Below are 144,179 nucleotides of genomic sequence, written 5' to 3'. Positions count from 1 at the left end.
CCCTCTGTCTTCCTTCCAACTGAGGACTAGGCCGATTGGTATTGTGCGGGCACGGGTCAGGCATTTAAAAGCCATTAGGTCACCTGACGCTTGAAGACTCCTGTGAAAGGATAAGGGGGTCATGAAACGGACCAGGCTATTAGAGCATCTGCCCCCAGCAAGACAACTTCTGTGCAACGCGAGGCACATCATGGATGAAGCAAAACACAAGCCTGCAGTCCCTTGGCCACCGCCTCCTCAGTAGGGTTAGAAGGCGGAATCCTCAGTCCTCTTTTCTGTTGCTTCTGCTTCTTTCTCCTCAGCTCGGACTGACTCCAAAGGACCTCGCCACCTCTAGATCGTCCCGAGAGCTCCTTCCCGTCCCTGAGAGTCTTCTAACAGTGAATCAGTTCCCGGTTCCGGGGATTCCTCTCTCTGGTCACTGGTGCCCTGGCCGCATGGTTTCTCACTGCTCTGGCCACCTCTCTCAGTTGGACGCAACTGCTGAGTCAGTCGGCATTTTTGTGCCATAGTCGCATGGAGAGGCCACTGAGACAAGGGATGCCTTTTTGCCTGTCAGTGATTCTCAGTACCCCCATTCTACGGCACCGGGGCTAAGAATGGGTTCAGGTACCTCTATCCCCTTAGACTCGCCTCTTGGTTGTATTCTCAGGAATTGGAAGGAATTTGATGCAGACAATCTCAAAGAGAAGAGGCTCATTTTCTTTTGTAACACGGCTTGGCCCCAGTACAAGCTGGGGGACCAAGAACAATGACCTCTTAACGGGACGCTAAATTCTATCACCATCCTCCAACTTGATCGCTATTATTGGAGGCTGGGAAAGGATTCCGAGGTTCCATACGTCCAGGCCTTCATGGCCCTCAGTCGGAATCCGAGCCTGAGGGACTCCTGTCGCATGTGTCTCTCCATTGCCGATTTAATACCTCGCCCTCCCCCCCTCGTCCTTCTTCAGCTTCACTACCTCGGCCCTCCCCATCTCCCCCTCCACAAGATATCTTGGATGAGCCTTCTTGTCCCCGATCTCACCAGCCTCCTCCTCAACATTCTGCTCCCCTCCCCTCCCCTCCCCACACCTCTGTACCCGGAAGCAGGCCTTCCCTCCCCTCCCCCACCTCTGTACCCGGAAGCAGACCTTCCCTCCCCTCCCCACACTCAGTCAGGAGCAGCCCAGCGCTCTGAATCAAGTCCCAATATGCTTCCCCTCCAAGAGGTTGCTAACGGAGACATAGGTACTATCAGAGTTAATGTCCCTTTCCCCATGTCTGATCTCTCTTATATGCAAGGGTAACTGGGCTCCTTTAGCCAGGACCTCTCCATGTTCATCAGGGAATTCCAGGCCCTGACTATAACCATTGACCTAACCTGGCCAAATATTCCTGTGGTCCTAACTACCTGCTGCATCACGAAGAAGAGACCAGGATTAGGGCCTTGGCTCAGGCCTGGGCAGATGAGACACATGTCCGAAATCCTAATGAGAACCGAGCGGGGGGCAGAGGCAGTCCCACTGGCAGACCCAGAATGGAGATACCAGGCAAATGAAAATGCGGCAGCAGGAGGGCTCACTGGGAGAAATTATATGATTACCTGTCTACTACAAGGTATGAGAAATGCAATCATCAAGCCTGTCAATTATAATCAACTCAGAGAAGTCACACAGGAACCCTCTAAGAATCCAGCCCTTTTCCAGGCCTGATTAGCAGGGGCTATGAGGAAATACACCAACCTAGACCCTGAGACCCCTGAAGGTCAGGCTATACTTGCAGTTCACTTTATAAGCCAGGCATCCCCAGACATAAGACAGAAATGACAGAAACTAGAGCAAGGGCCACAGACCCCATTTTCTGTCCTACTTGACACGGCCTTTAAGGTTTTTAACAACAGGGAGGAGGCTTCTAGGAACAGAAGAGAACTAAGAGAGGAGGAAAAATTAAAACAGCATGCTCAATATATGGCTCTTGCCATTACTCAGTCCCTCCCATGGCAGGGACCCACGGGAGCCCCTCTCCCATCTCAGAAACCACCACTGACCTACTACCAGTGCCGTCAGCAGGGGCACACTGTCAGGAACTGCCGCACCCCACCACCCGATACCCTGTGCCCTTACTGTCACCAAAAGGGCCACTGGAAGAGGAGTTGTCCCTCCTACCCTCAAGCGGGCAGGCCAATTCCACAACCACTCAACACCCGGGGTATTTCGGGCCTCGGCCTCCTGAGCCGAGGTCAAGGCCGATTGCCCTTGTCAGTGGTAATTGACCATCAGGAGCAAGAACCGGATTGCGCTCTAGACCTAAGGCTCCTGGATGTGCATGACTGAAGGTACCCGGGGCTCAACTTACAGGCCCCTATCTTCCCCATAAGACTGGAGGAGCCCCGGGTAACCCTGCATGTGGCAGGAGCTACTATAACCTTTCTAACTGACAGGGGCAACTTATTCAGTCCTGGCCTCCTTCTCTGATCCCACTCGCTGTTCCTGGATCCTCCTAACAGGGATGGGAAACAGGCTTAGCAGGACTTCCAAACTCCATTTTCACTGCCCGACAGCTCTCTCCTGAACTCACACAACAGATTGCCAACCTAGCAGCTCAAATTAACATGCTACAAGAGCAAATAAATTCTCTAGCAGGAGTGGTTTTACAAAATAGAAGAGCTCTGGACCTCCTAACAACTAATCAGGGAGGGACTTGTGCAATGTTAAAGGAGAATTGCTGTTTTTTGGTCAACCAATCGGGCACAGTCCAGACCAATCTTTGGGCCATGTATTTTTAACCTCCTTGTTAAGTTTGTCTCTTCCAGAATACAACAAGTACACCTCCAAATGGTGATGCAACAAGAATATCGGCCAGGCAATGCTCGTACAACCCTTGAACAAGCCGCCATCACTTTCCACGGGGCCCACACTCCTCCCTAGATACGCAATTCTTAATGCCTTCTTGTGTTCTATCCCATAACCCTTTGCTAGACTCACTCTTCAGCAAAAACATCATAGGGGAATTTTGCATCACTGATTATAGTGCTATGCATTCTTGGGTAAGTAAAAATGTAAGATAATTAAAGGGTGCAACTTTAGTTCTCATAGTATAACATATATACATACACATACATTTATGTGTGTCTGTAGTAAAACATATTTCATAAAGATATATGTTTTACATACAGGTTTTGGTTAATACAATGTATATTTTGCATGCTTACATGTTACATGTTGCATAACGTGTTAACTTTACATACACACATACAGAAACACAGAAATACACACATACACACACACCTTACTCCCACTAATAAATATTTGTCAAGCTCTTATTCAGGTACTGCGTAGTTTTCAAGACACTTAGGAATTGTTCTGCATTGTTAGCCCATTAATCAAATGACAGGCCATTTTATTGTCTGAAAAATCCACTTGTTTATTATCAGCATATCCAATATGCTGTGTCCATATCCAAGCATAAAATTCTCAAAATATGCATTAATCTAAATTATTTGATTTTAAAATAATGAGATATCTTGAACTTTGAGTCATTGATACCAGTCATCTTAAATTATAACAATAGTCAAACTTCAATTCCACCACAACTATATAACAATAAAATTAAGGTGAATAGATTATTAGCTAATTTCTATGAAAAACTGCTAGGAGAGAATATATTGAATAGGTGAAAATATATAATAAAGTGAAAGGACATGGTAATTTTATTTATTTTGGCCATTTAGAGATAGAATTCCAGAAACTACAGCCTTCTTTATTAACACATCAAGTTTCGTGCCACCTATTTTGGCTTTGTGCCAAAGTAGATGTAACTATATCAGAAAGCACTTCTTACACGTGCTCTTTTACGTTTATATCTGACATATGTTCCCAGTGCCTGAATGCTTTGTCTCTGTGTTATCTTTCCTAGATGTCTACTCCTATTGTATTATACTCCAATTTTCTTGTTCTCTTTAGCAATTCCTCAGTTCATTTTATTCTAATGTTTTCAACAGTTTATTATTTTTTACAATTTGCCAGGGGTTGTGATACCATGGAAACAGGACAGGGTTTGGAACCACGAGGATGTGATTTCAAGAACTTGTTTTAACACTACACACATTTCAGTAAGTCTCTATTTGTGACCCTCGTATTTTCCTTCATTAACAAAATGAAAATAATACTGCTCTTACAGAACCTTGTTTAGGATAAACAGTGAATAAAAAAGTAAAACTGTTATCTGAAAAAGTATTATGGAATTCAAACCTGCCAGATTTCACATTTCAGACTATTTCAGGGCCATCATTATAGATATTGGGTAATGTAATTCTAATTGTATTAGAGATGTGGAGACTTTGTTCCTAGAGATTCAATTAATCAAATAGCATATAACAAAGTTCCCTTCTTTAAACTCATATTGAACATATGGATTTTACTCCCATAATCATGGCTTAAATATGACTGATTATATCAGCAAGTTGCCAGCTTGTTCTACTTCCACATTGCTGCCAATATTTTGTTGATGGCACTCGATTCTTTGCAATATTTAAATGCGTTGTAAGCACAGTTGGCATAAAGAATATGAGGAAGGAAATTTCTTCTATTGGTTGCTATTCGTCATGCATAGTAGCATATCATATTGGACTCTTCAGTGTGGGCATGGTTGGGTATTAGTATTAACATATACAGACCTGCATGATGAGTATCAATTAGAGTATCAATTCTATGCAGCCATAGAGTTTGTATGCATTTTAGGTAAACTAAAGGTCACTTACCTGCTATTTTTTAACCCAAGTCATACATCTATTTTTAAAATTCCTAGTTAATTTAGAAAATGGACACAATCGTCACATACTGTGCTTCTCCAAAACTCACTATATTTTTCAAAATGAGAGATATCTCTCCTGGAAGGGCCCATTATGGTTTTCTTCAAACGAATTTCCATCTTGACAAACAATCTCATAATGGAGAAAAGTTTGTTTTAAAAATACACAAAATATGTTTCTAATACATGTATCCTGTAAATTTACCATGCTTAACATATAGTATTCTCATTATTTGCACGTTGTAATCAGGATTTAGTTGAATTGCCTGCTATTTAACAGACTGCACACCACCATTTCATAGTGGCAACACAGCTGGATTCATTTTTCAGGACGAAATATCACCCACTATAAAGCTGCACTGCTGGTGAGACTGAAAAATACTCAGATGTAAGCTTTAAATTGGATACAAGAGTGGACATTTCTTTGCAACCCCTGTGTAGTATATTAAGCAGAACTGAAACATTTAATTTTAATTAGAATATTGAATTAGATTCTAAGTCAAATCTAGGACAGAGTTACAAAGGAAACTGTCTCCTTGTAGTTGAGTGTTAAAATTAATATACTGTACCCCAAATAGTACCGTTATGGAATTTCAACTAGAAAGTGATGATGGAAAGTGACTAAGAGATACTAGAAATTACCCCATGGGCAGAAAAATATGAAGGATTATAATTCTTCAAAAAGAATATAAATAGGCATTTAGATAATAATTTTCCATTTAAATCCAATTATACAAGAAGTTTTAACCTTGATATGAAAACAGTTTTCCTCAATTAACCTAAATAATATAATCTATGGTTAACATCCTTGAAGCCTAAGAGTCTAATTGACTGTATTGCACAGGTCTTACAGTCCTTTTGAAATCCCTTTTTCCCTCTTCCTATTCCTGCCACTGCTCTGGTCAACCAGCTTCAAAGCAACCCAACAGTTCTTTGCATTTGGACTAGAGCCATGTAACTTCTGCTTTTTTTTCTTGTGCTTGTTAGAGATAAGGAAATAGGATACCCGGGGTAACCCATTCAGCACCAACATACGAACAACTTAGAAGTTCACAATCACCTCTGAGGCCTCTTTGACAAATGATGAATGAAAGCCAATGGGTGTATCATTCTGAGATGCTTATTGTTTTACTCAAGTTTCATGGAATGGAACACTGGTCCCAGAGAAGTTGACAATCACCATAAAGTTTTGTTGATTAAACTGGTTCTCTATCCTTCATTGTTTTATACCCCCTGTCACATCCTACTGCTTCTTGGAATAATTTCCCAAGTAAACAACACCCATCCAAGCCTGTGTCTTAGAATTAACTCAGAGACCCCAAGATGAAATATATTTCAGAGAATAAGCAAAGATTTAAATGAAATTGTTTTTAAATTTATTTATTTATTTTTGCGGTACGTGGGCCTCTCACTGTTGTGGCCTCTTCCATTGCGGAGCACAGGCTCCGGACGCGCAGGCTCAGCGGCCATGGCTCACGGGCCCAGCCGCTCCGCGGCATGTGGGATCTTCCCGGACCGGGGCACGAACCTGTGTCCCCTGCATCGGCAGGCGGACTCTCAACCACTGCGCCACCAGGGAAGCCCTAAATGAAATTGTTAAATTTATAATGACCATAATATTTATTGATACTTAGAATTTGTGGTTAAGACCCTTATAAGTCTAGGCAATAAATATATTTTAATTTTTTTTTACATTTATCATTTATCTGTAAATATTTTTTGCATGTTGGAAATAATCAGTTTATTGCACATTTATCATATTAAGGTAGTTTATGTTCTTAAGAAAGTCACTGCAAATCAAAAGATATTTGCCAAAATTGAATTTCCACAGAATCAATGCTGTATGCTGCAAAATGCTTCCTTTACTGGATAAGAGTGAAAGTAGTGGGGATAGGTATGAACTCTGCCAGATGCATTGTGCTATTTCTGAAATCATATCCTACCCTTTCTGCTTGAACTGATTGTGATTGCAGTGGTGGTTGCTGATCCTCCTGAAGAGGGCAGTCGAAATTATAAGTATACGTTTTTAACAGGTGACATATTTTGTTTGTAGTATTTATTGAGAAATGATACTTGCTCAATGCACTGCAAGGAATACCATTTTAAATTTCTATAACATGGGCTTCCCTGGTGGCACAGTGGCTGGGAGTCCGCCTGCCGATGCGGGGGTGGGTTCGTACCCTGGTCCAGGAGGGTCCCGCATGCCCCAGGGCGGCTGGGCCCATGGGCCGTGGCCGCTGGGCCTGCGCGTCCGGAGCCTGTGCTCCGCGATGGGAGGGGCCGCGGCAGTGGGAGGCGCGGCGGCAGTGGGAGGCGCGCGTACGGCAGCTTCAAGATGGCGGAGGGGTGAGACGTGGAGATCGCCTTCCTCCCCAGAAATACGTCTACATGTGGAACAGCTCCTATAGAACACCTACTGAACGCTGGCAGAAAACCTCAGACTTCTGAAAAGGCAAGAAACTCCCCACGTACCTGGGTAGGGCAAAAGAAAAAAAAAAGACAAAAGAATAGGGATGGGACCTGCCCCTTGGGAAGGGAGCTGTGAAGGAGGAAAAGTTTCCACACACTAGGAAGCCCCTTCGTGGGCGGAGACTGCGGGTGGTGAGGGGGGAAGCTTCGGAGCCACTGAGGAGAGCGCAGCCACAGGGGTGCAGAGGGCAAAGTGGAGAGATTCCTATACAGAGAATTGGTGCCCACCAGCACTCACCAGGCTGAGAGTCTTATCGGCTCCCCGCCGGGCTGGGCGGGGGCTGGGAGCTGAGGCTCGGTCTTCGGAGGGCGGATCCCAGGGAGAGGACTGGGATTGGCGGCGTGAACACAGCCTGAAGGGGGCTAGTGCACCACAGCTAGCGGGGAGGGAGTCCGGGAAAAGGTCTGGAGCTGCCAAAGAGGCAAGAGACTTTTCTTGTGTGTGTGTGTGTGTGTGTGTGTGTTACGCGGGCCTCTCACTGTTGTGGCCTCTCCCCTTGCGGAACGCAGACTCCGGACGCACAGACTCAGCGGCCATGGCTCACGGGCCTAGCCGCTCCGCGGCATGTGGGATCCTGCCGGACCGGGGCACGAACCCGTGTCCCCTGCATCTGCAGGCGGACTCTCAACCACTGCGCCACCAGGGAAGCCCCCGAGACAAGAGACTTTTTCTTGCCTCTTTGTTTCCTGGTGCGGGAGGAGAGGGGATTAAGAACGCCGCTTTAATGAGCTCCAGAGACAGGTGCTAGACGCGGCTATCAGCGCGGAACCACAGACGGGCATGAGACGCCAAGGCTGCTGCTGCCACCAAGAAGCCAGTGTGCAAGCACAGGTCACCACTATCCACACCTCCCCTCCTGGGAGCCTGTGCAGCTCGCCACTGCCAGGGTCCCGTGATCCAGGGACAACTTCCCGGGGAGAATGCACGGCGCACCTCAGGCTGGTGCAACGTTCACGCCGGCCTCTGCCGCCGCAGGCTCGCCCCGCTCCGTACCCCTCCCTCCCCTCGGCCTGAGTGAGCTAGAGCTCCCTAATCAGTGGCTCCTTTAACCCCGTCCTGTCTGAGTGAAGAGCAGACGCCCTCCGGCGATCTACACGCAGAGGTGGGGCCAATCCACAGCTGAACACCAGGAGCTGTGCGAACAAAGAAGAGAAAGGGAAATCTCTCCCAGCAGCCTCAGGAGCAGTGGATTAAATCTCAACAACAAACTTGATGTACCCTGCATCTGTGGAATACCTGAATAGGCAATGAATCATCCCAAATTGAGGAGGTGGACTTTGGGAGCAATGATATATATATTTTCCCCTTTTTCTCTTTTTGTGAGTGTGTATGTGTATGCTTCTTTGTGTGATTTTATCTGTATAGCTTTGCTTTTACCATTTGTCCTAGGGTTCTGTCTGTCCTTTTTTTTTTTTTTTTTTTAGTATAGTTTTTAGCACTTATCATTGGTGGATTTCTTTTTTTGTTTGGTTACTTCCCTCTTTTTTTAATTAGTTTTTAATTTTTTAATTTTTAATAATTATTTTTTATTTTAATAACTTTATTTCACTTTATTCTTTTCTTTCTTTCTTTCTTTTTTCTCCCTTTTCTTCTGAGCCATGTGGCTGACAGGGTCTTAGTGCTCTGCCCAGGTATCAGGCCTGTACCTCTGAGGTGGGAGAGCCGAGTTCAGGACATTGGTCCACCAGAGACCTCCTGGCTCCACGTAATATCAAATGGCGAAAGCTCTCCCAGAGATCTCCATCTCAATGCTAAGACCCAGCTCCACTGAACGACCAGCAAGCTAGAGCGCTGGGCACCCTATGCCAAACAACTAGCAAGACAGGAACACAACCCCACCCATTAGCAGAGAAGCTGCCTAAAATTATAATAAAGTCACAGACACCCAAAAACACACCAACGGATGCGGTCCTGCCCACCAGAAAGACAAGATCCAACCTCATCCTCCAGAACACAGGCACTAGTCCCCACCACCAGGAAGCCTACACAACCCACTGAATCAACCTTAGCCACTGGAGGCAGACACCAAAAAACAATGAGAACTACGAACCTACAGCCTGCACGAAGGACACCCCAAACACAGTAAGTTAAGCAAAATGAGTAGACAGAGAAACATGCAGCAAATGAAGGAGCGAAGTAAAAACCCATCAGACCAAACAAATGAAGAGGAAATAGGCAGTCTACCTGAAAATTCAGAGTAAGGATAGTAAAGATGATACAAAATCTTGGAAATAGAATGGAGAAAATACAAGAAACGTTTAACAAGGACCTAGAGGAGCTAAAGGGCAAACAATGATGAACAACATAGTAATTGAAATTAAAAATTCTCTAGAAGGAATCAATAGCAGAATAACTGAGGCAGAAGAATGGAGAAGTGACCTGGAAGATAAAATAGTGGACATAACTACTGCAGAGCAGAATAAAGATAAAAGAATGAAAAGAATTGAGGACAGTCTCAGAGACCTCAGGGACAACATTAAATGTACCAGTATTTGAACTATAGGGGTCCCAGAAGAAGAAGAGGAAAAGAAAGTGACAGAGAAAATATTTGAAGAGATTATAGTTGAAAACTTCCCTAATATGGGAAAGGAAATAGTTAATCAAGTCCAGGAAGTGCAGAGAATCCCATACAGGAAAAATCCAAGGAGAAAACTCCAAGACACACATTCATCAAACTACCAAAAATTAAATACAAAGAAAAAATATTAAAAGCAGCAAGGAAAAACAACAAATAATATACAAGGGAATTCCCTTAAGGTCAACAGCGGATCTATCAGCAGAAACTCTGCAAGCCAAAAGAGAGTGGCAGGCCATATTTAAAGTGATGAAGGGGAAAAACCTACAACCAAGATTACTCTACCCAGCAAGGATCTCATTCAGATTAGATGGAGAAATTAAAACCTTTACAGACAAGCAAAAGCTAAGAGAATTCAGCACCATCAAACTAGCTTTACAACAAGTGCTAAAGGAACTTCTCTTGGTAGGAAGCACAAGAGAAGGAAAAGACCTACAATAACAAACCCAAAACAATTAAGGAAATGGTAATAGGAACATACTTATCGATAATTACCTTAAATGTTAATGGATTAAATGCTCCAACCAAAATACATAGACCAGCTGAATGGATACAAAAACAAGACCCATATATATGCTATCTACAAGAGACCCACTTCAGACCTAGGGACACATACAGACTGAAAGTGAGGGGATGGAAAAAGATATTCCATGCAAATGGAAATCAAAAGAAAGCTGGAGTAGCAATTCTCATATCAGGCAAAATAGACTTTAAAATACAGACTATTACAAGAGAAAAAGAAGGACACTACATAATGATCAAGGGATCAATACAAGAAGGAAATATAACAATTGGAAATGTTTATACACAAACATAGGAGCACCTCAATACATAAGGCAAATGCTAACAGCCATAAAAGGGGAAATCAACAGTAACACAATCATAGTAGGGGACTTTAACACCCCACTTTTACCAATGGACAGATCATCCAAAATGAAAATAAATAAGGAAAAACATGCTTTAAATGATACATTAAACAAGATGGACTTAATTGATATTTATAGGACAGTGCATCCGTAAACAACAGAACACACTTTCTTCTCAAGGGCTCATGCCACATTCTCCAGGATAGATCATATCATGGGTCACAAATCAAGCCTTGATTCATTTAAGAAAATTGAAATCGTATCAAGTATCTTATCCGACCACAATGCTGTGAGACTAGAAATCAATTACCAGAAAAAATCTGTAAAACATAACGAATACATGGAGGCTGATCAAAAGTAGAAGCTTTACTAAGACAAAAATTTAGGAACATTGCCAGTCATATACAGAACTTGGGAGTGTACTACTAGGTACAGATATATTTTTTAGGTTATTTATTTTTATTTTTCCCCTATTCAGACAGAGGGAAACAATCCCCCTTTTGGTTATGATGTTGTGAGAAATGCTTGGAGGGCATTCTTCATAGTGATCACCTAATATGAAACAACAAAGGCTGGAGGGATGGGATGACAGTAAGAGAGATTTTTGACATCTGTCTGCTAAGCCATGTTACTTAGTATATTAAAATAGCATACTAATGCTTAGGGACAGCACTAGAAAGAATACAATACAGTCATAAAATTTTGTGTGTGTGTTTAATAGTTAGAACTTTGCTAATTAAGAAGGTCAAAATGTATACAGAGAGGTATAGACAGGAGATCCATTCACTTAGAACTAACTTTATACCATTGTACTTTTCTACAACACAAATTCTTCCCAAAGCAGCTGGTTAACCCCTATACAGGGATGCATTCTAGAACCAGAAGAACGTCTCTGCCAAATGGCAAAGGTCCCTAGGCCAACTCAGTGAGCAAAAACTACATTAATGTGAGTAAAAAGTGCCACAATATGTACCAGGAATAGAGGCTATTTTAAATAGAAAATTTGGCAGGCAAAGTGGTAGTTCGTGGCAGACTAACTGAAAAACAGAAAGCTCTTTTGAGGAGGAAGTACTCAGACAGAGATTTATCAACAGGATACTAATTTTGGCCAACCCCCCGAGGTTGATGGAAATTTGAACTACTAATAATACAGCCCCAATCATCAAGTTTTTCTACTTCTAAAGTTTATATTCTAATGAGCTGAATTGTACCTTTACCTCTATAAGATACAGTTTCCTTTTCAATAATCAGGAAATAATAGTATTACTATTATACTATTTAACAGATTCATTGAGAGGAATTCATATGTTAAAGCATGTAATGTTCTCAGTATAGTGTATAGCATACAGTAAATACTCCATAAGTGAAGTGTACACAGGCATATGTCCAAAGTTGTTTATCATTTTCTATGAGAAAAAGTAGTACAAACATAAATGTTCTGAAATAATGAGTTACTTATATTTTACATGTATATACTGCAATAATATGTGCAGTAGTTAAAATGATAACATGGATATTCAACATATTGACATGGAAATATGTTTCTTTTAAACTATTAACTAAATAAAGTTTAGAAAATATTATAAAGTTTTAGTGTAAAAGTATGTCTGTATATGTTTAGTTATGTATTTATGTATACATGCATAAAATAAATTTTAAAGATTATACACCAATATTTTGATTCTGTGTTTTATTTTAATTTAGCTGCTGGAATAACCTTAGCTTCTTCATACCCTTCTGTGTGTGTGTATGCATGTGTGTGTTTACAGTGAGCATGTATTATCCTTAAAATTACAAGATAGCTACTTGGGTTTATTAAATTTATTTATTTATTTATTTTTTAACATCTTTATTGGAGTATAATTGCTTTACAATGTTGTGTTAGTTTCTGCTGTATAACAGAGTGAATCAGCTATACGTATACATATATCCCCATATCCCCTCCCCCCTCCTACTACATTTAAAATAAAAATATTTTAGCATTCTCAGTCTAAAAACTGGCACAAATGTAAAGACCAGAGTGATAAAAAGCAAGTAACTCTATAAAATAGCATACAAGATTTAATTTGCCTTACTGACTAGTGTAAAGTCACATTAAGACTTTTTCTTTGTCCAAGAAGGCATTCTGGAAAATATGGGAATATAGAGGGAAGATGTACATGCATTGTCACCATGCTCAATCAGGGGACAACAATTTGCTAAAAAACCCAGTCAGAAAACCAGGCTAACAATAGGCTTACTGCACAAGTGCAGAGGCCAAACTTCTACAGCTTTGGTATGTAAAGCATTTTAGATGTTAAGATGACAGAACTGCTCATGAAACCATTTTCTATTTACTGATCCATCTGTTGGTCAGCAGAGAGCTATCAGAACCCAAGAAAATCTTTGGTCTGCGAAACAGCATAATTTCTTTTTTTTGTTTTGACTGAGAAATAGCATTAATGACTTTCACAGTCAGTATTTTGTTACCACAGACCACACAGTATCAGTTTGTACTCATTATGATTGTCATGATTTATAATTAAGTAAAACTAGCATCACATTTATACCTTTATGTAAAAATATATGCATAAAGATATTAAAGATTTACATAAAGCTTATATATGAATTCATTAGTTAGGGATTCCTAATGTATGAGGAAATAACATTTTGTAAAACACTTTTGCTAAACAGTCATGTGCTGCCCAAATATCAGATGAAGTTATTTTAAAAACATTCTAATCTGAACTACGTGGTGGACATACAGTAAAATAATATCAGATCATCAACAGTTTTCACATGTCTTAAGAAAATTAAGATGAGAGATGACAGCAACTTTTGTCATTTATAAGCTATAAATGACATAGTTATAAAATTAAGAGGTTCAATTTTAAAGATAAATTAGAGTTCAGTGCCTGCACGTTCTTATAATTTTTAATTAGATCATTTAGTTTTATAGTAAAACAAAGTTACCTTTTATTACAAAATTGAACCGGTGGTACAAAGCTCAAAAAATTATAAAAGAACAAACACACCCTCAAATGTATACACACACGTGAAACCAAATGTTTGTATCCTATACTGATTTTTCTCCTTTTCTGCAGTTAACAATATCTAGAAGTTTATTCCAAATAAAAACAGGTAGAGTTGCCTCATTCTTTAAAAATCTTGGAGTATTCCATTAAGTAATTTTACTACCGTTATTTAATCAGTCATTAAATCATTTAGGTTGTTTGCAATTTTAGTATTACAGAAGATGCCACAATGAACATTTTCACACAAAAAGAAGTTCATGCATTTGCAAGCAAATCCGTAAGATAAACTTCTCGTAGTATAATCGCTGGTGTATTTCCATTTTGACAAACATTGCCAATTTTTTCTCCACAGTTGTACCAACTTACTTTTCTACTATCAACATATGAATTTCTCTACATCAACATCAACAAAGTGAGTGGTCAATATTGTTATTTTCATCAATCAGATAACGTTTAATTGTAATTTTATGCGTATTCATGAGTCAGGTTGAAAAATTTCTAATGTTTAAAACACATATTTTTTTCTATTTATATCTTTCCCAGTATTCTATATTTATATTTAGTATAAATACTAAATTACTCTGTAATTTTAAGTTATTTGTATGTTAAATTGGTACTTTATCTGTATTATTACTTGAAAGTATTTTTTTTCTCAAATTCATTTTTCCCTAGAATTATTTGTTTAGTTTCATATAGACACATTTTAACATTTTATGTAATAAAATATCAAATTTTTGTTGTTTCTAGATTTTTTTAGTCATACTTTCAAAGACATTTCACATTTAGATTTTTCTGTGTACTCTTATAGTATATTCTTGGATTTATTTGTAAGAAAAAAATCCTCAATCCATTTTGAATGGTTTGAGGATAAGTTGACTTTACAGATTCAGTTACTTTTTCCAATATGACAAGCTGGTCGTCTCAGAATTTTTTTTTGAGTAATCCATCTTTTCCTCACAGCTTTATATATCTGGGCCTAGTCCTAGATGCTATGTATGCACTCTGATACATTGTTTTAATATTTTGGATGTATGATATTTTTAATGACTGGGAAAGTCATATCTCATACATTAGTCCTTTTTAAATGAATTTTTCTGTTTATATTTAATTTTTCTCCACAAGCATTAGAATCTGCTTAAGAAAATCTTGCTGATGTAATCGTTTGTATGTACCAATTTATATGTTAATTTAGGGAAGTATAAAAATGTTATTAATCAAAATAATCATATCCAAAAACATGGAGGCCTTTCAACTTGTTTAATTCTTCTCTGGTGTCTCTTATTAGCCACAAAAGTGAATTTTAACACATAGAAACCTTGCGAGTTCTTGAGTAATTACAGTTTTAATTTCCTTCTCATAGGTTATTTTTAAATTGTTATATTATGTTTTTATCCCTATGCAGAATGCTTATTTTTTTATAGATATTTTGTCATGTTTAAACTTTTATTTTGTATGCATAAAGACAATTGATTTATATATACATATTTTATACCTAGACTCTAATAAGAATTCTCTTATCTTTTCCATATGTCCTACTCATAATTTCACTATAGTTTTTTCTTACAATTTTGTTCTCATTATTTTCTAATTTCTTGAATGAATGAAGAAAATATATTCCCTTTAAGAAATTTCACTGAAAAGTTTTACTTTTCCCATATATTTTCATTTTTATTTCTTCCAACTATGTAAATCACTATCTTATCAAGTTTTCATATAAACTATCCATAGGTAGGAAGTTATACAGGATTCAAAATTACAATTTACCATTAGGAAGTATTTCTGGATTCTAACATTGTACATTCCATATAGTACATTTGTCTTCTACTATAATTCCAGAGGTTAATATAATTTATTTTTTCAATTGAGGTGATTTTCTTTTTTTAAAAAAAATTTATTTATTTATTTATTTATTTATTTAGGGCTGTGTTGGGTCTTCTTTTCTGTGCGAGGGCTTTCTCTAGTTGTGGCAAGCGGGGGCCACTCTTCATTGCGGTGCGCGGGCCTCTCACTGTCGCGGCCTCTCTTGTTGTAGAGCACAGGCTCCAGACGCGCAGGCTCAGTAGTTGTGGCGCATGGGCCTAACCGCTCTGCGGCATGTGGGATCTTCCCAGACCAGGGCTCGAACCCGTGTCCCCTGCATTAGCAGGCAGACTCTCAACCACTGCACCACCAGGGAAGCCCAAGGTGATTTTCTAACATAACATTTTGATTAATATCCTTATAAACTAAGTAACATCCTCTTCCCTTCCATCACTAACCCTTGAATAATAAATTTGAAACAGAAAATCTTCTTTGAATTTTGACATAATTTGGAAATATTTAATATTATTAACCTGTGCCTATTACAAATAAATGTTCATTTTGCCCTCAAATCTATTAGTTCCATTTTATTCTATGAGGAACTAAACCTTTTTTCTCAACCATTTTTCTTAGTTTTCAATAAGGTTTTTGGATTTTTTAATGGATTTGTTAGGACAGCTAAAGAATAGTAAAGCATTTTATCCTAGAACATTGATGACAGTGTCACTGTTTAAAAGTCTTAGTTGTAATCCATCTTTTTCTTTTGTGTCACTTCTTATATTTGTGGAAATTTCACAAAACTTTTTTTCTGTTTGTTTTACATTTTTCACTGTAATAAATACTGACGTTTTTGTCTCCTCTCTGTCTTTATTGTGTTAGTACTTTTCCTCATTTCCTTCTGTTCCCTCTTTTACTTCTGTAAGCTAGTCTTCTTTCCATTCATATTAGAAATGTCTACTTATTTTGTGCCTTTTTCATGGAGTATATTCTTTGTCAAATGTTAACATGTGATACCAGGATTTTAACACTTTGTTATATATGTGTATATAAATTAGGAAAATTGTTTTCAATCTTCCTAATCTTACAGTCTTTCTACTTATATCCTCTGACCATCCAACCAAGCCATTCCCAACTGATTTTTAATCCATATATATTTTAAACTCCAGCCACTTCTCTTTCCACATAAATTGGATGACCAGCTCCACCATTCCCTGACCATTGGGAGTATTTTTCCTTGCCACTGTCTTTTAGTATCATCGCTAAGTGGAATGGTTTTGGAGTGGCTTTCTCTTTTTGGCCTGCATCCATCTATCAAGCTGGCTCATCTGTGAACCAAGCTTGAACTTTCCTTCCTTCATCAATTGGCTGTAAAACATTCCCCATGTAACCTTATGTGTGAGCTGAAGGACGAGCATAGCTGTAACATTACTGGCTGATACAAGGATCTGCTATACACTCCAGCTCACTTGTGCTCTCTGGTTCTATTTATCTTTTTTTTTTTTTTTTTTTTTTTTTTTTTGCCGTATGCGGGCCTCTCACTGTTGTGGCCTCTCCCGTTGCGGAGCACAGGCTCCGGATGCGCAGGCTCAGTGGCCATGGCTCACGGGCCCAGCCGCTCCACGGCATATGGGATCCTCCCGGACCGGGGCACGAACCCATATCCCCTGCATCGGCAGGCAGACTCTCAACCATTGCGCCACCAGGGAGGCCCCGGTTCTATTTATCTTAAAATTCCATAATTGTCACTTCTAATTTACAGTAGACTGTCTTTGGGCCTGACTGATCCTATAATTTTTTGAGTCTGACAGAAGCTAGGTCATGATAGGCAATTGTGGCCATGTGGTCACTTGATGCCACATGGTCAGTCATTTCATTTTCAGTGAAACTCAGTAGCAGTGCTAGTTATTTCTCAAAAGGTATGTAATTCTCTGCTGCAGATGCTTCTCTGTCTCTGGAAGTCTAGGTATCTGCACTGTGATATTCTCTTAGAGGCTTGCTGTACACTCCACATGGCAATTTTTCACATTGTTGATGTATCTAGTACCAGAGGATCTGCCATTTGTTATGGCTCATTCAGAACTGCCTGCGCTGCAGCTTGAACCTACTGCCAGACACTTTCTATTCTGGGCCCCATTCGGTTCAGGAAGGCTTTTATGTCACCCACTACATAAGTCAGAATAGTATCCCCAGGTAAGGAATAGTTGCCTCTAAAACCCAAAGAGGCCTGTTAGGCACTGTGTTTCCTCCATCATGGTGACAGGTGCAAGATGCAATAGTGTATTTTATTCTTTTGATAGTTTGTCCTGGCATGCCCATAATGATTCAAGCCCTAAACCTTTTACAAAAATGTCAGGCTCCTGAAACTATTTATGGTTTGTATCTCACCTTCTGGAGTACATGCATATACCAAGGCCTTAAATGTGATATTCTCCTCCTCCTCCTCTGGTCCAATTAACATGACATCATCAATGTAGTGGAACAAGGTGATGTTCTTTGGACTATCCAGAAGGTCTAGACCTCTTCAGACTATTTATAAAAGATAGTGGGATAGTTTTCACAGCACAGAATAAAAGTACAAGTGTATATTGTCCATTTCATGTAAATTTGTATGTTTCTGATAGTGATAGAAAAAACAATTGTGCAATACAATATATATGAAGATTTATCAATTTGCTTTAGTAAAGGTATCCTGGTGGCTACTATTTTGGGTTATTTTTGGTTGAGTTTGTGGTAACCTACTTTGATTAATCAGAATCCTTTTAGTTTTTACAGAGGTGAGATTGGTGAATAAAATTATGACAGTGATCATCACCATGTATCCTTTAGATCTCTAAAACTGGCCAAAGTCTTGGGATATAATATGATTTTATTTAATCTTTCAGCCAGTGGAGGGTTAAAAATTGTCAGAGACTTTCACTTGGAAATACAACTATAATGACCCTTTTTCCTGAATTTTATTTTCTTGTGTAAGAACACAACATGAAATCTACCCTCGTAAATCTTTAAGTGCACAACCCATTGTCGAGTATAGGTATAATGTACAACAGATTTCTAGAGCTTATTCATCGTCCTTAAATGAAACTTTCTGCCTGTTGATTAACAATTCCCCATTTCCCCCTCTCATCAGACCCTGGCAACCACCATTCTATTTTATGCTTCTATGAGGTTGACTAGTTTAGATACCTCATATAAATGGAATTATGCAGTGCTTGTCTTTCTGTGACTGATTTATTTCACTTAGAATAATGTTCTCAAGGTTTAACCATGTTGTCTCATATTGCAGAAGTTTCTTCTTTTTAAGGCTGAATAGTATCCCACTGTATGTATATACCACATTTTCTTTCTTTTTTTTAATTTTATGATCTATGATTTATTTACCATTGTTACAGGAGAGGCATATATTAGTTTGGTTTTGTAATTTTTCATTTTGGTTCTGAAATCAAAGACACTTGGTGAGATTCTTGGCTCTACCATTTATTGTGTGAACTTGGACAAGCTATGAACATTTCTGAGATCAGTTTCCTCTCTAAAATGGTAAGAACAATCACTACCACCCACAATTGCTGTGAAGATTGAAATAATTCACATAAAGCACTTAACACAACAGCTCCAATGGAATAAGTGCTCAATAAAAGGCAACTTCTAACATTCATACCATCTTCCTCTGAAAAGGGCTTGATGCTTCTCAAAACTGAGTATTCTTCTCTGAAATGGGGCTGTATGGTGAGCCCCTGACACCTCTGTGAGGGTGGATCATCAGTTTCTTAAGTTGTCACTTCCATTGCCTGAAACCAGAGACTGTTATAGTGATGGAATTTCTCATTGTGAGCCTTATTTTACCACCTTTGAAGGATAAGGGGGAAGGCTTATTTTTGGTAAAAATGTGTATCATATTTCTGACAGAGGTGCAATTTGGCTCTATTCCCAATCTCAGATGCCACCTGGAAGAGGCTGATAAATCTTGTGTATCTAGAAACCTGGAATGAGATGATGTTGGTTTAAGTTGAGAAAACAAAATAGAATGAGGTCAAAACAGAAGCAGTGATTTCACATGGTGGGCAGGTCCTATGTGGGATTTTTACTGAAACCAGTGGTACAGGCTGAATATGTACATATAAATAAAACTATCTAGGTAAACTCAAAAATTATATATTTTAAAAAATAATTATGTACAAATTTGTATATATTTTTTAAAATAATTATGTACAGATTTGAGTGGGGACATGATCCCAGTCTTTTGACATCATCTTCCAGAATTACCTTTTAGCAGTGTGTCCTTAGTTCCTCTGTGAAAGCTTCTTGCCCCAATAAAACCATCCATTCTGTGATAGTGGGAGTGTTCTATACACTTACTGTCTAACTGGTAGCTGCATGGCCACATATGACTACTGAGCACTTTGAATGTGGCTAGTGCAACTGGCAATTGAAAATTATATTTTATTTAAATTTCTATTTAAATAGCTGCATATGGCCAGTGGCTATTGTACTGGACAGCACAGTTCTAAATCTCTGGTCTACTCTCTGATGTTTACTATGTTTTCTGATATTTTTCTTTATCCATGTTTTCTTTATCCATTCATCTGTCAGTGGACACTTAGGTTGTTTTTACATCTTGGCTACTGTGAATAGTGCTACAATGAACATGAGAGTGCTAATATATCTTTGAGATTCCATTTTCAGTTCTTTAGGATAAATACCTAGAAGTGCGATTACTGGATCATATGGTAATTCTATTTTTAATATTTTGAAGAATCTCTATACTGTTTTACATAGCAGTGGCACCATTTTGCCTTCCTACAACATTGTTCAAGGGTTCCAGTATCTCCACATCTAATGCTTGTCTTTTCCTATTTTGACAATAGCTATCCTGATAGTTGTGAAGATATATCATGTGGTTTAGATTTTTATTTCCCTGATGATTAGTTATGTTGAGTGTTTTTCATATATCTGTTGGTCATTCTATGTCTTCTTTAGAGAAATGTCATGCAAAAGATGAAACCGGACTCTCTTCTTACACCATGCACAAAAATCAACTCAAAATGGATTATAGGGTTAAATATAAGCCATGAAACTATAAAACTTTTAGAAAAAAGCATAGAGGAAAAGCTTCATGACATTGGTCTTAGCAGTGATTGCCTGGATATGACAGCAAAAGCACAGGCAACAACAACAACAAAAAAAAATAAATAAGTACGACACCAAACTAAAAAGTTTCTGCACAAAAAAAATAATCAACAGGTTAAAGAGGCAACCTGTGAAATAAAAAAAAAATTTAAAACATATCTGATAAGAGGTTAATCTCCAAAATATATATGAACCTCCTATAATGCAATACCAAAAAAAAAAAATCTAATAAGTTGATTGAGAGTGAGCTAAGTAACCAAATGCAATGATTCTTATCCCGAGGCTAAAGACCCAATATGAGGTTTTTACTCATTTCCAAGCATGTTTATTCTAATTTTATGTTCAGGGAAACATAGAGTGGAAACACTATAATGGCAGATGCTGGCCATGATTCTTTTTTTTTTTTTTTTTTTTTGCATCCAACCCCCAGTTTATGTTGAGATGCTGATGCCTTGAGTCTTTTGGCATTGATGCTAACTTGGACCCTTGGTCCAGTCCTTTAAATAGTTGGATTGTCCCCTTTCCCTAGTTCCCTGTTACTTAAATAAATGACTATAGATCCTTTAGGAAAAGGAGTAGGTGATCATTATCATGTATACTTACTACTTCCTCTTGGAGACGAGGCCTTCTTCAGTCAGTTGGTTTCAGGTTTTGAAACTGGTTCAGGTTCATTAACTGGGCAAGGGATTATGCCTTTTTACCTGGGGCACTGCTCTCAGCCTACTAAGCCTTCATCCTTGATTTGTTTTGTTGATATAAATTGAGTAATACCCTGTGGGTCCATCTGATTTACTTATAGGAATGCTGATTTCTAATAAACATCTCTGTAACCTCCATAAGTACTTAATATCCCTCCTGGGCTTTACCAATTGATCCTCCATTCTTGCCACCAATTATCATAATTATATTTTCATTGATTCAATTAGTTCAGGGCCACCAACTGACCTTTATAATTTCAGAATCCTATTAGACCCATTATTATCTGTGAGTCTAGTTTTGTAAGGGTGTATCCTACCTCTAGCCATGATATATTGATGTGAGTCACAGATTGCATGCACACTCTTCTAGTTCCTGGTATATATATATATTTTTTTTTTGCTGTACGCGGGCCTCTCACTGTTGTGGCCTCTCCCGTTGCGGAGCACAGGCTCCGGATGCGCAGGCTCAGTGGCCATGGCTCACGAGCCTAGCCACTCTGTGGCATGTGGGATCTTCCCGGACCGGGGCACGAACCCGTGTCCCCTGCATCAGCAGGCGGACTCCCAACCACTGCACCACTAGGGAAGCCCCCTGGTATGTTTTTGGCTTTAGGTTTTGTAGTTTTTTTGCAGTATAATCCCTTTTGTCCTTATTAGACACAACACATCCTTGCCTATATTATGTTGTGACTTAGTTTTAAGCCCAATATTTAGGAGGGAGGGGGAAGCAGGCTTGTTCATTCATATGTCTTGAAGGGAAAAGCCTCAGTAGTGTTTCCAAGAGAGTGGTGAGTACTAGCTCTTAATTTGGAAGGATGGGCCACCTGTGTATGCTCAGAACATTCAGAATAATCTGGGTATTCAACATTTTCTGAAGGATCAACAAAATTGTGTCCATCTCACAAATATCAGCATCTCATTCTTTTCCAGGCAGGATCATGAGCTTGGCATAGCAGACCTGTCTTGGTGGAGAATTTAAGTTTCTTTGGTGCTCGTATATTCTGAAAATTTTGAATTGGACAATGTACTTTATATTTCTTTGTCCCTCAACTGCAGTAAATGGGATCCTACTTGTGAGCTACCGAGAAGGCTCACCAGTTGTCACATTTATCCTTTAATTAGCAATTAAGTATTCTCAGCTTTTCATTATCATTTTCCAAAGCATTAATCAAGCTCAGCAATATACAACTATTCCAACGCCCTCCTAGTTGTTATTTCTTCCATATTTCCCAAAAGCCTAGGTAATCACACCTGGTGATGTATACTCTTTTACCAATATACTATTCCAGTTTACCAACAGTGAACATTTTAGTTACCAGCTTGTGCCATGAAATATCTGTTTTCCCTTAACCAATGATGAGGTCCTCATTGTCAGCCAGGTGTCAATAATCCTCATCTAATATCCCATCCTTATGCCCTCTTTCTTTGATCTTTCCTGGTACCACATGTCACAGGTTTATATACCTGAGGAATAGCCTCTGGGACAGTGTAGTGTTCAGGGTACTTAAGAAGCATCTTTGGGATCAATACTTGTGGAAAGGAAGGGAAGAAAGCAAGCTTGTAAAGAGAAAGAAGGTGAGCCAAAATCTAAGGCACAATAAGAGTGTTGACTGTTTTGCTGTACGCGGAAGCTCTGGACTTTCAAAGCTGTTCCTACTTGTGTACTCCCACATTGATGGTCATTGAATGTAACCCATCCCAGGAACGAGAGCATGATATTGAATTAAATGGATCTCTATGGCTGAGGCAGTTCCTGAGGAAGTTGACAGAAAGGCTGTGTATTAATAGCAGTCCCAGAAGTTGTGTCAATAACTCCTTCGTAAACAGTGTTTATCATATATCTAACAAAAGGTTTCTACTTAGAATATATGAAGCATTTCTAAATAATGAAAGTACAAAAAATGTAACTTAAACCTAATTTTAAAAATGGGCAAAGACATGAGCAGGCATTTCATGAATGAAGATTTACAGAGGGCCAATAAACCCATGAAACAGTGAACATTATTTGTCTTCAGGAAAATCCAGATTACATCAACAATGACATAGATACCTACTAGAATGGCTAATATTAAAAAAAAAAAACAGAAAACCCAAATAACTAACAATATCAATTGTTGCCAAAGATGTGGACCAAATGGAACTATCAAACTTTGCCACTGGATATATAAAATGGTACAACAATGACAGAAAATTATTTGGAAGTTCCTTAAAAAATCTAAATATTTACCTACTATATTATTCAGCAATTTCACCCTTAAAAAATAAAGTACACACAAAACCTTTTAATGAATATTCATACTAGTTTTATTTATAATATCTAGAAACTGAAGAAGAAGCAATATCCAAAAACGTGTGTAAATAAACAAATTGCAGTGTATTAATAGAATTGATTACTATTCAACAGTAAAGCAGAGTAGACTACTGAAACATGCAAAAACAGGAAATCCAACAGTATTTTATTGATTGAAAGAAACCAGACATAGAAAAGTATGGATCATAGAATGTCATTTATATAAAATTCAGGAACAGTCAAAACTATAGTCATTGATATCAGATGAGAGATTGGCTTTGGTTGTGGTGGTGGGATACTATGGAAATGAGAATAGTTGGAAAAGAGGGTAAGAGAACTTTCTAAGAAGATGGAATTGTTCTATATTTTGATTGGGGTAGTGCCTACATGAGTGTATATGTTTATTAAAACTACTTAATTATATAATTAAGAACAGTATATTTTGCTGCATGAAATTTTACCATAACTAAAAATGTTATTTTGATCACTCTAGCTATACAACCACCTGAAAAAGAAAGTCTCTATACACAAATAAAAATGTGGCTCTATTGCCAAAGAATGAAAACACACAGAGGAGCATGTATTAAGGGAAATAATGCTAGCCTATAAAATATTAGTAATGTAACATAATAAAGGTTTATTTCTCACTCATATAACACCAAAAAAAAAAAAAAAAAGCCAGGTGCCTCTACTGAGGATTTCGATTCCACCTCTGCCTTAGGAATCCTGGCTCCTTCCATTTCATAATTCTGGCACTCAAATTGTTTCTTTCAGCTGCATGGATGGAAAGGCAGAATCTAACTTATGGTCTTAGAGGCTAGTGCTGAAATTTCTAGTATAAATCACTTCTGCAACTTTTATTTTCTAGAATTAATTATATAACATCTAGATTATGTTGATAGATATAGATATAGATATATAGATATAGACATTGATAAAGACATAGACAGTCCAGCAAGGAGGCTGAATATATAACTTTTCTGCATAAACAGGGTAGGGAAAAAGAAGAGTTTAGCACTTAGCTCTTCTCAACCAGAGGATAGATATATTATTGCTTTTTTTAATAATAATCATGTTAGAGAGTAATAAAGCACACACGTATTCTCATGCAAACTGAAAGAAGTCCTCCTACAAATATAAAATTAGTAGCAAAAATTTTGATTAATGTAATGGAAGAAAATAAACTTAAAAACCTTGTTTATGGAGAATTGGCAACAAAAATGGCATTTAATCTGAATTTAGAGCAATTAAAATGTATAATAAATTTAAAAATAATAATGTAACTCAAATTTTTTCAGTCATGAAGAGTCTGTGGGTGGTAATGATTTCATATTGGTATTTGAAATACCAATCCTAAAACAGAGACAGGTGGCCACTGATGTTTTGCTGCCAATTTTCTGATGGCCATCTATTCTATATCTTAGACACCAAAGTTACCACTGACACTCTGTCATTAATTCTATTTTTTAACTGAATTAAAATTGACATATAATATTAGATTAGTTTCAGGTGTACAACACAGTGATTCAGTATTTTTATACATTATGAAATGATCATCACAATAAGTCTAATTACCACCTGTTACCATGCAGAGGTATTGCATGGTAATATTATTTTATTGACTATATTCCCTATGCCATAAATTACACTCTTGTGACATATTTACCTTGTATCTGGAGGTTTGTCTCTTTTAATCCCCTTAATCTCCTTTGCCCATTCCCCCAACCCTCTCCCTTCTGGCAACCACTAGTTTGTATCTATGAGTCTGTTTCTGTTTTGTATTGTCTGTTTTGTTTTTTTAGATTCCATATATCAGTGAAATTATATAGTATTTGTCTTTCTGTATCTCACTTATTTCACTTATATATTAGCATAATACCCTCTATATCCATCAGTGTTGTTGCAAATGGTTGAGTAATATTCCATTGTTACACAAACACACAATTGTAATACATATATATTATATATATATATTGTGTGTGTGTGTGTATACCACATCTTCCTTATCCATTCCTCTATTGATGGACACATAGGTTGCTTCCATATTTTGGCTTTTGTAAATAGTGCTTCAATGAATATAAGGGTACATACATCTTTTTGAATTAATGTTTTTATTTCTTTCAAATAAATACACAGAAGTGGAATCGCTGGATTGTATGGTAGTTTATTTTTAGGTGTTTGAGGACCCTCCATATTGTTTTCCATAGTGGCTCACAAATTTACATTTCCACCAACAATGCAGGGGATTCCCTTTTCTTCACATCCTCCTCAACACTTGTTGTTTCTTGTGTTTTTGATAATAGCAGTTCTGACAGGTGTAAAGTGGTATCTCATTGTGGTTTTGATTTGCATTTCCCTGATGATCAGTGATGTTGAGTGTCCTTTCTATGCCTGTTGTTCAGCCCTATGTCTTTGACTAGAAAAAAATGTCTATTTAGGTCCTCTGCCCGTTTTTTAATTGGGTTGTTTGGCTTTCTGACTGAGTTGTTTAGTTCTTTGTATATTTTGTATATCAACCCCTTATCAGACATATCATTTACAAATATATTCTCCCCTTTGGTGTGTTGCATTTTCATTTTGTTGATGGTTTCTTTGGAAGTGAAAAAGATTTTTAGTTTGATGTGGTGCCATTTGTTTATTTTTTTCTTTTGCTGCTCTTGCCTCAGGAGAGATATCCAAAAATATATTGCTAAGACTGATGTCAAAGAGTGTACTGCTTCTGTTTCTTCTAGGAGTTTTATGGTTTTAGCTCTTACATTGAAGTCTTTAATCCATTTTGACTTTTTTTTGTATAAGGTGTAATAAAGTAGTCTAGGTTGACTCCAAAATTCTTAACTAATATGTTGTCTTCTTAATAATTATTACAGGTGTCAATAGAGATAACTATTTGGACTAAAAGGACTCTGTATAAATATTAAAATTAATATTCTGATGTCCAAACTTTGAAAGGTTCTTATAACTTTTTCCCAGAACATACAAACATGTATATGTGTTGTGATTATTAGGTATGCCATAAATAATTTGTTGCTATTGTTAGTTAAAATATCAAATGCTATAAAACTTATTACTTTAAATAAGTTAAGCAGATTCAAGTTAACTCACATTTTGTTGTTCTTTTCTGTTAAGCTATCTTAAGTGAGAAATGGTTAAAGTCAATAATGGAGGGAAAAGACAATATGAAAGTATTAAGAATAACTGTTATATATATCATTACTTTAATGAAAGTTATTTAATTAAAGTAATGATATGATTATGCTTGAATGTATGATTAACATTACATTCTTCATTACATTATCTCATTTAAATCTGAATAACATATTCACTATCTTCTTGTGTGGGATTGTACCAAAGCCTCCCTGTTCTTCGTGGGAGTAGTGCCTCATATTCAACCACAAACCTAGAGTATGTGATTTCGCTCTTTCCACATTTTATTGCAGTTGTTCATGATTTAGGTATAGTCACATCTGCGATCCTCTGTCATAACTGGGACATCAACTACTAGTGTGAACTTAGCTGTTCACTTATCAATATGGACATATTCCTTTGTGCTGGCCCTGGTCATCCTGAATTAATTTCACTTATTTAATATTACATTTTCTGGGAAAATGGTTTTAGCTTGGCTCTGTACAGTTGTTCTTAAATAGTATAACATGGAGAGACTGGGACATTCCTACAATATAGTTATTTTGTTTTGTTTTATTCAAAATATTAATGGGTATTTTTCATTACTTCACTCATTCAGTCAGGTAATATGAAATCCATTTGCTAATCTAATTTTTCAACTTCCATTTTCTTTTGAATAAAATTCAAAATGAACAATTATAGTTATATATTTTGATCAAATCAAAACTTAATGCTTTTCAAAATTTTTAATTTTGTTGTAATTGTGTTTTAATTTACACATGATCAAAACATAGTTTTCTAATCAAAAGAGACTTAATTTTACTTTATATGAAGAAAAATCTAAAATTGATGCATAGGCTTTCGGTTTAGGGTTGGTACCAGAAAGTGAACAGTCCAGGCTTATATTCTTGGAAATAATCCCAAAGTTACAGGAAAATATAAGACACAAAAATCTTAACTCCCATGTTCAGTGACACAAGGAAATATTTAAAATCTAAACCATGACATAGGCTAAAAGCTCACAAAAGGAAGTACAAATCATTGAGCAGGTTTCCTTTGGGAGGAAACTGAGAAAAGTATCAAGGGACAGTGGTACTTTGCTTTAGATTCAGAAATAACCAGAAAAACTATAAATTACACTTGCCAAAGTAGGCAGACACAGTGTGAGACACTAAACCTAATTTTTCCTTATGTTGCAACAGTGGGAATAGTAAATACAGACTACAGTGATTAATGGAGCAGGCAGGAGATTTCCTCAAAGAAGTGTGGTTCACAGAAGTATAAAATCTGTACCAGATTCAACAATAAAACAAAAACAAAAAAAGAAGAATCAAGGAACCTGAATTCATGTGGCAGAGGGAGAATATGTACTAGAAAACTATTGTCATGAAGCAAATATAAAATGTGACCAAAAACTTAAAAAACAAAAGCAAGAAACAGAAGACTTAATTAAGTAATCATCTCTATGAAGTAGAAGCACAAAAACAAGATGCAAGACCTCAGGGAATTGATAGCAGGGCAGCAAGAAAAGATGAAACATAACTAAGAAAAGATAAAGATAGATACTAAAAAATACATAACATCAGAACACTAGAGGTAAAACTGGAAGGAGAACAAGAGAAATCAATCACTACTGATAAATAATAATAATAATATAATAATAATAAAGTAAGAGTTTGTAGCAATTAAGCATAGTGAAAAACAAATAAAGAGCTAAAAATGATCAGCAAAAATGATAGATATGAAAGTTAAGATACAAAATATTTATACTTGAAGTTCTCAAAGGAAAAAAATACAAGATAAAATATTTAGATAAAACTTGCCAGTGCATATTGAAAAGGTATGTTAAGTCCAAAAGAAAACTGACCCCAAACTGTTACCATTGGCCATAGCATAGTAAAGTCATGGAACTCTAATGTAAATAAAAAATCCTTTCGGTGGATGCTAGTCCAACAAGTCATTTATAAGAAGAAAGCACTCAACAGCAATATTTAATACTAGATGACAGTGGAGCAACACCTACCAAATCATTTATACATGAAAGCAACAGAACATTAATTTTTAACATATTGAAACTAACAGAATATTATTGTAATAAACCCTTCACAATACATCAGGTAGCAACAACAGAATAGATGTGTTATATTCTCTGAATATGTAGAAATAAAATAATTTTTTTAAATTGAGATTTAGGTGATAACTGAAGGTTATATTTAAGTAGATTTGCTGAGTTCTTCATTTACAGCTGACTGTCAAGAATATCATTTAAGCGTGAAAATGTATGCATTGATATATTTCAGATTAAAAATGAACAATTTAATAAAATTAAATGGTGAAGGCAAAGTGGAATACAAGAAATTTATTAATGCCATAATTGGTCATAGTGGGGAATTTTTATATATTTAAAATTAGGTAATTAAGATTGTTACATAACTTACAGTTGTAAAAATAATCACTGGGATGAAAATGCAAAAACTTTCTAAGTAACAAAATACACATGCATGAGGGAAGAAAAACAAAGAAAACACATCAAATAGTGAAATATTTTTAAACTAAAAAATTAAAAAGTAGAACACAAAAGTATATTATAGAAGTAGTGTAAATATAACAGTATTCTGATTGCATTAAATTTACCTATTATAAGACAAAGACTTGCATTTTGTCTAACAAAAGTAAATCTATTTCTAAACCATATACAATCATATACAAAAATCCATTTCTAAACCATATACAAACCATATACAAAAAAAAGTGAAGTGCTATATAAAGTTTGAAAATAAAATAAAAATAGATTTGCTTTTCTAACTATGGCCTCACATTTAAAAGCTGTAAAGAAAGTAAGAGCCAAATCCCACTCTTCAAATAATGGGGGAAAAAACCTGATAAAATGGAGAAAACACATACACATTTCACTCAAAAACCTTCACACGTATACGCATGTGGAGACAAACTTGCAAATGGCCTCATGATAGGCTGAAAAATGGCCCCTTCCTACCAACTTACAAGTATACCTCATTTTATTGTGTTTTGCTTCATTGTGCTTCATAGATACTGCACTTTTTACAAATTGAAGATTTGTGGCAACCCTGTGTCAAGCAAGTCTATTAGAATCATTTTTTTCAACAGTATTTTCTCACTTTCTCTGTGTCACATTTTGGTAATTCTCACAGTATTTCAAATTTTATTCTTATTGTTGTTGTTTTTATGGTTGTCTGTAATCCATGATTTTTGTTGTTACTATCGTAATTGATTTGGGGCGCTATGAACTGCAGCCGTATAAGACATAGAACTTAATGTTGCGTGTGTTCTGACTGCTACTCCAACCGACTCTTTCCCATCTCTCTCCCTCTTCTCAGGCCTTAGTTAGACATAATATTGAAATTAGGCTAATTAATAACCCTACATTGGCCTCTAAGTGTTCAACTGAGAAAAAAAGGGTTGCAGGTCTCTTCGAATCAAAGCTATAAATAATTAAGCTCAGTGAGGAAGCCTTTGTCAAAAGCCGAGATAGGTTAAAAGCTAGGACTCTTGTGCCAAACAGCCAAGTTGTGAATGCAAAGGAAAAGTTCTTGAAGGAAATTAGAAGTGCTGCTCCAGTGAATGCACAAATGATAAGAAAGTGAGACAGCCTTATTGCTGATATGGAGATTAGTGGTCTGGATAAAAGATCAAATAAGCTACAACATTCTTTTAAACCAAAGTCTAATGCAGAGCAAGGCCCTAACTCTCTTCAATTCTATGAAGGCTGAGAGAGGTGAGGAAGCTGCAGAAGAAGTTTAAAGCTAGCAGAGGTTTGTTCATGAGGTTTAAGGAAAGAAGCCATCTCTATAACATGGAAGTGCAAGGGGAAGCTGCAAGTGCTGATGTAGAAGCTGCAAGAATTTATTCAGAAGATCTAGCTAAGATAAATCATGAGGGTAATTACATTAAACAAATTTTCAATGTAGACAAAACAGCCTTCTTTTGAAAGAAGATGCCATCGAGGACTTTCGTAGCTAGAAAGGAGAAGTCAGTGCCTGGCCTCAAAGTTTCAAAGGACAGACTGACTCTCTTGTTAGGGGCTAATACAGCTGGTGACTTTAAGTTGAAGCCAATGATCATTTACTATTGTGAAAATCCTAGGGCCCTGAAGAATTATGCTGAATCTTCTGTGTTCTATAAATGAAACAACAAAGCCTGGATGACAGCACATCTGTTTATAACATGGTTTACTGAAATTTTTAAGCCTGCTGTTGAGGGCTGTTGCTCAGAAAAAAAGACTCCTTTCAAAATATTACTGTTCATTGATGATGAACCTGGTCACCCAAGAGCTCTGATGGAGATGTACAAGAGATTAATGTTGTTTTCATGCCTGCTAACACAATATCCGTTCTGCAGCCCATGGATGAAAGAGTAATTTTGACTTTCAAGTCTTATTATTTAAGAAATATATTTTGTAAGGCTATAGCTACCATAGAGTGTGGTTCCTCTGATGGATCTTGGCAAAGTAAATTGGAAACCTTATGGAAAGGATTCACCATTCTAGATGCCATGAAGTATGTCTATGGTTCATGAGAAGTCAATATATCAACGTTAACAGGAGTTTGGAAGAAGTTGATTCTGATACTCATGACTGCCTTTGAGGGGTTCAAGACTTCAGTGGAGGAAGTAACTTCAGATGTGGCAGAAATAATAAGAGAATTAGAAATGGAAGTAGAGCCTGAAGATGTGACAGAATTGCTGTGATTTCATGATAAAACTTGAACAGATGAGGGGAGGAGTTCCTTCTTATGGACGAGCAAAGAAAGAGATGAATCTACTCTTGGTGAAGATGTTTTGAAGAATACTGAAATGACAACAAAGTATTTACATGAACTTAGTTGATAAAGCAGCGACAGAGTTTGAGAGGATTGAGTCCAGTTTTGAAAGAAGTTTTGTGGGTAAAATGCTACGAAACCTCATTGCATGCTACAGAGAAATTGTTCATGAAAGGAAGAATCAGTCAATGCAGCAAACTTAATTTTTATCTTATTTTAAGAAATTGCCACATGCACCCCAGTCTTCAGTAACCACCATCCTGATCAAGCAGCAGCCATCAACACAGAGGCAAGCCCCTACACCACCAAAAAGTTTACAATTCACTAAAGGCTCAGAAGATGGTTAGCATTTTTTAGTAATAAAGTCTTTTTTATTTAAGGCATGCACATTTTTTTAGACAATGCTATAGCACACTTTATAGCATAGTGTAAACATAACTTTGATATGCAATGAGAAATCAAAAGATTTGTGTGACTCAGTTTATTGCGATATTTGCTTTATTGTGGTTTGAAATCAAACCTGCAGTATCTCCAAGGTATGCTTGTAATCGCTTTGCAGCTGTGATTATGTGAAGGCTTTTTGAGATGGGGTGAGCATCCTGAATTATCAATGTGGGCCCAATGTAATCTGCAAGGGTCCTTATAAGAGAAAAGAAGAAAGCTCAGTGTAAGAGAGGAAATGTGACAACTTGAGCAGAGGTACAACAGAGAGATTTGAAGATCTGATCTGAGAAAGGACCAAAGTCCAAGGAATGAAGGCTGCTTTTAGAATCAGGAAAAGGCAAGGAAACAGATACCCTCCCCCCATAGCTTTCAGAGGAACACAGATCAGAAAAACCTTGATTTTTGACTTCCAGAATTATAAGATAATAAATTTATACTGCTTTAAGTCACTAAGTTTGTAGTACTTGTTATACTAGCCAAAGAAAGCTAATGCAGTCAATATATATTGAAAAATTTACTCTTCAAAAAATAGCCACTTAAAAAATGAAATAGACTACATAGTAGGATAACAAAATATGTTCATATCTCTGACCAGTCATTGTTAGGATGATAAACCAAAAGATAACAAGGTGATGCCATCATATACTCACAAGTATTGCTGTAGCTCAAAAGCTTAAAAGACCAAGTGTTGGCAAAGATGTGGAAAAACTGAACCTTCATACATTGCTGGGAAAGCAAAAATGATTTGGCATTTTTAAGGAAAGTTAAATATGTTTACCGTATAACCAAGCTTTTCCAATAGGGGATTGCCCAAGAGAAAAAAAAATATATATGTCCTCAAAAAATTTACGTTCAGATATTCAGAGCAGAATTATTCACAATAACCAAAAAAAAAAAGAAACAATCAAAATGCCCATCAACTGATGAATGGATAACAAAAAATGATGTAACTCTTCAGAAATAAAATGATACAGGCAAAATTGTAAAATCTCTATGAAGGGGGATTTGGCACAATAATAATTATTACTTAATTATTAAAATTAAGTTTAAATTTAATTAAAAGGAATAAAATTAAAATTAAGCATTTACCTTATATTTCAAATAGAAACAATAGTTAGGTAAAACAAATAACCCCAGGTGTTGAGGGGGATTTTTAACTATCAAAAAAAATACTGGATTAAAAAATAAGCTGAAATAAATTACAGGATTAGAAAAACATGATTTTACAACTTCTAATGAAATTCTTATTCCAGAAAGGATTATCAAGTGACAGTAAAACCATAAGGCATGTGGTTAGAGGAGAAATAGAAATTCTATTAATACCAAATTATGAACACAAAAAATACTTTTTGATCCCAAAATGAAAATACAATTTTAGTAGAGAGATCACAGTGTTACACCATCCAATGATTAATATTAGTATTAGGAATAGTAGAAAGGCAAAATATTATGTGTCTGCTGATATAATGCAACATGAATTATATCATACCACATTAAGTTTTTCTGAGCCAAGAATATTTATGTTTAATCTAATTAATCCTTTACATTCAACTTTTATTTATTTATTTTTTTACATCTTTATTGGAGTATAATTGCTTTACAATGCTGTGTTAGTTTCTGCTTTATAACAAAGTGAATCAGATATACATATACATATGTTCCCATATCTCTTCTCTCTTGCGTCTCCCTCCCTCCCACCCTCCCTATCCCACCCCTCTAGGTGGTCACAAAGCACCGAGCTATCTCCCTGTGCTGTGCAGCTACTTCCCACTAGCTATCTATTTTACGTTTGGTAGTGTATATATGTCCATGCCACTCTCTCACTTTGTCACAGCTTACCCTTCCCCCTCCCCATATCCCCTAGTCCATTCTCTAGTAGATCTGTATCTTTATTCCTGTCTTACCCCTAGGTTCTTCATGACATTTTTTTCTTAAATAATATAATTGACTTACTATATTTCCAGTCACTTTTTAATCCAGCAAGCCTTTGTTGAAAGGTATTGAACAAGGCACTATGCTCTCTAAGTTATGGTTCGTATTCTAAAGATTATTTCATTTCAAAAAAATCTGTAAAGTATGTATTTTTTTAAATTTTATTATTTATTTATTTAATTAATTAATTTTCGGCTGTGTTGGGTCTTCGTTTCTGTGCAAGGGCTTTCTCTAGTTGAGGCAAGTGGGAGCCGCTCTTCATCGCGGTGCGCGGGCCTCTCACTATCGCAGCCTCTCTCGTTGCGGAGCACAGGCTCCAGACGCGCAGGCTCAGTAGTTGTGGCTCACGGGCCCAGTTGCTCTGCAGCATGTGGGATCCTCCCAGACCAGGGCCCAAACCCGTGTCCCCTGCATTGGCAGGCAGACTCTCAACCACTGCGCCACCAGGGAAGCCCTGTAAAGTATGTATTTAATTGCAGACAAACCAATTTGAGCAATATTTCAAATAAACTGGAAAATCTTAACAATTTATTTACAATATAAACCCACATTTGGGGAGTTTTTCTTGACAGTATGGTTAATCCATATATCACTTTGGAAGATAATGGATATTGTGCCTTCCAGTAGTTTTCTAGCATATTTCTACCAGAAAGAAAATAACTCTACACATTTTAAATTATTAATACAATATATGTATATTTAAAAAAACAGATATTACATGAGGCTAATGCAAATTTTAAAAATTCCGTCATCACTAGCGCTAACTTTAAGTATAAATTTTTCAACCATTTCTTCAGTGGGTTGCATCCGAACCTCTGAATATACTTATTCTGGAAATCTCATCTCATAAACTCTAACATATACATTTGTCCATTTATTTTTATTAATGTAATATCAATATATGTGCATAATCAGAAAGAATAAAAGAGTAAGAAAGGCTCATAATAAATAAATAAAACCCTGCCTTACCATTTTCCAGTCAAATTTCCATTCCCTACTTCATGGTACATTTTTAAATATTTCTTTTGAGAGTTAAGTACTACTGATGCTATTCCTGCTCCTGGAGTCTTTCTTGTCTCGTATTAGTAGAATTAATTCAGTTTTCTCATAATTAGGTCTGTATGGTATATCATTTTACATCCTTTTACTTTTAACCGCTCTGTATATAAGGGTTTCTTGTAGACAACATTTAGTTTGGTTCTATCTTTTCTGAGAATCTTTAAATTTCAATGATACTGTTTAGTCATTTGCTTTCAATTTCATTAACAATGTTTAATTTTAGCATTACCATTTTACTATTCTCATTTTTGTTCTTTTTCCCTATTTCTTGCCTTTTACATTAATTGTTCACTTTTATTATGCAGTTCTCCTATACTGAATGTCTATATAATAATTTCAATTTTTAATTTTTACCAGTTTTCTAAAATTTACTATATGCATCTTTAATTAACATGATCAACCCTAATTTTATTGTATTGCCTGAAATTTCCTTCTTTGTTTTTTGTCTTCTTTTTTATTATTATCATTATTATTTTAGTTTTAGTTTTCCCCTGTGATCACTTTTTTTCTGTTGTTTTGATCTTACTCTTTCACATTGTGAGGGTTTCTCAAGTATCTGGAGATTCTTGATTGCCTAAAAATATTCAATGATGAGGCAATAGAAATTCTGCTGTAAGCCTTAAGTTAAACGGTTAGACTTTTTGACTGCAAGGTTCTGCTTTTGAGTATGGTTAGGTGGCCCTCAGTAAAGGTTCAAAAACGTTTGGGGTCATTTTCTGTTGTCACAATTATTAGAGGGCACTGTGAATAAAAACAGTGAATATTCATTCAGTCCTTATAATGTTCCTTTACATGTAAGTATATTTTCTTTAATATTTTATCGAATTTAATCCATAAAACTGCCCTATGAGATAGATAGCGATATTTTTGCTGTTTTTAATTGAGAACATTTGGTTTTGGCATGTAGTAGGGCAGGTGCCAGACATTCTTATGTGTAGTAAAAGCTTCCTCTCCCTTCTCCAGTTTAGAATTGGTCTTCTCCAAATGCCTGTTCCTTCCACAGAGTAAATGAGTGTGGGGATGTACTTTTTGTTTGTTTGTTTGTTTGTGGTACACGGGCCTCTTACTGTTGTGGCCTCTCCCATTGTGGAGCACAGGCTCCGGACGCGCAGGCTCAGCGGCCATGGCTCACGGGCCCAGCCGCTCCGCGGCATGTGGGATCTTCCCGGACCTGGGCACGAACCCATGTCCCCTGCATCGGCAGGCGGACTCCCAACCACTGCGCCACCAGGGAAGCCCGGGATGTACTTTTTATTTGGAGCTACTGTTGTCCAGGAGTTTAAGATTTTCTACTTTGGTCTCACTACCCACCCCAACTGTTCTGTTACTTCTCCAGATTACTGATCTAATTTACAAAAAAGAACACTTCTTTTTTGGCCTGTGGAAAATACAATACTGTCAGCAGGTCATTCTAATCAGAAAGGTGAATGAACTAATAATGTATATGAAAAGTTTCAACTAATCCCTTGTTATAAGCTCTACTTCCTATTGTTCTCCATTTTACTTGATTTTCAGACTCCATGTCTACAGTTTTTTTATGAGAATTGGGCTTGCTCCATGCATGTGACTCTGGTATGCATAAATTTGGCTTAACTTCTTTAAAGTACCACACCAATCATTATTGAGCCATCTGATTTCCTTGTTAAGTAATCTGCAATCATATATAAACTAATGATATTTTCTACTCTTGTTCATTGTAGTGGGTCAATACCTTTATCAATTTCTTTTCTATGACTTTATTAGTATCTTGAGGAGGTGATATATATGAATTGATATAATGGACTATCTTCAACTGAAATGCATTAAAAATCTTGACAATATTCTTGAGCCACTTCTCATCCTATGTTTTGAAACTTTGTACTGCCATTTCTAAAATTATGGGAATGCTCAGAAGTAGAAGTAAATTATATTCTTGGTTAAGATGTTTAAAAATCTTGTAGTCTGGGAAAAACAGTGGAAAAAGGATATTATTTTTACTCAGATGTGTAGACATTTGACCTGTAATAGTCACTGAAGTTAGAAGATGAATATTCACACTATGTTTACCCAACTGTTATCTAATCGCCTCCTTCTCTTATTACCTTATGATTTAAAAATCAGCTTGATTAATCAAAAAAGCTTATAAGTCAGAGATAAATGATTGTTTATAAAAGCCCATAAGAAAAAATTTTAAGGAAAAAAATGTTTTGCTCAGTCTTTCTTTTATATCTAAATTTTGTATATTCAGTAATTAACTGGAATAAGTAAAAAATATTTTACTCTTTTGATCTATTCTCATACTAGTACTCACTAAACTTAGAAATAAACCAGAATTGAGAAACCTAAATTGAATACTATACAATGATCATTTCTTCATTTGTTCCACAATCAAAAGTAAAGGCATCCTGCATTTTAAAAATAGATGGTATATATTTTTGTGTCCTTTTGCATTGTTACTCATGTCTGTTAGTATACTGGGAAGGTTTTCAAAAACTAAGACATCGATGGAGAGTGACCTAAGACTAGGCATTCTATTAATGCAATTGTCACATATATATATATCTCATTTTGTCATATTTCTCATTATATTTTAGTGCTTTATTTTTACTGCTGTCTCTCAGCCTTTTTTTACTCCTACTGCATTGATTTATATTGCTTAACGCAATAATTACTCACATTATACTGATTTCTATATGCCCAGTTCCATGAATTCATGCAAGATAATTGGCTAACATTGGAATATGCTGAGTAGTATTGCAACCCTTTTAAAACTTGGCTGAGGAATGTGACCTTCTTTCCAAGAAAAAATGCGACATAGGTTATGTTCCCTGCATTTTCCTTGTCAGTCATCTTTATAGGAAATTGAGTAATGTCTTGTCCAATATTTTCCTCTTAAATAACCACCCAATGCTAATAAATGTAATATTTTTAAGTTATTTTTTAAACAAAGTATTTAAATTATGTCTTTTAAATATAATTAAGGGTTAATTCTTCTTTATTATTTAGATGCCATATATACGTAAAGATTTCTATGTAAAGGTCATGTTTTACAAAATATTTTTAGTATTAAAGAAAGACAATCAATATACACTTCCAGTTAGGGAAATAGGCATAAAAGTTAGGAGACAACTATGATGGTATGTTATTCATGCCTTAAAATGTTTTGTTTCAACAGGAAAGTGGTAAAAGTGAAAGAAATAAAGAAATAAAGTCAAATATGCACAAAGGATACATGCACACACACACACACAAAATATCTTAATGGACATATTATAACAAATTATTTCCTTGGGAACTATGATTATAGATTTTTTTTGTTTTTCAAATCATCTTTCTAATTTTTTACCAAAGAAAATGGAAAAAATGAACAATACACATACACAAGAATAGAATAAATTCCAAATGGATCAAGAATCTAAAGGTAAGAAGTGAAACCATACAATATTAGAAGACAACATAGATGCATTCCTCTATAATTCAGATGCAGGGAAGAGTGTTCTAACCATGCAGATGAACATTTTGATTAAGTTGATTACACAAAAGTTTAAAAAATGCGCAACCCAAAAGTTAATTTGCAGTGCATAAACACCAACAATAAACTGGGAGAAACTTTTTTCAATATATACATGAATATACACATATGTACAGAATATAGTACATATATATTTACATATATATGTACACTCTGTAGATGTGTATGTATATAGTGAAGATGACTAAAAACCTCATTTAAAATTATACAAAAATATTTTTAAATGTCCCTTAAACATATTAAAAGATTTTCAGTATCACTTACAGTTAGAAAAGACATGTATAATACAGCGAGATGCCATATCTCCCTTAAGAGATTGGCAAAAATTTTAAGGTATGCTAACATTCCTTTGGCAATGCTTTGGGGAAAAGGGGCCTCTCATTATTGCTGGTAGGCATGCAAACTGGTACAACTACTTTGGAAAGAAATTTGGGAATATCTAACAAAACTATACATGCATTTACCTTTTGACTCAGGCATCCCACTTTTGGGAATTTACCCCAGAGTTATATATGCAACAATACAAAAATGTGTATGCACCACATTATTCATTACAACATTGCTTATAATTACAAAACATTGGAAAGAAACCAAATGCCTGTTTATAGGAGAATTGTTGAAACAACTATGGTAATCTGTAGTCTTAACTAGGAGGAGGAGGAAGATTTTGTTTGTAAATATAGTTAAGTTAAAAAAAAAAGCCAAGTAAAAAGTATCTATAACACCTTATTTCATATATATATGTACACATACTTGTTTATACAAAGAAAGGTAGAGGGAGAATAAAGAAAGGTGTAATGCATTCTTAAAATATTCACACTGCAGAAAAAATAAAATCACAGTGCTTGTAGGGCAAAAACTAGTTTTCCCAAATCTCCAAAACACATTGGCACTTTTGAGATCTGTATCCCATGTTTGCCGAAATGTATCACACAGAGTCTCTGTTCTTAAGGAATTGACACTATAGTATAACAAGAAATATAAATCAACATTTCAAAACTAAAAGCAATAAAGCAATAGAAGTATGTTGGTGTTGTGACAGAAGAATGCGTAAGTAAGGTTGGTTAGACAGAAAGAGCATGGTGTATTTTAAAATGCACCAACACTGCTGAATCTAACTAGGTGGTTTCTACTTGTTATGTGATCAAATCTGCAAACTAGAGAAGTACAAGGCTTTTCAGTAAGTACAAGTGATTAGCATGGCTCTCCTTTCAGTTCCTTGCCATGTGCTCCTTCAGGCAAACCTTGTGTTAAGTGGTAAGAGCCAATGTGTGAAAAAGAGATACTTAAAAGCAGAGAAGAGGCAATAACAGTGTATTCTTACTGCTTTTTGTTCCACTGGCTGAGGAGGGTGCCATGTCAGTACTCAAGGTCTATCTAACTACTACCTAATAAAATCTTTACCTCACTTTACATATATACTCTGGGATTCCATTTCTTCTTGTGTCATTAGACTTAAACAGGTCTGGGCATGGTCAACCATAAGAAGTTAGCCATAAGTCATAAAGGAAACATTGTCAGTATTACTGATGGTTAATCAGAGAGAGAGCTTGGCAAAGAAAGACTGATATTTAACTTGAGGCTTGAAAATAGTTTATTCTTCACCAAGAAAAATAGTATAAGTGCATTTTTAAAGCTTAAAATTTTTTAAAACAAAAATTTGAGATAACTGTACCTTCACATGCAGGTGTAAAAAATAATAAAGGGAGGTTCCATATACCCTTTATCACTAACATTCTGCAAAACTATAGTAAAATATCACAACCAGGATACTATTATAGTCAAAATACAGAACAATTCCATCATTACAAGTATCCCTCATTTTTGTCCTTTCATAGCCACATCTTCTCATCTCCCATCACTACCTCCTCCTTTATCTCTGGCAACCATTAGTTTGTTCTTTATTTCAATAATCTTGACATTTCAAGAATATTATATAAGTGGAAACATGCAATATATAACTTTTAACAATTAGCCTTATTCACCCAGCATAATTCTCTGCAGATTGATCTATGTTGTGGTGTGTATCAATAATCCTTTCATTTTTTATTGCTGGGTAGTATTCTGTTGCATGGATGTACCACAGTTTGTTTACCCATTCATCTATTAAAGGTATCTGGGTTATTTCTAGTTGGGGACTTTAATAAATAAAGCTGCTATATACATTCACATATAGGTTTTTATGTTAACATAAATTTTCATTTCTCTGGGATGAATGCCCAGGGGTACAAGTGCTGGGTCATATGATTAGCTGCATGTTAGTTTAGTTTAAAGAAACTGCTGAACTGTTTTACAGAGTTACTGTACCATTTTACATTCCCACCAGAAGTGCATAAGTGGTCCAGTTGTTCTGCACCCTTGCCAGGATCTGGTATTGTTGATGTGGTTTTAATTTGTATTTCCCTAATGACTAGTGAAGTTGAACATCTTTTCATGTGCTCATTTGTTATCTGTATATTCTCTTTGTTGAAATGTCTCTTTTTGTCTTTTACTCATTACCTAGTTGGATTTTTACTTTTTATAGTAGAGTTTTGGGAATTGTTTATATAATATCTATTCTAATTTGCTTTTTAAGATATGCAGCAAATATTTTACCCCAGTCTGTAATTTGACTTTTTATCCTTTTAACAGGGTCTTTCACAGAGCAAAAATTTTTAATTTTGATGATGTCTATTTGTTCAATTTTTCCTGTTACGCATTATACTGTGGTATCAACTCTAAGAACTCTCTGTGTAGCCATAAATCCTGAAGAGTTTTCTATTATTTTTTCTAAAATCCTTATAGCTGTACATTTTGCATTTAGTACATAGTCCATTTTGAGTTAATTAGTGTCCAATTGATCCAACATCACTTGTTGAAAGGCTATCCTTCCTCCTTTGAATTGCTTTTGCACCTGTATCAAAAATCAGTTGGGTATATTTATATGAATCTATTTATTGGTTTTCTGTTCTGCTCTATTGATCTATGTTTATATACCTCATCATTACCAAACTATTTGTTCTTTGTATATAATAAACTACATAAAAAGTTATACTTGTCTTGAAAACAGGTAGACTGATTGCTTCCACTTTTTTCTTTTTTTTCCTCAAAATTATTTTAGGCATTCTAGTTCCTTTTCCCATCCACCGAAATTTTAGAATGATTTTATTTATATCTATAAAAAATCTTGCTGGAATTTTGGTGGAAACAATATTAAACCTATGTATCAACTAGGGTAATATATCTTTCCATTTATGTAGATATTTTATGATAATTTTCATCAGTATTTTATATTTTTCAGCACAGAAGTTATGTACGTGATTTGTTATATTTGAACCAAAGTGTTCAAATTTGTTATTGTAAATGGTATTGTATTTAAAAATTTTTGTTCATAAGTTTATTTCTACTATATAGAAGTAAAATTTATTTTTGTATGTGTAGTTTATATCCCACAACCTTTCTGAACTCAATTAGTAATTCCAGAAATTTTTCTTTTTTTGGAAATTATTTGGGATTTACTATATCAACAATAATGTCACCTATAAATTGGGACAATTTTATTTCTTTATTTCTGATTTGTATGCCTTTTATATATTTTTGTATTGAAGTATTGTTGATTTACAATTTTGTGTTAGTTTCAGGTGTCGAGCAAAGTGATTCAGTTATATATAATATATATATATATATATATACACACACACACATACACACACACACATATATATTCTTTTTCAGATTCTTTTTGATTATAGTTTATTAAAAGATATTGAATATAGTTCCCTGTGCTTATGCCTTTTATTTCTTGCTTTCCTTGTTGCACCAGCTAGAAATTCCAGTAGTATATTGAATAAGAGTTAGTGAGCATCCTTATTCCTTTCCTTGTTCCCAGACTCACAGAGAAAGTTCTCAGTCTGTCATCCATAAGTGAGATGTTGGTTATAGATTGATGGTAGATGCTCTTTATCAAGTTTAGAAAGTCCCCCTCTATTCCTACTTTCCTGACAGTTTTATGATTAATTGGTGTTGAATTATGTCCAATGTTTTTTACCATTTGATATAATCATATGATTCTTCTTCTTTATCCTATTGAGATTCTGGGCTACATAGATTGATTTATTCCAGGAAAAACTGCACTTGTTCATGATACATACTTCTTTTTATATCTTGCTAATTCTATTTGTTAATAATGTGTTAAGAATTTTTGTGACTCCCTCCATGGAGGTTAATGGTCTACAGGTTTTATTTGGTTTAATTTTTGTACTGTCTTTATTTGGTTTTGGTATCAGGGTAATGCTAGCCTCATTAAATGAATTGGAAAGCTTTCCCTCCTCTTCTGGAAGAGACTGTGTAGAATTAATATTGATTCTCCTTTAAGTGTTTAGTAATATTTTCCAGTGGGGATAAAATCCCAGCAATCTACTTGGCCTTTTCTGGCCCCCCTCCAGCAAGGGTGGTGAGGTACCTTTCTACAGCCTGACCAGTATCAATGTTTAGGCTCCTTACTCAGCCATTTTTTGTTGTGGATTAGAGACACGTTTGTTTCTGCTGTGTTTGGGTGGAGTAGAGTGTTATGTCTAAAAGTTGTTGTTTTGGTTTTTCTTCTTTTTTGATTTGCCAGGATTGCCCTTTACTGGTCCTTCTGCTAGAAGGGGTAGACTTTGAGGGAGGGGGTGTTTTTTGGTCTGTCTGTTAGCTTTCCTGGTTGCCAGTTTCTTCATCTCCAACTTTGAGAGATATGAGGCAATAAGAAAACCCAGGGAAGCCATCACTATTTTTTTCCTTGGGTCCCCTTGTACTTTCTTTCTTTATGTTTTAGAATCTTCTTATGTTTACTTTATATATTGATATACTGTTCAGGGTTTTGGTGCTTTTTTTTGTACATAATTAGAAGATAAAGAAAAATATATCTACTTTTTCTTTGTGGAATTCGAAATCTCACTCTTTCCAGAATTTATAACATGAAATTTTAAGACTGACAACAGTCTGTTTTAACACATATGCTAACTTAACTTTCACATCATTCGTCTCAATAGCAATAAATGCTTGAGTTAGATCTAAACATAGATTATCATATTCAAAGGAGTGCTCAGCCAAAATATCAGTCAATTATATAGTTAAGGGATTGCATGAAAAAACATTATGATCCGTTCATATACTGAAAACAGTATCCAAAAAGGAAAAAGACTGGAGACTCAAGAAATATAGGAATTAACTTAGGAGAGCCATAAGAAGAAATACAAAAAGTGAGTCAATAATAATAACTGGCATCAGACCTAAATTATTTAAGCATCGAATAGGAAGTTAGATACCTGTGTATATTCTCCCAGCCAAAAAATATTGTCCCTGTTAAAATGCTATGAGAAAGACATTAAATGATTTCAGTAGAAAACTGGAGGCATAGTATAATTAATATACATTAAATATCACAATATATTTACCCCTGTTCCCCCTTCTTTCTATATTTAAACTTCTATCTTTGTTTACAAAGTATATATTTATGGCATGCAATTGCACTTGATTTTTGGTTTTAGATGTGTGCAAAAATTTTGCATATATTGAAATATATATATAATATCATAGCACTGATTATGGTAGAAATTGTTCTATAAAACTCATTTTAAAATGCAGAATATAAGACACAAAAAATTAAAATGAAATGTTGGAATAATTTTGGACAAGAGGGAGGGGATATGGGGATATATGTATACATATAGCTGATTCACTTTGTTATACAGCAGAAACTAACACAACCTTGTAAAGCAATTGTACTCCAATAAAGTTGTTAAAAATAATACTACTAATAAAGAGATTTTTAATAGTAAAATAATATTTTAAATTGTAGCAATTTGTAAAATAATGCCTTGAAAAAAATGAAAAATGCAAAGTAAAAGAGGAACTGGAAAATGTAATTTGATTAATGCCCAATACAAATAGAAAGAGTAATAAAATACCCCCATCCTACTCCTGCCAAAGTCCTACAATTTTAGGATTTTTAAAATTTATTTATTTATTTATTTATTTATTTATTTTTGGCTGTGTTGGGTCTTGTTGCTGAGCTCAGGCTTTCTCTAGTTGCAGTGAGCGGGAGCAACACACATTGTGGTGTGCGGGCTTCTCTTTGTGGTGGCTTCTCTTGTTGCAGAGCATGGACTCCAGGCATGTGGGCCTTAGTAGTTGTGGCTCATGGACCAGGATCCTTCTGGACCAGGATCTTCGGGGACAAGGGCTCGACCCTGTGTCCCCTGCATTGGCAGGTGGATTCTTAACCACTGCACCACCAGGGAAGTCCAGGATTTTTTAAATGATTGATCTGTCATGTTTGCTTCAAAAGAAAATGTTGCCCCCAAATTGTGTCATGTCATAGAATAAGAATGGAAAATTTATAACTAATTTAATAGAAGTGGAAAATTAACAACACAATCTATTTAAATCAGCATAAGTAAAACCTACATACACTATTGTGAAAAAAATAGAGAAATGCATATAGTTTAATCTCATTTATATTTGAAGGCAATGCACATATGTTAAACTATTGTATAAACAAAGAAATGAAATGGAGGAAAGTTTTCTTCTAGTGGTAAGATTAGGCAGGTGAATATTGTGGATATGTTCAATTACTTATGCTCACGGTTGGTACGTAGATGTTCAATACATTGTTTCTTAATCCAAGCATATGTGTTATATGTACAACTTAGATGTATAGATGCATTAGAATAGATTAATTCTGAGACGTTTGATAGCAAAAATAGAAAGATTATTACTTTTAACATAAAAGTTAACCTGTATTTTTACATTATATATGTGTGTATGTGTGTATATGTGTGTGTGTGTGCGCTTGTGAACAGATACACTTATATTGAACATCATGTTCAATATATATTGAAAAAGTTTTGGAAAGATATACATCAAATTTTGCCAGTGTAATACCTGGGATGTTGGCATAAACACTGGGCATTCAATGATGGAGGATTTTTGTTTTTGTTTTCTGATAACATACATATTATTTAAATTATATTTACAATGATATTAGATTCCTTTATAATTTAAAATTATTAATTTAAAGCTACAAAAGAAAACATAAAGCTCACTAATACACAAAGAAAACTTTCATTTTTCCCAGTCCAAAATAAAAGCCAATGATTTCTTAATATTAATTAGACAACTCAGTGTGTAATAATGTCCTTTTCAATTCTACTTGTCAAATAGGCTTGAAATGATTTCCAGAGAGTCCAATAAATAGACATTGATTTTATTATTCATTTTTCCTTTGTCTTAGAGGAAACTCATGGAATATTATAAACCTTTGCCAGTCATACGTATGTAACATGAAGACTGGCCATTTTCTACTAGACAATATCTTTTTTTTTTTAACATCTTTATTGGAGTATAATTGCTTTGCAATGGTGTGTTAGTTTCTGCCTTATAACAAAGTGAATCAGCTATACATATACATATATCCCCATATCTCTTCCCTCTTACGTCTCTTTCCCTCCCAGCCTCCCTATCCCACCCCTCTAGGTGGTCACAAAGCACTGAGCTGATCTCCCTGTGCTATGCGGCTGCTTCCCACTAGCTATCGGTTTTACATTTGGTAGTGTATATATGTCCATGCCACTCTCTCACTTTGTCCCAGCTTACCCTTCCCCCTCCTTGTGTCCTCAAGTCCATTCTCCAGTAGGTCTGTGTCTCTATTCCTGTCCTGCCCCTAGGTTCTTCATAACCTTTTTTTTTTTTAGATTCCATCAATTTCTTTTTTTTTTTACTAATTTTTATTGGAGTATAGTCACTTTACAATGTTTTCTTAGTTTCTGCTGTACAGCAAAGTGAACCAGTTATATGTGTACATTTATCCCCTCTCTTTTGGATTTCTTTCCCATTTAGGTCACACAGAGCATTGAGTGGAGTTCCCTGTGCAATACAGTAAGTTCTCATAGTTATCTATTTTATACATAGTAGTGTATATATGTCAATCCCAATCTCCTAATTCATCCCACCCCCTCCCCCTTTCCCCCCTTGGTATCCATAAGTTTGTTCTGTACATCTGTGTCTCTGTTTTTGCTTTGCAAATAAGTTCATCTGTACCATTTTTCTAGATTCCACATATAATCGATTTTATACAATATTTGTTTTTCTCTTTCGGACTTACTTCACTCGGCATGACAGTCTCTAGGTCCATCCACGTCTCTGCAAATGGCACAATTTTGTTCCTTTTTACAGAGTAAATGAGTAATATTTCATTGTATATATGTACCACATCTTCTTTATCCATTCATCTGTCGATGGACATTTAGGTTGCTTCCATGTCCTGGCTATTGTAAATAGTGCTGCAGTGAACACTGGGGTGCATGTATCTTTCTGAATTATGGTTTTCCCTGGGTATATGCTCAAGAGTGGGATTGCTGGGTCATATGGTAATTCTATTTTTAGTTTTTTAAGGAACTTCTATACTGTTCTCCATAGTGGCTGAATCAATTTACATTCCCACCAACAGTGCAAGAGGGTTCCCTTTTCTCCACACCCTCTCCAGCATTTCTTGCTTGTAGATTTTTTAATAATGGCCATTCTGACAGGTGTGAGGTGATACCTCATTGTAGTTTTGATTTGCATTTCTCTAATAATTAGTGTTGTTGAGCATCTTTTTGTGTGTTTGCTGGCAATCTGTATGTCTTCTTTGGAGAAATGTCTATTAGGTCTTCTGCCTGTTTTTTGATTGGGTTGTTTATTTTTTGATATTGAGCTGCTTGAGCTGTTTATATATTTTGGAGATTAATCCCTTGTCAGTTGCTTTGTTTCCAAATATTTTATCCCATTCTGAGGGATGTCTTTTCATCTTGTTTATGGTTTCCTTTGCTGTACAAAATCTTTTAAGTTTCATTAGGTCCCATGGTTTATTTTTGTTTTTATTTTCATTATTTTAGGAGGTGGGTCAAAAAAGATCTTGCTGCAGTTTATGTCAAAGAGTGTTCTGCTTATTTGAGCTTATTTTTGTGTATGTGTATGGTATTAGGGAGTGTTCAAATTTCATTCTTTTACATATAGCTGTCCAGTTTTCCCAGCACCATTTATAGAAGAGGCTGTCTTTTCTCCATTGTATATTCTTGCCTCCTTTATCAAAGATAGGGTGACCATATGTGCGTGGGTTTATCTCTGGGATTTCTATCCTGTTCCATTGATCTACATTTCTGTTTTGGGGCCAGTACCATACTTTCTTGATTACTGTAGCTTTATAGTATAGTCTGAAGTTGGAGAGGAAATAAAAAAATACCTAGAAACAAATGACAATGGAAACACAACAACGCAAAACCTATGGGATGCAGCAAAAGCAGTTCTAAGAGGGAAGTTTATATCAATACAATCCTACCTCAAGAAACAAGAAAAGTCTCAAATAAATAATCTAACCTTACACCTAAAGCAACTAGAGAAAGAAGAACAAACAAAACCCACATTTAGTAGAAAGAAAGAAATCATAAGGATCAGAGCAGAAATAAATGAAATAGAAACAAAGAAAACAATAGAAAGATCAATGAAACTAAAAGATGGTTCTTTGAAAAGATAAATAAAATTGATAAACCTTTAGCCAGACTCATTAAGAAAGAAAGGGAGAGGACTCAAATCAATAAAATTAGAAATGAAAAAGGAGAAGTTACAACTGACACCGCAGAAATACACAGGATCTTAAGAGACTACTCCATCAACTATATGCCAATAAAATGGACAACCTGGAAGAAATGGACAAATTCAAGACCAAACCAAGAAGAAATAGAGCTTATGAACAAATTGGTCATAATGAAATTGAAACGGTGATTAAAAATCTTCCAACAAACAGAAGTCCAGGACCAGATGGCTTCACAGGTGAGTTCTATCAAACATTTAGAGAAGAGCTAACACCTATCCTTCTCAAAATCTTCCAAAAAATTGCAGAGGGAGGAACACTCCTAAGCTCATTCTACGAGGCCACCATTCACCCTGATACCAAGACCAGACAGATATCACAAAAAAAGAAATGAAGAAAATTACAGGCCAATATCACTGATGAACATAGACACAAAAATCCTCAACAGAATACTAAGAAACAGAGTCCAAAACACATTAAAAGGATTATACACCATGATCAAATGGGAGTTATCCCAGGGATGCAAGGATTCTTCAACATACGCAAATCAATGTGATACACCATATTCACAAATTGAAGAATAAAAACCATATGATCATTTCAATTGATGCAGAAAAAGCTTTTGACAAAATTCATTTATGATAAAAACTCCCCAGAAAGTGGGCAGAGGGGGAAACCTACCTCAACATAATAAAGGCCATATACGACAAACCCATAACAAACATCATTCTCAATGGCGAAAAACTGAAAGCACTTACTCTAAGATCAGGAACAAGACAAGGATGTCCACTCTTGCCACTATTATTCAACATAGTTTTAGACAATTTCTTATAGTCATTCAGAGTTCTGGTCACATTCTGTAGTTCATCAGATATCTGTATGACTAAGATATCTATTTATTAGAATTTCTTTAAAAATTTTACTCAGTCCTCCATGACATGCAAATGCCACACACTACTTCATGGTTTTAGCCCACTGAAGGGTATAATCCTTAATCTAGTCCTCACAGCCCTTATAAACTAACAGTGCATTTTCTTGTGTGTGTGTGTATGTTTTCCTTTTCTCCTTTCATTTCCATCTACTCTATCCACTGTGTTCCTTCCTTCCACTATTTAACAAACACCTAGTTTAGTGAAAATATCTTAATTACATAGAGCCTAATTTATTCTCAACTCAGTTATTAAAAGAAGAAGATATATCTTGTTATATAATATCTATCCTCAAATATTTTTTCTCTCATTATTATGTGTCTGTATTTAGTACTTTCATTTCTTAATTGCTTCTTTTATTCTCATTATTGTTTATATGACCAGTACAAGCATATCAATAAACATATGTAATATAGTTTTAAAATTAATTACCATTTCAAATTTAATCTTCCAAATGTACATGTTTAATAAGTGAGGAAAATAATATATTATTGATTGTTTTACATTTTGAAATTAATAAGTTAGAGAATAATCATTTCATAAGAAATAAGTATTTGGTCTGCAGTCAGCAAAGGTTAAAGTCATTGTTTTTATCTCATTATGCACAGGTGACTTGAAATAGTATGTTCTTAAAAGAGAAGTAAGAAAAAATAAACATTTCAGAAGATATAAAAGTACATGTAATCTGTAATAATTTGGAAGACAAATAAATGAGTTAAACCATACCTCTAAAATCTGTAGATTAGTCATACTTTCCCTGAATTTGTTCCAATATATTGCTAAGCTAACTTTCAAAATTTTACTAAAAATTCCAAACATTTGCTGAAACTGACACTGTATTCTAAAGACACAAAATATTCTGTTGGATTGCTATTGAAAAATTATTTTGTCACCCATGGGCAATCTGGAGCAGAGCTAACTAATTATATTATGTAGGCACAATGGACTAAAAAAGCAAACAGATACCAGATGGCAATAAAAGGGCAATTATCAATAACACAGCAAGAAAGAATTACCCACATCAATTAAATCTATCAAACCAGTAGGAATTAAAATAAGTAAGTTAATTTGCATGCATCTTCTACTCCCAAATATATAATAAGTTAGATAAAATATCCATCTATCTCTTGGTAGGCTTCCTGCAGTATCCAAGATTGACATTTCATTTAAACATATTGGTCAACAAAAAGGTTTCTCACAGATTAAAAATGAGGTCCTAATTACTGTCTACTGATATTGCTATGTTATTACTGGCAGAAAACTACATGGCAGAAAAGATTTTATTGTGGTCGAATGATAAAGATCCAAATAACTCAGCATGCTCTTGAGAATCTACTGTAAGTATGATTAAAACCATGATACCATTTCCCAGAAACCATGTTTTCTCTCACTTAATGTCCACTACTGCTGTTTTCATAGTCTTCATCACAGTAGAAGTAAATGTTAAAAGAGCCTAAATATGATATTTGGATTGTGGTTTTCTGGGAGCAAAATAAAAGCCATTTTAAAAGAGCCCATTTGGTAGCAGTTGATTATATTCTGGTCCATTCATTATTTTAACCATGCAGACTTTGTTCTTTTTTTGGTGTGTTAACAGCCTCTTACCATCTTTAGAAAATTTGGAGAAAAAGATTTAATCTAGAAAGTGGCTATACTTTCAGATTAATTGTCCTTTAGTTGCTAGTTTATTTTCTGCTCACTTTCACAAGACTGTTTCTCCATAGAAGTGTATTTAAACTAGTCGACGAAAACAAGTTGAGCTGGAAAGAATATGAATGACCTTTTGCTAGTCTGGTTTGGCTTAACACCTGGTTATTAACTAGACAGTTTTTATTGATAGTTTCCTTTCTTCTGCCATCTGGTTTAGCATAATATTTCTGCAAAGCCAAAGTAACTTTAAAGACAAAAATTTGTAATATTGACAATAAGCATTTAACACGATGTGGTCACTGTCTTATCTTAATTCCTATCTAAAGTTTAGAAAATATTAAAGTCTGGATTTTATAAGGCATGGTAGCCTGCCTCTGTAAACTAAGTGTTCATTCCTAAAGTCTAGGCAAAATGTTTAAGGGCTATCACTGAAATATTGAAAGGATTTTTAAATTTACACGATGGTTTAGGTGCTTTTTTTGCCCAAAATCTGAGGTAAACCTTCTGGATTAACTTTCCAGACGATTATGGTGTGGACTTGTAGATGGTAGTTACTCCTTCTTTGGAAAATATTATTTTGCCTGAACAAGAGAGTTTACAAAGTATATTTATAAACATTATCTCATTTGATTCTCTCAACATCTCTTTGAAATAAATAGGTGGTTGTCTTTTAGTTTAAATAATTACAAGGCTGAGGCTCACAAAATTTAGAGAGTTATCCAAATGTGTTCAACTCGAACATGAGAGATCTCAGATTAAGCCATGAGATTTAAGACTGAAACACCATTAAATGCCTTTCTTTTAAAGCCTTTTTTTATGTTTACATGTTTTTAACAATATAAAATAAGTCATACTTAATTACAGTTCTTCTTCATATTATTATTTACTGACTACAAAGACCTCTATGTGAATGTTTAGAATAGCTTTATTTCTAATCACCAAAAACTAGAAACAGCCCAAGGATCTATCAACTGTTGAATGGGTTTACACAGTGCAGTACATCCATACAGCAGAATGCTACTCAGCAATATAAAAGAACTAACTACTGATAGACTCAATAAGATAGATAAATCTCATCACAAGGAAAAAAATTTTTTTTTCCTATTTCTTTAATTTTGTATCTATATGAGGTGATGAATATTCACTAAACTTATTGTGGTAATCATTTAATGATATAAATCAAATTGTTGTGCTGTACACCTTAAACTTATACAGTGCTATATGTCAGTTATATCTCAATAAAACTTCTTTCTTAGTCACCATCACTATGATACCTCAACACTTAATAAACCCTCTGCTCTGTCATTTCATATCTTTCAATATAACTGCAAGCATAATATTTGAATTGATACGTAGGGCAGTGCTTTCTTTGCAATCCCTTTGAAATAGGGCATGACACTTTGATTCATATCTAAAATACAAAACAAAAACAAAAGAAATAAAAATTCACACACCTCAAAGAATAACCACCAAATGGATATTTTAAGAAAGGTGCCATGATTATATGAAGTGGGATATACAAAACAGAATACCCAGGCAATTCCCTAATTCTGTTTTTATCAATACATAAATAACTCAGACATTTTCCCTTCTTACACAAAGTCCCTGAAACAACTTCCATTGTCCTACTAATTCAACTGTCAACTCCATCTTGCATATGTGACTTAGAAAAAGGGAAATACAAATATTAGCAAAGCAATAATCTGTTCTTCTTTAAGCACCCTTCCTGGAGTCTGCTTACTCACTCTAACTGAACAAGTTTGTTTTTTGTTTCTTTGTTTTGTCATATTTTGCTTTGTCTTGTTTCATTTTCTTTAGAGATGATTTTGATGAAAATATTAAAAAACATTTCTTCCATATTGTTAATAAATTATTTGATTATTACTACTCTTCTACTTTCAGACTATTTGAATCTTGAAGGAAAATGTTAATTAATAAATATGCATAAAAAGAATGAATAAATAGTGTAAATCTATCTAAATAGAAGCCAAACATTAGAGAATAATGTTTGATATAGAGCCAACTTTAGAGAATTTGGAGGGGGATAGAAAACCTCGGGTGAGATTCAGTATGAAAGTTTGTTTTATGATATAGAGATATTTTGGTTTAGAAAGCAGAGCAAAAAATGATAAAAGTTTTTAACATATATTAAAATGAATATTGCATGTAGAATGAATTGAATAGAGAGACACTAGGGTTTAATTTTATAACACAAGTACCTGACAAATATTTATTAGTTATATATTTCAACACCATTCATTTTCAAGTTCCAGAAGGAAAGGGGGAATAAATAAGCAAATGAGTAATTAATTGCAAGATACTTCAGAGACAAGTATTTTCTTTTGGAATTCTGAAATAAAGTTATACTGTCATCATTATCAACGATAAAAAAAGGAAAATGCAATGATCAGTGGAAAATAGTATTTAAAATATTATCTTTGTGATGGTCAATCTATTTAATTTAAATGTTTATATTATTATTGCTTCTGAATTACAGTGTTTGAACATGAACCATTTCATGCTTTATGTGCAGGAGAACATCTACTACAACACAGTAATAATACTTCACCATCATTGTAAAATATACGTATAAAATCTGGTTTCTCAAACGGTTTCAAAGGGGCACATGTCTTTTAAAAATGAAAATTGGACCATTTTGTTCCCTTGCTCACAATCTTATATGTAATAAAGGACCATTAGTGTGTCAATAAAAATAACAGTTTTCCTGGCAAAAATATACATGCGGGCTTCCCTGGTGGCGCAGTGGTTGAGAGTCCGCCTGCTGATGCAGGGGACACGGGTTCGTGCCCCAGTCCGGGAGGATCCCACATGCCACGGAGCAGCTGGGCCTGTGAGCCATGGCCGCTGGGCCTGCGCATCCAGAGCCTGTGCTCCGCAACGGGGGAGGCCACAACAGTGAGAGGCCCGCCTACTGCAAAAAAATGTATATATATATACATGCATCTCCCACATAACTTCAGTAATACATTACTGAAAAGCAGTAATAATGCCACAAATGCTATCAAACTGTCTATTTCATATTTTTGTAAATGTGACATTTATTATGAATTTCACATTTGGCTAAAATCCACAATTAATTTCCTAAAATATAATTAAATACAGTAAAGCACCTATGTAGCAATTTATTATGTAAAATACTTAAAACTTTGTTTCCTGATCACTGATTAAGATGAATTAACAAACATTTGGCTTTCATGCTTTAACACATACAGTTTGCACCCTGTACCATAAACACCATTCCATGTTATAGCATGGGAAATAATAGAGAACTACATAAATATATTACAAAACAGAAAGACAAATATTTAAATTAAAAGCAATGCAAGTTACTATTCCTCACCAAGTAAGTTGGAGGATAAAGCTGCAATAAGTTGAAAGAAGAGGGGAGGAGCATAGAAGCAGTATTATTTGCCATGGGTACAGAAGGTGATGCTACAGAGGAGGGTATGATGGAGGGTTAATTTGAAGCAAACTCCCAGACTCAGAGGAATGAATAGTTATCCGTTGTTGCTTTAATGCTGCTAGAAGGAAGGCTATGAAAAATCTTCAGGGAAGGTGATGTACCATTTACTGTGAAAAAACTTAAAATGGTCCTTTGTACACCTGTGTTTATGTTTGTAAATTTCTTACTTGATGAAAGATATATCCCTTTTAAACAAAAGTCATCTAAACATATCACTTTCATACTCGGTTTTTTATTATATGTGTCAACTTGACTGGGTCATAGGGTGCCCAGGTATTTGGTTAGATATTATTTCTGGGTGTGTCTGTGACAATGTTTCCAGACGAGATTAGCATTTGAATTGGTAGACAAAGTAAATCAGATTTCCCTCCCCAATGTGAGTCAGCATCATTCAATCTGTTGAGGGCCTGAATAGAACAAAAAGGCAGAAGGAGGGAAGATTTACTCTCTCTGACTGACTTGTTTAGCTGGACTTGTATCTTCCTTCCCCTGCCCTCAAACAAGGACTTACACCTTAGGTTCTTCTGGTTCTCAGGCTTTTGGAGTTGGACTGGAATTACGCCACCAGCTTTCCTGAGTCTTCAGCTTCCAGAGGACAAGCTGGACTTCTGAGCCATCATAATTGCATGAGTCTATTCCTGATAATAAATACCTTTATAAATATTTTATGTATACATACATCTATCCAATACACACAAACACATATACATAAACATACATACAGGCATACCTCGTTTTACTGTGTTTCATAGATTCTGTGCTTTTTAGAGATTGAAGGTGTATGGCAACTCTGTATCTATATCTGCACTATTTTTCTGAGAGCATTTGATAACTTCATGTCTCTGTGTCACATTTGGCAATTTTCAAAATATTTCAAACTTTTTCATTATTGTTTTATTTGTTATGGTGATCTATGATCAACAGTCTTCGTTGTTATTATTGTAATTGTTTTGGGGCACCATGAACTGTGCCCATATAAAACAGGAAACTTAATTGATAAATGTGTGTGTTCTGACTGCTCCACCCACCAGCTGTTTTCCATCAGTCTTCCTCTCCTGAAGCCTCCCTATTCCCTGAGTTACAGCAATACTGAAATTAGGCCAATTAATAACTTTACAATGGCCTCTAAGTGTTCAAGTGAAAGCAAGAGTTGCACATCTCTTGCTTTAACTCAAAACCTAGAAATGATTGAGTTTAGAGAAGAAGGTAAGCCTGAAGCAGAGATAGGCCTCAGCTAGACCTTTTGTACCAAACAGCCAAATTGTTAATGGAAAGGAAAAGTTCTTGAAGGAAATTAGAAGTGCTGCTCCAGTGAACACTCAAGTGATAAGAAAGTGAACCAGCCTTATTGCTGATATGGGAGAAAGTCTGAGTGTTCTGGATAGAAGATCAAACAAGCCACAACATTCCCTTAAGCCAAAGCCTAATCCAGAGCAAGGTCCTAACTCTTTAATACCAGGAAAGCTAAAAGAGGTGAGGAAGCTGCAGAAAAAAATGTGAAGCCAACAGAGATTGATTCCTGAGTTTTGAGGAAAGAAGCCATCTCTATAACATTGAAGTCCAAGGTGAAGCAGCAAGTGCTTATATAGAAGCTGCAGCAAGTTATTCAGAAGATCTAGCTAAGATAATAAATGAAGGCAGCTACACGAAACAGCAGATTTTCAATGTAGATGAAGCAGCGTTCTATTGGAAGAAGATGCCATGTAGGACTTTCATAGCTAGACGGGAGAAGTCAATACCTAGCTTCAAAAAGGACAGGCTGACTCTCTTAGGGGCTACGGCAGCTCACGATTTTAAGTTAAAGCCAATGCTCATTTACCATTGTAAAAATCCTAGGGCCCTCAAGAAGTATGCTAAATTGACTCTGTCGGTGCACTATAAATGGAACAACAAAGTCTGGATGACAGCACATCTGTTTACAACATGGTTTACTGAATTTTTTAAGCCCACTGTTGAGATCTACTGCTGAGGAAAAAAGATTTTTTTAAAAAATATTACTGCTCTTTGACAGTGCACCTGGTCACCCAAGAGCTCTGATGGAGATGTACAAGAGATTAATGTTTTCATGCCTGCTAACACAGTATTAATTCTGCAGCCCATGGATCAAGGAGTAATTTCAAGTCTTATTAGTTAAGAAATATATTTCATAAGGCTATAGCTGCCATAGTGTGTGATTCCTCAGATGGATCAAGTAAATTGAAAACCTTCTGGAAAGGATTCACTGTCATAGATGACAGGAAGAACATTTGTAATTCATGGGAAGAGATCCAAATATCAACATTAACAGGAGTTTGGAAGAAGTTGATTCCAACCCTCATGGATGACTTTGAGTGGTTCAGGAATTCAGTGGAGGAAGTAACTTCAGGTGTGTTGGAAATAACACGAGAACTAGACTTAGAAGAGGAGCCTGAAGATGTGACTGAATTGCTGCAGTCTTATGATAATACTTGAATGGGTAAGGAGTTGCTTCTGATGGAGGAATGAAGAAAGTGGGTTCTTGAGATGGAATCCACTCCTGGTGAAGATGCTGTAAAGATTGTTGAAAGGACAACAAAGGATTTAGAATGTTACAAATACTTAGGCAATAAAGCAGTGGCAGAATCTGAGAAGTCCTTTTGAAAGAACTTCTACCATGGGTAAAATGCTATCAAACAGCATGGCATACCACCCAGAAATCTTTCTTGAAAGGAAGAGTCAATCAATGCAGCAAACTTTATTTTCATCATATTAAGAAATTACCACATCCACCCCGATGTTCAGCAACCACCACCCTGATCAGTCAGCAGCCATCAACATTAAAGCAAGACCCTCCACCAGCAAAAAGAATAATGCTCACTGAAGGCTCAGATGATGGTTACTATTTTTAGCAATAGAGTATTTTTAAATTAATGTGTATACATTGTTTTTCAGACATAATGCTACTGTACACTTAATAGACTACTGTATAGTATAAACATAATTTTTATATGCACTGGGAAACCAACAATATCGTGTGATTGGCTTTAATGAGGTGGTCTGGAACCGAGCCTGTGATGTCTGAGGTACGCCTGTATATATCCATATATGTTGCTTCTGTTTCTCTGGAGAACCTTGACTAATACATATTTTGGTATTGGGAATGGGTATCACTGAGTCTGTGTAGTCCACTACTCTGTGGTACCTGTCTTATCACTATACAAACACAAGAAGCATGTTTATCTTATAGACATGCTAGTAGTCTTTTGGAATATCAACATCCACTTCTAGTGTGAATCTTGAGAATTATCTTAGTCATCATTTTGTTTAAAATGTGTTAAATAAGGGAAAATACATAAAATCTTTCCTATAACAGTAGTCAGAATCATTCAAACATTTTATTTTTTTCTTTTTTAGTGATTAATGTCTTCTATAAAATGTGAGTATTAATAAGCAAGAATCTTTCTACCAGCAAAACTTAACTGCAGGCCACTATTTAAGGACTTATACTGATTATTACTCTTGATTTAAATATTGAATATATACATTATTCCTGTCTATCTTGTACCTTTAGGCTCATCTCACTCAAACCAAGCCTGTAATTAAACCCTTATATTTTTAATATCAATAGAAATAATTATTAATAAATCACACAATCATGGGGTGCACTTAGTAATTTTATTATTAACATTGTTTTATTATAAAATCTAGATTTATTATGAAAACTAAGTAAGAACCATAGTATTTTGGAGATTTGTCATCTTAGTGGCAGTTAAATGTTACTTAACCTAAAGTGTAGATCATTATAGAATTATTTATCCATGTAGAGAACACATTGATCTTAGAAAGCTTTCAAATTACTTGAATTTATCTTTTCCTTATAAATAAATACTCCAAAAATTATTGCATATATTTGTGTGGAATGTACTCTAAAAAATAAAAGGGATGCTTTTAAAGATTACATCAAATATAAATATTAGTTTATAGACAAGATAATTCCAAAGTTGTTCAAAATAGATGGATTTTCTTCATTAGGAAACATGCTTGAAGTTTTATTTACTTTGTCAGTTTGGTAGTGAATACCTTGTAAAATCTGTAGAAAAATGGTAATTTTTATTCTGACCATTTTCAGAAGTATTTTCCCTTTAAGAATCACCTTTGTTTCAGTGAACGATCCAAACTCCTTAGCATGGCATACAGATTGTCAGTGTTTTGATCTTTACTAACTTTCCAGCCTTGTGGATTTAAGTTTGAATCACTCTCAAATGTGCTATGTTCTCTCTACTACATATTCTATGCCTATCCTTCCTTAACTATCATCTCATCCCCTAGGCTCCTAACTGATATCATTAACTCTGAAAAGACTTTTCCAGAAGCCTCCTCCAAATCTAAATACAATCCTGTCTACACTGGCAAAACATCCTCCTTAAATCAACATCACATAATGGCTAATTTTCTTTACCTTGACCCTCCCACCCAAGATCATAAGCTCATTAAAATTCAGAACATTTTATTCATTTTTATGTTTCAGAGCCTGGTTTAGTGTTAAATAGTTAGAGTTCCATACATGTTTATTTAGAAAGTTGCAAATTAATGGACAAAAAGAATTTCGTGCAAAAATAATAAATTCCAAAGAAGATTTATTGTGTGCTCTAGAAAGAATAATGAGATGAGTTATCTTTCGTAATAATTCACAGATAAGTATATAGGTACGTAGATAGATTGGGTAGATAATATCTCAAGCATAAAGAAAAAGATTTAGTAATAATGTGACCTTCAAAGAAAATATTAAAGAAAATTACTAAAATAGGAATCTTACTAATTTTTTAAAAGTGAGAACATATATATTAAAAATAACTTTAGTTCCATTTCTTATACCGCATCAATATAAAATGTTTACTCAGTAGACAGTTATTAGAGTTTATTGAATTATTAGAGCTTTAGAATTTGAGGAATAATAAGAGTTCGTAAGGAGAGTGAATAAAAGAAGTAAACCAGGATTCACTATTTTAGAGGATTTTAAGCTGGAAATAATTACACCGATAATGTAGTTGCTAATGACTTCACTAGTATCTCTAATTCAAAAATATGTGATACAAGCAAAACTATTTTATTATTGTATTTCTGATTTGCCTAATGCCTCATAGTTTCTAATTGTGAAATATGGTCTTCTAAATTGTTTAGTGAAATATGATATTTTGTCGTACTTGCATTTTCCAGTAACTTCCTCCACTATCCCATTACCTTTGTCAAGTTGTCCACATAATCTTAAAATTCATCAATCATTGTTGAACTATAGCATCTTTCACTTTATTGTTATTTCCTTGATATATTCTTACTAAGACTGATATTCATGTCCCCCTTGGTATGTCTGAGTTTTTGGGTGAAAAGAAAGTCAAATATTTTCCTTATGAAAACATTATGATATGATTTATTATGTTTAAATAGAAATTTCTAAGACCAAAGGAATTTACCAACTAAAAAATTGTTATATGCTGCCAATGGTGATGCCACCAGCATATCATTACTGGGGTAAAGTGTGTCAAATGACCTCATATCATCTATATTTTTATTACTGTCCATGATATGGCCCTTGGGTTTATGAGATTAAAACACATTTCACGTAAACATAAGTCAAGAAATTGATATATAATATCAGAATGCCAAAATATGAATGTGAAATGACAAATTACACTCACTCATTATCAGTGTAATGAATGTATATATTCTTCTGTTAATATATTTATGAAAGAAAGAAAATTAAAAGATTGACTAGAGAACATGAGTGGGGGAATATTGAGTGAATCTAATATTTAATAAAATATTTAGCAATACCATGCAGACAACTTAATGAATGTGTATTTCTGCCAGTGTGGCAAGAAACAACCTACTGTAATTTACAAATTACACATGCCAATGGAAGTGGAATACAGAAATTCCATTTGCTAAAGCTACAAGTCTCTTTGGAGTAAGTTTGGATAGGAGGTATTATTGCATTGTGACTCTCCCTTTTCATATTTATAGTATCCAAAGTCCCTTTATTTTATTTATTTTTTATTTATTATTATTATTTTTTTTTTGCGGTACGTGGGCCTCTCACTGTTGTGGCCTCTCCCATTGCAGAGCACAGGCTCCGGACGCTCAGGCTCAGTGGCCGTGGATCACGGGCCCAGCTGCTCCACAGCATGTGGGATCTTCCCGGACCGGGGCACGAACCCGTGTCCCCTGCATCGGCAGGCGGACTCTCAACCACTGCGCCACCAGGGAAGCCCCTAAATACCTTTATTTTGATAAATTTTTTTTTATATCTAAATTTTTAATTACTTTAGATTCCAATATTTATTGAATGGAAGCTAATTTTGTCCCTTTTATGTGTGAAAAAGAACAAGATAGGCTATCTGGAAAAGACACTGTGTTCTATGACAAACCATAGATCATTGTGGTTAAGGTTATCAGTGTCAGGATCAAATCAAATCCTCCCTGTTTCATTTAACATCTGTGTGGACTTCAAAGAATCTAACAGATTTAATCTTCATTTATCTCATAAGTAAAATGGGAGTAACGTGCTTTGTAAATGTAATAAGAGAATCCTTACCAATGTATCTGGCACATAATAAGTATTAGATAAATATCAGTTGTTATTATCATTGATATTATTAATTTAGGCCAGTGAAAAAAAGTACTGAAACCCAGATCAAGACTTTTTATCAAATATATTTTGAATTTTGTTTATAAGTTAGTTATGAACAAAATATATGTAAGTATATGTAATGTAATAAATAAAGTTAAAAATACATAAATACTACATATTTCATTATCTATTAAGACTTTCAAAATTCCTGGAGAAATTCTTCTCTAGTATTTTAGGCTCACTGTCTTAAGGGTATGTGCTTATTTGCTATATTATAAAGTTATGTCTTTGATTTATTCTTTCCAAAAGTCAAATTAGTAAAGTTGTGTCAGAGTTATAGCATTATCATGGCATTTTTATAAACCATGGGATCTGGTTACATTACTGAAGAATTTAAAGCCAAGGTCTGATAGAGAGTTGATCTGGTTTGTAACTTTAAATTTTTAAAGTACATTTACTATTTACAATTTACTTTACTTTCATTGATCTTAAAACTTTAAGTGGGGCTTCCCTGGTGGCACAGTGGTTAAGAATCCGCCTGCCAATGCAGTGGACACGGGTTCAAGCCCTGGTTCGGGAAGATCCCACATGCTGCAGAGCAACTAAGCCCGTGCGCCACAACTACTGAGCCTGCGCTCTAGGGCCCGTGAGCCACAACTACTGAGCCCACGTGCCACAACTACTGAAGCCTGTACACCTAGAGCCCGTGCTCTGCAACAAGAGAAGCCACCACAATGAGAAACCTGTGCACCACAACAAAGAGTAGCCTCCACTCGCTGCAACTAGAGAAAAGCCCGCATACAGCAATGAAGACCCAACACAGCCAAAAATAAAATATATAAATTTATTTTTAAAAAAAACTTTAAGTGACAGAGAAATATTAAAATCTATGCCTAAGATTAATATAGAGCCAATCAAAATTATTATCATTTACACAATGATTTCTCTCCTTTCCTTTGGTTATGTGATAAATTTTTAGTTCTATAGTATGTTATATTCTGAGCCATGTGTATTCTTAAATAACTATCAACAAAAAGTTAAATTAACTCTTTGGATCTGATTTATAAAATGGATTAGTAAATGTAACCTAAGGATTGTGTAAGCTTTTTTTTGACTGGAAATTCACTTGGCTTCAGAATAATACAGCAAACCACAATTTCAGGTAGACTCCAGAGAAGTAGTACTTCTGGGAATGAGTGTAGTGTTCTAAATGTTCTGGAGGCTTGCTATAGTGTTTTTCCTGCTTTCCTTCACTTCTTTTCTTCTTCATATGCCTGAAGAAAGCCTCGGGCACTAGATACTGCAATAAATTGTTATGAGTGTTATATTAGGGAAGAAAAGGAGCTCTGAGGCACAGAACAGGGATATATTGTCTATTCTGTGAGGTCAGGAAAGTCCTTCCTGAGGAAGTTTTGAAGGGATAGAATGAATACTAATTACATGGGACAGGTTTTCCAGGCAGAGACAATAGCATATTTAAAGGCTCCAGGAAAAAAATAAAGAAAAAAATCCATTTACCTTTCTATCTAGCTGTTTATCTGTCTGTCTGTGTGTGTGTCCTTCACAGCTTTCACTGAAGTTACAATGGTGATTATACCCACAGATTAAAGCCACATGCTAGACAACCAATGCAGACTCTGTAAGGAGATGCCCTGAAACCTGTGTTGTGTCTCTTAGCCCACCTTACTCTAAAAGGCTTTTGTTGAAAGCAGCTGAGATATTTACTTGGAAGATATTTTTGGAATGCTATAGGATATACTGTCCTCACCCAATGGAAAGAGGAGATGTTTGCTTCCCTTTCACCTCAAGTTAAAAGCACCAGATTTGAAAAGAACTGCTTGGAGACCAGGGCATGCATATCTGAAACTTACAAGACAGGTTTCTGAATAAAAAGGAGAAAGGTTGGGGCCATTGGCTTGAAATGGCAGAGCAGTAAAAAAAAACTCCAGGTTAACTGCACTTTTACTTCTGGCAGCAGTGGAAAAATACAGAAAGGATTGATGACAATTTATCTGGTTCAAATATGGGTCATAGTGTAGGGATAATGGGATCTACCCTTGAAAAGTATGCTATTTGAAAGAAGCAAAAGACAAAATCTATGTACTGTATGATTCCATTTATATAAAATTCTAAAAACATATGTTATAGTAACAGAAAGCAGATTAGTGGTTGCCCCAAATTAGAGAGGTTTGAGTGCAAATGGGCATGGGAAACATTTTCCAGGTGAAGGAAATTTCTACATATTAATTGTGGTTAGATAATTGCAGAAAATTACCCAAATTTATCAATCTGTACTCTTAAAAGTAGTGAATTCATTTTATATAAATAATACTTTAAGAAAGTTAGAGGGAAACTAAAAAGAAAATGGACATATGATAGCAAAATTACTTTCTTTCCAGCACATCTACTTTGAAAGAGGTGCTTAAAAAATTCTTCTGGCTACTGGCAGTAATTACCAGATGAAAGCTCAAATCTCCAAAAAAAGGAAAGAGTCAGAAAGCATAAATATTTACATATACATTAAAGTTTATTCATTATAGTTGTAATTTAATACAAAATTAATGAAGTATTCTGCAGAATATGTGGAAGTATAATATGACAAGAAAAGCACAAAATGAGAATCCTTGAAAATGTATCTTGTCACTGACATTGACAGAGGGCTTTTATCTATCTAAAGGAAATTGAACAGATTTAAGGCCAGTCCCAGATTTTACATAAAAGCAGCAATAATATCAGAATTTTGTGGGAGGAAGTCTTTGTCTTAATGCAGGCCCTTTATAAAGCAGAACATTTAATTCCTGATTACTAGGATTATTTATTTTGGATGTGCAAACCTAGAGAGTTGAAGGTGAGAAGGAAGAAAATGTGGGATAAGAAGAGATAGGAGCAATGTGTGCTACAAGGTAATGAAAGATGGCTACGTGAGCTGTGAAGAAGACCTTTATTATGCTTAAGGTTCACGAGGAAACACCAGATGGTGGGGCAATGTATATACGGATGAAAGAAGAGCATTTCATCTGCTCAGCTTTTTCTTGTCCGTTATTTCCATTTCTAAAGTTAACCCTAAAAGGGAGTGAACTCCCAGGCATTTCCACATTGTCTCATCCCAGCCTCACAGACTGCTCAGGAATATAGGTAAGATTCCCCATGAAATAGAGATAAAAATTTGATGGCAGAGAGTTTAGTGGGTTGTGCTCTCTCGAACAGCCACTATAAAGGAGGAAGAACAGTGAGGCAGTTACAACAGAATGCTGAGTTCAGCTACAGAGCCCTATATAGTCATCCTCAAGCCAGGCAAAAGGGTCAGAATTTTGTCTGTCCAGGGTGAATGTATGACTTCACAGGAGCCTTCTGCTGAGGATAATACCTAGAAAATTTTGGCTGCGTTGTCAGCAGGCAACATTTCCAGCCGCTAAAAAACAAGTTTCCTGTCTTTGGAGGGAATATGTGAGTGACTCATTGCAGTGTCCACCATATCCCACTTTGTGATGTGCTTTTTATTCAAGTAACAGAGAAGTGACTCCATGCAGTATGTGGGACATGTGGGGGCATGCTAGCCAGGGAAACTTTAGCCAGATGGGGTAGCTTAGCCAAGGTAAGACTCAGGCTATGCCCCTGGAAGAAAAATGTAGCTGCCAAACTGGAGTAGGTGTATAAAATTTGTGTCTGACCAGTCAATTCTTTATATGTACAAGTTATTACTCAGAGGATTCAGGGATTCATAGAGCATTCAGTTAATTGAAGAAAGTTCAATATGATGTGGAGTTAAGTGTAAGCAGGGCAGAATGTGAGATGCACTTAGAGAGTAAAGCAAGTGCCAGTTTATGTCATGCCTGAGAAGCAACATTTGAAAGTTTAGACTTTATTCTATGATAAATCAGGAAACATTGTCAGAAGTGACATGATCCAATGTGAACTGCAGAAAGGTTGCTTTTCTGCAGAACGAAAAATGGAGAAAATGAATGTTTAAAAATCGGGAAATTACTTGATCAAGGACTTCACAAACAGCATGTTCAAAACACCAAAAAACATGTAAGTTGCTGGGCATAATTAATCACTCAGGAAATGAAAATTTATCCAAAATTAGATACTATATACCCATGATGTAAAAAAATGTTTTCTTGGACATACAGAGTACTGGGAACTATCATTACTGTCATGATTTTGGATTGATAAATGAATGAGAGTCCATCCATTTACAACATAAAACATACAAATAAAGGAGTGGAGACTATGAGAAAGAGATCAAATTCATTTTTATATTTGTTGAGTTTTAGGTGTCTCTGGACAGCCAAATGCAAGTGCCCAGGTGTTAAGTAGACGGGTAATAATATTAAAATATGGGTAGTATTAGGAACACTGGTTATAGATGAGGTTTACTATAAATTTTATGGAAAGTGATAATAACAAGATCTTGGGAGGAATATCAATATTCAAGGGCTGTGTAAAGGATGGTAGATCCATGAATGAAACTAAGAACAGATGGCCCTCTACAGATGTTTGACCTACTGCCCAGAAAGTGCCAGTAGGTGTGGTCAAGTGAGAGAAATGATACAGAGAAGTAAATAAGATAAGTACCGAAAAGAGCATATTAAGAATGAAGTTTTGAATGTATTAGTGAGTGCTGTGTTACTAGAGTGTTGAGGGAAAAGTTAAGTTGATTGGTGAGGAGGAGAAGTGCATGTAATAATATGAAACAATGAGTATAGAACATGCTCTGAAAAACACTTTCTGAATCACATATATGGAATATGAGAGAACCTATTTCTCTTATTATATTGACTTTCTTGAATGTGTGCATTTTCAGTAGAAACAACTATGTTTAAGTTGAACTCCTTGAAGGCAAATATAAAAAGCTGTACACATTCAACAACTTTTGTTTTATCTATTTAAAACCATTGCCAGAGGTCTTACTCTAGAAGGGTATATCAACCAAAAGATATTAATAACATACTCTCAGTGTCATTGTTCCCTTTGTTATCTATTGGATTCTTAACTTTCTGCTGCACTTGTATATTTTTACCTCACATCAGCTATTGGGTTAAAATTTAAACAAGTTAACTAGCAGCTCTGCAGGTGACTTATGCCTGAACAAAAGAAAAATAACACTAATAAAGCATAAGAAGAAGAATGAAAGATGTATCCAAAGCTTGACTTTACAGATAGGAATGCTTCTAAACTTTGAGTGATAATTGGATAATTGGATAATTGGATAATTTGAGTGATAATTGGATAATTTGAGTGATAATTGGATAATTTTTAAGAAAAAACATTTGTAAAACCCATTGTTGATTGTTTTAATAATAAAACTAAGTGTAATGCCTCATATTTCAGCTCTCATTCAACCATTTTATATATATATATATACACACACACAAACATATGCTATGTTATATTATTAAAATATATCATATATATAAATTAAAAGCAACCATATGCACATCATCAATATTAATATAATGTGATAGATGAGGTTTTACACCTCTCAAACTGAGTGTGATATTGACTGCAGCAAACAAATTCTTCTCAGTTTGGCATGTTATAATACCATTTTCAATTCTGCCTCAATTGTTCTTTAATTTCATTATTTCACAATGTGCAATTGTGCTCATATATTTAGATGTACACTTGTGGACTAAGTTCACTTCTTTTTCCCCCCTTCCACTATAGTTCCTGACAATGAAAGTAGCACTTGGCACCAGTAAGATATTAAATATAAAGGGAAACACATATTGACGTGAAATGGTAGCTTTCTCTTTTTAAGTGTTTAACTAGATAATACAAAATTTATATATGCATTTATATAATTATTGAAGAGACCCACAAAATTTAAAAATTTCATAAGGAACCTAGAAAATTACCAATGATATGTTTACTGATGCTTCTGCTGGGTTCATGGAACCCAGCTGGAGAATCACTGAAGAAGTGGGATCTGGAATTGGACAAACCTTCAAATCCTGGATCTAGCACTCTCCGGTGATATGATCTTGAACAAATTGCTTAACCATTCTAAGATTCCTTTTGTTTACCTACATGGTGAGTAATAATAGTAATATTACCAAAGAAGAGCAAAGTGTTCATCATACTTTCTTATATTTATTAGACACTTAAAAATGTTAACTATTATATTATTAGATTGTCTGTATCCTCATCTCTTAGAGGAAAGGATGAAGATTGACCAGCAAAACTATAGACAGTACTAAAGGTGCTGGAGTGAAGCTACCTGGTGTATAGACTTATTGGAATGTGAAAGCTTAAGGTTTGTAGCATTCTAAACTGATTTAATTTAAGAGTTGATAATACATGGTATGGATTTTAATAGCTTGCTAACCTTTACTGAGTCCAGATAAAATGTTGCATAAAGCAAAAGGATTTTGATACCTTCAATCCTTTTGATTTCCTTTTCTTGCCCTATACTTTCTCAGTTTCTTACTCCCCAACAAACTGTCCCTCCAGCTTCAAAATGAGACTGCATCTTACTTGAACTTTCCAATTAGTTGTTATTGATTTCAGTCTTTCATTAAGTAAACATTTATTAATCCATCCTACCCTACTCCATGAATGTGGTGTTATCATAAAACTGAATAATTATACTTTAAAAAGTCATATTAAAATATAACACCCAAACTGTTACTAAGGATATAGTTGCTTTCTCAGTGTTTTAATCTAATAAGAGCTCTACTGGTGAAGTATACAAGGAATATATTTGACATGGGTCTTCTTGGCTTTAGAATCAACACAGTTTCAGCCCCATCCAGTTATCTCTCAGGACCCAGGCATTTCCTCATCTTTCTAAACGCCTAATTCATTACCTTTCATATTCCTTCAAAGCACAGTAAAACACAGTTAGTGAAAGCCCATAATTAGTACAAGGTCTGAACCTAGAGAGGAGAAATGTCACAAATTTATTTTATTTATATTCCAATGTTCCTTCTTCAACTTAACATAGCACCTCCTTGAATATACCAGGAAAAATAATATGAGAATATAAATTAATCAATTGTGTAACCACACAATTCCAAATATTTATTTTATAATATAAGAAAGGAGTTTTACAAATGACAATGAGTAGAGCTCAAATGAAGAAGTGTTCTCCTGAGTACCTCCCACGAGCACTATGAGAATTAATGAGTTAATATTTAAAAAGTAATTTGAAATATTTTGATGAGAAATACCATTAAGTACTTTATAACCTCAACTTCTTAATTAAAATCTCTGAAGAATATCATTTTATTACTGCCAAATACAAGTACAGGGTGTCTTCTTCAGTGTGACCTACAGTATAAAATTATAAATTTTTCCCCTCAAATTACAAAGACTGGGCAGTGTTTTGTCAAAGTTAGATACTTAGGGTTAAAATTTAAAAGAAAGAGGTCTCTATTTATCCAGAAGAAAAAAATTTTATTCAATTTTAGAACATAGACCTTACCTGAAGTGAGGCTGTTAAAATATCAAAATATATATAGTTTCTTGATAATGTATTCAATCACTTACAAAACACCAATGAAGAAATAAGTTCTAGATGGTAGCTAAATAAATGACTGATACGATACTCAGCAGACATAGTTAATGTGCAAACATATTAGATCTGTGCAATTAAAGGTTGGAAGAGATGGCAAGGGAGGAAGTAGTTATTAAAATCTCTGCAAAAAAGAAGTTTCCATATTAAAAAGATAAATGCAAAGCAGATAACCAGTTTTTGTGTGGTGTTCTTAGCTCATTTATATGAATGGCACAGCCAATGCTCATTCCAATCTGTAATTCTATAAAATGTACAAGAGGGAACTAAAAATGTATCATTAATACTAGGTCTAATTTCCATAATTTATAGAACTCAGAACTCTAGGCAATAATAAAAGCAGCATTAAATAGCTTGGTTTATGTCATTTAGTGACTTTCTTCTTTACATGACCATTGTTCATTCTTGCACTAAAAGGTACTTCAAATTCTCTATTTAAAAAAATCACCAAAACAACATCACCAAGTCAAGAATCTACCTAAAATTAATAACATTTTTGTTATTTATAATACTGCAAAGTTTTCAACTGATAAGAATAACATTGAATATTGCCTATAGTTCTTAATAAATCTTGTTTCTACTAAGAAAATGATTTTTCTAACTGATACATTTCTTATTTTATTTTATTTGAAATGTACACAGTCAGAAAAGTGAGATATTGCCTTAGTGGCATTATTAGGAGGAAAAATGCCTTCAAAGGTACTTAACTGGTTCAAATATTAAAACTGTGGCTTTACAGTGAGGTCTGTGTTAATGGATAACTTAATTATCCAACTTTAAAAAAACTTATCTACCAAATATCAGTTGAAACATTTAACCATACAAAATGAAACTAATATGCTTCAATGTTCATGCTATACAAACAATCACTGACAAATATTTACTTCTGATATATAGATCTTTCTTGACTTATGATGGGGTTACATGCTGATAAAGCCATCATAAGTTGAAAATATCCTAAGTTGAAAATGCATTTAATACACCTAACCTACCAAACATCATAGCTCAGCCTAGCCTACCTTAAACGTGCTGAGACACTTGCATTCGTCTACAGTTGGGTAAAATCATCTAATACAAAGCATATTTTATAATGAATTGTTGACTCATGTAACTTATTGAATACTGTACTGAAAGTGAAAAAGAGAATGGTTGTGTGGGTACAAAGTGGTTGCAGAGTGTATGGGTTGTTGATTCTCACGATTGCGTGGCTGACTGGGAGCTGTGGCATCATGCATCACCAGAGAGTATCTCATATGTCACTAGCCTGGGGAAAATATCAAAATCTGAAATTCAAAATTCGAAGTATGGTTTTTACTGAGTGCATATTGCTTACACACCATAATAAAGTTGAAAAATCGTGAAATTCAACCATTATAAGTCAGGATCCTCTGTATTAAGGGACTGTAAACATAAGCTTTTATGTAGTTTTATGTTAAGTCTAGAAAAATCTGAAGATTTCCATGTTGCCTCTTTTCCTAGTAATAAGGCTCTGAAGTTTTATTATTATTATTATTATTACTAGATTCATTTAAATCAGAATACTTTTGCAGTTCTTTTTGTATTTTAAGGCATTTTTAAAAAACAATTTCACCAGTCAACTATTATCTATAATTACAGGTGCTGTTGTATATTCTACTTACTTTAGAGGATTAGAAAACTTTAGAATCTCACCAATGTACTAGAGCAAAATAAATCAGTTGTCATAATTTTTTTCTCTCAGCTCCACAATTGCTTTTTCTCATGTGAGATGATCAGAAATCTTTCCTACACTGCTCTGAAAGTGTTGGGTCATAGCCTGAGCTTGGGGCAAAGGCACCAGAGAGAGTTCTTAAGGCAAATACTTTTTGGAAGATTTTGGAAAAGTAAGCCTCAGGATAGATTCTACTGACAATTATCCTTGTTATAACAGATCACAGAAAAAATATTTCTGTGTCTTGAAGGAAAATGTTCTCAAAGGAGATGGACTTTAAACTGGATTCCATAAGGACAATAGAATTCTGTTAGGTGGAGAATGATGTGGAAGGCTAATACAAATGGGGAAATATTATGGGATATTAAACTAATTCTACAAAGAATAGTATGGGAAACAATTAAATTGTGTTAAAGAAGTAGCTTGGTATCTTTGATCTGTCAACAAATCAGTAACATAATTTAATATCCCCTCTAGACTGTGGAGGTCAATTTGTTCTATGTTAAAGTATGGTATTATCCTGTGGGTTAAAAACCACAAAACTTTTGATCATATAACATATTCGTTAGAAAAAAAAAGCTAAAAATGGACTTCTGTATGTTATCTATTTCTGTGTAGCAAATCACCCCAAAATGTAATGTCTTTAAACAATAAGCAGTTTATCTATTCATGATTTTCTGGTCACCAATTCGAGCTAAGCTCAGCTAAGTGATTACTTATCTATCTATCTATCTGTCTGTCTATAATCTATGTGTCTATCTGTCGATCTTCCATCTATTTTTACTATATGCTGAGCACTCTTCTAAGGGCTTTACAATGATTATAATCCTTCCAGAAAATTCTATGTAGAATTTTTTTATTATTATTATCCTTATTTAGAACAATGGAAACTGAAGCACACACATAAGGGACGTGCCCAAGTCACAAAAGAAGTAATTGATATAACCAGGCTGTAATTATAGAAAAGTGAGATTTCACTTTTCTATCATAACTGATGACATAGGAACGTGTGAAACGGTCCATAGAGAAAATTAAATCAGGGGCTCAGAACAGAATCATAAAGAATACCAACATAGAAGTGATAGACAAAGGAAGAAAAACATTTTAACTATGCTCATAAACCTGGCAGTGCAGCAGAAACCTGAGGAGTTTTAAAGAATAAATACCCATACCCTGGGATCCAGTAAATACTGTGTGGGGCTTCAGAACCTGTATTTTCTCATACCAGAATTAGGTAATTCTGATGCATCCACTTTGCAAACATGCATTAAAACCTTTGAGATTATCTAAGAATTGTAAATGAGTAGCCAGAAAGCTGGTAGATGATCTGTTAGAGTTTAGGAAGTCAAGAGGAGATACTATTTCAGGTAAGAAGATGTGGTTGGTACTTTGCTAGGAGAGACTTGAACATTTTAAATTCTAATGAAAAAAATAATCAATAGAAAGAATTAGAAAATATAGGAGGGATATGTGATAACCGTAGAATAAGTCCCTAAAGAGGTAAGAAAGTGTTAAAATAGAAATTGAGAGATTAGTCTTTAACAAGAGAAGGGGCATATTTCCCAAGTGCAAGCAGATGTGGGAAGTTTGAGCATAGAAAGTGTAAACAAAGCAATTTACAATGTATGATAAATAATTTCCCAAGGATACAAAGTAAAATTTAAAGAAAGATTTGAAAGCCTAGTTTTACTTAGAGAAGAATATAGTTTCCTTGTACCGGTCTGAAAATTTGTGATATTTCCCCTCACCAGCTCCCAGCAACCATTGTATAAGAAAGATGAATCATTCCAAGTTCAGTGTTTTGCCAGACATGGATAATGAAAAGGAAGTGAAACTCACTGACTGAACTTGATCAGGGTGGGAACATCAAGTCTAGGTTGCACAAGGAAGGGAGTTGTCATTAGGTACTTGGATATTTGGGGATATGGGGAGAGACAAGATTAAATTATAGTTTAGAACAAAGTATTTCAAGACAGAAGGGACCAGGTATACATTCTAGTTTTGCCATGAACTGGCTCAATGACTTTGGGTACAGTTTATTTATCATTGTTACTTACCTGAGACTAAAACTCTGCAACTTAGTCTCTTTAGCAGAAAGTATCAATCAATGAATGTATTCAGTTATTCAGGTGTTACCCATTCAAGGCTTTCTTTCCAAGTTTTGTCTTCCTCTCACCTGGCAATCTGAGGATAACTGACAAAGATCCCCAGCAGTGTTTTCACCATGATCCCTGGTACATTTTTCCTAATTTATTTCTTTCACCCCTTTTCTCTCTTCTAAAGTCTAAGCACCTGCATACAAATGTTGGTGAAATATTTATTTAAGTGGACACTTACAGATCTCAGTGGAATTTGAAGGAAGGGGGTTACTTTCTCAGTCTTTCTAATTTTAAAGCCTGATGATGTCACTTACACCCATGTGGCTGTCTGTACATCATATCTGCCCACCAGGGGTCTGGGTAGGCTGGGGTTTTTGCTGTTCTTAGTACAAATAGATCAGAATTCTCAGGTAGCTCTCTGTCCTTTCCAAGCTTCTTGGCTTCTGGTTTAGTGGATCCTCAGAAAAGTGGTCTCATCTCTCCATAAGCCCCACAATTATCCCATTAACTAGTGCCACGCAGTTCTTTTGGGTTCACAGTCAATCCCTCACCTGAATCAGTTTCTGTGCACTCAGCTCACTTCTACCACAATAAGCACTATCAGAATTCTTTTCATCATCTTCTGTGCCTGACTGTGCATAAAAACCCATGTTCCTTCTGGCAACACTACAAGATTTTTCAGTCATGCCTTACTGAAATGATTTATTTCAGTGAGTTGTCAACATGTAGCAAATTGTAGAAAAGTTAACAGTCACCAGACCACTCTATAAAACCAACAAATATGACTGTTTTAATCAAATTTTTCTAAAAATCATCCCTAGAGGTAGAAGGGAAGTGGAAATCATTTTTAGGTTCACCAAAACTCTTTTGTACTGTTCTGGTCCCTCAAAACTCCCCACTGTTTTTTCCACTGGTAGCCAGGTTGGATAGCTGGCCCAGGATGGGGCAGTAGGCAGAGGAGGGAGAGTACAACTATGGTTAGAAATTCCCTGCAGGGGCTTCCCTGGTGGCGCAGTGGTTGAGAGTCCGCCTGCCGATGCAGGGGACACGGGTTCGTGCCCCGGTCTGGGAGGATCCCACATGCCGCGGAGCGGTTGGGCCCGTGAGCCATGGCCGTTGAGCCTGCGCGTCCGGAGCCTGTGCTCCGCAACGGGAGAGGCCACAACAGTGAGAGGCCCACGTACAGCAAAAAAAAAAAAAAAAAAAAAAAAAAAAAAAAAAAAAGAAATTCCCTGCAAAGATTGACTGCTACTGAGCCTAGCAGCTTGCAGTTCTCTGGGTTTGTACTCAGGTATTTATACTATAAGGAAGGAAGAAGTATTCTCTTGGAAAAGGAAAAAAAAAGAAATGTTCCTATCTCAAGTTATTACCACAAGTACATACTTCAATCTTAGAATGTTACACTAGGCATGTGACCTTGTGATTAAAGTTTAAAGCCCTAAGAGTTTATTCACATAGAACTTGCTCAATAAACATAACAGTATTAATATTATACTATTATAAAATCAGTCCATGGTTATTATATTTTTAATCAGAGAGTGAAAATGATGACCGCAAATTTTAAAGACAAAAGCAGGTTCTGCAATTAAACTAGGGGAGTGTAGGAGACAAAGATAGGATTCAAAATATTAATAATTGAAAGGGTAACAATCCATCTTTGAATAAGCTGGCTTTTTGATACAGTAGCACCTTTCCAGATGCTCAATTTTTTTCTTTTGAGGACCTAAGGTGTTGGCTGTCTCTTTGATTTTTAACATTATTTTTTAGTCTTTTCAAGGATCATTGCTCTTTACCTGGATCACCACTGCTATACCCAAAACACTCACACAGCTTCTGTTTCTGAATAAAAGAAATAACTTACAAGATATTTTGTAAATTTTCTTTATTGTTAATAACTACTGGGGAAACAGCTCACCGTCCAAAATTCAAAACAACAGAATCTTAATTACTCTCCTCACTCCTAGGTCTATATTCATTTTTACCAACTAGGTTCTTAGGAAAGACTATAACATACTCAACAAGTGAAATGGAGAATGGGGAGGAGGTTAGAGATTTCAGCATCTCTAAACCATGAAGAGAAGGGGTTCTATGGTTTATTAATTGTATTGTGCTACTCTCGGGTGGCTGATTGAATATGAGGACAGGTAATAAATATTTACTACATTAGGAGATGGGCAAGCTTCCCAATGCTGCAGGATTACCCAGTTAGACTTGGAATCAACATAGTTAGAATGAAATCACTATTATAAACGTTTAAAGTAAGTAGGGACTTTTAAATGAATTTCTAAATTTCAAAAATGTTAAAAAAATTTATAACCACTTATGTTTTATGTTTTTTTTCTTGGATGATATTACCTTCTGAAAATGTTTCTGGTGTACCTGTAAAATAAAGGTGTTGTTTAATTTGGTGTGCATTGCCCCTGTCAGGTAATTAATGCAAGCTCATCATGAGGAAGAGGTGTATAAAAAAAAGAGAGTATATCTTCTTTATGAAAATTTAACCATTTTGGACAGAAGACTGAGGGTATTAACTACTAATCAAAAATTTTTAATTTATAAACTGGAAGTAGCCTACATACCAAAGGTGTATTAAATTTACATATTGTCATCTCAAAACATTCAAAATGGCTCATGTGTCTAATTATTAGTAATTTTTGTATTATCACAAGAAAACATAATAAAGTCATATTTGCTTCAATTTACAAATCAAATAGTAATAAAAATGTGAAGGGATCAAAGTAAGATCAGGCTAGAGGTTGTTAGTGTTTAATATGCCTAGAATGTCAATTTTCAAATTTTTTTTTTTATTTTTCTAGTACTTTGCTTTTTGAAAGGCTGTAATCCTCAAACATCTTGCTTTTCTGATGAACTTGATATATAAAATTCCGGTAATAAAAAATTCTTAGATTTAATATTTACAATCTTTTATTATCTCTTTTTTTGTTGTTGTTGATCCATATTGAAATAATTCTCAAGTAGAAATTTTTTTAAGTGTATTCAAAACCATTGTCCCTTAACTGAAATTCTTTCTTTTTTGACATTAACTCTTTCACTTTATTTTAATTTATTATACTATTGAGTGATGATACAGCTACATTCTTCTACAAAATGCCATATTTTTGGTGATGCAATATTGTGTATACAATTCAGAATTACTTGATATTTTGTTGGTTTTTTGTTTTTGTTTTTGTTTTTGTTTTACATTTTTATTGGAGTATAATTGCTTTACAATGGTGTGTTAGTATCTGCTTTATAACAAAGTGAATCAGTTATACATATACATATGTTCCCATATCTCTTCCCACTTGCATCTCCCTCCCTCCCACCCTCCCTATCCCACACCTCTAGGTGGTCACAAAGCACCGAGCTGATCTCCCTGTGCTATGCGGCTGCTTCCCACTAGCTATCTATTTTACATTTGGTAGTGTATATATGTCCATGCCACTCTCTCACTTTGTCAGAGCTTACCCTTCCCCCTCCCCATATCCTCAAGTCCATTCTCCAGTAGGTCTGTGTCTTTATTCCTGTCTTACCCCTAGGTTCTTCATGACATTTTCTTTTCTTAAATTCCATATATATGCGTTAGCATATGGTATTTGTCTTTCTCTTTCTGACTTACTTCACTCTGTATGACAGACTCTAGGTCCATCCACCTCATTACAAATAGCTCAATTTTGTTTCTTTTTATGGCTGAATAATATTCCATTGTATATATGTGCCACATCTTCTTTATCCATTCATCCGATGATGGACCCTTAGGTTGTTTCCATGTCCTGGCTATTGTAAATAGAGCTGCAATGAACATTTTGGTACATGACTCTTTGTGAATTATGGTTTTCTCAGGGTATATGCCCAGTAGTGGGATTGCTGGGTCATATGATAGTTCTATTTGTAGTTTTTTAAGGAACCTCCATACTGTTCTCCATAGTGGTTGTACCAATTCACATTCCCACCAGCAGTGCAAGAGTGTTCCCTTTTCTCCACACCCTCTCCAGCATTTATTGTTTCTAGATTTTTTGATGATGGCCATTCTGACTGGTGTGAGATGATATCTCATTGTAGTTTATTTTTTTAATTAGTTTCTGCTTTATAACAAAGTGAATCAGTCATACATATACATCTGTTCCCCCATCCCTTCCCTCTTGCATCTCCCTCCCTCCCACCCTCCCTATCCCACCCCTCCAGGCGGTCACAAAGCACTGAGCTCATCTCCCTGTGCTATGCGGCTGCTTCCCACTACCTATCTACCTTACGTTTGGTAGTGTATATATGTCCATGCCACTCTCTCGCTTTGTCAGAGCTTACCCTTCCCCCTCCCCATATCCTCAAGTCCATTCTCAAGTAGGTCTGTGTCTTTATTCCTGTTTTACCCCTAGGTTCTTCATGACATTTTTTTTCCTTAAATTCCATATATATGTGTTAGCATACGGTGTTTGTCTTTCTCTTTATGACTTACTTCACTCTGTATGACAGACTCTAGGTCTATCCACCTCATTACAAACAGCTCAGTTTCGTTTCTTTTTATGGCTGAGTAATATTCCATTGTCTATATGTGCCACATCTTCTTTATCCATTCATCCGATGATGGACACTTAGGTTGTTTCCATCTCCGGGCTACTGTGAATAGAGCTGCAATGAACATTTTGGTACATGTCTCTTTTTGCATTACGGTTTTCTCAGGGTATGTGCCTAGTAGAGGGATTGCTGGGTCATGTGGTAGTTCTATTTTTAGTTTTTTAATGAACCTCCATACTGTTCTCCATAGTGGCTGTACCAATTCACATTCCCACCAGCAGTGCAAGAGTGTTCCCTTTTTTCCACACCCTCTCCCGCATTTATTGTTTCTAGATTTCTTGATGATGGCCATTCTGACTGGTGTGAGATGTTATCTCATTGTAGTTTTGGTTTGCATTTCTCTAATGATTAATGATGTTGAGCATTCTTTCATGTGTTTGTTGGCAGTCTGTATCTCTTCTTTGGAGAAATGCCTATTTAAGTCTTCTGCCCATTTTTGGATTGGGTTGTTTGTTTTTTTGCTATTGAGCTGCATGAGCTGCTTATAAATTTTGGAGATTAATCCTTTGTCAGTTGCTTCATTTGCAAATATTTTCTCCCATTCTGAGGGTTGTCTTTTGGTCTTGTTTATGGTTTCCTTTGCTGTGCAAAAGCTTTGAAGTTTCATTAGGTCCCATTTGTTTATCTTTGTTTTTATTTCCATTTCTCTAGGAGGTGGGTCCAAAAGGATCTTGCTGTGATTTATGTCATAGAGTGTTCTGCCTATGTTTTCCTCTAAGAGTTTGATAGTTTCTGGCCTTACATTAAGGTCTTTAATCCATTTTGAGCTTATTTTTGTGTATGGTGTTAGGGAATGATCTAATCTCATACTTTTACATGTCCCTGTCCACTTTTCCCAGCACCACTTATTGAAGAGGCTGTCCTTTCTCCACTGTACATTCCTGCCTCCTTTATCAAAGATAAGTTGACCATATGTGCGTGGGTTTATCTCTGGGCTTTCTATCCTGTTCCATTGAACTATCTTTCTCTTTTTGTGCCAGTACCACACTTTCTTGATTAGTCTAGCTTTGTAGTATACTCTGAAGTCAGGGAGCCTGATACCTCCAGCTCCGTTTTTCGTTCTCAAGATTGCTTTGACTATTCGGGGTCTTTTGTTTTTCCAAACAAATTTTGAAATTTTTTGTTCTAGTTCTGTGAAAAATGCCAGTGGTAGTTAGATAGGGATTGCATTGAAGCTGTAGATTGCTTTCGGTAGTAGAGTCATTTTCACAATATTGATTCTTCCAATCCAGGAGCATGGTATATCTCTCCATCTAATTGTATCATCTTTAATTTTTTTCATTAGTGTCTTATAATTTTCTGCATACAGGTCTTTTGTCTCCTTAGGTAGGTTTATTCCTAGATATTTTATTCTTTTTGTTGCAATGGTAAATGGGAGTGTTTTCTTGATTTCATTTTCAGATTTTTCATCATTAGTGTATAGGAATGCCATAGATTTCTGTGCATTAATTTTGTATCCTTCTACTTTACCAAATTCATTGATTAGCTCTAGTAGTTTTCTGGTAGCATTATTAGGATTCTCAATGTATAGTATCATGTCATCTGCAAACAGTGACAGCTTTACTTCTTCTTTCCAATTTGGATTCCTTTTATTTCCTTTTCTTCTCTGATTGCTGTGGCTAAAACTTCCAAAACTATGTTGAATAAGAGTGGTGAGAGTGGGCAACCTTGTCTTGTTCCTGATCTTAGTGGAAATGGTTTCAGTTTTTCACCATTGAGGACAATGTTGGCTGTGCGTTTGTCATATATGGCCTTTATTATGTTGAGGGAAGTTCCTTGTATGCCTACTTTCTGGAGGGTTTTTATCATAAATGGGTGTTGAATTTTGTCGAAAGCTTTCTCTGCATCTATTGAGATGATCATATGGTTTTTCTTCTTCAGTTTGTTAATATGGTGTATCACATTGATTGATCTGCGTATATTGAAGAATCCTTGCATTCCTGGAATAAACCCCACTTGATCATGGTGTATGATCCTTTTAATGTGCTGTTGGATTCTGTTTGCTAGTATTTTGTTGAGGATTTTTGCATCTATGTTCATCAGTGATATTGACCTGTAGTTTTCTTTGTGACATCCTTGTCTGGTTTTGGTATCAGGGTGATGGTGGCCTCGTAGAATGAGTTTGGGAGTGTTCCTCGCTCTGCTATATTTTGGAAGAGTTTGAGAAGGATAGGTGTTAGCTCTTCTCTAAATGTTTGATAGAATTTGCCTGTGAAGCCATCTGGTCCTGGGCTTTTGTTTGTTCGAAGATTTTTAATCACAGTTTCAATTTCAGTGCTTGTGATTGGTCTATTCATATATTCTATTTCATCCTGATTCAGTCTTGTCAGGTTGTGCATTTCCAAGAATTTGTCCATTTCTTCCAGGTTGTCCATTTTATTGGCACAGAGTTGCTTGTATATAAGAAAGAAAGAGGATAAAAGAAATAAAATAAAGAAAATAAAATAAAGAAAATAAAATAAAGGTAAAATAAAGTTATTAAAGTATAAATATAATTATTAAGAAAAAAAAATTTTTAAGGAAAAAAAAAAGTGGATAGAACCCTAGGACAGATGGTCTAAGCAAAGGTATACAGACAAAATCTCACACAGAAGCATACACATACACATTCACAAAAAGAGGAAAAGGGGAAAAAATAATAAATCTTGCTCTCAAAGTCCACCTCCTCAGTTTCCTCAATTTGCGATGATTCGTTGTCTATTTACATATTCCACAGATGCAGGGTACATCAAGTTGATTGTGGAGATTTAATCAGCTGCTCCTGAGGCTGCTGGGAGAGATTTCCCTTTCTCTTCTTTGTTCGCACAGCTCCCGGGGTTTGACTTTCGATTTGGCCCCACCTCTGCGTGTAGGTCGCTGGAGGGCGTCTGTTCTTCGCTCAGACAGGACGGGGTTAAAGGAGCCGCTGATTCGCGAGCTCTGGCTCACTGAGGCCGGGGGGAGGGAGGGGTACGCATGCGCGGCGAGCCTGCGGCGGCAGAGGACGGCGTGACGTTGCACCAGCGTGAGGCTCGCCGTGCGTTCTCCCGGGGAAGTTTTCCCTGGATCACGGGACCCTAGCAGTGGCGGGCTGCACACGCTCCCCGGAAGGGGGGTGTGGAGAGTGACCTGTACTCGCACACAGGCTTCTTGGTGGCGGGAGCAGCAGTCTTAGCGTCTCATTCCCGTCTCTGGGGTCCACGCTTTTAGCTGCGGCTCGCGCCTGTCTCTCGAGCTCCTTTAAGCAGTGCTCTTAATCCCCTCTCCTCGCACACCAAGAAACAAAGAGGGAAGAAAAAGTCTCTTGCCTCTTCGGCAGGTCCAGCCTTTTTCCCGGACTCACTCCCGGCCAGCCGTGGTGCACTAACCCCTTCAGGCTGTGCTCACGCTGTAAGTCCTCTCCCTGCGCTCCGACCGAAGCCCGAGCCTCAGCTCCCAACCCCGCCCACCCCAGCAGGTGAGCAGACAAGCCTCTCAGGCTGGTGAGTGCTGGTCGGCACCGATCCTCTGTGCGGGAATCTCTCCAATTTGCCCACTGCACCCCTGTTGCTCTGCTCTCCTCCGCGGCTTCGAAGCTCCCCCACTCCGCCACCCGCAGCCTCCGCCCGCGAAGGGGCTTCTAGTGTGTGGAAAACTTTCCTCCTTCACAGCTCCCTCCCACTGGTGCAGGTCCCGTCCCTATCCTTTTGTCTCTGTTTATTCTTTTTTCTTTTGCCCTACCGAGGTACGTGGGGAGTTTCTTGCCTTTTGGGAGGTCTGAGGTCTTATGCCAGCGTTCAGTAGGTGTTCTGTAGGAGTTGTTCCACGTGTAGATGTATTTCTGATGTATCTGTGGGGAGGAAGGTGATCTCCGCGTCTTACTCTTCCGCCATCTTCCCCCTCTCCAGTATTTTGTTGTTGTTTACTTGGCATGCTGTTTGTACTGGCAACTCTGCTAGTGTTGGAGGGTCTCCTACAGTGGCGGGAGGTGGCTGTGTCTCATGGCTGGGACAAGGACATTGGCACTGAAATTCTTAAGGAATATATGTTTAAGAATTAATAAATTTTTGGATTTTTGAACTTTAATGCAGGCATATGCTAAGTATTCTTTAACATGCACAGTAGTAAAAAGCACCACACATAGAGTCCAAAATTGATATTTCTGTGTTAAAATAGCAAGTGGGATGAATATTTGTAAGTAGCCTCACACTATTTTAGGTTAGATTTTGCCATCAAGTAATTTAACAAGATACTTTTAATTCACATTTTGTTTTTTGATTCTTCCAAATTGTATATAGTTAATAGTGAACCTATATTCTTTAATGTTATGCCTATCTTTTTCTAATGCATTCTTCCATGGTGTCAATAATGCAAATTATTTACATTATTCTTCTTAGAAACTTCATTCTCCATTTTGATTAACATGTTCTAGGCAAAATAATTTTTGTCACTTTTGCTAATTTTTCTTCCTACTAACACTACCATTCTCTATTTTCATCCGTTTGCTTCTCAGTTAAGTTTAAATTCTTTGCATAGTTTTGTACCCTTTCAAAATGATACATTCTTACTTGTGTCCCTCATATATGTCTTGCTACTATTCCATCCTTCTGGTGTAACTTTTATACCTGGATTAACATTCATTGATAAGCTATACATGTTCATCAGTTTTGAAATTAATGTTTTTGTTATAGTCATGAAAGTATGTTTTCTCTCACTAATTTACTACCTAAGTAACTACATAATCTTAGAAGATATCATTTCATCAATTATATCAATTTATTATTTCTTCATTAGCCAATTCATATATTTTACATCATTAAGCTAGATGCACCATCCTCATCTCACTGTTATCCCTGGTCACTACACGAGATAGAAGCCACTCTGGGCATGTGTCCCTTCATGTATTCATCCCCATATTGCTTTTGACTACTTTTCTTCCAACCTAACCTCCCCTTGCTGCCCCAATTCCAATGTTGTCCACTGTGCTAGATCAAACCCCAATTATTTTGTAAACCAACAGCTGGCATCCTCAGAGCTTTTTGTTGAAGGCTTTGCCTTATCACAGCTTAATTGAAAACTGGCTCTCTTCTAGGACATGGCTTTCATGGAAGAAAACTGCTTTTTCGCAGATTGTGAATCTCAGGACTAGAATGTGAAGCACATGTCTTCCTCATTCTACCTTGTTGAATTAAGATTTTCACTCATATGCTTTCATAAGGAAGAAAATCCCCATATCCCAATTCCTTTCATTTTTACACCATCTGACTGTCTCAGCATCTGTTCTTTTTACTTGCAAATGTATGTTCCTTTTCTTGTTCATTTGTATAATTCTTAAACATTGAGGCAGAACCTGAAAAGTGATCAGAAATCACATTTTCTTTTCCTCCTAAGTGCACACTAGACATCATTTTCCAGCCTCTTTTACAGCTAGCAGGTGCCATGTGATTGAGTTCTGATGGAGAGAATTTGGGCAGAAGTGATATATAGCATTTCTGGGCCCCAAATAAATCTCCAGTGTTCTTCTCCCTCCTCTCTTCCAATCTGCAAACTAAATATAGCGATAGAGGATGCTCTATAAGTGGCATAGTAACATGTAGGAAGAAGTATAGATCCCTAAATGACTGTGTGGTGGAGAGTGTCCAAACTACATTGGACTGAGACTCAAGTAAGAAACTTCTGTTTTGTAGAACTACTGAGATTTAGGGGTTGGCTTACAACAATTAGCCTACCTAAAGTAATGCAAAAACTAACCCATATTTTCTTTTTCCACCCTCTATGCTTATATTGTTTCAGTGACTTTGGCATATGGATGGTGTATTGATGGCAATATTGGCCTTGGGAAACCCAAATTACATGACCCTTAATACTCAAGATTTCAGAGAAAATATAGATTATCTCTCTCTCAGCATCCATAAACCTCTGTAAGAATGATTTTTACTGGCCCTACTTGACCTGTTTGGTCTTACTTTGGACCAGTCATTGTTTGAAGGACTTTGGGTATTTTGATTGTTCAGTTTGACTCAGATACTTCTCCCTGAGTTGAGATCAGAGCAGGATAAGTTGGCAGACTGTCAATATCCCAAGTAAATGAGACTTTGGATATTATTTTTAAGAAAAAGAAAAGAAAGTGACAATAGACAAAAACAACAGATATCCACAAAAAATGATGATAGTCCATGAATTCCTTGTTACCTGTCAGTAAAAAAAAAATGAAATGAGAAATTTGACCTAATAATATTATATATATTTAATCTAATAAAAATGGGGCTTTTATTTCACTTTTCTGACAATTCATTTTACTGCATTTTACAAGCGTATCTATCTTAAATGGATTTCAATCAAAGAATAAATACAATCTTTCACCACAGATAGCTTGTGAAGAACTGCACTGTACCTTCCAACATTTTCTCTCAGCTGCAGAAAAAAAGCTCTTGATGAAGCCATCAAAAGCCTTTTTAAATACTTCTCATATTGTAAAGGAAATTGTAATATGTATTTTTCCTTTGTTGGTCATCATCATATATTCACAAATTATTTTCTGATATTTGATGGTCTCTGTCTTTAATGAATTAAAACCTATAGATACTAATCTATTTTTGTTCTTTAAAGTGACCATAATATTCTGGATCCAAAAATATGATGCTTTGTTATGACTGTAATATCATAGTAGGCAAATAATGAGAGAAAAATTTTGGATTTGAGTAGGAGTACAGTAGATTAAAGTGTCAATTTAAGGGGCATAATTAATATGTTTCACAATGCCCAAAACTAAGTATTTCATCAGTCCAGAAAACAAACAGATTAATTATCATCAAATTACAGCTTGTGGCTTCAAGTATCAGCATGCACCCCTCCCACCCTCTAAGAAAGGCAATCTCTCTATAAAATTTAATAGGATTATCATAAGTATCTGTGATCTAATCTTTGGACATGAAGGATATTAAAGTCCTTCAACATCATTAAATTTTGAAGTATAAATTTATTTATTTAGTGAAAGTGTTTCAGTTGTCCAAATTTCTGTATCTGGAAATATATTTAATTTTCACACATTATCCATCACCTTTCAAAAATCTATACCAACAACATATTTAAAAGCATGTTTTTAAGAAAGTCCTCTGTATTGGCTAGCTACTGCTGCATAACCTATCACCCCAAATTTGTTGGCCTAACAGAATAAACATTAATTATGTTCATCAATCTGCAGCTCAGGTAGGAGGTTCTGATGATGTGGTCCATGCTCAGTTGATTTTGGCTGGGGTCGCTCATACGCCAGCTGCTAGCTTACCAGTTGGCTGGAGGACAGATGGCTTATGATAACCTTATACACATGTCTGCTGATTGGGTAGATTGTAGATGACTTAGCTATATATCTCTCATTATCCAGTAGGTTAGCCAGGTTTGTTCACAGAGCAGTGGTAGACTTCTTAGAAGCTTATAAAGCCTCTTAAAATCTAAGCTGGGAACTGGAACACTATCATTTCTGTCACATCCTTATGGTAAAAGCAAGTTATAAACCCAGCTTAGATGTTAGGAGTAGGAAGAGACACCTGATCTCTTGATGTGAGGAGCTGCAAAGAAGGGTTTGATTAATGGAAATGTGAAGAATTGACACTAAGTTGAAGTCAATCTATCACAACGAGTCATGTAATTGTAACACCATAATATCATTTAAAAATACTTAGAAAATAATCCCTATAGCTGCCAAATACTCTTAAGATTTTAGATAAATTGAGTATAGTATTGTTAATTATGTATAAAATTAGTAAGAAGGTCATAATTTAAAATCATCCAGGCAACTTAAAGGGAGGACATTAAAAGTGAAATATAGAATTAGAGAGCTTTGATTAAGAATAGAACTTCTGGTACTTAAATGAACACAACTCATTAATTGAGTTTAGTAGGAAGAGTAAAAAAAAAGAAAACACAGGTAAAAGTATATTAGAAAGAGTACATATAAGTTGATAGTGATATTTTGCCTTAAAAAAAGAAGAAACAGATGCAAGTGGAAAAGTCCTATTTGGCAAGCTGAAAGAATGATTTTAGCAGAAATAATTCATCAAAGATAATAACCAACTCCCTTTGAAAGGATTTAAATAGACTTTAAAGACAGAGGAGCACAATCCACCACTTCACAGTTTTACATCAAATTGTGTAAGGCAACATGCAGAGAATTGACAAGCAAATGGGTGAAAATAATAAGCAAATACTTTTTAAAAAATGTATTCTTATAAAATTAGCCCCAAATACTCCTGACTTGAAATCACTCAGGTGCCTTTATACTGATATACTTACTGTAAGTTTGAAAGGGAATGGTTCTGAGGGAGCCAGTAACAACCCGATTAGCAGGAAACCAAGTCAGTCTGAAGAATGAGTAGGAGCATGGGTTGACAGGGAAGGACACGAGGGAACTTTCTGTGTTGGTATGAATGCTCTAAATCTTATTAAGGGTATGGAGTACATGGGCAAATGAATATTTCAAACTTTATCTAATATCACAGTTAAATTTTGTGCATTACACTTAATGTATATAAATGCCTAATAATAAAGTGTATTTCATTATTTGTAAATATAATAAATACCACACAATAAGCAAATAACTAAATAACTGTAAACAAATATTGCTCCTGAGTTAGTTAATTACGTTTTTTTCTGTGATATGGATAAACAATATACTGTATGTTACAAGTTTCAGCAAATGAGTAATTACGTTAAAGGTAATGAGATGCAGGTCTCTCATAGTTGACGAAGGCAGCTACAAATAAAAAAAAAAGAAATATTAAAACAAACTCTAGAATCTTGGATCAGAAGTATGTGAATTCATGGCTTTAAATATAGATATTTAAATATATAGATGAACTATAAATAAATATATATGCACATATATAAAATATACTGTATGCATATTTTAGAGATAGATGAGATAGATAGTTGATAGATGGTGTACATATATTCCCTAGTCACTCTGTCTGCTGAGAGAATTTAGAAGCAATGGTATACAGGTAGCAAAGGGTACACTAGCATCAAGATTTTAGTTTATAATATCATTCTCAAGTATTAGGAATCTGGATCCTTAATGATTTGGATGATTCCAGAGCTGGGGCATAGAAAAATTAAGTTAGCAACATCTTGCCATTGCAGAAGCTAAGTGAGTTCTCAGATAATAATAAGGGCAAGTCAAAAAGTCAGGGAACCATTTTGAAGCGGCTCCCACTGGCTATATCTGGGGTAAGTTGAGTATTAAAATAGTGATAATATAGGCTTACAGTTTGTAATGTTTAATTCTCTGGTCAGCATTTTGCAATGGCTCCTAGCAGTGACAGCAATCAATATGACTAAAGTAACAGCTCCTAAGAGGAGGTGCAACACTTCACTTTTTTAATTTTTGAGATTAACATCAAACAAATTTGTTTCTTAACAGTCATTAACATATGTGCTCAGTTAGTTCAGTCTTCTACTTAACTGAAACCAATTAATTATACATATTGAAACTTCAACCCTTACTTTCATTACATTATACAATTGTCTAATGCATTTTTAAAAGGAGTCTCATTACAAGAAGAATAAAAGACTGAAAGGCCATGTCCAAAGTTATTCTTCTGGCAGCCTTGCTAAAATTACAGAGAATGTAGAATAAGAAGGCTTGTGTTTAAGTCTTGGTCTGACACTTTAAAATGCCTTGTGTTATTGTGTTAACCTTTATCATAGCTAAAAGATGTGGGCAATAAAAATAACAATCATAGCAACAATGTCTTCCTCACAGAGTTTTTGTCAGGATTAAGAAGCTTTCCTTACAGCCATGTGATCCTATTTTACTTGAGGCCTGTTTCAATGTCCCAATATAACTTTGGCACCCAAGGAGGTCTCATTCCTATTCCAGTGTCTTCAATAATATGTATCATCAGAAATATATCTCAGGGAAAACTTTTTGTTGTATTACATATAATGTAAAGGGTGAACAGGAACAAAAAAAGAGTTATGGTCTAATTTGAGTGTTTGTTTCTTCAAATATTTTTTTCTACTTATGCTCTTCTTGTGAGTATATCATAGATTTTTCATGAAAGAATAGTTGAATGGGAAAGGAAAATCTTCAAATATCTCTAAGAAAGTTTTATACAAGAAAGCTAAAAATCATTCAATAGATTAAGTATTTAAATTAAGAGATACAGTCATATTAGATTTTGTTGAAGGGATACATGAACACAAAGCCTACACATGTATTCCATTGATGCTTCATGTCAAATACAAAATAAAATATACCAGAATCTATGCACTTGTCAATGAGACAATAAAATACATTTGGCATAATCCCCTGTCAAAAAAGATTTTGCAAATCAAGTTTACATGCTGAAATGCAATTGTAATGTCCTAAGGTTATATTCTACCAGATTCAAAATGAATACTCACTATTTTTTCTGTAGGATTATAAATATGAATAAATGAAAATATAAATTTCTTACTCTAACTCCACATGTTTACAGTGAGTCCCAAATATCCCTTAAAGTTATAAAAATGTTATGGCTTAAAACCAGAATTGAATTTGAGCTCTGATTACTTTAATTTTTTAAAAAATCTATATATTACAAAATATTTTAAATTGTAGAAGGGTCTTTTTAATTTAAAATTGTAATTTTGTAGATTTACAAATATATTTAATTTAGTTTATTTTTTCTCTTTGACTATAATTTTTAAGAACAAAGAAGTTGTTCTCAAAGAAATGAGAACTTTTTCAAGTTGCTTCATTCTCTCTACAGTGGATATACTACAGATCTCAAAACCTTTATTCACAATTCAGAAATCCAAAAAGTTCTGAACACTAGAAGGTTTTTTTCCCAAAGGTTTGAAGTAAACTCATTTGGTGATAATATAACATGACCTATACCTACTTAGGCTATTATATTCTTTTGAAAATCTCACCTATGCATTGAAGGTAAAGTACTGGTTTAGGAACCTCTGAACTAAATTCATTCATTGGTTTGGCCCTAGGCTTCGTCTCCTACTCCCAGTGAAAACAATGCTCAAGGAAATTAGGAGATTCCCTCTGGGGCAACTGTCAAATTCTTTGCAAATTTCTTTCCTGTATTTTCTGCTTTCATACTGCTCTTGGCCTCTGATTTCACCCATATTTTCTTTCTAACACAGTAATGCATTAAAAAAACAGGATTCTTGTACGTTAGCCAACATGTTTACTGAAGTTTTACAGCATATCATTTAAGATTTAATTTAGCTTAATAGCGTAGATCCAGATTTCCTAGGTTTGAGTTCTAGTTCTGCCATGTCCCAGCTACAAGACCCTGAACAAATTATAAAACTTCCAAGATTTTCAATTCCTTTATCTATACATTGGGTGAAAATAACAGTAGCTACATCATGGCTTAACTGTGAAAAATACATGAGTTAACTTATTTAAAATAATTAGTCCTCAATGTTGCTGAAATTGTTGGTACTCAGTGTTACAGGAAATGGAAAATTCAGTTATTTCTTCAATAGAATAAAATGATCAGATTTCAGAATCAAAATTAAAAAGCAAGATACTTGGATCCAACATGAGGTTTTTAAGAAGTAGCAACAATTCTCCTGAGATAAGGATAAAGATGACTTCAAACTGGCCCATTACGTAGACTCACTTGATTTCAGAGAAACACATTCATTTTAATCTACAAGTGTAGTAGAGAGTCACCATATTACAAAAGGAAATAATTCTGCCCTCAAATACATTTAAAGACATCATATGAAGAAGCAGGATATTTAACTTCAAAGGCATTGGATGATGCTTCCAGTGTTAAGCTTACAGCTTTTGCAAGTTTAGAATCAGAGCTTTTGGTTTATTCCTCAAAGTGATTAAAGTAGTTTATACAATATTTTAAGCAATATGAAAAAGTCTCAACTTCTATGGAATATCGTATTTCCTCAAAACCACTTTCCTAAAAAAGAAAGCTTGAGAATTTGATGCCCAAGCTTCCAAATCATGCTTTTATCTGGAAAGTTATCACATGAAATATACCTGTTAGTATAGCAGCATGGTGACATGGGACCAATAGATCTGTCCAGTTATTAATTTTGAGATTTCAAATCAAAGACACAGTTAAGGTAATTTTAAGAGAAAAATAATGTAAAATATAAATCTCTAAAGCATCAGTTCTTAGAAACAAAAGGAAGAAAAAATGGGTTATTACTTTACCCTTGATTGTGACTTATTTTGTCATTTAACAATATCCACCATCTTTTTTCATTTACAAAATCTAAGAAAATGTCACCTACAAGTTTTAAAAAATCATTTAATTTAGATTTATTTCAGATCAATCATTAAGGAAACTCAGTCACTGAATTTGACATATTCTATGTGTTCATGAAATATTTCTGAAAGAATCTGTCCAAAAATTATCTTCAGTGAGTTGAAGAGATAACTTTTCTGAGCTTTGCTACATTCATTAAAATCTATGACATGCCAAGTTTTTTCTCTAACTTACTTCAATCTTTAATTTTATTCTTAATATTCTTGCATTTTACAAAATAAAACATTTTATTTCATTTGTATATTTCTTGGGTATAATTTTCCAACTAACCCTTCTTTATTTCTTAATTTTGAATCCTAAATGATTTCTATATGTTTCCAAATCACACATATTTCACAAATTGTGATGCTTGAAGTTATTCCATTGGTTCTATTCCTCTCTTTCCAGTATGATATTAATATAATCCTATAATTCTAAAATCCATTCCATATATTACTCATTTCTCTAATAAAGCATTAATAAGTACATATTCTTCTGTACATTTTCTTTCTCTTTAATACTGCCTTTCAATTCTTAATTAAATGCTTTAAACTAAAAAAATATTGTATATGAATTTATTTCATCAGCTTTTCAGAAGTGTCCATCTCTGTAACTTTATTAGATACGTAACAGTTAAGTCTATCTTCCATAAACTATGCAATTACCATTTTTTCCAAAGTAGCTTTCACAGTGAGTCATTCTCTTTTATGGCATTAGGCCTACAAGTGGCAACAGATGCACTCACATGTAACGAAGCACAAGGCCCCAATTTGGCACTGCTAGTCAAGAGTTTCCTCTTATAGGAGATGTCACTTTTTGTACTCAACAAGCTCTCCTGCTAAATTAATCTTTGGTTGGCATTTGTGTCTACTTGAAATGAGCTTGCCACTTCCTCAGTATGGCACCATGACAACCTAACAGATGGGGCTAAGGACATGCATGCCAGATGATCTGAATGACAACCAGGTTTAAGTATTATGGGGCAGGTTCCCATCCTCAAATATTGAAATAATGATTCACATCAAATATGTGACTATTTAAAAAAATGCGTACGTATCTACCACTTAAACCTTATATAAGTTTTAAAATAACTTTTGCAAGTATATGTCAAAGTTGAAGATAAATCATACTAATATGTACACCTATGTGTACTTCTTTCCAGATACCAGTTAAATGAAAGTGAGGCCAAACTGACTGTCCCAAGGGTCCTTAGAATTACAGTGGATAAGAAAGGCACCTTCCATTAGACAAAACATTGAAATATCTGCAGTCAGCTACTTGGTTTCTTACTCAACTTATTCTCAGATGTCTTGTCTCAGTTACAGGCTAGCTTTCTGTCCTAATCCTTGGATACTGTGCATCTTCTGGCTCCTGCTATACTCTAGATTACTAACTTTCCCTTATTCTTTTCTACCTGTCTCTTTCATACTTCTATCTTCCAGTGTAGGTTTTACTTCTCATAATTACTCCAATCTCTGAAAACCTTGACTCTTCATTATCAGTCCAGTTGTGCATATTTTAATTTATTGTGGTTATTATTTTACTTATTATTATTATTGCATTGCAGCATTAACTTACCCTTTGAGCTATGATGTACTTAGCTATAGGATCCAGTGTTTGGCCAGCTTTCATTATTAATACTTTTACTGCCTTTACCTCATCTTTATCTTCCCTTTTCTGGTTTTGTACCTATTGTTTTCCTTGTGAAGAAACTTTAGGTTTATATATTTCTCATGCTTAGTGACAGTATTAAAGAAAATAGTTCCCAAATCAGAGTGAATTAATGTTTGAAAGTGATATGGCTAAATGTGACAGTGTTCTTCTAAAATAATCATATTTTCCCCTGAGGGTTAGGAGGATTTAAGGGTTCTGTAATTTGGTTAGGTTTACCCAGTACCGGTTAAAATAGAAAACTAACTCAATTAGACAATTTGGAACCAAAAGCACTGTCATTGAAACATTGCATTGGGATGGCCTAATATATGATAGAAATGTTTTATTGTTTAAGAAATGTTATTATTATTTAAACCTTCTCAATTTTGAACTTGGATTTCCACCACATTTTTCATAAAGTTTCATCATATAGTTAGTAATTTACGTAACACATTAGCATTTTACTTTTAAAAAGTTAATGTCACATGTTATTTTATAAGTATATAAGTAAAATTCAGTGTTTGATTATGCCCTACAGAGTCACCCAAAGAGTTTCTTAAGAAGATCAATATTCCTTCTTTCTTCACACCTTCTGCACATTCTTTCCAGTACACTGTGCATACAGCTTATACTTAAATAAAGATTTCCATAAGTATGAGTTAAGCTTCATTAACTACATTAAATTCCCAAATCACCTGAGAGTCTGGCATATACTTATTGCTTGATAAAACCCAATGTTTTTCTCTAAAATTATTTAAAATAAGACAATAAGTGGCAATTTAAAGGATAGTAGACATCTAGAAAGAGAGAATGACTAATGAAATCAGCCAGATGTAGCCTAGCTATGTTGAACTCTTGACTCCAGCTCCAGAACTAATTCCTTCTTTCTGTGAACCTCTGCGATTGATTGATTGATTGATTGATTGATTGATTTATGGCTGTGTTGGGTCTTTGTTTCTGTGCATGGGCTTTCTCTAGTTGCGGCGAGTGGGGGCCACTCTTCATCGGGGTGCGCGGGCCTCTAACTATCGCGGCCTCTCTTGTTGCGGAGCACAGGCTCCAGACGCTCAGGCTCAGTAGTTGTGGCTCACGGGCCCAGTCGCTCTGCGGCATGTGGGATCCTCCCAGACCAGGGCTCGAACCCGTGTCCCCTGCATTAGCAGGCAGATTCTCCACCACTGCACCACCAGGGAAGCCCAATCTCTGGGATCTTGAGTGCTTCCACTTTTCCTTTTTGAATTTACGTATTTTTACAATAGCTTACTACATAAATTTTTCCTACCCTAACTTTATTATACTGAGTTTTAGAACCACAGTTTTATTTGAAGATCATGCTGAACTAAGACAGGGGAGCATTGCCTACAGGGAGCTGACTGCCCACTGGTCTAGCTCAACCCTGTGACGTTACTTTAGTGCTGAATCGGGTCTTTATACTCTGGGAGCTGGACCTCACCTCTTCAGTCTCAGGATTTCTGCTATTCTTATATCAAGAGATGATCAGAATCTAAAGCAGGATATTCATTTACATTAACTAAACTCAAAGAGACTGATATAAATTCTAATAATGACTATGAATTTATATACAAGTAAACATGACGATCAAGTGAACTGGATCCATGATTACCAATTTGCTTATTTTCTCTTTATGGACATATCCACATAGAAAGTCTAATTCTAATCAGAAGATTTCTTAGTGAACTTGGAGTTAAGGGAATGGTTTTCTGTGTTCTCTTATATAATGATGAGTCAGGTGCAGCCACAAAAGGGGGCACTGGAAGACTTGAGAAAACAAAGTTTATTTTATTCACAGGTCCTAGAGAGGGTATAGAGCTGCTGAAAGGGCCACATACTCATATATAGAGCACCCTCCAAACTAGTCAGGTCTTTAAGGAACACTTCTTTTTTTTTTCTTTAATCTTTTCCAACCCTCCCTCATCTGTGCCAGCATTGCTCTGATATTCTAATTCTTTTAGATATGTTAGTAACTTTATTTAGACTTCTACCAGCCCTTAGGTTAGGGATCCAGCTGTGTCTTCTAAGAGTATATATTTTGTCTATCTCTCAAAAAAAATCACCTTCCTCTCCAAGTTTGGGTTAGGAGACCTTTATTGTAAAAAATAACAGTAATGTGGAGAAATATATATATATATTTTTTAGTGTGTGTAACTTGAGCACTGTGCCACCTGACTGAGGCTGAACTTTCAGCCTAAACTTTTAGTTCAGTGCTACCTCAGAGCTTCTGAAATTCAGTCACTGAAGCCTTTTAACTGTGCTAAGTTTCATGCTCTCTGGCTAGCTCACTGCAGGAGGCTAATAGCTTGGCTCAAACCCTGCAGATCTAAAAAATCAAATTTTGAAAGTTGGGTTAAATATACTCTTTGTTTTGTCTACTAGTCTGAGTCTCAGATTAATCCACTGAGACAGAGATAACTCAACCTTATTACCACATTTTTATAATAAATTCATCTTTTATAGCCTAGTCTTACTATATCAGGACCCTGTCTACCTTCTTGTATCTTATTAGTAGGGGCAGACAAATCAAACGCCTGTGTTTTTGGTTTCTAAAGAATTTCTAAACCATGATTTTAATTAACATGATTTTAATTAATCAACATGATTTTAATTAATTTTGCCAACTTTGATTACTCTTTATGTTTTTTGATCAAGCAAAATCTTCTTTATCTTATTGATACTTCTGAATTGGGTTCTGTTAGACAAATGAAGCATTTGTACACACAATTTCATCTCTGGCTCATCTTTTTTATTAATGCTTTACATGCCTAAGGATATCTTCAACACCAAAAGCAATTTCTATATACTTTCTAGCCATCTTCTCTTTTCTACAGGGTGAGCATGCTATGCCTAGAAATTATCTTCCACTGTGAAGAAACTTCTATCCATGTATTTATTTCTTTGACTTGACTATTGTTTAATTTTCTTTACGGACTAAAAAGGTGACAGCTCTCTTGAAATTCATATATTTGTCCCCTTCCTCACCTATGTAAAGGAACATTAGGAAATCTAGATGAAAGATAAAAATGCTGCACACAGATGCACATTATCGGAGGAATTCCTCACCCAGTGGGGAAAAGGACACAATCAAAGTGTTAGTATATTACTCCACACTGTATTTTCTGCAGTAAGGATAATAGCACCTATCTGCAACCATTTCACTTAGTAACTTCCAAGGGAACAATAATTTTAAGAAACATATAAAGGCCTTTGAGATTCTTAAAAGGAGAAAAACTTGAGATGAATTACAGGGAGAAATTTAACTTACAGGTAATGAAACAATGGCAGGTTTTTTTTTTCCTTTAAAGCTTTGTCATTTCTATATTCAGTCCTTCCATTTTGCCAGTAGACCATCTTTATTCCCTTACCTTCTCAAAAAAGAAAATATAAACAAACAAAAGCAATGAACAAAACTACACACAGACATACATATACAAATACATTCTTATAGCAAACTCTAAGGTTGCTTCATTCGTGTGTTCTTTTTTTAGAAGTAGTTGAGTCTCTACTTGAAAGAACAGCTAAAGTGGTCAAGGTAAAGGTCATATGAAACTGATATTATTGATATCAGAACTTGCTAAGCTCTTTTTTTCAAAATTCTGAAAAGCAAAATCACACAAAGTATAGTAATTTAGCCAGCTTATGGACAGATTTGTGATTTCAATCTAGGAAATTAAGAAGTGAGATTCTATCGTTATTAGTGATACTAGAAGGAATTCCTTCCTCACTTGAAATCCAACAGCACTCTACTTGTAATTCTTTACTTTTTTACTATTATAAGAATGCACCAATCTGATCTCCCTTATTAGACTGCATACTCCATGAATATAGAGTCCACATCTAATGCAAAGTGGTATCCCCCTCGGAGCCTTACACTTAGAGTGAGCTCAATAAATATTTGTTGTATAAATGTCTAAGAAGCATTATGCAAGGATCATCTCTGGCTTGGGATAAAACAAAACATAATAGCATAAGCATGGATCATAAAGTTGCTATGCCAACGTTTACCCAATTGAAACTGGACATGCTCACATTTTACCAGATGGACAGGCTTCCAGTAAATAGTATACAGAAACATTTTATGTAAGGTTAGAGAGATCTGGCTGTTATCAAACTCAAGTCTGGCTGCTCACTGCTTGAAAGCCAATACTCGAGGCTAGTGGTGGTTGAAAGGAAAGTTGCTTTAATCGGAAAGCTGGCAATCTGAGGAGGAGGCAGACATGTGTCCCCAAAACCAACTCAGAAGATTCTGCTCAAGCATGACAGTTTTTAAAAGGAAAAAGAAGAGAAAAGACTCTAAGTGAATCATTGAGGCAGGAGGTTGGATTCTGCATCATTCTCTGTTGTGAGCAGACTGGCTGCCTATTTCTTCAGATGTTATCTTGCCCCCGTGATCTGTCTGCAGGATTACTAAGAGGGCATAGAGAGCTAGTCATTCTTTAACTACTTAATTCTTCAATCTTACTTCTTTTAGTCTAGGAAAAGAGTCAACAGGTTAGGCAAGGCATGGTGTGCATTCAGGAGAATGTCAGTCAGGAGTTAGGTTAAATTGCCTAGTGATTTCATTCCTATAAAGTTTGAGGGGAACAGAAATGGACAAACAGGAAAGGGGCAAAAGAACTGCTTACAAATCCCCACTTGTCAGACATCATTCCATTTCTATGGGATTAGGAGTGAAGGTGGGTCTTCTGTAGCTTCATGTTGACATAGGGCACCATATTGCTAGAGTGAAAGATGTTGACATGGATCTGTAGCATCTCTTTGCTGACAATTTTAGTTGCCTGCTTACATATACGGGGAGAACAGGCTACAATTATTTTGATGCCCACAAAGATATAGATTATTATGGGCAATAGTATGAATCCCATTCTCTTAAGGTCAGTTCTTGGAATTGTACTAGCCATAAATTCTGTACTACTCAAGATGGAGCAACTTATGTCATGACTACAGTCTGGTCATCATACAGTTTGCTTTTTCTCTCTCCTGGCAGTGATAGCATCTGTAAAACAACTCAGGAATGTGCATCAGACACTGAGTCTGTGACTCTCTTGTCCTGATCACTAACTGCTTGAGCCTGCTCTTTTGTGACTCAGGGAGGCTCGGGAGACTTCAGCTTTTCGACAAACAAGAAGCAGGGGACATGGAGGGGCCTTTGTACTTGGGGGGCCCCCCACAGGGTTCTGCTCAGTTCCATGGCCAGGCAGATAGCTCTTATCTTTTCATAGCTGCATCATGGTCTAAATCTCAGCCAGTCTTATGGCTGTCCCATGCCTGCTATAGTCCCCTAATAATAAAGAACAAGAAGGGGGATATGATCTTATGATAACTGTCTGGAAGGCATGTCATAGTGAAATAGCAGGCAATAAAATCGAACATGAGTGTTAAAGCAATTTTTTAAGACTTAGGCTATCTCCTAGATGGGATGGATTCTGGTCTCTCATGTAGGTAAATTCAAAAAGTGTATTTAAGTAGATTTTCTGAATTTGCTCCTTGGTAGCTACTGAGTCTTGGTAAAGTCTCTTAGGTTTTTGAGTTGGCCAACGATAGGTGGGAATAAAGGAAGCTTGGGACTTGGCAATATTTGTAGGTTTCTGAAGGTTTCCGAGGCTTCTTAGTCTGGTCTTCAGAGGCACATGCTGTGATCCAAACTTAAGCTGCCCTGGTTGGCTGCATTAGATAGGGATGATATGTAGTGGGCACTGATTGAAATTAACCCAGGGATATTCAGATAAGCCTCTAATATTTTGTTTTTGTGAGCAGGAATGTGGGAGACTCTACTGAACCTTGAAAAATACATATATATATATATATATATATTTTTTTTTTTTTCTGGATAGCTCTGGATCAACTGTCTTTTCCTGGTATCACTTCAGAGAATATTACTCCTGGAGAAAATCATTAGTGTAAAATGGACATCCTTGAAAATACATTCTATATCTATTACTTGGTCAGTCATAACTAAGAGGAAATCCCATATATGATTGATAGGAATTTCTCCCAGAGGAACTGTCAGAAGATTAGAACCTGGACAACAAAGGTGAAGTGGTCTCAGACTTTTAAGAGGCTTAGCCTTGCTTATGGCTTGGTTATCTGAAGAATTAAAATATGCCAGGTAAGAGAAGATGATAAGGAATAAAAGGGAGAAGACCAAAAAAGATAAAGAATTGACTTCCCCCACTGGAAAAAAAAAGAAATTACAGGCAATTAGGTAGACTGAGGAGAAGTAGTGGGAGAGTTCTCTGAAAGGGTGATAAGTTTTGTGTAAAATGTTTAGGTTGCAGGAAGGGAGACCCCTTCCAGGACCTGAGAATGGGCTCCTGTCTAACACTCGGAAATGAATTGCCCGAGGAGACACACGTACTGACAAAGCAAAAAACTTAATTGGGAAGGCCCAGGCAGAGAGCAGCAGGGTAAGGGAACCCAGGAGAACTGCTCTGCCACATGGCTCACAGTCTCAGGTTTTATGGTAATGGGGTTAGTTTCCCGATTGCCTCTGGCCGATCATTCTGACCTCAGGGCCCTTCTGGTGGCATGAGCATCTCTCAGGCAAGATGTATTCCAGAGTGAGGGTTTCTGGAAGATTGGCAGGACATATCATCTCCACCCTCCTCCCGAATTCTTCCGGGTTAGTTTCACAAGGCATACTGTGGGCTGGCATATCCTCCCTCCTTTTGGCCCCTCCCAGATTCTCCTGGTTAGTTTTCAGTAACAGCGCAGCTTCTTTTTCATGACCTCCTGCTGTGAGAGAACTCAGGTAAGCAGTTACCATTGTGCCTGGCCAAGGCAGGCAGTTTTGGTCAATGGTTCCCTAACATTTAGGCAAAGAACATGCTCCTTTTTGGGAGGGGCAGGGTGTCAGACTTATCCCACTTGAGGCTTAATCATAGCTATCTGAGAGATTATAGTTGAAAATTAAAAGTCCTGTAACAGATAGGTACCATCCCAGGCACAGGAAAAACAAACAAACAAACAAACAGAATGCTGGTGGCTGTTAGAAAGAATAACCAAGGCTGAAAGTAAACAAGAAAAGCAAACCAGCAGGCAGGGCAAGAGAGAAGAAATCAGGATTTCCTAAAAACTGAATAGAATATCCCCCTCACATTGTGCCAGGGTGAACTCTGTGTGTCACATGTCATAGTCACGAAAGTAAACGTCCTAGTTGGGAAATTTAACATTCCAAAAATAGAATGCAGGAGTCTTAAGTTATGTTGGATTCTCCAAGTCAATGGCTTTGCCTCAGGGTCTCACACCTGCCAATTCTGGATCAAAAGATCAAGGGGAAAAAAGAGGGAAGTGTATTAGAGAAGGGAATGTTTCACTGACCCCCGTGATGAAGTTAACTAAAAAGAGAGAAAAATAAACATGAGTAAAAATAAAAATGCTCTAATTTGGAACCTGTGTGAGTTGCAAGTAATATAATTTTTCTTGATTCTAAAGGAATTTGCTTAACGTGGGAACGTTTTTTCTTTTGTTTTTTTGCTTTAAGGAAAGATATGTTTCCCTTAGATAAACCCAAACTATGAAAAACTCTAAATTTGTTCACAAAATCCAGTATTAAGAGATTGCAGAGTTTAAAATGTAATTGTTAATTTGGGGAAGTTACCTCCGAATGAATGACTGGCGTTGCTTAACTGGAAAAAGAAAATCCCATTGTTAAAATTATGAGTTTTCTCTCCATGATTCTCTGAATTGTGCCTGTACTTGGTTCATGTGTCTCCTGCTCAGAATCTGCATCCTCTCCTTAGCTATTTGTGTGCACTTATAATTTCTCACTTTCCTCTCTGGGATTAGATGGAGTTATGACTTGAACAGTAAAAATTTACACACATTAATATAATTATTATAATTAGTGGAAAAAAATGGACTTTAAATAATTACACCAAATATTTTCTTGATTAAATATGTTTAATCATCAGTTTACTTTCTTATTTTATCATGATTTTCCCTTTCTGTGACAATTCCTTATTGCAATTCACTCATAATTTCTTGATGTTTGAGTTGATTTGTTGTTGCTGCTGCTGCTGCTGTTGTTATTGTTATTATGGTTGGTTTTGCTTTTCAAGAGTAATTTCCCCTGCCTTTCAGGAAGGATTTTTTTTAACATTTTAAAAGCAGAATTTATTTATTTATTTATTTATTTATTTATTATTTTTTTTATTAGTTTCTGCTTTATAACAAAGTGAATCAGTCATACATATACATCTGTTCCCACATCCCTTCCCTCATGCATCTCCCTCCCTCCCACCCTCCCCATCCCACCCCTCCAGGCGGTCACAAAGCACCGAGCTGACAGAGCCCACAGAGCCCTGTGCTCTGCGGCTGCTTCCCACTAGCTATCTACCTTACGTTTGGTAGTGTATATATGTCCATGCCTCTCTTTCACTTTGTCACAGCTTACCCTTCCCCCTCCCCATATCCTCAAGTCCATTCTCAAGTAGGTCTGTGTCTTTATTCCTGTTTTACCCCTAGGTTCTTCATGACATTTTTTTTTTAAATGCCGTACATACGTGTTAGCATACGGTATTTGTCTTTCTCTTTCTGACTTACTTCACTCTGTATGACAGACTCTAGGTCTATCCACCTCATTACAAATAGCTCAGTTTCGTTTCTTTTTATGGCTGAGTAATATTCCATTGTCTATATGTGCCACATCTTCTTTATCCATTCATCCGATGATGGACACTTAGGTTGTTTCCAGCTCCGGGCTATTGTGAATAGAGCTGCAATGAACATTTTGGTACATGTCTCTTTTTGAATTATGGTTTTCTCAGGGTATATGCCTAGTAGTGGGATTGCTGGGTCATATGGTAGTTCTATTTTTAGTTTTTTAAGGAACCTCCATACTGTTCTCCATAGTGGCTGTACCAATTCACATTCCCACCAGCAGTGCAAGAGTGTTCCCTTTTTTCCACACCCTCTCCAGCTAGATTTTTTGATGATGGCCATTCTGACTGCTGTGAGATGATATCTCATTGTAGTTTTGATTTGCATTTCTCTAATGATTAATGATGTTGAGCATTCTTTCATGTGTTTGTTGGCAGTCTGTATCTCTTCTTTGGAGAAATGCCTATTTAAGTCTTCTGCCCATTTTTGGATTGGGTTGTTTGTTTTTTTGCTATTGAGCTGCATGAGCTGTTTATAAATTTTGGAGATTAATCCTTTGTCAGTTGCTTCATTTGCAAATATTTTCTCCCATTCTGAGAGTTGTCTTTTGGTCTTGTTTATGGTTTGCTTTGCTGTGCAAAAGCTTTGAAGTTTCATTAGGTCCCATTTGTTTATCTTTGTTTTTATTTCCATTTCTCTAGGAGGTAGGTCCAAAAGGATCTTGCTGTGATTTATGTCATAGAGTGTTCTGCCTATGTTTTCCTCTAAGAGTTTGATAGTTTCTGGCCTTACATTTAAGTCTTTAATCCATTTTGAGCTTATTTTTGTGTATGGTGTTAGGGAATGATCTAATCTCAAACTTTTACATGTCCCTGTCCAGTTTTCCCAGCACCACTTATTGAAGAGGCTGTCCTTTCTCCACTGTACATTCCTGCCTCCTTTATCAAAGATAAGTTGGCCATATGTGCATGGGTTTATCTCTGGGCTTTCTATCCTGATCCACTGATCTATCTTTCTGTTTTTATGCCAGTACCACACTGTCTTAATTACTGTAGCTTTGTAGTATAGTCTGAAGTCAGGGAGCCTGATACCTCCAGCTCCGTTTTTCGTTCTCAAGATTGCTTTGGCTATTCGGGGTCTTTCATTTTTCCAAACAAATATTGAAATTTTTTGTTCTAGTTCTGTGAAAAATGCCAGTGGTAGTTTGATAGGGATTGCATTGAATCTGTAGATTGCTTTGGGTAGTAGAGTCATTTTCACAATGTTGATTCTTCCAATCCAAGAACATGGTATATCTCTCCATCTATTTGTATCATCTTTAATTTCTTTCAAAAGTGTCTTATAATTTTCTGCATATAGGTCTTTTGTCTCCTTAGGTAGGTTTATTCCTAGATATTTTATTCTTTTTGTTGCAATGGTAAATGGGAGTGTTTTCTTGATTTCATTTTCAGATTTTTCATCATTAGTGTACAGGAATGCCAGAGATTTCTGTACATTAATTTTGTATCCTGCTACTTTACCAAATTCATTGATTAGCTCTAGTAGTTTTTCGGTAGCATCTTTAGGATTCTCTATGTATAGTATCATGTCATCTGCAAACAGTGACAGCTTTACTTCTTCTTTTCCAATTTGGATTCCTTTTATTTCCTTTTCTTCTCTGATTGCTGTGGCTAAAAGTTCCAAAACTATGTTGAATAAGAGTGGTGAGAGTTGGCAGCCTTGTCTTGTTCCTGATCTTAGTGGAAATGGTTTCATTTTTTCACCATTGAGGACAATGTTGGCTGTGCGTTTGTCATATATGGCTTTTATTATGTTGAGGAAAGTTCCCTGTATGCCTACTTTCTGCAGGGTTTTTATCGTAAATGGGTCTTGAATTTTGTCGAAAGCTTTCTCTGCATCTATTGAGATGATCATATGGTTTTTCTCCTTCAGTTTGTTAATATGGTGTATCACATTGATTGATCTGCGTATATTGAAGAATCCTTGCATTCCTGGAATAAACCCCACTTGATCATGGTGTATGATCCTTTTAATGTGCTGTTGGATTCTGTTTGCTAGTATTTTGTTGAGGATTTTTGCATCTATGTTCATCAGTGATATTGGCCTGTAGTTTTCTTTCTTTGTGACATCCTTGCCTGGTTTTGGTATCAAGGTGATGGTGGCCTCGTAGAATGAGTTTGGGAGTGTTCCTTCCTCTGATATTGTTTGGAAGAGTTTGAGAAGGATAGGTGTTAGCTCTTCTCTAAATGTTTGATAGAATTTGCCTGTGAAGCCATCTGGTCCTGGGCTTTTGTTTGTTCGAAGATTTTTAATCACAGTTTCAATTTCAGTGCTTGTGATTGGTCTATTCATATTTTCTATTTCATCCTGAGTCAGTCTTGGCAGGTTGTGCATTTCTAAGAATTTGTCCATTTCTTCCAGGTTGTCCACTTTATTGGCATAGAGTTGCTTATAGTAATCTCTCATGATCTTTTGTATTTCTGCAGTGTCAGTTGTTACTTCTCCTTTTTCATTTCTAATTCTATTGATTTGAGTCTTCTCCCTTCTTTTCTTGATGAGTCTGGCTAATGGTTTGTCAATTTTGTTTCTCTTCTCAAAGAACCAGCTTTTAGTTTGGTTGATCTTTGCTATCGTTTCCTTCCTTTCTTTTTCATTTATTTCTGCTAACTTTGGTGGTTTTCTGTTCTTTCTCTAATTGCTTTAGGTGCAGGGTCAGGTTGTTTACTCGAAATGTTTCCTGTTTCTTAAGGTGGGATTGTATTGCTATAAACTTCCCCCTTAGAACTGCTTTTGCTGCGTCTTATAGGTTTTGGGTCGTCGTGTCTCCATTGTCATTTGTTTCTAGGTATTTTTTAATTTCCTCTTTGATTTCTTCAGTGATCACTTCGTTATTGAGTAGTGTATTGTTTAGCCTCCATGTGTTTGTATTTTTTACAGATCTTTTCCTGTAATTGATGTCTAGTCTCATAGCATTGTGGTCAGAAAAGATACTTGATACAATTTCAATTTTCTTAAATTTATCAAGGCTTGATTTGTGACCCAAGATATGATCTATCCTGGAGAATGTTCCATGAGCACTTGAGAAAAATGTGTATTCTGTTGTTTTTGGATGGAATGTCCTATAAATATCAACTAAGTCCATCTTGTTTAATGTATCATTTAAAGCTTGTGTTTCCTTATTTATTTTCATTTTGGATGATCTGTCCATTGGTGAAAGTGGGGTGTTAAAGTCCCCTACTATGATTGTGTTACTGTCGATTTCCCCTTTTATGGCTGTTAGTATTTGCCTTATGTATTGAGGTGCTCCTATGTTGGGTGCATAAATATTTACAATTGTTATATCTTCTTCTTGGATCGATCCCTTTATCGTTATGTAGTGTCCTTCTTTGTCTCTTCTAATAGTCTTTATTTTAAAGTCTATTTTGTCTGATATAAGAATTGCTACTCCAGCTTTCTTTTGATTTCCATTTGCATGGAATATCTTTTTCCATCCCCTTACTTTCAATCTGTATGTGTCTCTAGGTCTGAAGTGGGTCTCTTGTAGATAGCATATATATGGGTCTTGTTTTTGTATCCATTCAGCCACTCTGTGTCTTTTGGTGGGAGCATTTAGTCCATTTACATTTAAGGTTATTATTGATATGTATGTTCCTATTCCCATTTCCTTAATTGCTTTGGGTTTGTTATTGTAGTTATATTCCTTCTGTTGTGTTTCTTGCCTAGAGAAGTTCCTTTAGCATTTGTTGTAAAGCTGGTTTGGTGGTGCTGAACTCTCTCAGCTTTTGCTTGTCTGTTAAGGTTTTGATTTCTCCATCAAATCTGAATGAGATCCTTGCTGGGTAGGGTAATCTTGGTTGCAGGTTTCTCTCCTTCATCACTTTAATTATGTCCTGCCACTCCCTTCTGGCTTGTAGAGTTTCTGCTGAGAGATCAGCTGTTATCCTGATGGGGATTCCCTTGTGTGTTATTTGTTGTTTTTGCCTTGCTGCTTTTAATATTATTTCTTTGTGTTGAATTTTTGACAGTTTGATTAATATGTGTCTTGGTGTATTCCTCCTTGGATTTATTCTGTATGGGACTCTCTTTGCCTCCTGGACTTGATTAACTATTTCCTTTCCCATATTGGGGAAGTTTTCAACTATAATCTCTTCAAATATTTTCTCAGTCCCTTTCTTTTTCTCTTCTTCTTCTGGAACCCCTATAATTCGAATGTTGGTGCGTTTAATGTTGTCCCCGAGGTCTCTGGGACTGTCCTCTGTTCTTTTCATTCTTTTTTCTTTATTTTGCTCTGCATCAGTTATTTCCACTATTTTATCTTCCACCTCACTTATCCGTTCTTCTGCCTCAGTTATTCTGCTATTGATCCCATCTAGAGTATTTTTCATTTCATGTATTGTGTTTTTAATCGATGCTTGATTCATCTTTAGTTCTTCTAGGTCCTTGTTAACTGTTTCTTGCATTTTGTCTATTCTATTTCCAAGATTATGGATCTTGGAAATAGAATCTTGGATCAGCTTTACTATCATTATTCTGAATTCTTTTTCAGGTAGACTGCCTATTACCTCTTCATTTGTTAGGTCTGGTAGGTTTTTATCTTGCTCCTTCACCTGCTGTGTGTTTTTCTGTCTTCTCATTTTGCTTATGTTACTGTGTTTGGGATCTCCTTTTTGCAGGCTGCAGATTCGTAGTTCCCCTTGTTTTTGGTGTCTGACCCCAGTGGCTAAGGTTGTTTCAGTAGGTTGTGTAGGCTTCCTGGTGGGGGGGACTAATGCCTGTGTTCTGGTGGTTGACGCTCGATCTTGTCTTTCTGGTGGACAGGTCCACGTCTGGTGGTGTGTTTTGGGGTGCCTATGGCCTTATTATGTTTTTAGGTGGCCTCTCTGCTAATGGGTGGGGTTGTGTTCCTGCCTTGCTAGTTGCTTGGCATAGGGTGACCAGCACTGTAGCTTGCTGGTCGTTGACTGAAGCTGGGTGCTGGTGTTGGGATGGAGATCTCTGGGAGATTTTCGCTGCTTGATATTATGTGGAGCTGAGAGGTCTCTTGTGGACCTGTGTCCTGAAGTTGGCTCTCCCACTTCAGAGGCACAGCACTGACTCCTGGCTGCAGCACCAAGAGCCTTTCATCCACCCGGCTCAGAATAACAGGGAGAAAAAGTAGAAAGAAAGAATTAGTAGAAGAAAGAAAGAGAGAGGGAAAGAAAGGAAGAAGGGAAGAAAGGAAGGAAGGACGGAAGAAAGAAAGAAAGGAGGGAGGGAGGGAGGAATGTAAGCAAAAAGAAGAGTGAATGGAAGAAGGGAGGGAGGGAGGGAGGAAGGGAAGAAAGAAAGAAAGACGGGAGGGAGGGAGGAAGGAAAGAAAAAGAAAGTGGAAAGAAGAAGGGTGGGAGGGAGGGAGGGAGGAAAGAAAAAGAAAGAAGGAAAGGAGGAGCGGAGGGAGGGAGGGAGGAAGGGAAGGTAGGAAAAAAAGAAAGAGCAGGTAAAGTAAAATAGAATAAAGTATGAAATATAGTAGCGTTATTAAAATTAGAAAGTAATTATTGAAAAAAAATGGACCGATAGAACCCTGGGACATATGGTGGAAGCAAAGCTATACAGAGAGAATCTTACACAGAAGATTACACATACACATTCACAAAAAGAGAGCAGGGGGAAAAATCAAAAATCTTGCTCTCCAAGTCCACCTCCTCAATTTGGGATAATTCGTTGTAAAAAGAGGAAAAGGGCGAGAAGTCTGAAATCTTGCTCTCTAAGTCCACCTCCTTAATTTGGAATAATTCGTTGTAAAAAGAGGAAAAGGGGGTAAAGTCTTAAATCTTGTCCTCAAAGCCCACTTCCTCAATTTGGAATGATTCGCTGTCCATTCATGCACTCTACAGACGCAGGGCACATCAAATGGACCGTGGAGCTTTAATCCGCTGCCTCCGAGGCTGCACAGAGAGATTTCCCTGTCTCTTCTCTGCTCTCACAGCTCCCGGGTCTCAGCCTTGGACCTGGCCCCGCCTCTGCGCGTAGGTCGCCGGAGGGTGTCCGTTCTTCGCTCAGACAGGACGGGTTTAAAGGAACCGCTGATTCGGGGGCTCTGGCTCACTCAGGCAGAGGGGAGGGAGGGGCGCGCAGTGTGGGGCGGGCCTGCGGCGGCAGAGGCCGGCGTGACGTTGCAGCAGCCCGTGGCGCTCCGTGCGCTTTCCCGGGAAAGCCGTCCCCGGGTCTCGGGACTCCGGCAGTGGCGGGGTGCACAGGCCCCCCGGAAGGCGGGGCGGACAGTGACCCGCGCTCGCACACAGGCGCGGCGGCGGCGGCGGCGGCGCCACCGCCGCCGCCCACGCCCGTCTCCGAGGTCCGCGCCTTACCCGCGGCTCGCGCCTGTCTCCGGTGCTTCCCCAAGCAGCTCTCTTAATGCCCTCTCCTCGCGCACCAGGAAACAAAAGGGAAAAAAGTCTCTTGCCTCTTTGGCAGCTCCAGACCCTTTCCCCGGACTCCCTCCGGGCACTAACCCCTTCAGGCTCTCTTCCTGCCGCCAGCCCCAGTCCTCTCCCTGCGCTCCGACTGAAAGCCAATACCCGAGCCTCAGCTCCCAGCCCCGCCCACCCCGGCGGCCGAGCAGACAAGCCTCTCGGGCTGGTGTGTGCCTGAGGGCACTGGTCCTCTGTGCCAGAATCTCTCCGCTTTGCCCTCCGCACCCCTGTTGCTGTGCTCTCCTCCGCTACTCCGAAGCTTTCCCCCTCCGCCACCTGCAGTCTCCGCCCGCGAAGGGGCTTGTAGTGTGTAGAAACCTTCCCTCCTTCACGGCTCCCTCCCACTGGTGCAGGTCCCGTCCCTATCCTATTGTCTCTGTTTATTCTTTTTTTCTTTTGCCCTACCCAGGTATGAGGGGAGTTTCTTGCCTTTGGGGGGGGGGTCTGAGGTCTTCTGTCAGCGTTCAGTAGGTGTTCTGTAGGAGCTGTTCCACGTGTAGATGAATTTCTGATGTATCTGTGGGGAGGAAGGTGATCTCCGCGTCTTACTCTTCCGCCATCTTCCTCCGGGCCCCCCAGAATTTATTGAAGATGCTTTTTAAAGCATTTAAAAAGCAGAGTTTGAAATCAACCAGAGATAAAAAGCAAAGACCATTATACACAGAACTGCTATCTCTTAATGGTTAAGAAAACGTTTTTACACATCTTTAGTATTTGCAGGGTAGCTCAAGCAGTAAAGGATAGGAGACTAAACAACTTCCTCCTTTATTTAGTAATAACAACCTCAATAATAATTTTTAATTGTAAATAAAAGATGAAAATAATGCAAAACATTTTTAACCAAGAAAATTGTTATGTTTTAATCTCTGGAATTTTCTTACTTGGGTATTACAATAAAAATAGAATAATTTTATGTTTGGTGACTTTGGATTGTGTGTTTATTTGTGTGTTGAGGGGACTTTAATTTTATATAAGTAAATATATAAATATATTTTTATCTCTAGGTGACAGTACTATACCTAGAGAATGCTACGTTACAGAATGCAGAAATTTTGGAGAGCTCATGAAAACAAATGTGAGTCAAACTTTTTCTGTCTTTATGTAGAGCGCTTCAGTTATATAGCAAAAATATCTAAAAACAACAATGTAAATATAAAGTATTATGAATTATCGCATAATTAAACATATTATATCACACATATTGTGTCATTCAAAAGCAAAAAACAAGAATTGCTAGTATTATTTTCCCATGATTAAAGAGCAATTCAGTTTATGCATTTTTAACCCCTTAATGACAGAGTCCAAGTTTCCTCATTAAACTGTTACCAAAAAAAGATTCTGAATTATTGTGGCAATATTTGGCAGAATTGAAAGGAAAAGAAGTTGTCTTTCTGTTGAAAAGAATGTGAGCAACAGAAAGTTGCAGAGAGGTGATGCAATATCACATGATGTCTTCAAAGTCTTCTACATATTTTATCATAGCTGTCATAATCTGTCAAATTATCATTTTATCGTTAAATTTTCTCCAAAAAACTGTATCTTTTTTTGGTTTTGCTATTTTTGCTTACAATTTTTCCCACATAAAACTAGCAATAAATTAGTGATTTTTATGTTATCAATGTATAATGTAATATTCATGCCTGCAAATATATATAGTTATCTTGAAAACTGTACAATTTAAAGATTTCTCATATTATATAGTTACTTTAGTAACTTTTCTAACTCTACAAAATAATCTCTGAAATGCAGTTTCACAGAACCTATGTCCCAGATACAGTTATTTATGCCAAAAAATATGTTACTAACTCCATGTCTGCCTCTACAAGTATTTTGCTCTATACTCTCTTATGAAACTGAAATAAAACATAGCATTCACACAAGAAATATAAAAACTATGTGCAATTTAAAGAATAATAATACCTAGGATCCCTGCTGCTTGTGACTCAGACCTGTGTAGACTGAGAAAACAATGCACAATGTCAAAGTTGTGAGTTAAGTTTTATTTGGGGTGAAATGAGGACTGTAACCCAGGCGACAGCCTCTCAGATAGCTCTGAGGACCCGCTCCAAAGCGGTAAGGGAGGCGGTAAGTGTACATGTGATTTTGGTGAAGGGGGATACATGCAGTGAAGCATACATTTTGGCAGAGGGTTGCTGCCAGTCACAAGGAGGTTGCTTCTAGTCATGAGGGGCAGATGTCGCCGTTAATGGTTTTAGTGCTCTTCTAGATACAAGAAGATGCAAGAAACAGGGCTTATAAAATCTTCTCCTGAAAATATCTAACTGTCTGAAGCCCTGTTCTGCCAGTTTTTCCCAGAGCACAGAATGCCTCACTCCTGATCTCCACCCTGAACTCCTTTCAGGGTGTGTTGAAGGTCAGCAGCTGCAGTGGCTAGTGAATTCATTCTTACAGAACCAGATGGCAAGTGACAATTTTTAGTTGTCTCCTGTGAAGGAGAACTTTACCGTATCTCAGAAGACCCTCAGGAGCCCTGCCCATCAGTAGTCTCCTTCCTCCCTCAAATACAAGTAGTATTTACCATCTCTATATGTATTCTTCCCCGAGTACATTATTTTTAACTCTTTTTGAAGTTTACATAAACAAAATCTACTTTACGTTTTCTTCTGACTCATATTCCTTTTGCTTTGAGGCAGATGGTTCCCTTCATATTTCTTTTGCTTTGAGACAGATGGTTGTAATCCTTTGTTTTTTAACAGCTGTAGACTACTCTCTTGTAGATATACCACAACCCACAACTTATTTTTTCCATTCTAATACCGATATTTTAAAAATTATTTCCAGTTGTTGCTATTTTCAACAATATTATATAAATCCTCTTGTACATGTCTTCTGATTCCCATGTGTAACTAGAGGTTTTAGGGGAAGCACATGTTTAATTTTCCTAGAAAATCACAAACTGTTTTGTAAAATGAATATATCAATTTACACTTAGACCCTCCAGAAGTGGAAAGTGTATTCCTATTTTCACCCTTACCATCATTAGAACTACATGGCTTAAAAAAAAAAAAACAGTTTGCCTGTCTCTTGCTTGTAAAATGGTGTTATATTGTGGCTTTACTTTGCATTTGCATTTCCCTTTTCAAATATTTATTGGTAATTTGCATATCTTATTGGTAAATTTCTGCGTGTTTTATTGGTCCATGTTCTGTTGAGCTATAATCTTTCTTAATTCATATCTTTTTTATTTTTATATATTATAGACGTTAATACTTTGTTGGTTATTTGTATTATAAATAACTTTACACTGCCTGTGATTTTTTTTTTTTGATGAACAGAATTTGCTAAGTTACTATTGTCAAAATTGTTAGTAATTTTCTAGTGTTTAAGTACCTGACAATCAGTTCTTTTGATTGTCATGTAAGTGCCTGACATTAAACTTTGATGACCAAGACATCCACTTCAAAGAGATCAATCTCCAATAAACAGATTGCCAGCTACACAAGCAGATAAAGAGCTAGGCTGCCCGGCCATGAAGTTCTCTTTTTTAAGAAAGCTCTGTTTGACTTAGATAACTGACCATTTTTATTTATTTATTTTTATTTATTGAGGTAACATTGATTTACAACATCATGTAAGTTTCATGCGTACAACATTATCTTTTGACTTCTACATACACTACAGCATGCCCATCACCAAAAGTTTACTTTCCATCTGTCACCACACAGTTAATTCCCTTTACTCATTTCCTCCTTCCCTCACTCTCCCCCTCTCGTAACCACTACTCTGTTGTCTGTACCTATGTGGTTTTGCGGTCATTATTGTTGTTTGGTTTGGTTTATTATTTATTTATTTATTTGTATATTCCACATATGAGTGAAAATTTACAGGATTTGTCTTTCTCCATCCTACTCACTCATTTCACTTAACGTGATACACTCAAGATCCATTCATATTGTCACAAATGGCAAGATTTCCTTTTCTATGGCTGAGTAGTAGTCCTTTTGTGTGTGTGTATGTATGTATGTGTCTATATATATATATATATATATATATACCACATCTTTTTTATCCATTCATCTGTTAATGGGCACTTAGATTGTTTCTATATCTTGGCTATTGTCAGTAGTGCTGCACTGAACATAGGAGTGCATATATTTTTTCAGATCAGTGTTTTCGTATTCCAGAGGTAGAATACCTGGATCATATGGTAGTTCTAGTCTTAATATTTGTTTGTTTTAATTAATTTATTTATTTTTGGCTGCGTTGGGTCTTTGTTCCTGCGTGCAGGCTTTCTCTAGTTGCGTGAGCAGGGGCTACTCTTCGTTGCCGTGCGTGGGCTTCTCATTGCGGTGGCTTCTCTCGTGATGGAGCATGGGCTCTAGGCACATGGGCTTCAGTAGATGTGATGCTCAGGCTTAGTTGCTCTGCAGCACGTGGGATCTTCCTGGACCAGGGCTCGAACCTGTGTCCCCTGCATTGGCAGGCGGATTCTTAACCACTGCACCATCAGAGAAGTCCCTAGTTTTAATTTTTTGAGGAATTTCCATACTGTTTTCTATAGATAGCTGATCATTTGACTGCCACCTTGCTTTTCCCTTCCTGCTTTAATTCGAGCTCTTATGTTTTAAATTCACCAGTAAATATTGAACCCAGGAAACCCTAAGCACCCCACACTTGACCCCAATAAAGGTAGCACTCCAGGCACACACTCTCTCTCTTACCCAAGACCTCTCTGTGTGTGCCTGGGTGTGTCATGTACCCTTCAGGACTTGCGAGTAATAATTGTTTTTTCAAAGTTCCGTGACGGTTGTTACTGAGGTGTGTCTTGCAATCATAATAAGAACCAGAGGAGGCAATCCAGCCACACCGTTGGTTCTGGTCAGGGAAATGTCTGTGAGAGCTGCCGAAAATAATATGAGTCTAGTTAAGTGCCCCAGGCATTTCTAGTTAATAGAATCATTATCAATAGGCTGAAGCTGACACAAAACAATTTTCCATTATGGCTTGCACTTTTGGATCCTTATTTACAAGATCATTTCACATACCAAGATCATAAAGTAATTGTCCTGTTTTGTAAAATTATATACATCTTTTTTATGTTTAGTCATTTAATATTTATGGAATGTATTTTTTAGAATGATGAGAGGTAGGATCCTATTTTTACATTGTTTTTCCATATGGCTAGTCATTGTTCCATCACTTATTTAAAAGTTCATGTTTCCTGATTGATCTGCAACACCATCTGTTCACAAATTGGGTCCATATGTATGTGGTTTTCTTCTGGGCTTGATATTCTGCTTAATTGTTCTATTCGTATCATAAAGGTCCTTTCTTTTTTATACTATACAGATTTGTACTAAATTATAATATATGATAGAGCTAGTTCCCTAATTTTGTTTTTATGCTTAACATGATGCTGAATCATTCTGGAACACTTGTTCTTCGATATAAATTTTAGAATACATCAAACTCCACCTAGAAAATGAGTTAGAAACTGTTGGAAATCTTATTGGAATTTCATTGAATTTATAGATTTTTTCTTAGAAGTGTATGTCTTTTATGATATTAAAAATTCAAATTTAATAGTATGTTATCCCCATTTTTTTAGGCTTTCCATTAATTATTTCAGTAATTTGTTATATTTTCACCAATATTCTCTTGTTCACCTCTTGTTACATTTCTTTATATTTGTCATGCAATTAAAAATATTGTTTTTAATTTATCTTTTATCTCTTGATTGCTAGATTATAGTAGTATATGTTGTTAAATTCTCATTAATTCCAATTATTAGATTATATTTAATTCTTTATGTTGACAATCATCTCATTTGTAATTAGGATAGTTTTCTTTCTTTTATCAGAATCCAGTAGATAAAGACCACCATGAACATACCTGTATTTGAACAAAGTTTTGTTCATTGGTATATATTGCATCAAGGGAAACTGTACACCATGGGGAACCATCTAGGTATTAGGAGGGGATAGTTATAGGATCTGGGTTGTGTTAGGAGGTTTTTGGAAGGCTTCATGGCAGTGTAGTTTTAGTCTATATTATTAACTGTCAGAACGTGTGTAATTCTAGGATTGAGTATCCTAATACGCAATTTTTATTTCAGTTACTGGAAGAATGCAACATGGCTAAAGCTAAAATTGGTTTTAAAAAAATGGAAAGCAGTTATCACTCCTTTGGAAGAGGGAAATATTTGGTCATTTTATATTTTGTATAGTACTTTTATGTTTTCTGTGCATAGACGTTATTATAATGGATTATATTTTTTCTCATTCTGTCATGGACAAAGAGTGACTCTGTATGATGTTAGTGTTCCATGAAATAGTTTAGGTTCAGTAGGGAACACCTTAGTATTGCTTCTCCCACCCCCATATTTCTAATCTTTCTACCTTTCATATATTTTTTATAGCTTCCTAACCAGTACAATGCTTAATAGAAATGATAGTGGGAACACTGGTTTTATTCACAATCTTAAAGGTAATAATACTTTCAACGTTTTATTACCACGTACTTTGCTGAGGGGGTTTGATAGACATCTTTTATCATGGTAAAAATAAATTTCGTATTTTTAGGATTTTTTTTTCTGCATCAATTCATACAACCATATTTATTATTTTTGTTTCCTATCTAAGAAACTTTTTTCTAGGTTTTCTTCTAGATGTGTTACAGTTATATAGTTTATGTTATGTCTATTATCCATTTGGGATTGAGTTTTGTATATAATAAGATAATTTTCTATATATTGATGCCCAGTTATTCCAGTTCCATTCTCATTTATTGAGTCTATTTTTCTTTATTAAATTACTTTGGCAATATATATATAAAATCAATTATGTGGGGAGATCTACTTCTGTATTCCCACTCTCATACATTGATGTATGTGTCCACTCTTTTGCCCACATCACACTGCCTTGATTATAAATATAACTTATAATATATCTTGAAAGTAAGTAGTTTGCATCTTCTGTTTTGCAATTGAATTACATTTTGTATAGTAGTACATAGTGCAAAATACCAAATTTTAGAATATGTGTGCATTTATGAGAAGACATTGTAAGTCAATTGAGAGTATCAACATGATTTAATGACACCAAGGAATTTGTGAGAATACTCCATCAATAACACAGGGAAATAGTTGCTTAAGATGCCTCTAGTAATTTTATCAGTATATCCATAACATCCAAACTTTGGCCAACTTACATTTACATCCTGGTAAGATTCAGAGCTTTTGAAGGAGTGTTGGCATAACACCATAAACAAGGACAAAAGCAAGATGAATCTCAAAATTTTGTTGTGTTAGAAAGTAAAAGTGTTTTCAAATATGCTTGAAGTTGTGTTGAAAATAAAAACAAGTGTCCAACTTATAGAGGACATTCACTGAAGAACTAGTCACTAATTAAGTACATATACATGTTACATATGCATACAATGCACATTCTCCACACACTTTTCTCAATGTAAATATAGATATAACTGTTATTATGTGATAATTAAGCTATCACAGAATGTAAAATTTGGGGGACGGGCACAGACATATCACATTGTAATTCATAAGAAGTATTATTTTATAAATTATTAATGGACTAAATCTGTGATAATAAAATAATTAAAATAATATGAAGCTGTAGTAAAAATATTGATTTTCAAAGCATATGTAAACAGACTGTATATAAATGAATCTTTGCTCAGTGAAATTTCCTTTCTAGGTCTAACATCCTTTTCACCAATTATGAAAAGTATATAGAATGAGGAAGCATAAATAGAGCAGACTGTGAAACTCATAAAATATATGGGAATATTTTATGGGAAAGATATTTATTCTGACCACGTAGAATTTAAAACATTGTCATTATAAGAATAGGTTTTTTGCAATTCTATATCCAAATTCTGTTCACAGAATTTTCTCAACAGTGTCTTTTCATGTGCCTTTTATACTCACAGTTTTCTTTAAAAATGCTTATTCCTCCTGTGTCTCATTGTACTTTTGTCCTCTGTAAATTAATCCAGTGACCATTACGGATGCTTCCTGTGGGAGTGTTCTGGAGTATCTGATGTACACCAAGAGGGACGAGTCTCAGGTGTTATTACAGTGCAAAACCTCAAATTGCTGATAGTTGTAACCTACTGCAACATCTGGAACTGTTTTTTTTTAAATAGTCCAAAAGGTCACTATGTTTAGATTTTAACATTAGTATGGAGAAAAGTTAAGTCACAGATGGCATAATTCTTTTTATATATCACCAGAGAGCTTTAATATATCATATTACAATAGAATGGTTTAGACATATGGGCTTTTTAAAATATAAAATTTGATATGTAATCCCTTGGACATGTTCTCAGAGGCCATAACATGGATGTCAGGTATTATTAACCTTGAAAAATAAGGACAATATAAAATGTTGAAGAAAATAAGAAATAAGAGACAATTATCTTCAAGATACATGGTAACCTTGTTTTTTACTTTTCCTAAAAAAAAAAAGTTTGCTTTCCAATTATGTTAAATTTAATGAATTTAAATATACTGTCTATATAACTAAACATTAATAATAGTTAATGTATAGATAAGTATATACATATCTTTGTTTTCAACAATATTACCACCTTTCTGAGCCTTTTTATTTCATATGTTTATTAATTAAAGGTACAAGCTTAAATATATAGACAAGAAAATGAAAGAGGCTAGAAATCTGTGATCTTGGTTAATTAATAAACATTATATAAGAAAAATAAGAAATAATATAAAGGAAATGTGTATAAAGGAAATGTAAAAAATAAACATAAATTAGAGAAACAGAAATATATTTTTCTATATATAAAATCACCAAAGCCATTAGTTACTTCTTTGAAGAGATTAATAATATCATAAATCTCTAGATATATTACTGTAAAGTGAAACAAATAATAAAATAATGTTTATAATTAAGAACAGTAAAAGAAAGCCAACACAGTCTATAAATAATAAAAAGTTATTAAGATAATATTATGAACATGTCTTTGGCAATAAAGTTAAAATGGAAAGGTTCTCCAAAATACAATGTACTGAAACTAAAAGAAAAGAAAATTGAATATCTGCATATTCCCTGTCTATTAAGGCAATTAAATACATTATTTAAAATGTATCCATAAACAAAATCCCTGATGAGATTAATTCACCACTGAACTATTCCAAACATTTAAGAAAGAAGTAAAACCAGTCTTACCTAAAACTTCCCAAGTGATATAAATATTGATGGAATAATTTCAAGCTAGTTTATGAATCCAGCATATCTTGAAACCAAAATCTGACAAAAACATTACAAGAAAGAAAAATTAAAGATCTATAGCTTTTGTGGACAAAGATAGAAAAATCCTAACCAAATAAAATAGTATATAAAGGACAATCTACAAAATAAAACTGATATGTGATATAGGATAATCCATCATGCCAATGGGACATATTCCTCAAATTCATGGATGAGTTAACAATTAAAAACAAAGGAAAAAAAGCTATACAATCATCTCAGTAGATTTAGAAATCACATTTGCTGAAATAAATTGATGTTGAATTTCAGCAAATGTGATTTCTGTTTAGGATCTTTTATCTTTGTCCATGAAAGGTATAGAAGGAAAGAATGTGGGAGAATAAGCTAATTCTTTCAAAGGGTCAATAGACCTATAAAATTGATAAACCACTAGCCAGGCAGAACAAGAAAAAAAAAAAAGACACAAATTACCAATATTAGAAATATTAGAAATATTAGAAAAAGTAGTCATCACTTTGATGCCATAGACATTAAAAGAATAATAAGGGAATACTACAACCAAATCTATGCCTATAAATTTAATAACTTAGATTAAATGAATAAATTCCTTGAAAGACAAATTACAAAAATGTAGGATGATTATAGGCCTATATTTATTAAGGAAATTGAATTCACCTTAATATCCTCCCCCTCGCCTCCTCCCCCCCGAATTCTCAGGTCCAGACTTTTCACTGGTGAATTTCACTAAGCACTTACGCAGATGTAGAACCAATTCAATACAAGCTTCACCAGAAAATAGAATGGAGAGAAAACTTCTCATTTTATGAGGACAGCATTATCCTAATACCAAATTCAGGCAAAGAGACCAATATTCATCATGAGCACAGGCCCACAATTCTCAAAAAGATAATTGGTCCATCAAATCTAGCAATATATAATAAAACCTTACATTTAAGTAGGACTCATAAAAGAAATGCAAGGCTGGTTCAACGTTCAAACATAAATCAGTGGTGGCAAGCACACCTAATGGCCAGGTCTTGGTTTTTCATATCATTCTCCAACAAAAGGAACCAGGACTCCTTGAATAAATGGCTTATTCTAGGGCTATGGTATGGAATATACAAGATGAGTCTGGAGCATCTTGCTCAATGCCAGAAAGTAAAGCAGTGTCCGAACCTCACCCAAAACATACACATATACAAACACACACAAGGCTGGCCAAGGCACGAGTGTTCATTCTCATTACCTATGTTCAACATTGTATTTGAAGTTTTAGCAGTTTACTAAGGCAAGAAAAAGAAAATGAATGCAAGCAAATTGGAAAGGAAGAAACAAAATTGCCCGTATTTACAGATGACAATATTATCTACCTGGAAAATCATAAACAACCTACAAATAAAAGTTTCTGAAATTAATAAATGAGTTTAGCAAGGTCATAGAATACAACTTAAAAATACATTGACAAATTTTATTTCTATATCTTAGCACTGAAAACTAGAAACCACAATTTGAAAAACTATGATTTACCATAGGTCAAAAAATTGAGATGCTGAGCTATAAATCTTACAAAGCATGTGAGAAACTGCGGGCTGAAAATAAGGAATCAAAGATGCAAATAAATAGAGAAATATGCTATATATATATATAGGTTGGAAGACTCAACATACTGAGGAAGTCATTTCTTTCCCAAATTGACCTTTAAATTTAATGCAACGGCAATCAAAATCACCTAAGGATTTCTTTTTTTAGGTTATTGGCAAGCCAATTCTAAAATGTATATGGAAAAGTATAGGAACTAAAATTACTAAAACATTTTTGAGAAAGAAAAACATCATTGAATTACTCACACTAACCAATATCAAATAAACTATAACGCTACTTGCTATAACAAACAGAAAGTTGTGTTACTGGTAAAAGTATAGTCAAAAAGATCAATGGGAGAGAGTAAATACTAGTAATAAACCCACACAAATATGGTCAGTTGTTTTTTTTACAAAAGTACAAAGGTGTAAGTAACAATAGAGAGGAGGTAGTATTTTCAACAAGTGGTGTTGATTCCATCTATATAAAATACTAGAAAATGTAAACTATGGTGCCAGAAGACAAATCATTGGTTGTCTTGTAATTAGGAGATAAGGAAAGTTGCGTCTTTGAGGGGCTGTGGAAATGTTTGATATTTTGATTTTGGTAATGGCTTCCTGGGTCATGTATGCAGTTTAATGTATGCCAATTATAGTTCAATTAATCTATACGAATTCTAAAAACCACATTGGCAGAAAAACACATTTCATATTATTATTTTATATTATAGCATCCAGTAATCATCAATTATTTTAAAAGATGTTTTACATACAGAAGAGATCATTTAAAAAAAGAAACTATTACTGAACTAATACTATCAGGCAATGTGTGAGTGCTTATCCTGCTTAATTTTTACTACTGCCCTTTGAGGTAGTACTTCATTTTAGAAATAAAATCAGAAGTTCAGAGAAGTTAGGTAAATACTGAAAATTACAAAACAATGTCAGAGGAAGTTTTATGAAAATTATGAAACTTACTGAACTGAACTTTTCTAATAAAATATGTATCTCCCTAAGAATGTAGTTTGTATGTTTGGGTATGAATCATCATATGTGCAATTTGAAAAAAATCACTGGAGAACAGGTGGAAAAAGGGTGGTGAGAACAATTAATTGCAGGAAGACCAAGATAGGAGAGCTATTTTAGTGTGCTATGCAGCAGACAAATGCAGTACAAATGCAGTCTAGGATAATGGGAATGAAGTGAACTGGACATATAAGAAAATTTATATATGTGTGTGTGTGTGTGTGTGTGTGTGTGTATCCTAGTGATTAAGTTAATAACAAAATTAATTACCTTTGCTTAACTTATTTGGGTATATTTGAATATGTTAAAGTTAGAGGCTCTAAATACTGCTTAATCTCAACTCTATCATTAAAATTAATTTAACTTATATTTATTAAGATTCTACATTGTTTCCACTACTTGGCTAAATATGAAGAAAGCCAAGTTGTTGAATATATAATTCTAACATATACCAAATCCAAGTACATTAATCTTGTTTTGAATTTCAGTTATCAATTTAGTATTAACACCATCTGCTTTCAGGGACTGCAATTACCAAACTTCTTTGAGGTGTGATTCCTGGATAGTCTGTTAATGTGAAGCAATATGAATGGTATTTGTGAGGTGGAAGAAGAGGAGAGACCATTATTCCCCAGAGGCAGTTACTGGCCTAGGGGTTTTCAGAGCAGCTCCAGTCAAGCCCCTGTGAAGCACTAGCTTTGCTGTGGCTGCTGGGAGACTGGCAAGGGCTCTAGACTTTATCCGACTATGTAAAGACTACTTCAGGTGCATTCTTAGGCTTTTATTGTGCTCCTCCACACCTCTATATACTTACATAAAACTGCCCATAAGTGTTTACTGGACTTTGGAAAAACATTTATATCTCCTTTTATTAAACTCACAGTTTTTAAACATAGATAATTTACTTTTGGATCTACAGTCCCTGAACTGCAGAGCCTCTGCCTAGAACCACCAAGTGCTCAGTCTGTGTCTATTAAATGAGTAGTGAAATGTTTATAGTATCAAGTGAATTTATTTTTACCCAGGGATCAACTATTATGCTATATATTTTGAAAATAATAAAAAAGAGTGTTATGACAGTATCCATATGGACTGGGGAAGTATAGAGATGTATTTTATGTAAAATTTTATATTATCCTGCCCTCTGCTAGTAAAAGAATCTCTGAAACCAATATTGGAAAATTAATGGTGTGGAGCCACAGTTTTATTGTTTTTAACAACCTAAAGTTTGAGTAACCCATAATAGTTTTTGATAACTTAAAAAAGCAGGAAACTTATCTCATTCACTTAAAAGAAAAATGTGAAATGAATTCCCTGAAGAAAAAATTACCCAGGGGATATTCTGAATTTTGCAGTATAAAAGACTTGCCTATTTTCCTTTTATTAGTTTCATAGACATAAGTGCAAAATTAACAAACCATGAAATTCAACACCACAACAAACAGTAACAGACAGATGCCTGACTTTGCAGTTGCTAGAGCAAAAACCCACGAATATATTTCAAGAATTGGAAGAGAGTTCATTTTGCTTCTTTGGAAAATTCAGACATTTGCATGCTTTATACATACCCGTTTAGAAAAGATTCATTTTACATGTACACTCTAGATCACTGGTGCAATATAGGAAACATTTCAAAACTCATTAGAGCATTGCCATCCTTTGTCAACTTGCAAATATAACTTGTAGACAATAGTGATAATCACAAATAGTTCACATGGAGTAAAAATTAAATACCATGTCTTTGTGTGTGTTATTGCAGATCTACGCACAAGGGCTGTAACTCTTTCAGATAAGATATTAAAATTACAAGCCAAATTTTATCTCAAAGTAATATTTTAATGGTTAATGGATTTTTTTCCTTCATACATTCACAGGATTACCAATATTAATTTTGTGGAGAATTATATTGCTGTATGTTAAAATTCTTTTAGAATGCTTAGATTTTGTGTAAAATAACTTTGAAATTATTGAGATGAAATTTAGTCTATTTATAGATAAACTACTAAAGTAAAAATAAAATCATACTCTTTGATAGAGGTATTCAATTCTTAAGGTCTTATCCTAAGGACAGAATCAGAAATATACAAGAACACTTATATACCAATATAGTCAGTTACATACTGGTGATATTTCTAATAGTGAAAAAGTGAAGATAAGCTAAATATCCAATGATAGCAGAATGATTAAATACAATGTATCCATGTAAGGAACCATGCAACCATAAGTATCTATGTTTTAGAAGGGACTATTAAATTGCATAATGAAATTACTTATAGTATAATGAGGAATAAAATGACAACAACAACAATTTTTTTAAAAGGTTATAAAATATCAGCTCCCACTCAAGTGCAAAATACAAATACATAAACACACACATGGAATTTGTGACTGGTATATAAGTAAAGCAGAATGTTAGTAATAGTTATTTCTGAGATGAGAACATAAGTAGGTCTTTTATCTCCCTCTTTGCATATTTCTAGTTCTTAAAATTGTCTATCATAAACATCAGCAAAAACACAATACTTTCTCCTGTTTTAATGGTAGAACATAGTTCAACCTCTCAATGACTTGTAAAGTATTTAATATTATGTGAATTCAGTTTATGTGAATTGTGTAATTGACATTATGAGAACAGTTGATCTATAAAGTCTTGACTTAGAAATTAACAGATCACACAATTTTTTATATAATGATCAGGCATAAAGTTTCAGAATACTGAAATAGTCTCCATCAAATTCAATACAATCATGCAAATATCAATTGCTTGATAATATGCTAGAGGTAGGAATTCAGCAGTTATTACAAATAAAGAAAAAAGAAAAATAGGAACATTCCTTACCATCATAGGTAATGAACTATGGTAAGGATTTTTAAAATTGGTTATTAAAAATATTTTCAAATACTCAAAGTATTATCAAATAGTTCAAGTACAAGAGAACTCATAACAAGTATACCTACCCATATAGGAAAAGAAGGATCTAATTTGTGAAGGCTTCTCAGAGAAAAAATGTTTGAGCTGAGACATGAAGGATAAACATAATAGATAATAAAAGAACATTTTGAACAGGCAATAGCTTTAGCTAAGAGGCAAAACTGGAATAATGAGCATTTAAAGAACTGTAAAATCCCAGTATTAGAATGGATATGACATTGAGAGAGTAACCTGAGGTGCTCCTGGAAAGCTAGGTGGGCCCTGTTCAGGCAGGGTCTTCTGCCACCTGAGGCAAGTGGTCTTTTACTGTGGAGACAATGGGAAGCAAGTGTCTTAGTAAAGAAATGGCATTATCACATTTTTAAGTGGTTATTCTCTGCTCTGGAGAGACTAGACTGTAGGAGGAGGCTCAGCAAATGGATGTTAGAAGATTACCAATAAATTGAGAATGATGGTAACCCGGATAATAGTTGTGGCAATAAAGATGGACTGTAGTAGACAGCTTTGTGAGATCTGGGGCTGAAGTAGTAGGAAATATCATACATGACTCACAGGTTTCAAGCTTGAGCAACTGGGTAAATGATGATGGCATTTATTTAAACTGAACTTTGGATGTGGGGAAGATTTAGAAGAAGATACTAAAACCAGTTTGATGTTAAATTTCAAGTATCTTTGTGATATGTAAGTGGAGATTTTGAGTAGGTGGTTTGATATTTACAGATGGAGCTCAGAAAACAGTCTAGACTTGGAATTTTGTATTACTGGAGGTGGTCAGACAAATTTCTCACTATGGGTCTGGGCGTCTTTTATCACTTGCCATTCAAATAATGATTTTTCTTTTTGTCCTTGGGGAAAATATATGATTAATAAACTATGAGTATTAAGTAAAATACACAAATATCTGTGTTTCTTTCAAATATTATTACAAAGGGAATAATAATAATAATGTTAAAGTTCTGGAGTAAAGATTTTTATACATATACCTATATGTGTATATGTTATATATATATATATATATATATATACACATATATATATATATATAATTAGAAGTAGAGTATAATATGCCACTTAATTTTCTATATGAGATAGGTAGATTGTGATAGGATGTCACCAATAAATCCATTCCAAATATTAATAGAAATATGCAATGCCTGGAGACTGCCATTTCTGTCTCAAGGATTAAGACAAAAATGGATCAAAACACTATTCAATTCGAAACAGGTTCCCAGCCTTACCTTCAGACCTTGTCTATTAGTTACAAGTAAATCCCTCTTTGTTCACTCATTTATTAAAATTAGCCCAGATAGTTGACTGCCAAGAATATTTGAAGATCTCTCCTTTGGTAGAGGGCTGATAGCAGTACTGATAATATCTAAATGTTGCTTACCATTTCACTGAAGACAAGTGTTCGGTTTAAAACACAACAGACAGAGACCCATCTTTGGAATCCTGAAACATCCTTTACATTATGCCTAAAGCAAACAATGTAGGTTCTATGTATTTATTAAGACTTTTTACCAAGAAACCTTAAGAGTTCTAATTGCATTACCTGAGGCCATAAATGTATTAGAATATTCTTCTGTGATTCTTCTGTGAATTATAAGTTGGTTAAATATAAATTTCTTGGGACATAACTTTATCCCTCCAAAACAGATAGACATGGCTCCACTATTTCCTAGCTTTACATATAGTTGTAGCAAAGTCTGAGGTCAACCCATGTCACTGGCATGCTTATTTTTGCCTTGGTAGCTTTTGTTCTGTCTCAGTATTTCAAAGCTCTCTAATTTCACTTGAATATGTCTTCATATTCCTGATTTTCTATGTATGTTTCTCCAGAAACATTGTACTTCCTTTCTATCAACAGATTTTTTTTCTCCTATCATCACATATAAATTAAAAAAGAAAGAAAAGTAAAAAACTTTCCCCTATTTTGGTTCTGATTCTGTCTATCATCTATATCTATCCATCATCTATCTTTTTCTTCTTTACTTTTGTTACATGAGTTACTGTGATATTTTGTCTTTTTCATCACCATCCCCTAGTATACTTTAATTCTTGTCAGCTACATGACTTTCCTCTCCATAGTCTATATGTTTATTTCAAATTCTTTCTTCATGCCATTGATTCATTACCACGCTTGTTTCTATTCTTCCTTTTCTCGTCTTTATTTTCCTTTATTTCTAAGTCCTGTGATAGGTTTACTTCAGTTTAACTATCCCTCAACTTGGGTCTTAATCTTTTATATCACATTTCATTGTCCTTAAATAATCTAATATTTCTTCTCCTTTATGACCTTTAATGATTCTGAGAAAGTATGAAACATTTATTGTTGAAAATTATGTGTTTCTCTCTGTAAAATGTATTATTCATCTGTCTTTTCTATATTTTATATTACTTTTTACTTTTTAACTCCTGCAGTGTTTCTGTGTGGTCACTATTTTTTTCTGGTTATTTTTTTAAAGCAGAGAGAATTTGTATGTTTTTAATTTAATTCAATTTTGTTTCCCCCCAAATATAACATTGGTACAGTCTCTTTCTTGCTTTTACTGCCATAACATATAGTTATTTGTACAATTACAGTTGGTACTTGAACAATGTAGGATTTGGGGTGCCTATCTTCCATGTGGGGGAAAATTCACATATAATTTATAGTCTGCCCTCCATATCTGAGGTTCCTCTGTATCTATGGTTCAGCATTTGCAGAGTCAACCAACCATAGATCAAGTAGTACTGTTGTATTTACTATTGAAAAAAGTCTGCATGTAAGTGGACCCATGCAGTTCAAATCTGTGTTGTTCAAGGGTTAACTGTACTTCTAAACACGAGTTTGAAGACTGTGGGCTGATGGTCTTTATCCTGTGTTTCATTTCTGTAGAGCTGAAGGAGACTAGGTCAGGGAATACGGTGCCATATATCCTTATTCTAGTCTTCTCTAAACTGCCAGAGTCCCTTGAGAGGGCTTTTGTGTTTTGGAGTATTCATTAATAGTGGGTGCAGCAATAGGCCTTTGCTTCTGCCAGGACTGATCGGTCCATTCCTCAAATTAACCCACCCCATTTCAGCTACCTTTTCCATTCTCCTTACAGCTAGAATTAGGCAAGTAGATGAAACTTAGGTACACTTTTATTTTGGCCTACTGTTATTTGTTTATTTGTGTTACCATAAAATAATGCAAAAACATCAGCTTGCCCAAAGCCACTCTATCTGTGGGGAGCATGTCTTATTTAAGGAAATAAATTTCAATGTATATGGAGAGCAGAGGAAAGAGGAGCATGAGTGAAATGGAACTGCTTAAAAATGCAAAATAATACTTTCCATTTACATGCAAAATTCTCAGCAGTGATACCAGATTTTTTTTTTTTTTTTTTTTGTGGTACGCAGGCCTCTCACTGTTGTGGCCTCTCCCGTTGCGGAGCACAGGCTACAGACGCGCAGGCTCAGCAGCCACGGCTCACGGGCCCAGCCGCTCCGCGGCATGTGGGATCTTCCCGGACCGGGGCACGAACCCGTGTCCCCTGCATCGACAGGCGGACTCTCAACCACTGCGCCACCAGGGAAGCCCATGATATTATTTTTAATACTATCTGCACAATACTCTGAAATGATCTTTATATTTTTGCTCATTTAATCATTGCAACATAACAAATATATGGGTATGATCATTCTGCCTGTTTAGAGTTAACTGAATTTAGAGGCATTAAATAACCTGCCCAAGTCACAGTAATAAAATTAGAATTAGAAGACAGTCTGACCTAAGAGACAATATTCTTTATCACTATATATTAATTTGCTATACTGTTTTTTTATTCTTCCCTCCCTCTCTTCTTTCTTCCCTCTCTCCCTCCCTCCCTTCCTTCTTTCCTTTCTCCCTTTCTCTTCTCCCTCATCTCGGTCTTTCTGTTTTGCTAATGACCAAATAAAACTTTGAAATATTTCTACTACTCCTTATCCCTTTCTACCACACTGTGATAAACATCTCTGTCTGGATTTCACATTTTATCTGTGCTCAAATACTGATACATATGTATATGCATATGTGTATATGTATATATTATATGTACATCTATTATATCTTAATGTCCCCATGGACTTTTAGTATTGTTTTAAAAAGTGTATTATTTCATTTCTTTTTATGGCTGAGTAATATTCCATTGTATATGTGTGCCACATCTTCTTTATCCATTCATCTTAACACATACATATGGAATCTAAAAACAAAAACAAAAAAATAGTTCTGAAGAACCTAGAGGCAGGACAGGAATAAAGGTGCAGATGTAGAGAATGGACTTGAGGACATGGGGAAGGGAAAGGGTAAGCTGGGACGAAGTGAGAGAGTGGCATGGACATATATACACTACCAAATGTAAAATAGATAGCTAGTGAGAAGCAGCTATATAGCACAGGGAGATCACCTCAGTGCTTTGTGACCACCTAGAGGGCTGGGATAGGGAGGGTGGGAGAGAGATGCAAGAGGGAGGAGATATGGGGATATATGTATACGTATAGCTGATTCACTTTGTTATAAAGCAGAAACTAACACACCATTGTAAAGCAATTATACTCCAAAAAAGATGTTTAAAAAATTAAAACATAAAAAAAGATTTTTAAAAAGTATATTATGCAAGAAAAAACAATTAGAAAATGATAGATCAATAAAAATTCCGTTAAAATGAAAAAAAACTTAGCTACTAGAATGAATTACATGGTATATACAGTTGCTCATTGAATAGATGATATACATCAATGTTATGGTTATTTGTTAATGCCATCACACTTCTTAGACCAAAATATCACGCATGCATTCACTCAATGGGATAGCAAATAAAACTTCCTGGCATTATCAAGAATGGCATATTGTCATTTGTTACAGATTCTTACAATCAAAGGTATAGGATTAGATCTTCATATGTGTTTAGCGTTTTTACAGTTGTATATAATTTATTTAGTAATTTAAAAAATTACTAAAGATATTTTTGTAGGACAATTAGTAACATTTCCAATAATACATTTTCAGAGATATTTGATTAGTTGCAACATTAATGGGTGATTGCTTTACAGAGAAAAGCAATCAGGTAATCTGTCCTCACAGGTATAAAATTAATGTTTTTCATAAAAATTTGAAATTACTACTTTCACTGTGGTTAGGACATCTTTTACATGAGTGGTATTGATCATCTCAAATATACCAAAATTTATGAGTATTTCTCTTTTGGCAAATCATTTTCCCCTGAGTTGGAAAGAGGTTAGCATTTAAAATCTTAAGAAATATGTGATGAAATTGTAACATCTTGAAATGATATCGATTTATTACATCATTGAGGTTTCCCTGATTAAGAAGAACAATTAAATTGGATAAAAAATACCTGACCTCCTCTTTTCAAAAGAAGGAACACTCTCTCCAATATGAGTGTTCCCAAATAAAATATTTGTAGAAGGTCAAGTGAAGAATTAATTCTGTAACTTGCGATCAGTTTTGAACTATGCTTCAGAGACGATCATTTAATTCTAGCACTTACAAAATAAATGTCATATAATCTTATCACACAGGAAAGTAGTGAACACTATAAGGTTCTTGAGAAGAATGCAACCAAAAGGAAAATAATTTAGATTTTAATCTAAGTTCTTAAACAGAATATCCAATCAGCTAAAATTGGATGAGTTGTCAATATATTAACAAATATAACATTTGAATTGTAACTTGAAAAAACAAACAGCTCTCCAATAATTGGACTGTAGCTTTCAAACAGTAATTTAGGTTCTAGAATAATAACATTTATTGCTAGCTATCATGAATAACTAGAATTATATGCAATCTATCTAGTATTGGCAGCAAAAATGAACCCATATTAAGCACAATTCCTGTAGGAGTGTCTGCATATTTATTATTAGTGTATTTATTTTAAGGAAGATGTTTTAAATGTGATGTATCTTTTTAAAATTTCAGATGATAATAGTTAAAATGGATAATGATAAGACTGATAATTTTTAGATAACTTTTCAAGGTAAAAATGTTATTATATTTTCTCATCACAAAATATGAACATCTGCAAGTACATCTTGAAAGAGTGGTTAGAGTGTTGTCATGGAAACATTGTTCCTATGCTACCATTCCATGAGGCCATGGCAAAATTTCCCAGACTCTGCTCACAATAACCTCAGTATTATGCAATAATGCCGTTTATGGGATGCACCCCTCTTTGTACCATATATATTGAAATTGGTATGCAATCCTTTAATTTCCATCTAAAAGTGAAAAAAAATACAGTCTATATAAATTGACAGTATGACATTTTTAATTCATATAATAGAATACCTATTGATAAAGAACCTGGATTATAACAAAGGTTTATTTTTCGTCATTAATTTATGTTTAGAGTTTTGTAGGAAGATACTTAAAGCTACTGCAAAATTTGCAATAATATTTTGAGATGGCCATGATTCATGGTAGAATTTAAATCTGAGTGATGTACATTAACAACCATTAAAATTAACTTCCATTTTAATGGGCTCAACTCACTGATTATTTTCCAGATCGTTTAACACTGAACTTGTTCTCATCTCTTGGTCTTAGTATGCAATTTGGTGTATTTTGAACAGTCATTGAGTGAATTAAACAAGCACTTATTAATTTTCTATTATGGATAATCTTTGGGTATGAAAATCAAGTAAATAATCATTACAATAGCATCAATAAGTTATGTGTAATTCATAATGGGTGGACAGGGAATAATAATAACAATAATAACAACAGCTAATATATATTGAGTATTCATTCTATTACAGGCACTTTGGTTAGAACTTGCAAGTCTCTGTTGAATTCTATGAGACTTTATTCCCATTTTATAAACTAGGAAATCCGGGCTCAGAAAGATTATATATTTTGCCTAATATTGAAAAATTATTAAGTGATGAATATGAAACTAGAACACCAATTTATCTGACATTAAAAACAATTTTCACAGCATTAATATATACTGCTTCTCAGAGCAATGGACTCTGGCTATTATAGTTGAGTCTAGCTTCAAACAAGATACAAACATTAATTTAGGTTTTAAAAGATTAGTAAGAATTCATCAGGCAAAAGAAAAAATTATGAGCAATAGAATCAGAAACATGATATAGATCTTGCTCCCACTGTTATCAGCATTGTAATGTTTGACCAATTATTAATAAGTAAATATATCAAAACAAGAAAAATAACATTATGTAGGTATAGGTCATTCTGATGAATAAGTAAAATTATGTATATAAAGAAGATAGCTCAATGTCCATCAACAGGATGCACTTAAAAACAAAATTAGAGGGGCTTCCCTGGTGGCGCAGTGGTTGAGAATCTGCCTCCTAATGCGGGGGACATGGGTTCAAGCCCTGGTCTGGGAGGATCCCACATGCCGCGGAGCAACTGGGCCCATGAGCCACAACTACTGAGCCTGCACGTCTGGAGCCTGTGCTCCTCAACGAGAGGCCGTGATAGTGAGAGGCCCGCGCACCGCGATGAAGAGTGGCCCCCACTTGCCACAACTAGAGAAAGCCCACGCACAGAAACGAAGACCCAACACAGCAAAAATAAAAAAGAAACAAACAAACAAAATTAGAGGTCCAACATTATTAAACAACTGTAAAAATCTTGAATTATTTTTTTAAAGTTCACCAAGATAAATAGTAGTGTAAATTAAAACTTCTGCTTCTGGGAAGTCAGGTTTTATTGCAGTAACTCATAGCAAGTATTTCCTTATTATTATTTTTTTTTCCGGTACGCGGGCCTCTCACTGCTGTGGCCTCTCCCGTTGCGGAGCGCAGGCTCAGCGGCCACGGCCCACGGGCCCAGCCGCTCCGCAGCACGTGGGACCCTCCCGGATCGGGGCACAAACCCACGTCCCCCACATCGGCAGGCGGACTCCCAACCACTGCGCCACCAGCGAAGCCCTCTCCTTATGTTTTAAATAATGAACTATAAACATGATTCACTTATTGTTACTACAGATACCATGGTTCCTTCCACTGGAAGCCTTAATGTGTAACTCCTTTGGTGTTATGGGTTGAATTGTGTCACCCCTCTAAAAAGATATGTTGAAGTCCTAAACCACAATGCCTAAGAATGTGATCTTATTTGGAAATAGGGTTGTTGAAGACGAAATTAGTTAAATTAAAATGAGGTAATACTGGAGTAGAGTAGCCTCTTAATCCAATATATCTTGTGTCCTTATAAGAGGACAGCCATGTGGAGAGAGAGACACACAGAAAGAATGCTATATGGAGATGGAGGCCGACTGAAATTATGGAGCTGCTGCCAGAAATCCTAAAGATTGACAGTCATCCACCAGCACCTAGGGGGAGGCAATGAATAATTTCCCCATAGTTTTCAGAGAGCATAATCCTGAAGATAACTTGATTTTGGACTTCTAGTCTCCAGAACTGTGAAACAATAAATCTCTGTTCTTTTAAGCCACCCAGTGTGTAGTAGTTTGTTACAGCAGCCCTAGCAAATTCATACATATGGGAAGCCATGATGTGTGAAGAGAACTTCTGTCAGAAAGGACAGTTCATTTTCATAAAAGCAGATAATCTATGGGAAGAATCTGATCAGTGATATGTGATGATAACTGCTAGGTAACAATGAACTGGGCTAATCAGATTCTCAGAAAATGCCAAAAGAATGGGATATATATAATAGTAGCAGCAAAAGCTGAACTTGCAAAGGAGAGACTTGTGAGACCCTGAAGAATCACATTAGCTGAGATAACAATTAAGAAAAACATTTGAATAAATTACATCACAGAAAAAAATATACACATTAGAGAAGGGTAAAGTCACATGTTAGAAGGATAAGCAGAAAGACCAAGATAGAGATAGATATTATGAGAATAGCTGAATCACATTAAAAGCAGTATTGCTTGAATGAAGATCGGCAGATTCTAATTACTGAGGTTCAGAATTACTTCAGATTCTAGAATGACCTTCGGTCTCATACTCTCTGGGACCAAGAGTTCTTGTTGATTATCCTGAGATTGTTTTGATTATTGTTCCACATAAATCCTTATGATAACCATTCTCTTCCTGACTTCTTAACTGAGTGATCTACATTTCTTGCAGAGTAAAAAGTTACCACTAGAAAAAGTGGAAATTTTCCTCATAAACATAGAAGTATTTAAAAAGCTGATCTACCTTTGCTTTCTTGTCTTTATATTTGTCTTTTCCTCACCCCCTTCCCTTTTGTTTCTTCCTTAAATCTTTTCCTCATCCATAAGACAAGAGAAGTAAAGGGCTGGAAAAAGAGTCATTAATGTGAGCTGAGGTGGATCCCATGCTTAAGAGACCATTCATTGAAGATAGGTACACTAGAGAGTCAGAAGGAAACAAACAAAACAAAACAACAAAAAAAGTGAAGATCATGATGAATATGGAGAATGGAAGTAACAGAAGTGAGAGACTAGGAGAGTAAGAATGATAAGATGTTGTGATTTTTTTTTTAAAAAAAGGGATAGTTGTATAGGGAGAAATAACAGCTATTATGAAGTTTAACAAAGACAGAAGTATATATTGTTAAAAATTTAAATTAATCTTTCCAGATTTCTTTATGGATCTATATCATACATATTATTATATGGATATACATATATATGTGTGATATACTGGACTGTATGTGTGATATATATTGGATATATATATATATATAATTGGATATATAGGGTATGTATTGATATATTGTACATATAATTATACATATAGGATATATATATTATATAATTGTGTATATATATTATATATATATTAAAATCAATCTGCCAGTTGTAATAGAGCAGAGTGTTATGAACCTCTGTAGAATCAAAATATATGAGTTTGAATATTAACTTAACAACTTTTTAGCTATTTGATTTCGGGTGTTATTTAAATTCTTATTGCTTCAGTTTTTATACCTCTAGAAGTGCTATGACAGCTTACATAAACAATATATTTATATTAAAAAAATAAAGCATATAGTTTCTATTACAGTCCTTAGACATAGTTATCATTCAACAAATCTCACTTAAATTTTAACTAAGTATATATGGACGTACTGCCATCTTTACACATTAGGCTAATGAAATTTAACATACTGTAAAAGTTTAAAAATCCATCTAAAATCTGATTCCCTGAGGTTTTCTCTGATTAAAACATTAGGTTGCCCTCTATTTGATATAATAATTCTTGATTGAAACTCTTGGACTTAACTGCTTAAAATATAGTGTGACTCGTTAGGTTTTAGGAGTTCCTCAGTTCATGTATGTTAATTAACTTCCATAAGAAATCAGGTAGTTTTGCTTTTGCATAAGGTTAAAAATGCTGCAAGTGAAGATCATTCCTATCCTTAAAAAGTGGGAAACCGGGCCTCCCTGGTGGCGCAGTGGTTGAGAGTCCGCCTGCCGATGCAGGGGATACGGGTTCGTGCCCCGGTCTGGGAGGATCCCATATGCCGCGGAGCGGCTGGGCCCGTGAGCCATGGCCGCTGGCCCTGCGCGTCCGGAGCCTGTGCTCCGCAACGGGAGAGGCCACAACAGTGAGAGGCCCGCATACCGCAAAAAGAAAAAAAAAAAAAAAAAAAAAAAAAAAAGTGGGAAACCCTTCAAAATCATAATTTTTTAAGCCCTTGAGAGACTAAAGTCACAAGTTGACTAGGTGAACTGAATTCCAAACGATGACAAGCCCCTTGCAGAAAAGAGACGCGCAAACTGTTTCACTGGGAAAATCATGGGATGAAGAAGTAATTACCATAAAAGTTTGTAAGAAGAAAATAACTAAAATTTAGCAAGTTCTTAAGGGCTAAATGGACTGATACGATACTTTAGAATCTCTGGGAGCCCCAAACTGAAGAGGAATCGGACCCAGTTGCCATCATTTGCCCTTACTGGGCCACAGAGAAGTGATCATGTGAAATATCAGGATATGATATTCGAAAGAGCTCTTCTGGGTGGTGCTAATATGCAGGGCCTGCTAAGATTTGATACGGATAGGAGTACCCAACAAAGTTCATCAGTGCTCTGAACCTTGCAAGACAACAAAGTGGTAATTAGCAGTTGATTTCCTCCTGTCCCCAAAACCATTTTCTGACAAGAAAGTCTTCTGCTTGAAGAGAAGCAAGCCTTTATTCCACACTGAACAATTAGCAATTTTAATCATGTTTTAGTCACGTGGACTTGACCTTCATTGTTGAACAAAAAGAGAATGGAAAAACAAGACATAAAGCTGCTAAAATCACTTGCAACCTAAACTGATTCCCCAAATCCATCAATACAATTACCTCTACCATTCTCCACTTTAGAAACAGTTTCTATGCAGTAGTAACAACTAGGGAGAATAGATGAGGCAACTTGGATTCATGAGCAGCTGGTTTATTTACATTGCCAAGAATATTCAGCTCTGAAGATATCATAAGTCATTGGAACCCAAGAAGTTCCAGAGCTCCTATACTCAACACAATCTCATTTAGTTACAAGTCAAATTGAACTTGTTCACATCACATTCTTTGTGCAGGAACAATAACACACTCCTTCCAATCAAACTCCTCTTCTAATCTTTCATAGGAGAATCTATCTAGATCATGTGGCTTTCTACCTCTAATTACTGTTTAACTCATTTGCATGTGGATTTTTGCAATAAAATACTGTAAATAAGAAAAAAGAGTCACATAAACAGTTCAAAAGGGAGTTGTATGCATTGCACTTGATGTGCCATTTGGTTGATTCCATTTTTCTTCTTGGCTTAAATCTCTATCATGGATATGTGATTTTCAAATTGCACAGTCTCTTTCTCCATAACTTGACAGGTTCTTTAAAACAAAACTCCAACAAATTCCCTTATTTGACGTATTCCATTTTTATTAAGTAAACCTAAAATATATTACCTCCTTCCAATATAATAGATTTCCCTTCTTATCATACTATTCTTCACTTATATGTAGGTGCTGGTCTCATTTGTTCAGCATAATGATTAAGAGAGATTTCTCTGGAATCAGATGTATAAGTTCAAACCTAGACTATGCCACATTTTGTCAAGTGTCCTTGTGCAGGTCATTGAACCTCTTTTTTGCCTCAAAGTGTTAATCTGTAAAATACAGGTTAATTAGTATCTATCATACAGGAGTGTTGTGATAACAAAATTAATTTATTGATGAGGAGCACTTAAAATAATCCTTGCACTTAATAGCCACTCAAAGTTAGCTACTTAAAAGTAATTATTTAAAAATGGTTTTCAGGTAAATAGTGTGAGTTCCAAATAAAGTATGGTTACTTCTGTAGAATTATGAAAAATGAATTCACTGAAATATTCAAAATGAAAGAGAATAATAAAATACAATTCTTTTTTAAAATATATTTGACACCTAATGTAAACTTATAATTAATCATTTTGGTTATTTTATTTAGTTTTTTTCTGTTTTTTTAGAAACTTGGTGTTATTTGAATAAAAATTAAGATTTAATTAATCCAACTTTTCTATGATAACCTTTGGGTAATTTTCTTAACTTCTTTTTAGCTTAGTTTCTTCATTATATAATAAGCATAATAGTATTTTCTATATCAAGTAATCATTGGGGTTGATAATTTAATATGCATAGATAACTCAATAAATATTACTTTTTAAAAGAGGAGGAGTTAAAAGAGAAACATTGACAATTTCATATGATTCAACCCAATACTTACTGTCCTATATACTCTTACTCCAAATTCACTCACTAAATTTGTACATTTTTATTGTGGTGGTAGTCATTATAAAACAAAACAAAACAAAAAACATTATAAAACAAAACAAAACAAAAATCATTCAATAAATGATTATGAAATTGAACTTAATTTTAGGCTACTCTGTTGTGATCTCTTCAGTGCCTTTACCTGTTCAGGTTAATTAATTGGTATACGGGCTATAGCAGTAAGTTACACTGAAAGAATGAAGGTAATTACTGTCTGGCAAGTACCTCGTCTGTGCCTGACGACCTTCACATGTCAGTAACATTATTATGAATAATAATGACTAATATTTACTGAGCATTGACTATATGCCAGGCACCATGTTAAGATGGTCACATGCATTTAATCCTCTAAACAATCCTATGAAGCAATTATTTTTTTATCTTATTCAGCTATATCTAATCCTCAGTAAAACTCCAGAAGCTGTGATTTGTTTTTTGTTTTTGTTTTTTTAAATTATTTTATTGTAGTATAGTTCATTTACAATGTTGTATTAATTTCTATGGTACAGCAAAGTGATTCAGTTATACATACACATATATTCTTTTTTTAATATACATTCTTTTTCATATTCTTTTGCATTATGGTTCATCAGAGGATATTGAATATAGTTCCCTGTGCTATACAGTAGGACCTTGCTGTTTGCTTCTGTAATAGTTTGCATCTGCTAATCCCAAACTCCCAACCCCCACCAACTTGGCAACCACAAGTCCATTCTCTATGTCTGTCAGTCTGTTTCTGTTTCATAGAAAAGTTCATTTGTGTCATATTTTAGATTGCATATATAAGTTATAAGGTATTTGTTTTTCTGTTTCTGACTTACTTCACTTAGTATGATAATCTCTAGGTTCACCCATGTTACTGCAAATGGCATTATTTCATTTTTTTTATGGCTGAGTAGTATTCCATTTTATATATATGCCACATCTTCTTTATCCATTCATCTGTTGATGGACATTTAGGTTGTTTCCATGTCTTGGCTATTGTAAATAATGCTGCAGTGAACATTGGGGTGCATGTATCTTTTTGAATTATAGTTTTCTCCAAATATATGCCCAAGAGTGGGATTGCAGGATCATATGGAGACTCTATTTTTAGTTTTTTGAGGAACCTCCATACTATTTTCCATAGTGGCTGCACCAATTTACATTCCCACCAACAGTGTAGATGGATTTGCTTTTTACCACACCCTCTTTGCATTTGTTATTTGTCAACTTTTAATGATGGCCATTCTGACCAGTGTGAGGTGATTCCTCATTGCAGTTTTGATTTGCATTTCTCTAATAATTAGTGATGTTGAGCATCTTTTCATGTGCCCGTTGGCCATCTCTATGTGTTCTTGGGAGAAATGTCTATTTAGGTCTTCTGCCCATTTTTCGATTGGGTTTTTTGTTGTTGTTGTTATTGAGTTGTATGAGCTGTCTGTATATTTTAGAAATTAAGCTTTTGTCAGTTGCATCATTTGCAAATTTTTTCTCCCAGTTTGTAGGTTTTTTTGCTTTGTTTATGGTTTCCTTTGCGTACAGGAGTTTGTAAGTTTGATTAGGTCCCATTTGTTTATTTTTGCTTTTATTTCTATTGCCTTGGGAGACTAACCTAAGAAAACATTGGTACAGTTTATGTCAGAGAATGTTTTGCCTGTGTTCTCTTCTAAGAGTTTGATGGTATCATTTCTTATATTTAAGTCTTTAAGCCATTTTCAGTTTATTGTTGTGTATGGTGTGAGGGTGTGTTCTAATTTCATTGATTTACATGCGGCTGTCCAACTTTCCCAACACCACTTGCTGAAGAGACTGTCTTTTCTCCATTGTATATTCTTATCTCCTTTGTAGAAGATTAATTGACCATAGGTATGTGGGTTTATTTCTGGGCTCCCTATTCTGTTCCATTGATTCATATGTCTGTTTTTAATGCCAGTACCATGCTCTTGTGAATACTGTAGCTTTGTAGTATTGTGAAGCAATTATTTTATTGTTTCCCAATATACAAAATAAATAAAATTTATTTTGTTTCCCCAAATATAAAGCTCATAGTGCTTTGTCCAAGATCACAGAGGTATAAGGTGGAAAAGCTGGAATTCAAATCCTAGATTATCTGACCAAGCAGCTATACTCTTTTTTTTTTTTTTTTTTTGCGGTATGCGGGCCTCTCACTGTTGTGGCCTCTCCCGTTGCGGAGCACAGGCTCCGGACGCGCAGGCCCAGCGGCCATGGCTCACGGGCCCAGCCGCTCCGCGGCATATGGGATCCTCCCAGACCGGGGCACGAACCCGTATCCCCTGCATCGGCAGGCGGACTCTCAACCACTGCGCCACCAGGGAGGCCCAGCAGCTATACTCTTAATCACATATATACTGCCTCCATAAAATGGAAGGTAGACATTATCCTTCCATTTCAATAGGGAACCTGAGGGTGAAGTGGTTGATTTCCTGTGGTACATTTTTTTAATCTGAAAATGCATGTAAAGTATATTTAGCTAGTACATCTAGCACATCGTAGGTGATCAACACATGCTGATATCATTTCATTATTTAAGGAATTTAACCAGTTTTGGAAAAGCTAGGGCTTCAGCCCAGGACTCCGTCCCAAATGCACTTATAATTGCTGCACAAAAAGGACAAACATGTATTCAATGTTCCAATGCCTACAGTGCTGTAGATGAAAACTGATTCGGCCTTCCTGGTTATGTCAACAAGAAAAGACAATCTCACTTTTATTTTGGGTTAATTTTTTGTACGTATAAGGAAAAAAATTAAAAAGTCACTTTTTAAAGACACTTTCCTCTTAGACTTTATTTACATCTGTGTTACCAAACAATCCTATTATTCCAGGTTGTAGCTTTTTGTTGTTGTTGTTTTTGTTGTTGTACGCGGGCCTCTCACTGTTGTGGCCTCTCTCGTTGCGGAGCACAGGCTCCGGACGTGCAGGCTCAGTGGCCATGGCTCACGGGCCTAGCAGCTCCGCGTCATGTGGGATCTTCCCAGACCGGGGCACGAACCCGCGTCCCCTGCACCAGCAAGCGGACTCTCAACCACTGCGCCACCAGGGAAGCCCCAGGTTGTAGCTTTTAGCTTCCTTCCCAAGGTTCACATTGTTGATCACTGAATCAGAATATTTTCTTTTCTAATCATGCTCCAGTTACTCTTTACATCATCCTGGGTTGTGCTCCAAGGAGATTTTAAGACTTGAGTATTAAACCTTAAGCATTATTAGCTTACAGCTAATAAACTCAGATATTCATTTCTCTCATTTAGCAGGTAGTGAAATAAGGACACTGGAATTTTGTGGTAGTAGTTTGTAGACTCATACATGTTATGATATTATTTTTAGGTCATAACCTCAAAATGACTCTCAGGAGAGAGTATGGCCTGATGGACAGAGGACAGATTTTGGCATTGGACAGACGGCACAAACACTTGCTTCCTCACATACTCATTGTGTGAGCTGTAAAATACTACTTTAATTTTGGCTCTTGGTATCTCATTTTCCCAATCTATTAAATGGGAATAATGAAATGTACCTTACATGTGTTGAGAACTAAGATAATAAATGAAAAGTCATTCTATGAGTATTAGTCATTATAAATTCCAGTAATTTCTCAACACTACATCTATTGATATAATAACCTTTGGATTTTCAACTTATTGTTTATGTTAATGAGTTTGTGAGAGAGTTTGGAGAAGGTTATTTTGATAGAAATAAAATTATCTGTTAGTATTTTATCAGTCAGTTAATGCTACTAATATTAGCAGAATTTTCTGTCAGTCATCATCATTACCACCATCATCATCAAATCTGACCACACTAGCTTAATGGAAAATCCATAATGCTCCATAAATCTACATGAAGGACTAACTATGTAGAAGCTATTAATATTTTACTAGCAACATAGTTGCAGCTGTCTTTACAAAAAATTAATTTTAAGAGAAGATTTTGAAAGACTTTTCTCCGTTAAACAATTGAGGATATAGTTATTTTCATTCTTTAAAAATATGGCTTTTAACATCAGCTATGTCATTGAATTCAGAAAGGAACATTCAATCATGTTTAACGGAAATAACTTATTAAATATTGTAGAGAGATGACTTTGATGATACTTTCATTAATTGAAGGTTGCCATAACAACTGAAGCTCCGCATTCACCACCTTATAGTTACAAAGGGAACTAGCTGTCCTATATCACCTTTATTATAATTCTTAACACTTGCACATGTGTGGCATGCCTAATTTATCTCAAAATGATATTGAGGTGAAAAGGACATGGTAAAAATGCAAATATGGAGGCTTATGTCCATTTTGTTCACACAGAGTATCACAACTTAACTCATTTTCTCTCATTTTCTTTCCCTGAATATGTTAGAATGTATTTATTGTTTTCAAACACATAATTGTGCAAGGCAGTGCTCATCAAATTGGATCTTTATGAAATTTTCTAAATATGTTATTTATAAATTCCTTTTTATATAGTCGTAACTCTAAATATCAGACAGATCTTTTCATCTGATATAACATATGCACTAGGAGTAAGCCCCAAATACATGTTTGTTGAATGAATATCATATTAGAAAATAACTAAGAAATTTAAGTAACAAGCAAATACAAAGAATTAATGTTATCTGTAGAGCAGCATGAAGTAGGGTTTCCAGGGAAGTGGTGGGTATGTAGCTCAGTCATCACCTTGCTGAGACCAAACATACGGTAAACCATAGAATTCCACATAGTTTCCACTCTATAAAGTATATACTGAATCCAAATCCCCATTTGGATCAGCTGATTTAAAATTTAACTTCATGCCTTTCTGGGGTTCTTTCTCCTATCCTCAGGACTGGTAAATATGTTTGATTACACAAAAAATTAACCAACATTTTCATGGAATGAGAAAATTTCTTTTGATTCTGTTTTAGTGTGGTCAAAGGCCCTTCTTTTGCCACCTGCTGTTAGCAACCCAGAGTTCTCCCATTACTGTACTATTCATTTATGTAGTTGAATTTTATTAATACTAAAAAATTCCTGGGTAGAAAGGCAAAGGTTTAATTAGTTATTTACACCTTTGTTCAAACACTTTAATAGGACCTACACTTCTCTGACCCACCTGACCTGCCTACCACACCTGAATATTTGAGCTCATTCTGCTCTGCCACCATAGCTTCAGACATAGTGGCTCTTTCTCATTTGTGAAAACATACTCTACTTTTTTCTGCCTTGATTCTATCTTGCATGCTCCTTCTTTGATTTGAAGTGTCCCCATCTCAGTGTGATAGAGGCTTTACACAGGCAGATATAGCCAAGAATTTGGGGCTTCCTTCCCACAGCAACTTCCAGTCTAGGGGGATGGTTCTTGTGGGAGGGGCAGGTGACCAGCATGTCTCATCACTCTCACCCCCATGTTGCAGAAGCATTATTTTAGGAATGTACATCTGAGACATGTGGGCCTCCTACCCTCTACTCATCCTCCACTTGTAAGATGGAAGCTCTATCCTCAGCATGGCAGGCCAAGGACTTTGATGGGCTTTGATGGCCCTCAGCCTATCTGACTCTTAGGGTGGGAGTTCCAACCCAGGAGAGGCAAGCTGAGGAGATCAGGGACTGCCATCACCACTCAGTGCCTCACTAGTAAAGCAGAGTTGTCACCCTAAAAGAAGAAGGCCCGAAAAAACAAAAAGTCCTTAATCCTGGGGTCAGGTGTACCTGGCACTTTTCTATAAGCAGTTCTTTTTTCTGTCTACTTGTTGCTTTCATAGTATCATTCAGCTCAGAAGCACACAATCTGAATTTCAGAAGGAATGCCTCTCAGTTTTTTTCTAAAACTCTTAACAATCTTCTTTATGTCTTGCTCCTTCATCCTGTTGCCGTTTTCATTGCTGAAGGGAAAGAAGCTTTCTCATTTTCCGTCCAGATCCAGACTGTTAGATAGAGTATAACATTTTCAATAAGAACAGAAAAAATTGTTTGAAGCACTTTACAAAGTATATGTTACATATTAAGCAATATTTAATTTTCTAGAATGGGTAGCGCAAAAATTCTGAGCACATTTATTGAAGTTAGAAGTCAAGTGTTGTTTTTTCTTATTACATACTAATATGTTTAATTGTTAAAATTCAGTTTTAGTGTAATTTATTCTTTTAGTCTGCTCAGGCTGCCATAACCAATTGCCATAGACTAGTGGCTTTAAATAACAAATTTATTTCTCACAGCTCTAGAGGCTGGGAAAACCAAGTTCAAAATGCTGCAAATAGGTTTCATCTGAGGTCTCTTCTCTTGGTTTGTATGTGGCTACCATCTTGCACTGTATTCACATGACTTCTTTCTGCATGGGTAGAGAGATCTTCCTTCTTCCTGCTATGAGACTACCTATCAGATTAGAGCTTCACTCTTATGACTTCATTTAATCTTAATTACCACTTAAAAAACATCTTCAAATACAATCACATTGGAGGGTTGTGGTTTCAACCTAATTTGGTTGGGGGGGAACAATTTATTTCCTAGCATTTAAATTGGGCTTTTACTGTGAATATGTAGTGGAAGATTCAGTCATTGCCCCAGTAGGAGTCTATTTTAATACTTCATAGCCTTGAAAATGCTTTGTGGTGAGATTTCCTAGCCTGATGCAGTTTAATACTTGACCTTTCTTTCCTTTTAGGTTGGTTGCCAAATGGTCTATAACCTCTGCTATGGCTAATTTTATAGTCACTTTCATGGCTAAAGTCATTATCATTTAGCGGTTTCTGAATGATTTTCCAAGGATATTTCATGTGTGAAGCCTGTAAACATTCCAATATAATATTTGCTTCCAATTGCATTGTAGCATTTTCAAATATGCCTGCATAAAATAGATTGACAACAACAGAATTTAATATAGAACTTCAATTTTTGTTTTAGAGAATAGATCACAAATGGCAGAAATCCAAAATATTTTCCAAATATTAGGGAGGAGCCTAAGGATATTATTAAAGTGAGCTGGGCTAAAATGTTTAACTTGATGCTAACATAATTTACATGTGCAAAATGTCAAATGTTTTAATGATGATAATAAATTTAAGTTGAATTGTTACTATTTTTCTCTAAACTACTTCAACTGATATTCACTGGAAATATCAACATGAAATTTTAGCAAACTCTTTCATTAAAAGAGTGTTATACCACTACTAGGAAATAGAAATAAAACTAAGCAATAAAAAGACAACATGGTAAAAAGATACAGGAGAACAAACAGCTTCAAGATAATTTGGGGGTAAATAAATTTATAAATAAAGATAAAGATAAACATTTACAAATAAAGATAATAAATCTATGTTTGTTTTGTTTTTGTTTTTGTTTTTTTTGCGGTACGCGGGCCTCTCACTGTTGTGGCCTCTCCCGTTGCGGAGCACAGTCTCCGAACATGCAGGCTCAGCAGCCATGGCTCACAGGCCCAGCCGCTCCGCGGCATGTGGGATATTCCCAGACCAGAGCACAAACCCGCATCCCCTGCACCGACAGGCTGACTCTCAACCACTGCGCCACCAGGGAAGCCCTAAATCTATGTTTTGATCATTGTAATTAGCAAGCTTTTTTTCATTAAAGATTGACTACATTGCTCAGATATTAAATAGCCACAACTGAATATTTAGTATCTATAAATTTGAGATTCTAATACTTAAGATTTTTTCCTTAACTAAATCCATTATCCTAATTAGGAAGTTACTATTTTTCAAGTGTGTTGTCTTAAATTACAAATATTTTTAAGGAAGTAATTAATGTTGCTTCTCTAAGATGAGTGACAGCTGTTTAGTTTTGCCATTTATTATATCAAAATGCATTCAGATTAACAAAAATAATCTATTTTAACTTTACTTTGCTATTACAACTTAAAACTATGTCCTCCATGACAACAGATCAAAATGCATATTTTAATGTTAGAAGTGGAAACATCTTCATGTGACTTGATATTTCAAAACTCTTTTTATACAATCCTATTTTTAGTATTCTCAACTTGCTCTTTTTTATATTATTTCTTCTTAGTTTGTCTCATGAACATAACAAGCATAAATGGAATTTGTTCTGTATTGGAATATTCAAAGAAATATAGATAGCCTGTTCTTATTAAAGCAAATTGAAGGAAAAAAATTTCTGCTTACTCTAAATCATATGCCTCCAGAAGTTCCCTTTCATTTCAAAAGGTATAATTTCTTATTCTGACCTTCAAAGAAAGGGGGCATGAATTGGGACCTAACTGATAACTACTTAACTTTTTTGTGGCCCACATTCTAGGTAAGTGTAGGAGGCCCATAAAGTCTATTTTGAGACTTATATCCCTAATACCTGGACCTTAATAGAAACTGCTAACAGTTGATCCAGAATAAGAGAAAAACTTAAAGGAGAAATAAAGGACTCACCCTCATATTTCTTCATCTATGAAGAAGTCAGCAAGATTCTAACAAAAGGAATGTAGTTTTTAAAGGGGAATTATCCCAAATCAAAATCCCAGCTGGCTATTTTGTAGATATTGATATATGGATTCAAAATTTATATGGAAAGGCTGGTTGTAGGTTTTTTCCTTTCATCACTTTAAATATATAGTGCCACTCACTTCTGGCCTGTAAAGTTTCTGCTGAAGAGTCATCTGGGAGTTTTCTTGTTGCTTTTTCTTAGTTGCTTTTAAGATTCTCTCTTTACCTTTAATGTTTGCCACTTAAATTATAATGTATCTTTGTGTGAACCTCTTGGGATTCTTTTTTTCGTTTTTTTTAGGCAACTGGTCAATATGGTTTTATTTCAGTTTTTACTAAAATTTTAAATATAATCACATAAAAAACATTTCCAAAAGTGCAAAATATTAGAAAGCTAATCAGTGCTATTAATCTTTCCATGCAAACAATCTTTTTTGCTGAGATAAGCAATACCAGTTCTGCAGCTGGGAATATGTATTTTGTTTGACTGTCTGTGCATCCTAGACCTGGATGGAGCTATTATTTCTTCCAATAAGGTATCTGCCCCTTTCTCTCTCTCTTCTTTTCCTAGAACTTCTATAATGCAAATGTTAGTACACTTGATTTTGTCCCAGAGGTTTCTTAAACTATCCTCACTTTTTAAAAATTCTTTTTTCTATTCAGTTTGGGTGATTTTTACTACTCTGTCTTCTAGGTCACTGATATGTTCCTCTATATCATGTAATTTACTGTTGATACCTCCTAGTGTATTTTTTATTTCAGTTATTGTATTCTTCAGCTCTGTTATGTTCTTTATGTTTTCTAACTCTTTGTTAAAATTCTCACTGTGTTCATCTATTCTTATTCCAAGTTCATTGAGCAATTTATCATCATTACTTTTAACTAATGGGTAGATTGAGTATCTCTAATTTATTTAGTTCTCTTTCTGGGTTTGCACTTTGTTTCTTTGTTTGAAGCATATTCCTCTGTCTCCTCATTTTGCCTAATTCTCTGTGCTTATTTGTATGTATGAGGTAGTTGGGTTATGTCACCTGATCTTGAAGAAGTGACCTTGCTTAGAAGACATACTATGGAACCCAGCAGCATACTCACCTCTGGTCACTAGAACTATGTGTTCTAGAGGTGCCCCCCATGTGCACTACATGCACCCTTCTGTTGTGGGCATTTTAGTAGGTGTGACTCATCCCTGGTTGGCTACAAAATCCTAACTCTTATGGTGGCTACAGGCCTGCTGAAGGGTGGGATAGTCTTCCTCCAAAGTTGGCTGTGTGGCTTGGTGGTGTTTGGCTGCTGTGAGCCTGCTGGTACATGGGACAGGCTCCACGCATGGCTGGCAGCATGGCCTGGAGGCATGCACCTGCTGTGGTCCAGATGATGGGTGGGGCAACCCCTTGGCATCAGTAGGCTGGAAGGAGGATTCCAAAGTAGCACTTACCAGCACCCATGTCATCAACGTGGATTGAGCTCCTCAAAATAGCTGCTGCCAGTGAATCCATCTCCAGGGGGAGTCCTAGTTGCCTCCTGCCTTTCCATGAGGCTCTCCAAGGTCAGCAAGTGGGCTTCACCTACACTCCTTTCAAACTATTACCTCTACCCTGGGTCTCAGAACGTGTGGCACCCTTTAAGAGTGGAGTCTCTTTCCTATAACCCGCCAGCTCTCCTAAATGTAAGCCCCACTGGTTTTTAAAGATGGAAGTTCTGGGGGCTCATCTTCCCAATGCAGGACCCCCAGGCTGGGGAGCCCAATGTGGGGCTCAGAACCCTCTTTCCTTGGGGAGGACCTCTGCAGTTGTGATGTTTCTTCCTTCTGTGGGTTGACAATTCAGGGTGTGGGTTCGACTATACCATGTCTCTGCCCCTCTTACCTGTCTCACTGTGACCCATTTATATCTTTGGTTACAGAAAATCTGTTCTACTAATCTTAGGATTCTTCTCTTAAATAGTTGCTCTGTAAGTAATTGTAATTTTGGTGTGCCCCTGGGAGGAGGTGAGTTCAGGTTCTTGTACTCTACCATCTTGACCCGCAAAAACATGTTAATATGTTATTTAAGTTGCTTATACCTTTCATGATTTGTTTTTATCTCCCTGTATCTTGATAGAGGCATATTAAATGTTTTACTTACAATTGTGGATTTACTAACTCACCCATGTGATTTGGTTTAATTTTTCCAGTTTTATTGAGATATAATTGACATTATAACTTCACTAATCATCAGGGAAATGCAAAATAAAAACCATAATGAGATTTCACCTCACACTTGTTAGAATCATTATTATCAAAAAGACAAGAGATTAACAGGTGTAAGCGAGGGTGGGAAGGAAGGGGAATCCTTGTGCACTCTTGATGGGAATGTAAATCGATACCATCATTATGGAAAACAGTAAGGAGGTTCCTGAAAAATTAAAAATAGAACTACCAGATGATCCAGTAATCCCACTTCTGGGTATTTATCTGAAGGAAATGAAATTACTATCTCAAAAAGATATCTGCATCCCCCATGTTCATTGCAGCATTATTTACAATAGCCAAGACATGGAAACAACCAAAATAAATGACCATCAAAGGATAAATCGATAAAGAAATTGTGATATATATTCCCCTGATGATTAGTGATGTTAACCACATTTTCATATATTGTTTCTCTCTTTTAATTGTGTCTCTCTTTAATTGTTTCTCTCTTTCACATGCAAAAATATTTGTAGCA

Source organism: Mesoplodon bidens, assembly GCF_964165515.1.
Source record: "Mesoplodon bidens genome assembly, chromosome: 12".
Lineage (NCBI taxonomy): Eukaryota > Metazoa > Chordata > Mammalia > Artiodactyla > Ziphiidae > Mesoplodon > Mesoplodon bidens.
Note: the sequence above shows the minus strand (reverse complement) of the source record.